Here is a 144179-nt window from a genome sequence, read left to right on the forward strand (position 1 = left end):
AGTGAGAGAGTAGCTGGGTGGGGGTCGGCAGCCTGCCAAGGTCAACTCACCACAGTTCCTCTACACATTCCTGGCAATTGTGCATTAGGAAAACGAGACATAAGTGTCTACTCCTAATGAGCAATACTGTCACTGGGCTAAAGCCAGCATTATGAAGTTAACTCAAAAAAGCAATAGTATTTCAGTGCTGTTCTGCAGCAGAGGTTACAACAGGGCAATGCTACTTTGGTAAGAGCAAATATTTGGTCACTCAGCATATGTGTTGTTATACTGATTAGGTGAGCTCAAGAGGGTAAAAGGTAAGCAAGTTGTTCCACCATTGCAATATCTTCATTATTATTGGACTTTTTTATTTGTTCCAATGACAAGATATTTTCCTACAAGAGAAAACTGATATTTTCAGAACAGTAATCTTTCCATAGTGCTTTTCCACAGAAGCAGCAATTCTTTCAGCCCATATGGGAAGAGTTTCTTGCAGTATAAATATATATTCTATTGTAACATGAAAGGTTTCTACACTTTACTGAATTTCTAAATCTACTATGTAGTATTAAGTTAAATAAAGAGCATGCTTTGCTTTCACTACTGTGTAGGTTAAAGTACTAAGTTCAAAGCAAACTTATCTGATGATTTTAATGAAGAAGCTTTATTTGAACTCATGGCAATATTATTTTTTTTCAGGTTTTTCACTTCCTCAGGTGAATTGTAAGTATTTTTTGGTCTTGCCTTTTGTTACCTTTAATTCTTCTCAGACTTAATAAAGAATGAAATTAGAATGCAAAAAATCTATACAAATACGCAAAAAAAAAATTGTTTCATTTCTTTTATGATTAAAGTGAAGTATTGTAGGTATTGTAGCCATTTTCCTTCACCTTTGGTTGCACATGTAGCAGACGTAAAATAAAGATGAGTGTAAGCATTTGAAGGCCATGAGAATTTAGTTCTGAATGGTGCTTTATATTCTAACTAACCTTCAAAGGATATTTAAATAATCAAATTTCTGTCCTCCAAACGTAGCAGTAAAATATAGTATCAACATAAAAATCTCCTCCATCGAAGAAGCTCAAGAATAAAACTCCCAAATGTTGATAACATTTCCATCTCATTACTTCATTATTTCTGAGGGCAAAACCCAAGTGGTAGTAGAGGACTAGAGAGGTGTTGTTATGACAGATCCCTATGGCAATTCAACAATGTCCATGACAAAAGGCTATTAGAGAAGTTTCTCTGGGACAAGGAAGAGGTCCTTATAGAGACAAGTTACTGCCTAAAAGGTGAGAAACGAGGAACTAATCAGTTTCTCTGGTAGCAGGATATCACTAGTGTGTTATCTTAGAGCAAGCTGTCCTTGGCGCCAGACTGCGCTTTAGGTGGTACCAAGCTGATGCCAAAGAACCACACAAGCTTACTAACCAGTGTGGAAATGGTAGAGGAAATTCAGTGTTGCTGCATGTACAGTGATGCACATGGAAAAAAAAGCACTCACATTAGATAGAAAGTATCATCATCACATCCCAAAAGAAAGATTTGGAAGTCTTAGCAGGTCTGCGAGGACACCAGCTCAGTAGTCAAGAAAGCAAACCCGATTGATAAGAATTACAGTGAATGGAAAAGAGAAAAAAAAATGGAAAATATGGGGAGACAAATGAGAGGAGAAGGGCTACCACAACTTTCTACAAAATCTTTAGTGGCACAAATAGTACCCCCTACAAGAACCAATGGAAAGTATACAATATCCAGCAGAATAAAAGTCCAAAATAAACAAAAAGATGCATTCCATTAACGGATTGGTGAGGGAAAACACAGAATTTTTTGCCCCAGATGCTGATACTTGTCACATTTTTAAAGGAAATATTATCTGTGGGAACTCCCCATCAATAACTCTGGAATACTTTATCTAAATTTATCTATAGCAACAGTGTAAGTGCAATCTAAAGGAAGATGTTGCTTTAAGGAAGAAGACAACTGTCACAAAAATAATGTTGAAAGTATCACAATATCAAAACAAGAAGTCATCAAAACTAGAAGTCACCAAAACAGACTACACAGAGACAGCCTGAAGATATTTCAGAGATTTCAGTAGGATTTTTGGAGCCACATGCCAGACATGTAAAATGAATTAAGATAGTTTTGCCCTAAAAGTACACAATAAACACAAGCATCATGAAAATAAATTATGTGACCTACATATTCTAAAATATTGAAATCACTAAAGGCAACACAACTAAAATGTTGAGATGCAACACAACCAAAAAGCTGCCTGCTTTAACTGTCAAACAAAAAATATTTCAAATTTTAAAAAGGTTTCAAAATTCTACTACTAATAATGAAGATCCTCCAGATGTATATTGTGATACAATAATAAATTAGTTTAATATACAATTTACAGTATGGTTTCAGGTATAAAATAATGAAATTCATTAGATACTAGCATTTTGTATGGTTGTGGTCATAGAATCACAGAATCATAGAATCATAGAATCATAGAATCATATAATCATAGAATCATAGAATCACAGAATGGTTAGGGTTGGAAGGGACCTCAAAGATCATCTAGTTCAAACCTCGCTGCCATGGGTAGGGATCCCTTCCACTACACCACATTGCTCAAAGCCTCATTCAACCTGGCCTTGAACACTTCCAGGGATGGGGCATCCACAACTTCTCTGGGCAACCTCTTCCAGTGCCTCACCACTCTCAATGTAAAAAATTTCTTCCTTGGTCTACCCTTTTTCAGTTTCAAGCCATTGCACCTTGTCTTATCACTACATACTCTTGTAAAAAGTCCCTCTCCAGCTTTCTTGTAGGCCCCCTTCAGGTACTGGAAGACTGTTATAAGAGCACCTCAAAGCCTTCTCTTCTCCAGGCTGAACAACTCCAAAAATGGTTTGGGATGGAAGAGACCTTAAAGATCACCTAGTTCCAGCTCTCCTTCCATGGGCAGAGACACCTTCCCCTATGTCACGTTGCTCAAAGCCGCATCCAACCTGGCCTTGAATACCTCCAGGGATGGGGCAGCCAAAACTTCTCTGGGCAACCTCTTCCAGTGCCTCACCACCCTCAGAGTGAATGAAGAATTTCTTCCTTAGATATAATCTACATCTGCCCTATTTCAGTTTAAAGCCATTGCCCCTAGTACTACCACTACACACGCTTGTAAAAAGTTCCTCTCCAGCTTTCCTGTAACCTTCCTTCAAGTACTAGAAGGCTGCAAGAAGGTCTCCCTGGAGCCTTCTCTTCTCCAAGCTGAACAGCCCCAACTGTCTCTGCCTGTCTTCATAGCAGAGGTGTTCCAGCCCTCGGATCATCTTCGTGGCGCTCCTCTGGACCCACTCAAATGATTCCATGTCCTTTTTATGTTGGGGGCCCCAGAGTTGAATGCAATATTCCAGGTGGGGCCTCACAAGAGCAGAGTAGAGGGGCAGAATCACCTCCCTCGATCTGCTGGCCACACTTCTTTGGATGCAGCCCAGGATACAGTTGGCCATCTGGGCTGCAAGTGCACATTGCCGGCTCTTGTTGAGCTTCTCATCCACCAGCACTCCCATGTCCTTTTCCTCAGGGCTGCTCTCAATCCATTCTCCACCCAGCCTGTACTTGTGCTGGGGGTGACCCGACCCACGTGCAGGACCTTGCATTTGGCCTTGTTAAACTTCATGTGGTTCTCATAGGCCCACCTCTCAAGCCTGACAAGGTCCCTCTGGATGGCATCCCCTCCATCCAGCATGTCGACCACACCATACAGCTTGATGACATCAGCAAACTTGCTGAGGGTGCACTCAACCCCACTGTCTATGTCGCCATCAAAATTGTGAAACAGCACTGACCGCAATACTGACCCTCAAGGAATGTCACTCATCACTGGCCTCCACTTGGACATTGCGCAGTTGACCACAACTCTTTGAGTGTGACCATCCAGCCAATTCCTTATGCACTGAGTGGTCCATCTGTCAAACCCATGTCGCTCCAGTTTAGAGACAAGGATGTTGTGTGGGACAGTGTCAAATTCTTTCCACAAGTCCACATAGATGATGTCACTGGCTATTCCCTTGTCCATCAATGTCGTAACCCCATCATAGAAGGCCACCAAATTTGTCAAACATGATTTGCCCTTAGTGAAGCCATTTCTGCTGTCACTAATCATTCCCTTATTTTCCATGTGCCTTAGTATAGTTTCCAGGAGGATTTGCTCCATGATCTTGCTGGGCACGGGGGTGAGAATGACTGGCCTGTAGCTCCCTGGGTCATCTTTTTTTTCCCTTTTTAAAGATGGGGGCTATATTTCCCCCCTTTTTTTGTGGTATTTTTCCTGAAATTAAATCACCAATTGTTTTTTGAAGGTTTTCCAAAGAGATATTGCGCAGGATGTACTGAGGACAGCAGTAGTTTGTTTTGTAAATCTGTCATATTTCAAAACATTGTCTTAAAATGTATGTTTCTTGTCAAGCATTAATGAATTGAACAAATAACAATTTCCATTTAAGCCTAAGGCAGACAATGGTTTTTTTTTTCAACAGATGTGTTAGATTGCTTGCAATATATATTATGCTTAGAGACAGTTTTTTAAAAACCTAAATGAGCTAGCTAATAAAAAGGTAAACTTGGTTGCATGAAGGCACCACACTTTCTCTGAAAGTATATCTCATAGACTTGATATTGACGGAATTAATTTAAAAAATCTGCTGCACACTGAGATCTGCAAATACAGCCTTTGAGACTCAGCTTTGTGAATGTGTAGCAAAACTTTCCAAAATGTTATTGCTCTCAGCTGTGTTGCCAAGTTGTGCCAGACCACTGTAACCCACAGACACCTATTTCTTCTCCTGACTTCATTCCACTCTCCCCAGCTAAGAGGAGTTTCAGAGTGATACAGTGGAAGCGTAGCTTTGTGAGAGTAACAATAGAATAGATATAAAAAAGCCTAGATATAGGCTTTAGTTCATATTTTATCATCTGATCTAAAATTTATATTTCTTATCACTTTATTTCAGTTATTACAAGCGATCAAAAGAGAACTAAGGCAGTATTTCCAGTTTTAAAACCATGAGAAAATAGAAAAAATTTCCCTTCTTAAATGTCCTCAAGAGTTACATGGTCTTCAGTTACTGCAATTTCTATTTTAATCATTATGTATGATATTTTTGAAAACCAATGAATTGCAGATTTCTGAAGCCAAAGCATATATTAACTCACTTGCTTTGCACATAGCCGGTACACATTCATTGATACTTTTGTTGACAGTCAAAGGAATGGAAATTGAGGCATTCTGCAATAAAGGGAATTAAATTCTGTCATTCTCTTCATTTTTGATCATCATATAACCTTCAATTAGAATGAATGCTGACTAAGTTTAATGTTTAAGAACTACTATAGACAAAAGTGATGTGAAGAAGCTTATGGTCTTTGTAAAATCAGTCCTTCAAAACATTTATTTTTTATGGCTTTCAAAAATTTTCTGATTTTTCAATAAAAGTTAGAGTAATTGGGTACTCATCAAAATGCCACAAAATGCAAAATTAAAATTACCAAGAAATGAAAGCAAAAATACTGTAATCCAGGATAAATGTCAAAGTATCACCTGATGAAATCATAATCATCTGTTTCTCTCCTTTCATTGTTTATTCTCTTTGCCACCAACAGGATTCCTCAATAAAGACTACAAAATTATTAGTTTCATTCCTCTAGATATTGCTTAAGCACTATTCGGGTTCACAGCCCTCTACCAAAATCAAATTACATATATCTGGAAAAGCAGAAGGCAGAGTTGTTTATACCTTGACTATATATAGGTATCCTCTGTAGGTTTTTACGTCACCTGTGCCATTTCAAACATACATGTAACTAATATTGACATATGTCCCCTACTCAAATCTCTCAGCCATCTCATCCCATCTGCTTGCATGGTGGGTGAATTATTTTTTGGTGTCACACATCAGCAGAATTACAGCTACTAAGAATTGCCTAATGACAGACAAATGTTCTGAATATTTCTTGCAATGACAGTGTCATCAACTCACTTCTGATAATCAGTGACACCATCACATGACTCAGATAGGTTCTCTTACAGTTGTGACACATCTCATGGTGGACCAGTGTTCTAGGAACCACTCTTGATTTAGTTTTGTTTAAAATTTTAGACGTATTTAAGAGAAAGCTGTTATAATAGCTGAAATTACTACATCAACCTCTTTTTATGAGAAATAGTTTCATTTTTCTCATGGCTATCAGGAAGACACACAGTTTTTGTGAACCAAAGGCTTTACTAAACTATATTAGATAACAATTCAAAATTGTCACTCCATATAAAACAGAGTTAGGGACACAGCTTAAACATGTCACACTGAACTGGACAAACACAACATGAACATCTGGAATGCCCAGTACTCACTTGCACCATTTGACATTCAATCATCACTATTAATTGCAGGTTTCATTTGTATAAAGTCTGAGAGACAGCTTTATTTTGCTGCTTGATGGTTCAAAGAAATCACTCTGACAGAAAAAAAAGAGTTAATGAAATTATATGATGCAATATTAAACTGTTGCAACAGCCCATTTTATAATCTTTTCTTGTCAGCTCAGCAAATAGGATTTGTCATGAGAAAAAGTGAAGGAATAAGACCTTCATTCAGGAGTGTTTCCCATTTCAGTCAGATATGTGCTGAGACTAGAAGAGATGAGAAGAACAGAGATTAAGAAAACATGCATTTAGTTGAGCGTGAGTCCAATAGTACTCTTGTATTTTCTGCAGGTGCCCATAATCTTTATTTTTCAGGTGCCTTCCAACTCTGTAGTTTGCTTGCCTCTAAAATTTACAATAGTAACATTGCTTTCCATAATGTAGTGCCAATTTCTTGTGTAAGAATGAATATTTAGTTTATGCCATGCAAAATCAAGGATAACTTACTCTGAAAATGTAGGGACAAATTCATTACCCAAAAAAAAAAAAAAAAGGTACATGTACAACACCTAAAAGCAGACCTGGTACATAGTGACAACAATCAATATGAGACAGTAAATCCTATAGTTAAGGTACTGTTTGTTAGCTTTTGTGGGTAAGCATGTTTAATCTTTTATTTGTTACTCAGACTAGCCCTGCATCTCTTCTAGGTCAGAGAAAGGCAAGAGATATGCGTCATGCTTCCATGGATGCTATTTGCTTTAGCCAGGGATACACAGAGCAATTTCAGCGCCAGTGGAATGGCTTAACAACATCACAAAGTGCTGCTAAAAACCATGGGGACTAACAAAGAAGGAAGAATCAATCAAGGAATTACTTTGTGTATTGCTTCTCTGGCATACGCTGAAATAAATTTGTGCTGCCTCTGAGATTTCCTCTTTTTCTTGCACACCCAGAATTTCTCCTTATTCATAATCATATACAGAAACAAGTGTCTGAATTAAAAAAGTTACACCTATAAAATAAGGCAGCTCTCCAGCATGCATACATAAGAGGTACTTCATTTTATAGCTGTAATCTACCCGTAATGTAATTGATATCTTTTAGCAATATAAAAGAGAATATAGACCTGTCACTGTAACTAAATCAACTTTATATGAATGTTCTTATACTAAAGCAAAACGTTATTTGACCTTGCACTTGTAACTTGACTGATGATCCAAGTGCGGACCTAATTCATTTTAGAGGACTGTGTTTATAAAACAGATGTCATTCATCTTCACATTGGGAAACTGAGCTCTTACCCTTAAGGTTTGTAGTAATCTTAGCAGAATTGTAGTCTGGAAAACAGTACCAATACGCTTATGCTTTCATTACTCTTTAGCAAGAGTACTTTCAGGGTAAGAGCTCTAGAAGCAAATATTTTGTTATATAGTCAGAGCTTGGTGCAGCTAGTGAAGCAAATCAAAACACTCTAAACTCCAGATGCTACATTTCATGAATCCACCCCAAAGCAAACAGATTACCATCTGGGCATATGAAACAGAAAGATAAAACATACACTAAAAGTAGTCTGTGTTTGAGAATACAGTATGTGTAGCTTGAGTTTAGTACGTGAGTATAGGAATTGCATTATTTTAAAAGCTAACATATTATGAACTAGAAATCTTTTCTACCTGAATAGTATTTGAGATATTACTGAGATGCTGAGCTGATATTTTGGGTGAAATGTAATATGCTTTAATTCAGCTGATAAATACTCCAAGTACATCAAAAATTTTGACCCAACACCATTGATAACATCTGGACTAGTGATTTATTTCTCCAATTATTCTTCTTCATTTCAGACATTCAGAAAATATATTGAGGCTATTTAAAGCATATTAGCTCAGAGAACGAACTGTAACTGCCCAAACAAATTGAACTCATTTCCCTGAGGGGCTTTAGCAAACCCTTTTCTTATCTTAATACAGGTTAAAAGCTCACACTATAAATATATAGAAAGCAGATCATAAACTCTTCCCCCATGATTTCTACATATATGCACTGCAGCCATCTTAAAAAACTGAAGTTCTTTCACAGGGTTTTGAACACCTATTAAAAAATTTTGGACCCACGGAAGACTCTCACTAATTTCAGCTGAGCTTATACTTCACCTTTAAACTTATTTTGCCACAAAAACATATTTTTATGCAGCCAATAGCCTGAAATGTGTGGAATCATGAAGACTGAAGCCTTTCACATAATTTTCCACCACGCATATGCTTACTGTCTGCAGCACAGGGCAAAGGCAATAACAAATATTGTCTGAGGAGTGAACTCAGTTTGGGAAACAAGACAGTCACTTTTTTCACGCATTCAAAAACTCCCAGCAAAGCCAATTTAGATGTAAATTTCCCATTTGGGAAATGCAGAGATCCCATTCACATCCCTAATAATATAGTTCCTGCGAATCCCCTGGTGATTATGGTGTGAACACCCCTCACACTCCTGCAAGAGACTGCCACAGGTTCAGGTCAATTTTGTTCATCTCTGTAGTGCATGCTGTCGATTCCGTGAGCTTACGTCCATTACCTTCAGTATAAGCCAGCATGAACACGTGGCTAGTTCTACCAGACTGAAAATACTGAAATGGGATGCTGAAGTTTCTATCCTATGCTAATCTGAGACCCTTCCCTCTAGACTTTTTTATTACTAACATAATTCCTATTAGGGATTATCTACCTGAGAATTTTTTCATCTTTTATTTTCAGCAAGTTCTCAGTAATTACAATCTTTGTTATAATTGCTCAAAGTCTATTTGAACTTACAAATTAAATAGACTTGCAGAATAGATCTGGAAAAGACTATAGTTTTCAAGCCCAGAGGAAACAGAAACACCGCATCAAATCCACAACCACTGTCTCTGACCTTGGAAAGACAAATGTATTCGCGGCTATGAAATTGAGCTCACAATCTGAGACAGATTTGTATGCTTTTAATGACACTGACTGGTATAGGAAAAGGTTTACATGTTGTAGATCTTGTGATACTGTAGAGATGAGACCAACTACCATTTTGCAACTGCTAAACTGGCCACTTTTTTCCAATCTTTGTTGAAGACAAAAATGCAGAAGATGAGCATGCCCTATTGAAAAATAATTAGGAAGTAGATAAGAGTTTTATCCAAAGGTATCAGCAACTATAAGAAACTGAATGAACTGTATGGTAGCTTAAGATTATTATTCTTTATTTTAAATTAAAACTCTATGAATTCTCAAAATTATTAAAAAAAAAAAAGTGCCCAAAAGTACAGGAAATTTGATCACTCTTTTGTTGTTTCAACACTTCTAATCAAAACAAAAAGATGGAACTTTCATCAGAAAAGTATTTTTCCTTTCAGGTCTTCAACATCATTTGTCAGTGCTAAATTAAAATTAAATCTTTTTTTACTTTAAACATTGTGCTGTATTAGTACTGTTGTATTGACCCTGTCTCCTGTTCTTTTCAATGGGCAAAACATTTGCCTGTCCTCCAGTAGGTACTCAGAGCTATTTAACTCCCGTAAAGAAACAAATTTATACAAAGGCAAGTCTAACTCAAAGAGTAGCCTGTTCACTTCTGGGATGCAGTTGACTCAGAACTGGATTTGCATCCCTTATAAAGCATTGCCCTCACAGTGGAAAATACAAAATAACACTTAGGTAAGTGAAAATAAACTTTCATTTTAATCCAGTGAATGAAAGCATTGTAATTCCAATTAAAGTGGGTGATTTAAGTATTTAATTTAAATTTTAGAATCTAAAGCTTAGGATAATAATGAATTGACATATTTTAATTTTTTCAAGAAAGAATGATCCCGATTTGACAAAAATTGTTTCTCTATTTAAAAATACACAACCATGGCATTTGAGCAAGGATTAACATTTCCAAAGGTTCTCCACAGAAATGTGTATTTTACACTATAAAACTGGAAATGTTGGATTAAGTTTGATGATGTTTATTAGAAAAAGTTTTGGTAATCATTATTGCAATTTTCAAATTCAAAAAAAGGGTAACAGTACAAATGGATGCCCCTCTTTTCAAACTCTTCATAAATATAAACTTGTAAACATCTTAGTTTTGCTCATGTACTCATCATGTTGTGATTTCAAAGCAAGGGCTCTGTGTACGAAGAAGGTGAGCATACCGGGCTCCTACTCTAAATCATTTCAGTTAAAATAATCTGAATATATTTTATTAGAAAAATAGAATCTATAAAAACTTTCTCAGATATACTAGCAACCAAGAAGGTTGGAATACTGCATCCATTTATCTTTTTCCTAGTACCTTGTACTCAACAAAGCATTTCTCTCTCCTGCAAAAAGTGAAAATTCAGTGAAAAGGGGAGAAAATCCTCAGTGAAATAAATAAAGATGATTTGTCTCAGAGAAATATGCAGAGAAAACGTTTGATCCTTTCTCCCTTTCTATACACAAACGACACAATATTTTCCAGAAGATTTTTGTGTAGTTTGACACTGATTTGTTGGTTTGTCTTGGTTGGTGTTTGTTTTTTGTTTTTTTTTTGGTTTTTTTAATTGTTCTTATCATTTAAGAGACATAACAAAAACAACAATTTTTCCTTAGAAAGAAAAAAAAAAGGCATAAAATCCACATTTATTGAGAGCTAAAAGTTAATAAGGTCCTGGGGGAATTAAAGTCAGTAACTGTGAACTTAAGACTTGACAGCCAGGATGAGTAACCCCTGAAATATGTGTCTTCTGCCCATCTGTGCTCTATGGCTTCAAATGGTTTCCTTCCTCTCAATCAGAAAGGATTTAATGTAGAAACTTTGAGCCAAAGTTTTAGATGCACTAAGAGATAAGATCCCCCTTTTCTCTTCCTTCAGCTGTAGCCATGTCATTATTGCAATTGCTGAAGAATAGCAGCAGCTATTGAGGTCAGTATTTTTGAAGGAATATAGCTACATACCATAATTACTTTTTGACTATGTTTACTGGCAAAGGTATATGTTCAGTTGAGAACATCGACCTTTTTCTGATACAATATTCTACAATTAGTCTCAAGTTCCAAAAGCTCAAGGTATGCCTGCAAATGCATCATGGTTCATTGTAAAGGCAATAGCAAACTGTGAGTAGAATTGGAGAAAGAAGCTATTCTGATCCACTGAATAAACTTTAATTAGAAACATAAAATACATATTAATCACTTGGTGTCATTAAGAAATTACATGGAAGTCCATCACTGCCAACAGCCACAGTCTGACTTTACTACTTTTTAATGGCTTAAGGGAGTAGCTACAGACCACTATTTAACCTAAAATTAAGAACTATTCCTCCTTAAGTGGTATGATTTCCTTGATCTGTACATATCACTTTCTTCACATCATTTAGCTTTGTGAAAGTTATTTTCAAATCATGTGAGTATTAGCTTCCATTGACTTGAACCTTCAGTACATTTTCTTTTTTTCTGGCATTAAGTTAGCCTTCTAAAACAAGAGTTTGCACCATTAGGCTCAGAATAAGGCATTATAATGTAAAAAATAGCAGATGGTATTCCAAGTTAATGTTCAGTTTGAATTTAGCCATTTGATTTCTTTCCTCTTAAAATAGCTAAACCAGGTGATATTTAAGAGGGTTCAGGCCTCAGAAAAATCACCATTGGAGGCAGGAATGGGTGTGTAAAAAGCTTTTCATTTTAAGAGAGTCTGGATACTATGACTATATCAAAACTGACTGAAAAAGGGAAAAAGAAGGACTGTCTAAGGAAGAGTTTGGTGGCTGCTGTCAGGATACAGAAAAGTAGCGATTCCCTGAAAAACATAAAGTGTATTAGTTGCGTTGTTGTAATAAAACATGCAGCTGTAATCCTGGAAGAGATTACCTATTACAGCTATTTCAAGTCCACAAAATTTTGCAAAGCTACCATACTTTCTGTCTCTTTTGCTTGCAAAGAATCAATAGGGTTTCTTGGATACTTAGAACTTTTTGGGAGGAATAGGGCCAGTATTCTGCACGTCTTTCATACTTGAATCCTTAGAGACAAAATTTGAACGTAGGTAAAAATTATACAGAAGACAGACCACATTTAATATCCATGATCAACTTGACTTACAAGCAAAGTTTTAGGTAAAGAACTGTTAATTGATATTCTTTTTTGCAAATGAGTAACTAGGTTTAGTACATTTCTATAAAATCATTATTTTTCTTTGTTTAGTCTCCCTGAAAAAAAATGAGTACAAGAGACTTTTAATAATGTAGTTATGTTTCTGAGATTAGACCAATGCATAAATAAGTATTTCACTAAGAATAGTATTTTACTAATATTATTTACGTGCAAGTATCTCTGCTTCATGTAGAGGGTGAAAATACAGGATGATACACCCATGTGCTGTGTATGCTGTACTCTTGATCACTGCCATCTGCTTAACATTCCTATAAGTAAAAATAAGTGGGTTTATGCTGCTGCTGTTCTTTCGGTCACTATGTCTGAAAAGCTAATACTACTGTCAACGTATCTCAGACACCTGTGTTTAAAACAAAACAGTAATTAATTTTATAAAATATCTTTGTGCATTGTTCTCCTTATGACAAATACATGTGGTTTTATCAGCTTGTAATGATTTATGTAAACAACAAACATCCTCTTTATAGTATATTTTACTTAGCAGCAAGGCTACAAACTGAGATTTGCTTCCCCACATTGCCTAGAAGAACCAGAAACGAACTGAGACTCAGTGATTGACACAACTTGGCAGTTAAGGGTATCTTTCCATTGCTAATAACAAGCAGTGCTGTTGCCTATCTATTGCTGATATGTATGAACTGTGATATGGAGCAGAACACTTAGGTAAGGAATGGCTAACTTTTCAGTCAAGATTATATTTTCCAGTCACAATGTAACTAGACATTTCAGCAGCTTATTTAGTGATGTACGAATGACTCAGATTTTTAGACAGAGAAAAATACAAACCCCTTTTTAAAGCACATTAATTTAATATAGAAAAAGTTTAAAATGTAATAGAACAGAGACTTATTGACTTTTGCCAAATCTCAATTATACAGTTCCATTATTTTCCATAATTAATTTACAGTTGAATAGTGTCTCTAACAGGACATGCAAATCAGAACTACGATGCTGTGCAGAATTCCAATCACGCTTGAAAGCTCACAATACGCCAAAATAAAGAAACCCTGCTGAAAATATTTTAATGTGAAGCAAACTAAGTTTTAAAAAAACAGTTCAAAGTCTGTGCACTTGCAAAAAGAACTCAGAGACTCCATTTCTTTCTATAATTTTTAAAACCAGTTGCTTAGGCATCATGTTACACAACAGAAAATTGTCTAATACCATTCTCTACAAAACTTGTGGGGTCTACATAAAATGATTGCTATATACTTAAAAGATTTTGTATCAGAACTGCAGTATTTTTTTCAGTGAACAAATAAATGTATTCAAAACATGCTGGAGTTAACCTATAGAGAGAATTTACTTGACTTTGGGTATTCAAAAATGCATGAAGAATGTAAGATATTTCTTTGCGTATAAAGAACAGTGAGATTCACAGTGACATAGTCTTTATTCACAGCTCTTTTCCAGGAATCCGTGCCATCTGCACCTTCCAGGGGCTGTTTTGCTTTTGAAGATTTAAGAATAAAATCCAGAAGCTGAAACAAGCTTTCAGAAGTTACTGAGGCCAAAAGAGAAAGCAACACCTCCCCCCCGCCCCAGTTTCCTTCCCAGTTTTTCTATCTGCCTCAAGAAGAGAGAAGCTCAAACAAGTACAGAAACTCTGTTAACACCCTGCAGAACAAAGGGAGGAAAACGAAGACGACCAACAGGCAGTCCTGAAGTATGGTTGTTCCGTGTTATTCCGTTGGAGAGGAATCTCTGTTAAAAAGAGATTTATAGCAAGTAGTATGTGGGAAAAGCATGAAACTGCATACACAGAAGTAAATCAACAAACTCTCTAAGTGTGCCTGGGCTGAGCGTTAACAATAAGCCAACATCCCCCAACATTACTGTTGGAGATATCCCTGTTCCTTGCAGGGGGGTTGGACTAGATGACCTTTGAAGGTCCCTTCCAGCCCTAACGATTCTATGATTCTATGATTCTATGACTCTATGATTACAGTACAAACTCTGGAATCCACGAAGGTGAACATGTGTTAAGGTTTTCTGCCAAGCGTAAAATCAGAAAACCTAATTAAAGTGTGATGTGAGTTCAGAGACCATGTTTCATTTTCAGCATCACATATATTATTTCAAAGAAGCATGATGAAAAAAAAATCTGTTAGCAGACCTGTAGCAAAAACTTATGGTGGCTCTGAAAGAGATTGAAGAGCATAGTGAGAAGTGCAGAAGAATAAAGAGGGACAAAAGCCCTAGTGATTGTGGCACTGAAGAAATGAAAAACATGGGTAAGAGGAGCAGTGAGGGAGAAGCTTTTGAGTGAGTGAGAGGAGCAGCCAACATTCTGCCAGGTTGGCTGCCCCTAAATCAAGTCTTAATGTCCAGCCAGATTTAATAATCTCAGACTTTAAATAAAGATAACTGCAAGAGAGGAAATTAATTAGCTGCACTACTAGCTTCCTCTCTACAGGAAAGCATCACAGAATCATAGAATGGGTTGGGTTGGAAAGATCATCTAGTTCAACCCCTCCCAGCCATGGACAGGGACATCTTTCACTAGACCAGGTTGCTGAAAGCTCTGTCCAAACTGACTCTGAATACTTCCCATGATGGGGCATGCACAAACTCTCTGGTCAAGCTGTTCCAGTGTCTCACTACCCACATTGCAAAAAATTTCTTCCTTATATCCACTCTAAAGCTACCTTTTTCAGTTTAAAAGCATTGACTTTCGTCCTAACACTGCAGGCCTTAGTGAAAAATCTCTCTCCATCTTTCTCATAAGCCCATTTCAAGTATTACGAAGCTGCAATTACATGTCCCTGAAGCTTTCTCTTCTCCAAGCTGAATAACCACAACTCGCTCAGCCTTTCGTCACAGTAGATGTCTTCCAGCTCTCTGACTGTTATTTTCATGGTCCTCCTCTGGACTCACTCTAACAGGTCCCTGCCTTTCTTGTGCTGGGGACACCAGAGCTGGGTGCAGTACTCCAACTGGAGTCTCACAAGAGTGGAGTAGAGGGGAAGAATTTACCTTCCTCGACATGCTGGCCATGCTTCTTTTTATGCAGCCCAGAGTATGATTGGCTTTGTGAGATGCAAGCACATATTGCTGGCTCATGTCCAATTTTTCATCCACCAGTATCCCTTCTCTGCAGGGCTGTTCTCCATTCATCTCCCAGTCTGAAATGATACTGGGGATTGCCCTGACCCAGGTGCAGGAACATTCCACTTGGCATTTTTGAGCTTCAAGAGGTTCACATGGGTCCACTCCTCAAGCCTGTCAGGGTCCCTCTGAATGGCACCCCTTCCCTCAAGTGAATGGGCTGCCCCACTCAGCTTGGTTTCATCTGCAAACTTGCTAAGGGTGCACCCCGTTATCATGAAGATATTAACAATACTGGTACCAGTGTGGACTCTTGAGGGACATCACTGTCCAGGTTTCAGCTGGGACAGAGTTCTTTTTAGCAGCTAGAATCATAGAATCATAGAATCATAGAATGGTTAGGGCTGGAAGGGACCTTCAAAGGTCATCTAGTCCAACCCCCCTGCAACAAACAGGGATATCACCAACTAGATCAGGTTGCTCAGGGCCTCGTCCATCCTGACCTTGGACATCTCCAGGGATGGAGCATCCACCACCTCTCTGGGTAACCTGTTCCAGTGTTCTACCACTCTCATGGTAAAAAATTTTTTCCTAATATCCAATCTGAATCTACCTCCCTCTATTTTAAAACCATTACCCCTTGTCCTATCACAACAGGCCCTCCTGAACAGCCTCTCCCCATCTTTCTTGTAGGCCCCCTTGAGGTACTGGAAGACCGCTATAAGGTCACCCCGGAGCCTCCTCTTCTCCAGGCTGAACAGCCCCAACTCTTTCAGCCTGTCCTCATAGGAAAGGTGCTCCAGCCCTCTTATCATCTTTGTGGCCCTCCTCTGGGCCACAGAGCTCCAGAAGAGCTCTGTGCTTTGGTTTTAGTCTGGGACTCATTAAGACAAGAATGTCGACAGTGCACATATGTTTATAGTTGGCACTGAGACCTCAAGGACCTTTCAGCTTCTCATCTTTTGTCAGTGTGCAGGAGCACAACAGGCGGGGGGGGCGGGGCATGGCTGGGACAAAGGGCCCACAACTCCCCTTATGATTTGAAGGTAGACTCAAGATAGAGCGCTAAATCAGACAATGAAGTATTCCACATCATGCAACGTTATGCCCAGTATAAAGATGAGGGTCAATCAGAAAGAAAGGCTCTTGCTTTTCCAGAGTCTCTCACTCTCAGACTCCAGAGTGCGCTCCCTCTCTTCCTCGCTCCCTCTCTCCCTCTCCCCCTTTCCCTGCCTCCTCGCCCCCACTCTTTTCAGGCCTGTCACTCATCTGGGATTATAGTGTCGGGATTCACCTGTTTTGGGATCATTAGCCAGGATGGGACAGGCCTTGGTCACCAGGTGGTGAGCAATTACACTGTGCATCACTTGTTTGTATATATTATTCTCATTATACACATACATATATTTTCATATATAATTATTATTATTATATCATTCTTACTTCAACGCACGGGTCTCCTTCCCTTTTCCTCTTTAATTTTACTCTTCCCCATCCGCTGTGGAGAAGGGAGAGTGAGTGAGCTGCTGTGTGATGTTTAGCTGCTGGTCAGGCTAAACCATGACAATTACTCATTACTGGTTTACACTTGAACATTGAGCCATTGACTCTTTAGGTGTGGCCACCCTGACAATTCCTTATCCATCTAGCAGTCCATCCATCAAACCTGTATCTCTCTAATTTAGCAGCAAGAATGTTGTGGGGGACTATATCAAAGGCTATACAGAAATCTAGGTAGCTGACATCTGTAGTTCTTCTCTTGTCCACTAGTGCAGTCATTCCATTAAGCACATGAGCACAGGGTGGTGGTGAAGCCATGTTGGCTGTTTCTAATCACCTCCCTGTATTCCATATGATTCAATGAAATTTCCAGGAGGAAAATGATGTCACCAGGCACGGAGGTGAGGCTGACCGGTTGGTAGTGAAATTGCTATTTGCATAGTTATGCTTGGAGCTTCAGTTCTTTCTATGCTATGTATTGACCTGTGTTTCAGAGTTTAGTTATTTTATTGTGTTTTGCATTTTTTTCTTTTTTTTTCCTCTCACTGAAATGGCTCATGGGAGGTCTCCAGTTCAACCCCCTATCCAGAGCAGGCTCAACTGTGGGTTCTGACCAGGTTGCTCAGGGTCTTATCCAGTCAGCCACCTCCCTTGCTGTATCTTAGATTAATCCAATTATCTTCAATGCAGATACAGTGGTGCAAAAGTATTTAATTTTTTGATTTCATATACATCTACCTATACATTCCGCATTTGTTATACTACTCAAAATCTTCATAAATCTCTGTTTGAATTCTCAGGAACTCTACCTAGCTACACACATTCTGATTTCACAAGATGTTTTAGCAAGATTAAGATGGCAAAATGGAATGGAATAAAAATCAGCTCTTCGGACTGGTTCACAAAAGTACTGAAAACTTATGCCTAACAGAAACAGGGTATCAAGTTAATGTTGAATGTTTGGCTGCAGACTTTAATTCACCTGAAGTCATATAGAGGACTTTTGATAAAGCTGGGACCTGAAATACAATTTGTGATGTCCAGGCCAGTCTGCCAAAATTCTAAAATCCATAATTTATTTTAGCTCTCAAGCAATCCTGTTAGACAGTTCCTAAGATAACCGCAAGAACCAAAACTTTCTTTACTTCTTCTCCTCTGAGTTTAATCCTAAGAAGTCTTTAGGAGCTAATTTTTGGCTCATTAAATTAATGACAAATTTCACAGTAACCTTAGTGCTGTAGGATTAGGGCCTCAGACTCCTAACACAACCTTCATTACTTTTCTATAACTCACTGGAGATAGAACAGTGCTCTTTGAAGTGCAGAGAATTTGCTTTATATGTTTTGTGAAGAGCTATATGCATTTAGGACGAACTATAAATAATTAGAAGAAAAGGTGGTTATTTCGAGTACGAATAGGTGTTTACAAGAAAAAGAAAATACAGTGCTCCTTTATATTCCCTGTGGAACACAAAGCAGAGCCATGGTGTCTCCTCACTTTTCCAAATAACACAAACAAAAAGGTCGTAGAAAGAAAGGAGGAACAATGCACAGAACCACCAACACAATAGAAGAAATGAGACGCACTCAGGTTTCAGTGCTACCCTCAAAAAGAATTATCTGCAAGGAGAGTAGAGGCAACACACTGTCAGCCCTAAATATTTATCACAGCATCTGAAAAGTGTTCTTTTTGTGACCACTGTCTCCAGCTAATATACCAAGATTGGGCTGACAGAGAGATAAATCACAATATAACTTAATTCTTTTGTTTCAGTACTCACTGCATTATTGTTTTGCAGGAGGATATATAACCTCAGCTCACCCCTGGATTAAATGAGCAAAGGCCAGAGGAGCATTGGAAATGTTGTTTGACATTTGACGTACAGAACACACGCAGCTGTTAAGAGGACATCATGCCATTCAAGTCTGGCTGATATTTTACTAGGTCAAAACACAGGTACTGAGTCCCAGCCTGACATAAATTTAAATAGTGATTTGCCTGTTGCCATGTAAACTCACTTTGTAATGACCTCTCCGCTGGTAGAAGTATGGCCTTGGTGCAGCAAGTGATCCCCAAGCATTTACCAGTGAACCCGTGGAGCTGAGCAGCAGCTGCTTAACAGCTTGCTTGGGAAAGGTTGTTGCCACCTCCTCCCTTTTTTTCCTACCCTGCTCCCCAAAGCTCTCCTCTGTATGTCCCTGACACCAACCCTCCTCCAGCTGCAGAGCTCTGTTAAAAACTTTGGTGAATAAACTCAGCTTTGAAGTCCAGCTAGGTTAGTTCTTTAGTAAACTAGCAAATTGTGTCAGTTTATAGAGGAATCTAATGAGAAGCAGAGCCAGAAAAAAGCTAGCAATAGGAAGATGCAGAAGGTAGACACCCAGAGCAGGTGGCTTTGGAAAGGTAAGGGTAGGGTACAGGAAGCTTGATAAGGGGATTGCCCCCTTCTGCAACTCCAGGTTACTAAACTGCCTTGCCCCATTTCATGGAACTTCACCTTTTGTCATGTAACATACTGTCATGCTATAACTTAGAGTAGGTGTAATTTTTCATGTAGGTAATCTAGAGCATGCAGTTACTGAAGACAAAAAGATAAAAGGGAAGGCATAGAAGATGACTTTGCCACAGTTTATAACAGCTTGTAGACAGGAAGAACTTGGCTAACTCATCTAACACAATGACTATTAACATCAGCTGTTACAGCACTAACAGATATTACATGAATGAATCCTCACCATTCTTCTTAAATTAAATAAATAAATCTCTCACTCCACAGGAAGACACAGGGAGAAAAGACTAAAAATAGTCAATTATTCAAATTATTATTATTCAGTCCTTTTTTTTTTTTTTAAACAAGTCCTATTGTTTTCATACTATTTGTATTCACTTTCTGCAGATTTCTGTTGGCACACAGGAATGAATATCAACAAAAATGACTGCCCTTTTCAGCAAACACAGCAGAAGGGAAGTTCTCAATTCATAATTCACATGGGGAGCATGATTCAAGGAGCTGCTGTATTCATCCAGCCACGTAACAGAAATATATCATATCGCCTTTGTGGCCATAAAAACATATTCGAGTACTGGATACCTGGAGGAATACTTATAGCAAAGAGTGTGGGAACAATTTATTGCCTGAAATAAGCTACTGCATTCATGAAGCAATTGACAACAAACAGTACACTATTAGAACTGGAAATAATTCTAGCTATTTTTTTCAGTTGGTAACTAAGCTATATTTGACCTACTTTGTAGATCTTACTCAGGTTATAGAAGTTAAAGCATCTACAACCTTGCACAAGTTTCAGATATCTTCACCTCACTCTTCCAACACTGAGCCTTCATCCTTTTCTTACAAGCAGGAATGCACTGTCTTCTTATTTCATAATATGATTGTTAAATTTTTTCAGGTCACAAAATAAAAAGGAAGACCGAGGGAACTACAGGTCAGTCTCACATTTGTTCCCAGCAATATCATGGAGCAGATTCCCCTGGCAATTATGCTAAGCCACATGGAAAATAAGGGGGTGATGGTGACAGCCAACATGTCTTCAACATGGCTTCATTAAAGACAAATCGTGCCTGACTAATTTGGTGGCCTTCTATGATGGGGTTACAGCATTAGTGGATAAGGGAAGAGCAACTGACATCATCTACCAGGACTTGTGCAAAGCATTTGACACTGTCCCACATGACATCCTTGTGTCTAAATTGGAGAGACATGGATTTTATGGATGGACTACTCGGTGCATAAGGAATTGGCTGGATGGTCACACTCAAAGACTTGCCGTCAATGGCTCGATGTCCAAGTGGAGAACAGTGATGAGTGACATTCCTCAGGGGTTGGTATTGGAACCGGTACTGTTTAACATATTTGTCAGTGACACGGACAGTGGAATTGAGTGCACCCTCAGCAAGTTTGCTGACGACACCAAGCTGTGTGGTGTGGTCAACATGCTGGAGGGAGGAGACGCCATCCAGAGGGACCTCGACAGGCTGGAGAGGTAGGCCCATGCAAACCTGATGACTATCAACAAGATCAAGTGGATCAATGGAACAGGTTGCCCAGAGAAGTTGTGTCTGCCCCATCCCTAGAAGTGTTCAAGGCCAGGTTAGATGAGGCTTTGGGCAACCTGGTGTAGTCGAGGATTTCTCTGCCCATGGCAGGGCGGTTGGAACTAGGTGATCTTTAAGGTCCCTTCCAACCCTAACCATTCTATGATTCTATGATTCTATGGTTCTATGATTCTAAGTGCAAGGTCCTGCACATGGGTCAAGGCAATCCCAAGCATGAGTACAGGCTCGGTGGAGAATGGATTGAGAGCAGCTTAATGGAGAAAGACTTGGGGATGTTGGTTGATGAGAAGTTCAACAAGAGCTGGCAATGTGCACTTGCAGCCCAGAAAGCCAACCGTATCCTGAGTTGCATCCAAAGAAGTGTGGCCAGCAGGTTGAGGGAGGTGATTCTGCCCCTCTACTCTGCTCTTGTGAGACCCCACCTGGAATACTGCATTCAGCTCTGGGGCCCCCCACATAAAAATGATATGGAGCTGTTCAAGTGGGTCCAGAGGAGAGCCACAAAGATGATCTGAGGGCTGGAGCTGCTGTCCTATGAAGACAGGCTGAGACAGTTGGGGCTGTTCAGCCTGGAGAAGAGAAGGCTTCGGGGACACCTTATAGTAACCTTCCAGTACCTAAAGGAGGACTACAAGGAAGCTGGAGAGGGACTTTTTACAAAGGTGTGTAGTGATAGGACAAAGGGCAATGAATTTAAACTGAAAGAAGGGAGATTTTGATTAGATTTAAGGAAGAAATTCTTCACTGTGAGGGTGGTGAGGCACTGGAAGAGGTTGCCCAGAGAAGTTGTGGCTGTACCATTCATGGAAGCAATGAAGACTAGGTTGGACGATGCTTTGAGCAACGTGATGTAGGGGAAGGTGTCTCTGCCCATGGAAAGAGAGCTGGAACTGGATGATCTTTAAAGTCCCTTCCAACCCAAACTATTCCACAATTCTTTTTCTAAATGGCTTATAAACAGGTCTTTTTTTTTGCAACTGTGAGTGTGTGTGAATACAGGTGAAAGTTCCTGCAAGTCAGTGAGACACAGTGGAAGCTTACCTCAAATGCATAACTCAAAAAAGCACATCTTTGCAGAAAAGCGGTCACTTGGCGTGACTTCTTCAGCAGGAAGTTGATTCCAGCGTTTTGAGCATAATCTGCTCTGTCGGTGATCAAACACTAAGAGACTTTCTTGATTTAACTGAAGATACAACAGGTAAAATCAAAAATGAAAGCTAGAAATCCTTCCTCCCAATCTTTACTGCAACTGCAACATCCCAAAGAAAATAAAAAGTTTTAGACTGTGGGTAAAACAATTCAAATTTTCATTCAAAACAGAAAATATTTCACACTCTGTTAGTGCCCAAAACCACTGAGGCTGCACAGGTTTTGATACAGTCATTTTGTTGCAGATGTCATCTAACTATCTAGTGACAATAGCCACCTGACTGAAGTCTAAATTGTTCAAGATTTTTTGAAACAGTTCATCTAAAATAAAAGCATGCAGAACCTGCCAACTTTGTAGAGACAACTAGGCCACTAGAATGTTTTCTATTGATGTTCTATGAGTAAGGCAAGGGATTTTCCTAGCAAATTGTCTGGTATCTCAAGAAATTGGAAATTTTTAATGGCAATACTTGGCACTGGACTTCTGAAAATGCCATTTTGAAATTGAAACCCTAAAATTCATACTTGTCAAATCTTCAGGATTTTAGATTTAGTAATAACACTTCAGTCATCAGCTTGGCTGTAAACTGGGAATTAACTCTGTTTATGAAGTTTTCTCTATAGGAAAGGAAGCTCTGTGCATGGCTATATATACGGAAAAAATGAGAATATTGTGGCAACGACCACAGTTTAAATTATAAAACCTTTAGGACAATGCATATGAGCTTAAACTCATTCACGTCATTCTTAATAAGAACACACACATACAAATATTCTATTTCAGCAGAGGAAAAAAAAAAAAAAAAAGGTTTAAACTATGACAACAAACTTCCAGACAGAGGATTGTAAATATAAGCATCTACGGAATCTATTAGAAATTCACGCAGCAATGATAGGTTGAGACCTTCAAGATTATAATCACAAAAATATGACAGAATCAGAAGGTTATCAGGAAATAATTGTCAGGCTTTATCAGCTATAAATAACTACTCACAGCCCTTCATCCTCTACTGAGTTTACATCTCCTCTAAAAGCTAACTAATCTTGCTGTACACATAAGCAAGACTGCAGGTGGGGAACAACACCTCTGGCAGTCTCCTGGCAGGATGGAGGAAACAGCATAAAACCAAAATCTCTCCTTGGTGTTAATAATGTGGAACACATAACTTCTGCGGGAAGATCAAATCACACTGAAAGACGCTTTTAAACAGAAACAATGGGGAAGACAGAAGACTGTAAAGCCTAGTAAAGAGGTGATGGATGAGGTGGAAAGGAAAGGGTGCTGGGCAACGTGAGCAAAGGAGACCTCAGGAACAGTATTCCTGGGTGGCAGGGCTCCCACCCTAGGGAAGACATACAACTGCACATGGATGGCGAAACAAAACCACAGTGACCAAGATGTGGTGAGACAGTTCACAGAACTGGGGTAAGTAGTGGACACGTAAAAACCCTTCAGTACAGGTAGACAGGGAAGAGGAGGAGAAGAAGGTGTCATGGTGCAGCTCAGACACACAGGGCTAGAGCCTGGCTACAGGGAATGTCTTTTGTCTCAGTATTCATTAACAAGATCTCTCCCTATGCTTAAACATGGGATTCAAGAACAAGGAAAATGACCAGAAGAGCATGAGTCAGTGATTACTTGAGAGCTTTCGAAAAGCTCATGAGGTGCACTCAGCTGTGCTGAGAAAGCTGGCTGATGTGCTTGCAAGGCCACCCTCCAACAAGAAACACCTTGGGGATTGGGGGAGATCTCTGACAATAGGGAGAAAGCAAATGATGCATCTATCTTCAATAAAAGCCAAAATCATCATCCCAGTAAATACAAGCCTTACTTCTTTTCTTTGGAAAAATTATAGAGTGTGTCCTCTTGGAGCACATTTCTGAACATGAGGTAGAAGGTAATGGGGAACTGTTGGTGTGGTTTAACCAAGTGTGAATCATGCCCAAATCAGCTGGTTACCTCCTGTGATAAAATGACAGGGTTTGTGGACAAGCAGACAACAGGGGATGTCATTTACATCAAATTTAGGAAGGCTTTCAATACTTCTTCCACAATGCCCTAGTATCCAAGCTGGATGTTAGGGTCTGCATGCATGCCCCACCCAGTGGGTAAATATCTGGTTGGACAGTTGGGCACAGAGGTGGTGGCCACCGGGTTGTACCTTCCTGGAGGCTGGTGCCCTGTGGGCTCCCAGAAGGTCTGCCCTGAGGTCTGTCCAGTTGAATATCTCTATCTGTGACCTAAAGTGATGAGCAAGAGCACTCTGTCAGGTTTGCAGGTGACACCAGACTGGGGCAGTGAACAAGTCCAAATGCATGATGGCAGGGCTGCTATCCAGCTGATGGGAAGAAGTGGTCAACGAGGCTCTCATGCAATTGGGGCAGGATGAAAAGGCAGCTCTGTCCTAGGCAAGCAGAGGTTTTCCAGCTGTTATGGAATAAAGCCCTGAGCAATGTAGTCTGACCCACAGCTGAGCCTGCTCAGGGCAGAGGGTTGGACGAGAGATTTCCTGAGGTCTCTGTCATCCTCAATTGTCCTGCCGTGCTACGATCCATAAAGCATAGTAGTAGTTTTGAATACATACTATTCATGCCTGCTGATTTACCCAGCATCAGTCTTAGGCCAAATAACAAACTGCTTCCAGCAATGTGGTATAAAGAATACAGGACAGCAAAGCAACTAGATGAAAGAACCTGGAAGCTAAGTTTTTTAAAAAGACGAATTGAGTGTAATTGGAACTAGAGGAGCAACACTCCAGTGTCATAAGCAGCTGCTCAAGACAGAATGTGAGGTGGAGGGCAGTAAAAGTTGCCAGCTCTAATCTGGCACTAGACTAACTTAGGTTTGCCTCTGAAGGACAGCAACCAGAAGACGAGCTGCTGCTTGACAAGTTGTTGCATTTGACTATTCCAGTCAAAATGCATTTTGAGGACATAAAAGAAACTGAGAAAGAAGAGTTATGTTCATTTTCTCACTTTATGTTTCTCTTCTGGATCTTTACAATACAAAAACTTAAGCTTTTGCTTCACAAGAATGAATTAAAATTCTTTCTACACTACAGCTTGTCAGTTATTAAAACAGAAGATAAAGCTGGCAGTATTGGGACAGTGTTTCTTCAAAGGCAACGAGTCAGGTGGGGAGGAATGAGCGGGCTACCTGTCATTTAGGAGGAATTTGGGAGGTCATGAGTCAAACTGTGCCTTGGCATGACCCCTCAGCAGGACCACCTCTCAGGAGCAGACTGGTAACTGTCCAGCAGGAACAGCAGTAACATAGATTGTTACTCCAGGCAAACCCGCAAACTGTTGCAGCACTGTACACATCAATCCTTGACACAAAGCCAAAACAATGTGTTTAGTACTACACAAATAAAACTACAAAAGCATTCACGACACCCTTTCTCAGTGCGACCTATTGTAATTTGTCAATACAGTTTGTCATTGTGCTTGCCATATCAAAAACACTCGCTGATCGACCCAAGGCCAGGAATTAATGGAACAAATATAAAGTATTTGGTTTTGCACTCTAGTTGTACTTTACCTCCAAAGTGAAATCTCCAGGTCTTAAAACACACAATTTGTCTGTTTTGCTTGAATTTACACAATGTGTTTTCTAGCATGAAGTTGGAAGACAATTTTCTTTTTCAGGGGTGTTTTATAATGGATTCTTTTATGCTCTGTTTTATAACTGATCATGAACTGATTAATGTCTACTGCACATGCTGTGAACTGAATCCCAGTTAAGTGCTCCAACAAATTATAATATTGGCAATCCAATTATTATTCTTCAAAGAGTAAGAGATTAGAAAATACATTTTTAATATAAAATCCTTAGAAAAACACTGTCTGTATGAATGTAAATTTTGCTTTTAATATCAGCACTACAAATTTGTATGTTCATTTGCAGTATTTGCTGTAATACAATATTTAATGGTAGCAAAAGGACTAAGTGCAGTAACAGAGTTTTCCCTATGAAGGGAGCGTTTCACAGGTGTTGAGCTTTTTTAAGTAAGAATTTTAAACTATAGCCCTTATTTCTTACTTGTGAACAAAGTTGTAAGTTACTCCAACAAACGAGAGTCCAAAGGAAAGAAATGAACATACTGATACCTCGGGAACTCTGCTCTGGAGCTGATAAGATGGACTGCAAAGCTCAGAGTGAGCTGGTTTGGGAGTCCAGGCTTCTGCTAGGATATGTGCTATTCTGAGTAATGACTAGCAAAGCCCATGCAGTTCTCACAATGCCAAGGATGCTTCATTCAGCTCTAGCGAAAATCTAACAAGGAGATGGAAGAGAAAGAATGGTAGCCAAACATAACTGCATGATAATACCTAGAGCTGTCCTACAGATTGTCAAGGCACTCTTACAACAGGTAAATGTGGCTTTCGTCCAAACTCTTCAGGTCAGTTTAGAAACACAAGATGACATTGATTCAGATTCAAAGAAAAATACAGTTCTGAGTCTGACTTACATATAATTAACTATTTGAAACTTTCAGAATAAGCTAACTGAAAAATTTCTTCAACAGAAGACGCTTATAACTTACCAGTAGGAATAAGATCTGAAGAAAAAGAGCTATAGTTAAAGAACAGGCAGCATTCAGTAAGTTAACAGAGTGCGTCCACCTGTCTTTTACAACATCCTAGCTCCATTTCCCATAAAAAATATAATCCAGCACATTACTTATCTCATTTACTACTACTATTTTATGGTTTTACCTTTCATGTTTTATAGTGAACCAAGTTACAGTTAATTTGTCTTCTACAAAGAACAATGGCAATTTCAGTTCTGGACCATTAAATGTTGAACACATAGACCACTTTGGAAACTAACCAAAACAATGATCCTGATCTTCTAAATGTAGCAACTTTACTGAATACGTGCTTAGTTATAAGCATGCTGTGTACCTACAAGCAAGCTACAAGCACGTGCTTTATTGGACCACAGCATGAGTTTCACAGGAAACCAACCTGAGATCCTGCTTATTAAAAAAATGACATGTGGGAAAAGGGAAAAGAGTCCAGGAGGAAAAACTAATATAAGCACTTGGAAGCATTAAAACACCTTAATTCCAGTACGGAAAAGGTGTTCATGAACTTGAATGACCTGCCCTGCCACTTAGGGCATCAGCAAGCTGAGGCTTGATGGCAACCAGAAGGTGGCAGTTTGTAATTCTGTGTCATGGAAACATAAGGAATGAGTATACAATGAAAAGAATGGGCATATCTTTCATACACAGAACTAAAGAAAGTTAAGGTTATACCTGAAGACTAAGAAAGATTGCAATGGTAACAAATGAGTTTCAAAACCTGAGTTACTCTACTAAAGCTACTAATAACCAATAACCTTTTTTTTTTTTTCCCAGAAACTGCTCATTGCTAAACAAATGGACTGAAAAAAGTAAGGTTAAACATAGGCTCAGGAATTCTGAGCACTTGAACCTCTTTAAGCAAAAATGATATATAGAAGTAGAGGAAGCCCATGACAAGGAAAACCCTATGGATAACCTTTCAGAAGCATTTTCACACTGAATTAAGGATACTTGTCAGTTACAACACAGCAGTCAGGCATCTTGTTCTCTCCAACCTTCTGTAACTCAATGCTAATATATTTCTTCTTCCAGCTGGCTTTACTGCACTGAACTATCCTGAATGTAATGAACACAATCTATAGATTCTTTGGCGTGCTTTGCAAATGCATTAATGTATTGATTGACTAAGCTTCTGTAAACAAATGTGTTCAAGGTGCTTAACTGTGTAAGAAGTAACAAAGCAGCTTCTCCTGCACTTGTTTGTCCACCAAGTAATAAATCCTCCTGCTCTCTAACAGTCTCTATACAGTTAACAAGCTGCTTTGGGCTAAGAGACTTGGCACAGGATTACAGTTTGAAATATGCCTCAGAGGGTATTCAAACAGAGGTGAAAGAATAACAGAAGTGCATTTGATTTTCATGTCCACAGAGCTCCATTCAGCGGAGGGTGAGGTAAGACCAGACTGCTCAAAGACAAATTACTGCTAGTTTGTAACAAAGTATAAGCCTTTGCCATACATACACATGTAACTTTGCATGACATTTCAGACACTTCCTGCATTTGCAGTCATATTTGCAAAAGTAAACCAAAAAAAAAAAAATCAAACTACCTGCCTCTCGTCCAAGAAAAAACACTGAAATACTACAAAAAGGTATAATATCTCATACAAACTGAATCAAAACTTTTAATTCTATTCCTGGTCCAATATCTGGCTCAGTATATATAAAAAAAAAAAACAACAATAAATCAATAAATCTTTAAACATATATCTTTAAGCTTTCCATTCTAAGCTGCTAAAATGAGATATTAATGCTGTATTTGTCTAACTCACAGAGATATACGAAGACTAATCAATATCTGAAAATTACATGGACTCTCCAAACAAGACCAAGAAAAAGAAGAAATTTAGTCTAATTCTTGATGATACTCAGATGGCATTTTCTCTTTTCACAGTAGGAAGGTAAAGGATATAAATTTAATATTCTTTTTATAAATATTTTCACCTATTACTGCACTTCGTCCTTTATTCTCAATAGACCCAAGTGAAGATGAAAGATCCAAATCACAGAGATTATGAAGTCAAGGTAACCAATGGGTTTAGAAATTACATATATGTATACATCCCCCTCTAACCTCATCTCTCCCCCCCCTCCCCCCCATATATGCTCACAAAGCTTCTGCTGGAATATTTAGCAGTTTCAGTAACATGTAACACAATTCAGCTCTTTTATGTAACCAGGGTGCATAAATTTCTGTGTTTTCGCTTTGACCTCCCTCACCTGCAAAGCTGTTGCAAATAATGAGCTTTCAGAAGTGCTCATGGAGACCTTAGGATTTCTATGCTAAAACAAGTTACCCATATTATGAAAGTAATACTGAAGAAGATCCATGAATACACATAGAAGGCTAACCAACACTTAACTAATCCATGAATTGAAAATATGATATATGCCCAGCAGTTATTGTACTCCTAAAGTGCATGAAGAGTTCATGTTCAAAATCCAGAAAACTCTGCTATTGATCAAATAATAATTCCTGAATGGCATTCATTTAAAAAGGTCATGTTTGTTTCGACAGACCAGATTAAAACAGCAGGCAAATCGCTGGTTTGGGGGCTAGGGGCATTTTAAAGGATTTTGTATGCTTATGTCAGGGAACAGGAAAATGAAGATTTTTTTTTATAGCAACTGATGGTTTTATACAAGCTGTCTCATACTGAAATGAGAAAACTGTTTGCTAAGACACAGTAGAATGGCATTTGAGGGATTGCTCAACCTAGAAACTGGAAACCATTCAAAGGCACAGATGTGGTTTGATGACAGATTCATGGCTCAGGAAAGTGTTAAATCCAGGTGCAAAACCTACACTTCTGAAACACGCGGTTGCTCTTATGAGATTCTGGCAGCGTATGAGCCAGAAAACTGATTCATACAGGCCATTATGATGGCCTGAATTAATCTAATGTAATCTAATCCAATTATTACCTACCAGAAGGTAGGTAGTTTCACCAAGTAATTCCTACCACACACGCAAGAGCTGCTGGCTGAAGTGGGATGTGTTTTCTGGGAAGACTGTCAGCCACTCAGCACTTGTCACATCCAATTATGCAGTACTGAAGCAGTTCAGCTGTAGCTCTAAAATTTTAAATGAAACCTCACTGTAAGAGCTCTGCTTCCCAGTGTTCTTGGTATTTCAGAGTTGCTCTTTGCCATTAACTGGAAACTTTAAAAAAAAAATCCAAACATATAACTCATGGCAAGAAGGAGACTAAATATAGGATATTCATTATTTCTACCCGTTCCAAACTCAGGAGATAAAATGGATAAGAAGACTAAAACCTGTGAACTTTGGAAAAACTGGTAAGGATAAAAAAAATTACTTTGGAACAGCACTTTTGACTGGGTAGATGGGACATGCTGACAATGATTGTTTTTTCAACATAAAGCCTGTACCTACACTAGCAAGCAGAGCAGTACAATGAGAATAGCTTTGTGGGGCCAACTGAAGACCTCCAGCTCTGTTATAGTCTAGCTCTAGACTGCCTGCAGGGTCTGAAGGTCCATTAGTGTCCAGAGCATAGTAGGCATGCACCAAAGTTGATGCTTTAGCTTCATTTCAGCTAAATGAATCCAGATGGTGTGGTCTGACATTTCCAAAAGGGTAGATTTTGATTAGAAATAAGAAAGAATTTTTTTACAATAAAGGTGGTGAGGCACTGGAACAGGTTATCCAGAGAAGTTGTGGATGCCCCGTCCCTGGAAGTGTTCAAGGTCAGGCTGGATGAGGTTTGGAGCAAGCTGGTGTAGTGGAAGGTGTCTCTGCCTGTGGCAGGGGGGCTGGAACTAGGTATCTTTTAGGTCCCTTCCAACCTTAACCATTCTGTGATTCTATGATTCTATGTCAACCAAAGTGCATACCTGATTGATAGGGAGACTCGTTGCAGAGGGGAATCCCTACATGCTAACGGAGATGTTCCCCAGAACAGCTGGTAATTGGCAGCTATTGGGCCCTGCAATACAAAGAATTAACACACTTTAAAAACTTCAAGCATTGAGCTTTAGCAAAAATGAGTGTCCATATCTGGGGCACAAAAGGAAACTGGAAAAGCAAGCAAAAAGACAGCATATTCCTTTTACATGTTTATTTCTTTGCTATCTAACCTTGATCAGTTTCTGCAGACAGAATCCATCAGTCCTTAAAAATGTACACGATTCGAGATCCTGAATCTCTCCCTCTTTCCCCACTAGTTTCCCTCTTACTCGATAGCCTGTCCCAAGCTGCTGCTGGCATCTTAGCAATGCTAAAGCTGTTGTCAATGCCAGGCTGTGTGAGGAATCAGGTCCTTGTGCTAAGAACCATCACGAATCTTTTGTTACCTTGACTATTTTTGCCAGTAGGAAGAAAGTTACTGGTTTAGGCCACCGAGCAAACCTACTGTCTACAAAAAAAAAAATTAAAAAAATTACAATTTATTAACTTTGGTTTATAAGAAATGAATGTAAGTAAAAAATAACTGGGAACCTAAAAGAATCCACATTATTCTTTGAGCAAACAACCCTGCCCCATGCCTGATTTGATGTGAAACACATTCTTTGGAAAAGACCATTTATTTGAAGGTTACTTTGTTTTCTTGGACTTGTGTTGAGTACTGAAATCCAGCACAGAGACTTACTGAATTCCTTAGGCCTTTGTGCAAACACCTGCATCTGGTGCTACAGGCGTATACGCATGGGTAGGGTTAAAATGTAAACAATATTTACTTCCTAATGCTGACTCAGTTGCAGACGTTTTCTTTGTGTGGATCAACACAATTTCTGCCAACATATTTAGGTCCAATGTGAACAAATTTTAAGATAGCCATAGCTTATTAGACAATCTGGGACTCCAGTGTCCTAAAATTACTTCAAGTTTCCTTTGCCAGAGTGGTTATGCATGATACATATACATGAACAAGCACCTTTGAAGGAGAGTAAATCTTCCTTTTGTCAACAGGTTAAAATTAAAATATAGTGACTTTACCAAGAGATACAAAAGTCCACGGCAGATATCTCTTCAATGTTTTTTAAGCAACAGCTTCAATGTTTGTCTATCTGATACTTCTGCAAGGTTTACTGTACAGCAGTAGAAAGCAAGTGTATTACTCAGTAACAAACTCTGCGGGGAAAAAAAACAAATCAACTGCAAACACATAGTGAAAATTTTCCAGCAGAAGGAGAAGTAACACCTTTCTTTAAAAAAAAAAATTACTAGTGAAGTAATTCTTCATTATTTTAACAGCTCATTTAGCACTGATAGCACATAGAGAAGTAAGATGGAAAGAAGATGTGATGCTTTGGAAATCATAGTTGAAGAGATACATGACAGCAAACATTCCTTCTGCAGCCTTAGAAATACAAAATTTAAGAAAAAATAAGTCCATACAGATTAGTAATGGTTGAAAGAGCCTAATCCTTCCAACATTTTGTTCAGGCATTTCAAGGAGGAATATTAGCCCTACTCTATTTGACAAAAATTGGTATATCATCTGGCCACATCCGTTTGTCTGATCTCCCATTTGAACCACCACAGGTGTCATAGTCTACAGGCATCATTCACAGGTTTCAAGCTGCTAGCCTTCACTGAAAGTGACTGCTAGTGTTAACTGTAAAAGAATATTTATTTAAGTCTTAAAAAAGTGCAGAAAATTGAACATGTAATTCACAATATATCACAAAACTCTTACCGTCAAAGACACTAAAAAATCCCAAATCTCAGTACGTTGGACAGTCTATCTGAGCTCAGTATCATGTCTGACATTGGACAGTAGTTCATGTACAGTGAATAAGAACACAGCAAGTAAGTAACAACAATGCCCTTTGAATCCTCTCAGATTCTAGAAATCTGTAGTATAGGGAAAGTTTGCATTTAAGGTTATAATTGTGTCCTTTAATTTAACAGATCTGACTGGGCATCTTTTTTTGCTAAACTGTGGAATCACCCTTTGGAAGCATTTAGTTTTAGCTTTTTCAAGATCCTATGCCAATGACTTCCACAGCTTCAAGAAAATATCACAGGAATAAGTACCCTCTGTTCATTCTAAAGCCCTTATCCAACAATACCATCTGATGCTTTTTTGTTTCTGTGCTATGGGAAACAGAGAAGAATAATCCTCTCCTCACCTTCAGAACATCCAGTTTTACAATATGTCTAGATCACATCCCATTCACTTAATTTTTTCCAGGCTCATGAATAGCTATCTATTTCATATAAAGGAAGTTCCACATGCCTAATCATCTTTCTTGCCCTTCTCTGTACTCTTTTTTTTTTATTTCTACGGTGTACCTCTTGAGGAGAGAAGAATAGGAGATATTCAGTACTTAAGGAGTGAAAGTATATTCTGTTTTCTTCTGCTTTCTTTCCCAGTAGATCATACAATTCCACAGTGTCTGTTTCTGGTATGCTACAGTCAACCCTGTTAACAAGGATAATAAGGAGGTAATTGAAAAACCAGGCTAATCAGGGTCCTAGAGAGCACACTGGGATTTCTGGTGCAAGGACACTTCACTATCTCCACAAAAATCCAGACTAGGCTGAGTTGGCTCATGTTCGATCAGTTAAACCTTGGTTACTGGGACGAGCTCAGATCCAGCTTGAGTTAGTCGTTCCAGTCCATGCAAACAGTGTACAATTTGGACAGGCCTGGAGATCAACGTGGTGCAGTTGTGTGCTTCCTAGTGGCTCCAGAGGGAATATTTATTAAGTGAGGTGCAGAGAGACCCCAGCTATCACAGAATCACAGAATGTTAGGGATTGGAAGGAACCTCAAAGGATCATCTAGTCCAATCCCCCTGCTGGACCAGGACCACCAAGGATCACACAAGAACGCGTTCAGGCGGGTTTTGAACATCGCCAGAGAAGGAGACTCCACAAACTCTCTGAACAGCCTGTTCCAGTGTTCTGTTACCCTTACTGGGAAGAAGTTCTTCCTCATGTTTAAGCGGAACCTCCTATGTTCCAGCTTATATCCATTTCCCCTTGTCATATCATTGGATGTCACTGAGAAGAGCCTGGCTCCATCCTCATGACAGTCACCCTTTACATATTTATAAACATTAATGAGGTCCCCCCTCAGTCTTCTCTTCTCCAAGCTAGAGAGACACAACTCCCTCAACCTTTCCTCATAAGGGAGATGCTCCACTCCCTTAATCACCTTTGTGACCCTGCACTGGACTCTCTCAAGCAGTTCCTTGTCCTTCTTGAACTGAGGGGCCCAGAACCGGACATGATATTCCAGATGCGGCCTCACCAGGGCAGAGTAGAGGGGGAGGAGAACCTCTCTCGACCTACTAACCACACCCCTTCTATGAGTGACATTTTCATGTGTTGTTGGCTTGTATAATAAGATCCTGAAATCTGAGACGCTTGAGAAGAAGCAAATAAATGATGGCTCCAAAGAAACCACCTTGGGTAGGAGGCCAGCTATAACATGTACAGCTGGCTCTGAATGAATTCATACAAAACCACTGTGCACTGACTTCCCAGTTCTGAAAGGAATAGGATGCACACACATACTACTATACAGAGCCAGAAGAAATTTATTATTGTTAGTTCTTTCTTAAGTGAAAACAGCCCAGATGGCTCAGCTGTCACTGGAAACAGTACAGCTACATTCCTGAAGAGATAAGACTGTCCGTGACCCAATGGCAATCTCCGACTGCTGGCACATCTCCACTGAACAGGGAACATACCATCCTCTACTAAACGCTAGAAGACTATGCAACTGGTTTTGCTTTTGCAGGAACAAAAAAAAAAAAAAAAAAACATAAGTAATTGGAACACCAAGGAAATCTCTAATGACAAAAAACACCCAAAATCCTGAAAATCTAATTCCTATGTCTCCAAGTATGCAGCTTCTCTCTTTTCCCACTTACAAAATGCAGAAAATATTTCTAGCTTGCCTCACCAGAACATTATGAAGCTTACATTTATATTTATGAAGTACTTTTTTAGAGGTTAAGTATTACAGTTGCACGTAGTTCTGAAGCCACGAGGAAACTTAGAAAATCAACTGTTTTTACTGCTTACGCTAATGTCATTAAGTCAGTGAAAACACTAGAACGCCTGATAGAAGAGCAGATGCTACATAGTCTTGATTTGGGCTGGTGTATACTGCATATAATGGGCAACTATTATGAAAATTCAATCTGCAATGAATTTTAGAAAATATTACAGTAAAGAATTCTACTGAAACCTCTCAACCTGCATAAAAAATGCTATCATAACATCTTCTCTACAAATAATTTTCTCTAGTGCATTGTACAAGAAAAAGATTAGTGCTAAACAAATTAAGGGAGTGACTTGCTTTCTTGCTATTATTATCAGAGAATCATAGAATCATAGAATGGCATAGGCTGGAAGGGACCTTAGAGATCATCTAATTCAACCTCCTTGTCATGAGAGGGATGCCTCTCAACTAGATCAGGCTACTCAAGGCTTCGTCCAACCTGGCCTTGAACACCTCCAGGGAGGAGGCATCCACAACTTCTCTGGGCGATCTATTCCAAAGTCTCACCACCCTCGTACTGAAGAATTTCTTCCTAAGATCTAATCTAAATCTTTTCTCCTTCAACTTAAACCCATTTCCCCTTGTCCTATCAGTGGATACTCTCATAAAAAGTCCCGCCCCAGAAAGAAACCAGACTGCCAGGACCTCTTAAATATGATGGCTAGTGGCCTAGCAACTTCATCTGCCAGTTCCTTCAGGACCTGTGGATTGTTTCAGTATTGTTTCAGAGAATTATTATTTTGTACTTATTTCTATTAAGTCTTCAATACCCATGTCCACAGGTTTTCTGAACTTACCAATAATACTATGGGGGTTTTCTAAAGCGGATGCTTTATTTGCATGTGAACTTCAAGCCATAGAAAAAATGGAGACAAACCAAACTCTCCTGGCTAGGTTTGAAAGGTTTACATTACTATACTTCTGATATCTATGTACGCACAAGGAGAATCACAATTTTATAACATTTAACACCTAAGGACTACTGTAATTCTCATCCTCATCTTTAAGAGATAAGTATGGCAGATCAACTTCTCCAATTAAAATACCTTCTTCCACTTCCTGGATTGTTCCAGCATTTCTCCAGTTGATAATTTCTTCTTGAAGGGGAGGAAGATTTTTAAATTAGGATGATTCAGAGGAAAGTACGGTCCAAAGGGACCTCAAGAGTCATCCAGTCAATCCCACCACCTTAATGCAAATTAGATCTGCTTACACTTTACTTGGCGGACCAAGCTACTTCACCCAGGCAATCCATGCAAGTACTTCCTTATCCTTATAGTTACATTTTATTTTTCAATATATTTTTTAAATTGCATTGCAGTTTAATTTCATTATGTTTGTTCTGATTGACTATGGATACATGGCATACCTAAGTGCAAAAGGTTTTTCTTGTTCTCAAAGACTGTTATACAAATTTGTCATAGACTGAATATTTCATATGACAATAACAAATACTGTCATATGATCAATAAACAAATCCTACTGTCTTCCTATTTTAACTCAGCTACTGCAAAGCTAAAATTTGGACTATAGTATGTCTATAACAAAGCACAGAGGACAGGTTCTTCTTGTTAATGAGTTATCCTGCAGGAATAAGATTGGCACCATCCAAAGTAAAAGGTAAAAACTCCACATGAATCGGAAGCTTGATACAGATGAGTGAGATGGAGATAAATCTTTATCAACAAAATGTGCTAATTTTTTACAGCCTCAATTCATCTTAGTAGACAGAATCGACAGTGAGGATTCTTGTTTTGCTGTCTTTCCTCTGATCTTTCAGTATACAGTATACTGTCTTAGGAATATTCTAAACAAAAATACCCTGCTGAACTCTCAAGGCATGAAGAAACAGTCTTTCTTACTTGTTTTGTCTTAAAATGTAGCTGTTGTATTAGAATTTTTGGTGCTCATCAAGACTAAGCAGTTCTCTATCTGTTTTTTTCTCTGTCTACTTTATGATCTCTGATAGCTTATCAGAAAGGCAGAGCTTCACTTCCAGTATAATATTTCAGTACACTAAAACTGTCAGTCTTCAAAATAATTTCTAGTAGTCTGTTCCAACAGAACTCCTCTCATCAGTTGGCTGCTTCACTTTCAGTTTTATCCAGAACTTTAAAGAGTATTGAACTTGAAATAAGAAATCTTTTCTTTCTGAACAAAGTAAGCTTATCACTGTGCTATAGTTGCAGAGGAAGTTTTTGTCACGTTTTTAGACATTCAGTTCCTTTTACTGTACATAATGCACTGTTTTGGTGGCAGAAATCTAGTAAGCAGCTGCACTTGTTAAGCTGTGCCTCAAATGCTGAAAGTTTATTGGTGGCTGGGTTAAAAAAATTCAGCAAGGCCATCAGGGTGACATATTGACCAGATGATCACCTTCTGCTGTCTTTCCCATACAAATATACTTAACCAAAAAATTGTAATGACAAGGGATGTAACTAACCTACCACAGCGTTTTCTTCAGAGGATTCAGAACTTTAATTCCCTTTGTTTCACACCTACCTTTGGATCCAACTCAACTTTGCTTAATCTAGGTTTTAGCCATATGACTCGTTCCCTGAAATAAACTACAGCTAATTTCAAAAGCTTCAAGCTCTGTGGCTTGGCATTTTAGAAAATAAACTGCAGTTATCAACCACAAAATTTAAACTCTGTAACCAACGTTCAGTTTAGGTTTTCTCACATAGTCTATGAGCAAAAGATCAATCTAAGAATGACAATTGACAAAACATGATACAATCAATTAACAAAACAATAAAGAGATAATACTACTGGTTACTGTTCAAAAACCATTGAAAGCACATGCTTTGGTGTACACCTGCAGCAAAAAGAACAATATACCGGGTTGTATAAATGCAGAAATCAAATACACAAGACAGAAGTGATAATGTTGCTGAGACATTTCCCTGTCTCACAAAAAAGATGTTGTTAATGATGAGGATTCTGAACAAAGTCACAGGAGTTCATGGAAGGCTCAAACAATGTACATTAGAGAAAAGGTGAAGAAGGTGCAGAGCTTTTTCAATCGAAAATATATGCTAAGTGGCCTGAGGAAAGCATAAGGAGACATATTATTCTTCATGTAACAGCAGTAAAACAACTAAGCAGTGAATATCTTAACATGAAAATCTTTCATCCAAGTTTGCAGCACAACTCTTCAAATTAACTTACTTAGTCTTCCAGAGTATTACATAAATAATTACGTCTACATTCACAAATGACAAAAAACCTGCTAGACCCCGGGATCCCACATTTTAATGGGAAATATTATTTATATAATAATCTGTATTAACAAGTCACTTTTTATTTTTCAGTTTGTTTCATTGACTTTCTTTTAAATTAAAAACTCAAATGTAAATGTCTCTGCGTCAAATTGAGAGTATTTACGTCTGTTTACATGTGAAAAACTCATCAGGTGTAAACTTCAAAAGTAAACTTCAAAAAACAATGATGATATGTCTATGTCAGCATTTTTTTTTTTTCTATTGAATCTACCCATCTAGTGCTATCTATGCATCCACCAAATTAATTGAACAAAAGAAGTCTAAATCAGACTTTTCCTCTCTTCAACTTATTAAAAAATTTTGCGTTCAACACTGTTCAATCAGTGTTCATAATGGCCACATGGTTGATCACAGAATCATGCAAGAAAATAATGAAAGTAAATAAATTAAGTGGAATTAGGTGGAAATTTGGGAGGACAACCCAAGCATCCTCAGCAAACAAAAACTGCCAAAATTAACAGACGGCAGCTCGTACCTTATTGAGCAATGACAGCAAACATTTATCAAACAAAGGAGAAGAATAAGCCAACAGTAAGACAATTTCTCCTTCTTAAATTCTGGGTGAATAGTCTAGTAAGTCTATCCTAATTAACTGCAAATAACAACAGAGGGCAAGACTACTGAATGTAATATCAAACTAGCATTCAGATATTGAATGCATTGAAATACACCGGCCTTAAAATGCCTGGCTAAACAAATATTACATGTACAAACAGATGGACAATTAATAAATCTTACTGAAAGGTGCTATATCAGGCCGGATCTTGCTTAATACTGATCCTTCAGTATCCTCACATCTGAATCCGTTCTGAAGACAGCAGATTTCATTCCTGATCTTCTTGTCAGGTAAAGGATTACCTCATTTGGAATGACAAGTCCTAACATTGCAGTATGTATTGTCTGAGTATAATACTACACACCTAGCTTAGGCTGTAACAACGTCAGCTATTGTTACAGGCAAAGATTTGCTACAAAGGGGTATTATGGAATCAGTAAAGCTGCTATAGTGCGTTCGTAACTAGATACACAGATGTTGTTACGGATAAGCAGTTGCCTTTAATGTGGGATGAAAATGACCCCAAATGGCAATTAAAAGTAAATGGACCTTGACTGCAGAATCTGATTCATCACTGTGGTATCCATATTACACTGTAGTTACTCTAGTCGTTACTCTAATTTTATGACACTGTATTTCCACAGATTCCATTTGCAATACTGACCATAATAAAACTGGAATAAACCTATTGCCTAAACATGGGAGATATATGAAATAAAGAAATAAAACAGTTCAAACATTAATGACAAAATACAATGCAAATATTGTTGCCATTTTACTTGCATCTTTGCATCTTACCCTCTATCCATATAACATTTAATTGATGAAAAATGACATTACCAGATCACGTGATAATCAGGTAAAAAGATAAACTTAGCATATGTTGGAACACGAGAATATGATTTAGTGTTCACTGTATTCAAATCTCTTATTTGACTGTTACAAGAAAAGTTAAAAAAAAGGAGTCAAATGGAAAGCCAAGACTGGAGTGCATTGCTCAAGATAACTCCATTCTTTTAGGCAGCAGATACATTGCTCTACAGCTTTTATGGCACTCAGGCCATCTAATTCAATAGAGAAAAATGAAATCAGACAAGAAATCTTAGTTACCCTGTTCCATAGGATTGAAGCAAAGCTTTTCCCTTACAAACAAATACCTCTATTATGGTTATCCAGAAAAAAAAAGATAGTGCTTTTGGTGCAGTCTGATCTACACTCAAGCCATTGCAACCTTCGGCTATTGCCTGAAGGAACTATATCTCACCTCTCATTTTGTAACAACCTCTTGTACATTGTTTTAACAAGTTTCCATAGCTAGATATATTTTCAACAACGCTTAAAAATATAATAAAGTCTTACACTGACATGTACCTACACAGCAACTCTCAGTGGAGATTTTACTGGCTATCACAGAGCTCATAGATAGAGCCACTAGGGAGAACAAAATGGAGTGCAAATGAGAAAGATAAAAAGGTAAAGGCCACTTCTTGTGGTTTTCAATGTGTAAAAATCAAACATTTTATCTCGTTTCTGTTTTCCTGATAATAAATAATCTATATTATTCTTGATTTTGTATGGTGTTATTCTACTGGCTATTCAATAGTTCACTAGAACTACTAAAAATCAACAATGAGAAAGAAGGACAAAGGAAGCTTTTAGTAAGTTTTGTCAAGTTCTGATTGGTATGGATCTCACAGCCACCAAGGCAAGAGCAGCTTCTTTACCCTATGAACACATGACACACAGCATGACAAAAAAATAATTAAGTGCAAATGGTTAAAAAGCACATTTCCTTGTATCAATGTTGATCTAACAGCAAGCTTCCTAAAAGAACATATAGCTATATATACACACAAACAAAGAAGTTAGCAAAGAGTTTGTGTAAAAGACCTTAAAAAGATAACGTCCTTTAATAGCACTTCTTGTATTTGAGAAACCTAGAGCATTTCAGTTCTTCCTGCACAAGCTGGGGCTGAACTTATTTCTGCCGAGAAGGAGGAGACTGGGAGATAACTCATCCACTCATATATAAAAAGACATAGGATCAAGAAGTTCTCTGTCACACTTTTATTACCACAGCAAAGTCACTAACCCTTCTGTTTCATGTCAGGCCTCATATAGGCAGAAAGATAAGGGAGAGAAGAGGGAAAGGGAAGGGAGGGCAGGACTTAAAGTCATTGATGTACCAATGTATAACACAATTTTTAAGGCTGCATCCTGCTATGTTTGCAATGTGATGGCTCTTCTGGAAGCATCAATCAAAAAAAGACTTAATACCCTTCTTGTTTATTTTTTAACAATTATCAGTTAAAGTCTATTCTAACTGTATAGATCAGTTCAGACCAGTAAAACTATCTGTCCATAAAAATTTCTAGAAATTTTGCCAAACTGTCACTAAATACACAATTCCTAAGTCAGAAATACTTTAATGCAAACGAACAACACTGGAAATATTTTCTTAATCTTTTGTTTTCTTCATAGTCATGTAAGATCATGACAGATACTTTAATGTGATGATTCATTATCAAATTAAAGTATTCTTAGTGATTTCCATGGGATACAGCTGCAGCAAATGGCAAAAATCCAAGGAGTACAAAAGGGGAAGCTAGAAGGAACAAACAATTGAAAAGACAATATAAATTCCCCTGGGGCTGCAAGTCAGAGAAGAGTTTGGGAACCGATTGGCAGAAGACGACAGCTGCCAGTGCTTTGTGACATTTCTTTCAAGGACAAGAACACCAGCTCTGTCAGCTGCAAAATGGGCAACTTGTGCATCCCGGCCCTCTTGTTAACTTCATCCCTGAGCTTGTGGGCCAGGATGTGAACAGGAGGTGACATTTCTACCTGTTCTCATGTGCTTCCCTCGTCTCTTCTCTTTTTCACCTATATAGACTTACTATTGTCTCCTTCATAGGTGGCCTGAACGCAGAGAAGCAGTGAGGTGTATCAACTCACCCACGCTGTCGGCCACCCACAGCAAAAACTCGCTTTGTTTGCATGTGACTCAACGCAACTCTATCACAACAATTGGGCTAGAACAAATGTTAAAGCAATGTCTGCCTGCAGAATTCACTCATGTAGCTATGAAAGTGGAAAATAAAAATTGCCTACAACCAGTAACCCTACACTGACAGGAGATCCCCATTAGTGGCAGCTACTTCCATGTACAAATTTTTTTTTTTTTTTAATTTTTATTCTGTACTTCCCTGTTATCAGTATTTTCTTAAGGCTGACCCTAGATACTTTAATACTGGAATACTGATTCATAGTTTTCAGCTGATGTAACACTAATTTCCTCACACAATCCGTAATTTACACTATTAAAACAATACTATGTCAATATACAAGCAATTCTTATATGTCAATGGTCTGAGGTACAAGGTATACATAGTATCTATTTAAATAATACAAAAATTTAAAAAAGCAATTGCCTTACGTTCTTGTTCTAGTAACTCTAATAAAGTTCTTTTGCCATGTACAGCCTTCTTACTAACAGGTACCACCTCTGTCCCTTATTATGCCTTGTCACATTGTCATACTCTATTCCACTGTCCCTTTGTCACATAGGCAACGATAGACAAAAGTTCTTTATTTTATTTTCAAAATCTTCCGCATTTGAATTTGAAATCTGAGTAACTCAATGTTAGCAGGTAAGACTATCCTTCCTCCTACAGTTGATAGTGAAGAAAGATATCATGGTTTTCTTGGTTTTGTACTAACATTCATATATTGTTTAGGTGGCTGACAGAGTAGGGTAACTTCTTTACAGTCCAGTCACAAAGCTGGAATGAACTATTTACAGTTAGTATACTGCTTCTAGAGAAAAGGAGAATCAAAGTATCTCCAAAACGCACAGTGCCAAATTAAACCAGCCTAGTATGAGTAAAAAGACCTTTAATCAGCAGCTCTATGATGGTCAGAATCCATTGAGTCAGCACTTGATCTAATTCACAAGTTTGGGGCAAATATCTCAGGACTCATTAAAAGCAGCAGATAGATTTAAATATTCTTTCTCTGCAGAACTAACAACGTGTCGATTTTGGCAGGCAAAGGCTGGATTGTTTATGCATTTTTGATATTTAAATTTCTTCTAATTCTTTCTCAGTGCATGGTATTATAAAACATTCAGCTCTTAAGTAGCTCCAAACCTGCAGTCTCATTTCCAAATGAAAAATTAACCACCAGCAGATTACGGTTAATAACATGTCCAATTTCCATATTGCCAAGCCAGGTAGCAGAACTCTGAGCACACTATTTTGGGGATCCCTGATGTTTTTTAGGTACCATCTGGGGACATTTCCCTGCCTCCCTCCCTCCCTTCCTCCCTGCCTCCCTCTCTCCCTCTGCCCTCCCCTCTCCCTTTCCTCTTTCTCGATCTCTCATGCACACAGGCACACACAGAGTCAACTGCTATTTATGCAGCCAGAACAATCAGCATACACAGCACTGAGTAATAGGAGAAAGGTGTCAAAATAAAAAGTCCTTGCCCTAGAAATCTGACAATACAATAGCACAGTATAGTACAGACTCATAGTAAACAAGTACTGAATAGCAATTGGTCATTGTAGGCAAATTGCTTTATGCTGGCAATAAAGCTATCCCATACAAAATACTGATAAGCAATTAATACAGCAGTATGATAAGTAGACCTACCATTGCTGTATTATAGTAACAGTTGGGGAAAAAAAAAATCTGTACTTTTTTATTCTATTTATCTGCAAGCTGATATTTATTCTTTTTCATTTGATGTTAAGTCTTACTAAACAGACTATGTGCTTGGTTTACTGATTAAATTGGTGTCTTGTCAAGCATTAAACGCATGTTACTATTTCCACAGTACATTCTTACCTGTTTTGCTCAGTGGAAATCAACCGCAACAGGTAGTTAGAAACATTGCATGTGATTTACTTAACAGAAAGAAAAAAAAAACCAACAACAACAACAAAAAAACACGCAAAAGAAGTTTTCCTGAGATAACTGCATTGGCCTAATTGCTCACTGACACTCACAGGGACATTCTAGAGCCCCGTGATGCCTCATGGACCAGTGCTGGCACTTCTCTCACTTCTCAGGTGAGCCAAATGGACTCACAAACCAGAGGTAAATTGCTTTATGTGAGGTTTTTGAATTAACATCCTGATGGTTTAGCACGATGAATCAACCCACTGAGTAGTCAAGTGAGCACCAAAATCACTGCAAGGGAAAAAACCAGCATGGAGCCTGGTGTCAGAAGGCAGTTGATGTCGTACATTAAAGAGAAATGGGAGGCCTTTGACAGCTGTGATTTGTTAGATCAATTCTGCCATCTTGTGAAGCCTCACAATTAATTAGGACAAGAAAAATTGCATGAAATAGAGAGGCGTATCTTTTCATCGTTCAACAGGTCATCTTATAATTTTAGGTTATGTGCCATTCTGACAGAGAAAGTATTACATTCTAGAAGACAAATGTGTCCCATTGTGGTTAGTTCTTCAAAGAGAATTAAAAGTTGTTTCCAGACATAAAAATAAAAGCTATTTCCCAAGTCAATGTGATGATAAAATCTGGAACACATAAATAGAGAAACTAAACCCCTGAAATTCTGGTTGGAAAAAATGTTAGCACTCCTCTCTGCCTTTTGTTTGTTTCGCTGTCCGCTGCCTCCCAGGTTTGTCTGTGTGCTCCTGCCTGGTTGACTGAAGTGATGCAAAATGCTGTGGGTAGGAGGACAGGCAGCAATCTCCCTTAGCAAATGAATCCCAAGCAAACGAAGATTCTGCAAGAATCCTGCTCCCAATGAAACTCGAGCAGTTTCTTCAAGAGCTTTTTAGTGGGGTTCATGAAACAAAAGCATTTGTTTGGGTTTGTTTGTTTATTTATTACCTCTACATCTGAACAATGTATGACTGCTATATTTAATTATGGCAGTCCCAACATACATAGGCATTAAATACTAACCAAGACTAAAATGATGAGATCTTTGTAGGTCAGATAAGCTCCTAGCCAGCACAGCATTAAGCAGAACAGGAAAGATCACGAAATCATAATACCAGAAATCTAACTATGAACATGTTTTACTTGGCAAATGGAACATCATATTCCTGACAGCACATGTATTTTATACAGGAATTGCAGAAACGACAAAATCCAAATTTCCATTTACATAGGACCAATTTCCGTACATATTTCCATTTATTCTGATGTCATTATTTCTAGTTGTTTCCAAGGTCTGAGTCAGACTTCAATAGGTTTAAAGAAACACTGTTATTAAAATGATTGAAAAATATCTATGTAAAAGATTAAGATTTTGGAATAAACAGACAAAATGCCTGATCTAAAATCAATCTGAATTCTGCTGAAAACTCCCAGGTTCTCTTGCATGTTAGCAATAATCTATGTCCTTGCATAAGTGCAGCTACCCTTATTAATTTCTTTTCATTTTTTTCTATTATTTTCTTATTATGTTCTTTTTTTTTAGAAACTTCTCTTCCTTTCTACTTTTTATTCAAAGCCCAAATCTGTTAGACCAAAAAAAAAAAAAAAAAAAAAAGGAAAAAAAATCTAACAGCTAAAGAAATAAAAAGTGAGTTCCCCCTTCTGCCAAGGCTGCAGGAGATTTTAAGTTAGAAAGGAGTTTAAGCCACCCATAATGACAGAATTTTACATAATGTAGAAAGCTTGGCTTCTAGCATGAGGATCCTTTGGCGTTCTGCCAGAGACACTGTACATGTAATTTCTTGACCTTCCGCAAAGTTAAACAGTGCTTTTTTTGTCCCATGATACCCACTTAGAATACATACGAGGCCAACACATGAGATGCCATTCCAAATTCTGAATCCTCCCTGAAGGATGAGTTTTCTTGTACAAACTCATCATTTCCTGAGCATCACAGAAACTCCTCACAATCCAGTTTCTTAACATGGTATTAAACAATATCTCTTTCAGCTGGCCTAGAGCTGTAGTCATCTAGCACTGCTCTTCAGAGCAGTTCAAGTGTCCTGAGCCACATGCTCCAGAAAAACCCAAGCCTGGTTGCGAAGTTCATCAGTAAACACTTACAGGACTTTCGAGACTCCTATTGTGGAGCTTTCTGTCACTACCACCTGTGGAGAGCTTAGTCTGACATCTTGTACCTCTGGGCCTTTAACACTGCAGGTATAGCTCTCCTGATGACAGTATTTCCCACAGCTGCATCATTCCCAGAAGCAAAACTATCACTGAGAACTGTGCATTGTAGCAGCAGTCATGATTTCTCTACATCACTTTTGACCTATTATCTGTCTCTAGCCATAAACACACAGTTTCAATTTTTTTTTTCTTTCAGGCAATTTTAAACACAGAAAAAGAAATGATATGAATAGGAAAGCACTCCCTTTAGCTATGAAGAGACACATTAAAAAAATCGCAAAAAGGAGGGAAAAAAAGGCATGAGAAAGGCTTGTATTGCTATATCAGTATAGTTATATGTCAGATGTTTTGCACAATTAGAAGGGCTACCATTGCAATTAAAAAAAATGCATTTAGGAAAGCATTAATCTTAGAGAGTTACAGAAGTACCTATAATAAAGGTAGAAATGAGATGTGGGAAGGAAGTATTTTTTCAGAGATCACTTGTGGAAAAAATCCTAATGCATTCAGAAAAGGACAACTTTCAAAGTTGATTTCAAGACTATGCAACCTTGACAGTGTCTCTCTTTACTGAAAATTAAATTAAGTACATCTTCATGATATTTGTCACAAAAAATGGTAAGCAGTGAAACGGTTGATACAATCACATCTATTCAAAAATAAAAGCTCAGCCATCATAAAGCTGTGAGTGAATGCCTACAGCAATAGCAAATTGCCCATTTTACATGGGCTAAGCTATATTTTCAACCATCTAGAGCAATTGTATTATCCCAGAATCAGATACATATTAAGGTATACATGAAAAACACCTGCAGAATTCAAATGCATGATGAATTTAGAAAATAAAAGTATTTATTCTATTGAAATAGAAAGAAGTAGATGATGCTGCTGGAAAAACTAAAGGTATTCATCATACCTTTGAGATTCGTGTGTAGAATCATAGAATCAAAGAATGGTTAAGGTTGGAAGGGACCTCAGAGATCAGCAAGTTCCAATCCCCCTGCCATGGGCAGGGAAACACTCCACTACACCAGGTTGCCCAAAGTCTCATCCAACCTGGCCTTGAACACTTCCAGGGATGGGATATCTACAACTTCTCTGGGCAACCTGTTCCACTGCCTCACATCCCTCTAAGTGAAAAACTTCTTTCTTATACCCAATCTAAATCTCCCCTCTTTCAGTTTAAATCCATTACCCCTTGTCCTATCACTACATGCCCTTGTAAATAGTCCCTCTCCAGCTTTCCTGTAGGCCCCCTTTGAGTACTGGAAGGCTGCTAGAAGGTCTCCCTGGAGTCTTCTCTTCTCCAGGCTGAACAACCCCAACTCTCTCAGCCTGTCTTCATAGCAGAGGTGCTCCAGTCCTCGGATCATATTTGTGGCCCTCCTCAGGACCCGCTCCAGCAGCTCCATGTCCTTCTTGTGTTGGGGACTCCAGAGCTGAACACAGTATTCCAGGTGGGGTCTCACGAGAGCAGAGTAGAGGGGCAGAATCAACTCCCTTGATCTGTTGGCCACACTGCTTTTGATGCAGCCCAGGATACGGTTGGCTTTCTGGGCTGCGAGCACACATTGCCGGCTCATGTTGAGCTTCTCATCCACCAGCACTCCCAAGTCCTTTTCCTCAGGGCTGCTCTCCATCTATTTGCCGCCCAGCCTGTAATTGTGCTTGGGATTGCCCCGACCCATGTGCAGGACCCTGCAACTGGCCTTGTTGTACTTCATGAGGTTCTCACAGGCCCACCTCTCCAGCCTGTCAAAGTCCCTCTGGATGGCATCTCTATGCATTATATAGGAATTAGAAGCAATGAAGCAGATAAATTTGTTTTAGAACTATACTTCGAAATTGATAAAAAATACTATTGCCAACGTTAAAGGTAAATGATCCATGCAGCTAATAGCTAACACAGGCCCTCCTCTACAGTGAGCAGCAAGCAGAAAGAGGTGTTTACAGCAATCAGAGATCTCTCTCTGATACACATACACGCTTATTCATTTACCTGTGGACACAGTTTCACAAGACGGCTTCAGGAGGATTAATAGCTCATTGCAATTGAAATGGGAAAAGTCCAGGTACTCTCTTTTACTTCTCTTCTCCCCATGCTTTTGAAAGGTTGTTTTGGAGCATTTTTGTCAAACAGCAAGCTAATCCTTCTCACTGCAACAAAAGAAAACTAACTTGTTTTCTTCTGTTACAGAGAGAGGGAAGGGAAGAAGAAAGAAACCTTACGCAGAGTTAATGATTAAAATTCAATTACTGTGCTATCAGATGAGCGTAAGAGTTAAGAGAGCATGTAGTGATAGAACAAGGTTCAATGGCTTTAAACTAAAAGAGGAGAGATTTAGATTAGATATAAGGAAGAAATTTTTCACTCTGAGGCTGGTGAGGCACTGGAACAGGTTGCCCAGAGAACTTGTGGCTACCTCATCCTCGGAAGTGTTCAAGGTCAGGTTGGATGAGGCTTTGAGCAACCTGGTGTTGCGCAGGGTGTCCCTGCCCATGGCAGGGGGATTGGAACTAGACGATCTTTGAGGTTCCTTCCAACCCTAACCATTCTATGATTCTATGATTCTTTTCATTATGCAAGGAGTTAGATACTTGTATTCCTCCTTTTCTAGTTCTTTCCTTGCCTTCCTATTAGTGACAGATAACCCTAAAATTAATTACCCCTTCCCAGTCTTTGTCACCTACCCTTATCACTCAAATTCAAGACCTCCTTCCCGTATATTCTATACATTGGGGCACCATCTGTTCTCCAAATCCCTTATATGTAGGACCTTCACTTTCCACTAGCCTCATAGTCCTTTTCACACTTTGGTCCCTTCATTTGTCCCCAAAACCTAGTGGCATGGCAGATCTTAAACCATCACTCTTCATATGGTTAAATTTTTTATCTATCTTCATTACTTTCTGGTTCATCTCCAAGACCCAGCATCCTTCTTAAAGAACTGTATAGGCTGATTTTCCCCGTTGTTACCAGATGGTACCACAGAGTTGCAAGAGGCCATCATGACCTCCTGCATTTCCAGGGAAATTGTAACAACACTCTTTAGGCAGAGAATTAGGATGGGATATTTCTTAGACTGGCTGGGTATGCAGTTGTTCTAATGGATTATTAACTGAAGGGCCAGATTTTAAAATACGTATGGTAACCTCTGTCATGAGCATGAACTGGAACTGTTCATCTACAGTATCTGAATGCTGATCTCCTTTGTAAGTTTAAACTGACAGCAATCATGCATTGCTGTCTTCAAGGTGCAAAGTAAACTGGTACAGTCAGTTTTCAAGCTTGTGTAAATACATTCACACAACTAATAAATTCTATTTTAAAAATGATTTAATTTTAGTGTGTTAGATTTGATTTATTTTTAATTTTGAGCTGAGTCAGGCACATTTTTTTAGTATTGGAATATAAAAAATACCTAATAGTTATTTTTTGAAAAATATTTTTCTTCTCTTTAGATATAAAAATTCTCCTAATATTTTACTTTTTTTTTCTAAATATATTCAAAATCAGAAGGAGGTGGGTTTTTTTGGTAAAAGTACAGCTTTTTATCTTTTTATGACATGTTAGAGATTAACCTATTTAAAAAAAAATTCTGTCCCATTAACAAGGACATGCAATGCTTCTAACCCTTTACATACACAATAATTTAGCTTTATTTGCTATAATTGTATTACAAGTGGTTTTTTCCCAATGGTAGGTATTACAAGCAATGAGTTAATCACATTTCTATAAACAATCATCGTATTTCTTGAAAATTTAATTTTCATTTAATTGAATGCTGTTTTCTAGATTTAGTAATACAATCCATTTAGTCTACCTACTGTCCACATCCTCTTGCCTCATACAACAGTTTTACATAAATTATGTTTAATTCACAAATTCACCATGCTGTAAACAAAACAATTAAAATTTATTATTTCACAATGTAGCACATAATATTAGCCAGCCCTAAGACCATAGAAAGAAGACAGAGCTAACATATGCTTCTAACAGAACAGCTTCCTCCCACCTCTCATGCCCCTGATCACTGTTTTGGTACTTATTTAGTAAAGCACATGATTCATTCAAAGCCTAGGAGTCTTTTGCATTTAAATTATATGCCTAAAAATTATAAAGCATTCACTCATGTGTTCTATGAATACAGAATCTAATTTAGTACTTGCATATGAGAAAGTTAACTTTTGCTGTCAAACAACTCAGAAAAAAAAAACAACAATCCAAATTAGAGAGTCAAAGGTAAGAAAGGTATTGAAGTCTATTTGAAATCATGGATGAAAACAGATTATGATGGAGATTGAGTGTATTTGTAGCCGTTAATTTTCCAGTCATTCAAAATGGTTGTGCTCTGGGACTGGATCTAACACATCCATTTTGTAAGAACGAACTTTTCACATCAGAATGAACGCGACGCTGGAATTAACAGTATTTGCTGTTTCCTAGAGGACACTGTCCCTCAAAAGTTAAATGTATCCTCAGAACAGTGGCTATCCCTCTGCCTATTACAGCTCATTGGCTTTTCCTTGCATTTAGTAACATGATAACCATGAAATATTCACACTCTCAAAGGTAAATAACTATATCTTCTCAGATTATTTACTGAAAGAAAAACTCTGTCTATTTAATGAAATTGTATACATAAAGAATGGTCACTTCATAGCTCCTACCTGTACCTTCCAGAGTCAGAGATATTCCTATGAAGTCCCCTGAAGATGATAACGCTGAAATATGCTAAGCTTTTTTTTTTTTTTTTTCCTTACAGAGAAAATTGCCATTTGTTTGGCTGGTTGTTTTATTTGTTAAAACATTCAATTTTCTGACAAACTCTTGCTTAATATTATCAAGAACTAGCCTATTCACTTTCTAATTTTTTTGAACTGAGTTTATCATATAGATAAAACCACAAAATATTTGAGAGTGAATCACATAGAGTGAATCACATAGACAAACCCACAAAATATTTCTCCAAATCTTCATCCCTACCCCTTTAAGATACTGAATCAACATACAAAGTTCTTTTTTTAAAAAATAGCTACAATTAGTGTTAATATTTTGCTTTGTAAAAAACAGAATACATTTTTGAAATGAGCAAAGACTAGAAATCACAGTGTCTGACTGACCAATGAGCTGTTTCAAATAGGTCTTCATCCCAGTCATATGCACAAATGTTTCAGAAGAATACATGTAAAGTCTTCTTTTCCTCTGTATAGCACCACTTTCTGCGAGCCTCTTACCAGCAATTTTTCATGAACTGCCAATAGCAAAGCAGACCTCATGCTGCGCCTGGAGAAGAAGAAACTGGAGCTGAGGACCAATGCTGCAGTAGTCACTGTCCTCCACCATGGGTAAAACAGCACTGATTGCCACGTGAAAGCAGCATAGGTAAAATATATGACAATACACCCCTGGGTATCACAAAGAAAACTATAGATCAGGGCCAGTGATATGAATTCTGCTCATATGTACTCTTTGTTAAAAAAACGTTTTATAACTCAAGTTTTGGATATACAACCAAAACATGGCAGCTCCTCTACTAACCCATTTTATCTTGTAGTGGGAGTGAATTACTGCCCACCAGCAGCCAGATGATGGGCAGTAATATGGCTAAGATCAACAAATCATATGCACAGATGCTTGTCAGAAAGTCCATTTGCTTGTTTTCATTCATTAGATCTGTTAAATCACTGTGTCATCCATCATAATATTCCCTTTTCAGAAAGAAAGTGTAGGTGCATTTTTCTGTACCTCATTTCACTGTAAATGCATTTCTAAGTTTCTGTAAGATTCCCAGCACTTTCACAAACAAGAAAGGATGATACAATACAAAAGCACACAGGATCCAAAAAGTATGTATGCACCAAGCATCTATTTTCATTTTGATAAAAAGCCCATGCAAAATCATACTTTAATATACGAAGAAGGCAAGTACTTCTGTTACTAGTTTAGCTGACAGAAGAAAAAAAAGAGTATGGGAACTGCTGGCTTAGCAAGGATAACCAATGAGGTGTTGAAACAAATTCTGGGTTTTCTCAGTGTGATTTGTAAAGCTATTAACCACTCACAGTGTTCATGAATTCATTATACTCATAGGCAACATTATCCAGTAATTCATCTTTTGATGTATTTGGGCAAAATAAGGAAATCACAAATTATCTAATGTGATATAATTAGGTAACAGAGAGCATACAAGCAATTAAAAGATTCAAAATAACTGCAGTCAGAGCAATTTTCAAACACTTTAAACTGGATTTATGAAAACTTTTTTGCTTTAAAATGCGTCTCCGTGAATTCAAACTAGGTTAGAGTTGATAATCTTTACAAAAAGGATGAAAAGCAACTTCTCTAGCACTTACCATAGAGATCAAAGCTAAAGAAAATATGCTGCCCAAAGTTCAAAATTAAAGATCACTCCTGTAATTTTACTATTAACTTAGAAGAAGATTACGGTGACTCATTCTCAATATAAAGACTTCTATCAATTCCAGGTGCAGGACCATCAGTAATCAACCCATGGCTAAGGGGAGCTGCCCATTAAAGGAGCTATATATATATATATTGGTAGCAGTAGTAGTAAATTGTTCTTATCTCAACCCTCGGGTCTCTTTTCTTTTTCCTCTTTGACTCTCTCCCTCATCCCTGGGGTGGGGGCGAGTGAGAGGGGACTGTGTAGGGTATAATTGCCGGAGCGGCCTAACCCACCACACAGAGAGTGCAGTAACAGAGCTCATGGTGAGATAAAAATCAGGACCAGAAGATTGGTACAGGGAATGATGAATCCAGGTACAAAAGCAAAGCTGACCTACTCCTATTGCTGCACTCTGATACTTGTTGCTTCTCCAGAAGTTGAAACTTCTTGCAACTTGTTGCATTACCAACAACTGGAGCTTAATTTGGCAGAATTTGGGAAATCCAGGAATCTAGATGCAGCCGGAATTACTCAGTTTCTTCCTGAGAAAGGAAAGGATTTCTACTCATAAAGTTGTTCACTTCTGTTTGGTCAGAACTTCTGCAAACAGAAGATTGCATTATCCAAGTGAATACACATGGTTTTCATTTGAGTCTGTAGTTTACAGTGACTCTTCACAAAAATTAAATTCAAGCGACAATAGAACTGCTTGATCCTTATTTTAACAATAGTTTCGCAGACTCTCTCTTCATCTAACTGAAATGTACGTCTGCATAAAAAGTTGAACGTTACTACATGAATGACAAATAATCATAAGTAAGTAATTTGAAATAGTTGTTTCTTTCAGTAGCTGAAAAAACTTCTAAGTAATTGGGAACCACATTATTGCAGTAGCTTATGACCATTAACTAATTTAGCATTGCATTAATTTTATGATTGTTCAAAAGAAAAGAAGCAATTTTACCTGAACCATTAACAAACTGCATTGCTGTCTAGTAATATGCATTAAAACCAGTAACAGTTTTACTGAATACCTAAGACATGTAAAAGTCTTTGTCTAATTACTTTTTTAATGATTTGTCAATTGTTTTTTTACAAGCTGAAATTACCTTCCTATTTGTTAAGGGTTCCCTGATACAAGTCAGCAAAAAATGTAAACACAAGTACCAAAATACATAAAACTGATGCACTATAACTAGACTTCTAACTAGACTTTTTAATACAATAAGATGACAATAAGATAAAAACCCACATCTGTGGGCACCATAAAAATTCTCATACATTCCAAAATTTTGCAACAGAACTTTATTAATTTTTATGAACTACCAAAATATGGATACATGAATGATACTGCTTAAAGAAGAGAAAGTAAAGACGTGCAATTATAAAACGCAAAGCTAACAGTTATCCGGAAGTCTGTAACAGGACTACTTCCTGCCATCCAGAAATTAAGATTAATTAAGTTACCAGCAAGAATCTTGTACTTCTCTGTGACCTCCCAGAGATCTGAATAGCCATAAGCTATGTCCCTGCACAGCCTTTATTATAATCTTTGCCCGAAATGCAACCAACTCTGTTTTGTTTTGTTTTGTTTTGTTTTCTGTGCAGTGGTATCATCCCACTACTCTGTCATAAAATGAAAAAATACAAACGGTATGTTATCATTAACCTCTCCCCTGTAATTTTAAATTTTACATTTGCTAAAACCTCAAGATGTCTTTTTTTGCTGTTACTGTTCCAAAGCTGAATCTATCCATTTTGCCTTCAAATCTAATCAATTTCCCTTATACTACCACAGCAAAAATAATCAGCTGCATCATATGATTTCCCAGCAGAAAATCTCCCCTTGCAGTCGAACACACATGAAAACTACCGACGATCAAGAAGTATTTGACATGTGATTTCATTTTAACATCATTCCACAGGCATTTCATCAGGAAGAGAAAATCCAGTACGTGAACTAACTTGTGCTAGTAATGCTTCTACAGCTGTATCTACTCTGTACATTGATTTTAAACCTAGTGATATTTCAAGTGGTCTCTGGAATCCAAAGTATAGACAAAATCAAAAAACAATTTCATGATCATGACTAGTCATTGCTATCACCAGTATTGAAATCACTTTCATAGATCTCAGGGTCCAATAGTTTTTTAATAACCATTAGTTACTAAATCTTTAATTTCACCATGCTTATTGGGACAAATTCACCATCATTATTGCTAATTATAAAACTTCTCATATTATTGGGCAGTAGAGTTAGGCTTCTATTGCTCTTTACACTGATCTTTTTATTCTGGAAAACAGATTTGCCTTCTCAGAAAACAAGTTACTGGTCTGCACCATTTCTACCCCTACTCTTAGAACACCAAACAGCCATCCATACAGGTTAAGTGCACTCATCCTACCTGACCCTCAAGGTAGAATGGTGAGCACTTGTATGAGAGCAAAGGCTGCAGCTCCAGCTAGGGGGTTTGCATCACCTATGCCAACAGTGGCCGATGTCTCCATGCAGAAAGAGCTGCCAAAAAGAGGCTGCAGCACAGACCTCAGACTGCTGGAAGCGCCTAGACCTTTCTCCAGATGGCACACCTGCCTGCAAAAGGTGTTCCCAGATGGGAGGACCTCTTGCAAGAGGTGGCTGAGCTACAAGAGGTGGTGAGAAGGCTGTGTAACATCAGGGAGGCTGAGAAGGAGTTAGATAGCTGGTTCCAAGTGCAGCCTGCAGTGGGCCAACAGCCAAACAGCCAAAAACTCCCTCTCCTGCACACACAGAACGGAAGGGCAGCAACAATGTAGAAGAATGGAAGCTTGCAATGGCAAGAACCAGCAGAAGGAAGCCTGAGGTGTCCTTGCAGAACCGTTTCACCACTCTACAGACTGAAGAGGAAAGATTCATCACATCAAGAGAGACACCCGAGATGAGTGAGGCAACCCGATCTGCTTCCCATATAACAGCGCAATATCCCTCCTACCAGTTTGATTCCACTACCTGCAACAAATGCCCAGATCCTGGACAAGGATCACAGATCAGCAGGAGAGCAGCTGAAGCACAAAGGAATTCCAGTAAGTCAGCTTCACTGGGGGCCAACCTTAAATGCCTCTATGCAAACGCACACAGCATGGGGAATAAACAAGAGGAGTTAGAACTGTATGCATGCTTGCAGGAATATGATCTTACTGGCTTCACGGAGACGTGGTGGGATGAATCCTACGACTGGAGTGCCAGAATGGAAGGATACAGGCTCTTTAGGAAGGACAGGCAGGGGACATCAGGAGGAGGTGTTGTCCTCTACGTCAAAGACCAGACCGAGAGTACGGAGCTCCATCTGGAGATGGATGAGCTGCTGACTGAGAGCTTATGGATCAGGATTAAAGGGAGGGCAGGGACAGGTGACATTGTAGTGGGGTCTGCTACAGACCACCTGACCAGAAAGACTGAGTGGATGAGGCCCTCTGTAGAAAGATAGGAGCAGCCTCACGTTCACGAGCCCTGGTCCTCATGGGGGACTTCAACCACCCCGATATCTGTTAAGGGACAACACAGCAGGGCATAAGCAATCAAGGAGGTATCTGGAATGCATTGATGATAACTTCCTTCTCCAAGTGGTAGAGGAACCAACAAGGAGAGGTGCTTTGCTGGACCTTGTTCTCACAAACAAAGAAGGGCTGGTGGGGAACATGATGCTCAAGGACAGCCTTGGCTGCAGCGATCATGAAATGATGGAATTCAAGATTCTTAGGGAAGCAAGGAGGGTGCACAGCAAGCTCACTACCCTGGATTTCAGGAGAGCAGACTTTGGCTGCTTCAGGTATCTCCTCGCTAGAGTACAATGGGATGAAGCCCTGGAGGGAAGAGAAGCACAAGAAAGCTGGTTAATATTCAAGGACCACCTCCTCCAAGCTCAGGAGCGGTGCATCCCAACAAAGAGAAAGACAGGCAGGAAAACCAGGAGGCCTGCATGGATGAACAAGGAGCTCCTGGACCAACTCAGACACAAAAAGAAGGCCTATAGGGGGTTGAAGCAAGGACAGGTAGCCTGGGAAGAATACAGAGCGATTGTCCGAGCAACCAGAGAACAGGTTAGGAAAGCTAAAGCCCTGATAGAGTTAAATCTGGCCAGGGACATCAAGGGCAACAAGAAAAACTTCTATAGATACGTCAGTGATAAAAAGAGATCTAGGGAAAACTTAGGCCATCTCCAGAAGCAAAAGGGTGACCTGGCTACCCAGGATATGGAGAAGGCTGCGGTTCTCAATGACTTCTTTGTCTCAGTCTTCACTGGCAAGAGCTCCAGCTGCACGGTCCAAGTCATAGAAGGCAAAGGTAGGGACTGGGAGAATGAAGAACCGCCCACTGTAGAAGAAGATCAGGTTCGAGACCATCTGAAGAACCTGAAGGTGGACAAGTCCATAGGACCTGATGAGGTGCATCCACGGGTCCTGAGGGAACTGGAAGATGAAGTTGCTAAGTCACTATCCATCATATTTCAGAAGTCGTGGCAATCTGGTGAAGTTCTCAATGACTGGAAAAGGGGAAACATAGCCTCCATCTTTAAAAACGGAAAAATGAAGACTCAGGGAACTACAGGCCAGTCAGTCTCACCTCTGTGCCTGGCAAGATCATGGAGCAGATCCTCCTGGCGACTATGCTAAGACACGTAGAAAATAAGGAGGTGATTGGTGCAGCCAACATGGCTTCACTAAGGGCAAATCCTGCCTCACTAAGTTGGTGACCTTCTATGATGAGGTTACAGCATTGGTGGATAGGGGAAGAGCAACTGACATCGTCTGCCTGGACTTGGCCAAAGCATTTGATACTGTCCCACATGACATCCTTGTTTCAAAACTGGAAAGACATGATTCTGATGGATGGATCACTCGGTGGATAAGGAATTGGATGGTCGCACTCAAAGAGTTGTGGTCAACGGTTCAATGTCCAGGTGGAGGCCTGTGACGAGTGGTGTTCCTCAGGGGTCAGTACTGGAGCTAGTGCTATTTAACATCTTTGTTGGTGACATGGACAGTGGGATCAAGTGCACCCTCAGCAAGTTTGTAGATGACACCAAGTTGTGTGGTGTTGTGGACATGCTGGAGGGAAGAGATGCCATCCAGAGGTACCTTGACAGGCTTGAGAGGTGGGCCTGTGAGGATCTCATGAAGTACAACAAGGCCAAGTGCAAAGTTCTACACGTGGGTAGGGGCAATCCCAGGCACAATTACAGGCTGGGCGGAGAATAGATTGAGAGCAGCCCTGAGGAAAAGGACTTGGGAGTGCTGGTGGGTGAGAAGCTCAACATGAGCCAGCAATGTGCACTGGCAGCCCAGAAAGCCAACTGTGGCCTGGGCTGTGTCAAAAGAAGCGTGGCCAGCAGGTCGAGGGAAGTGATTCTGCCCCTCTACTCAGCTCTCGTGAGACCCCACCTGGAATACTGTGTTCAGCTCTGGAGTCTTCAGCACAAGAAGGACATGGAGCTACTGGAGCGGGTCCAGAGGAGGGCCATGAAGATGATCCGAGGTCTGGAACACATCTGCTATAAAGACAGGCTGAGAGAGTTGGGGTTGTTCAGCCTGGAGAAGAGAAGACTCTGGGGTGATATTATAGCAGCCTTCCAGTACTTAAAGGGAGCCTACAGGAAAGCTGGAGAGGGACTATTTCCAAGGGCATGTAGTGATAGGACAAGGGGTAATGGCTTTAAACTGAAAGAGGGGAGATTTAGATTGGATATAAGGAAGAAACTTGTCACTCTGAGGATAGTGAGGCACTGGAACAGGTTGCCCAGAGAAGTTGTAGATACCCCATCCCTGGAAGTGTTCAAGGCCAGTTTGGATGAGACTTTGGGCAACCTGGTGTAGTGGAGTGTTTCCCTGCCCATGGCAGGGGAGTTGGAACTCGCTGATCTTTGAGGTCCCTTCCCACCTTAACCATTCTATGATTCTATGACATGGAGCTGCTGGAGTGAGTCCAGAGGAGGGCCACGAAGATGATCCGAGGGCTGGAGCACCTCCTGTGAAGATGGGATGAGAGAGTTGGGGCTGTTCAGCCTGGAGAAGAGAAGGCTCTGGGGACACCTTCTAGAAGCCTTCCAATACCTAAAGGGGGCCTACAAGAAATCTGGAGAGAGACTTCTTGTATACAAGGACATATATAGGACAAGGGGTTTAAACTGAAAGAGGGTAGATTTCAATTAAGTCTAAGGAAAAAAATTCTTCACTCTGAGGGTGGTAAGGCCCTGGAACAGGTTGTCCAGAGAAGTTGTGGCTGCGCCACACCTGGAAGTGTACAAGGCCAGGTTGGATGAGGCTTGGAGAAATCTGTTTTAGAGGAAGGTGTCCCTGCCCATGGCAGGAGGGTTGGAACTAGACGATGGTCCCTTGCAACCCAAACCTCTCTATGATTCTATGATCCACGAGTCAAATGCTGGATATTTCGGTACTACTTCGCTGTCCTGGCTTCAGCTTGGACAGAGTTAGCTCTTCTTTGTAACAGCCAGAAGAGCTCTGTGTTTTGGTTTTAGTCTGAGACTTGCTCTGAGAAGAATGCTGACAGCGCACTGATGTTTATAGTTGGCACTGAAGCCTCAAGGACTTTTCAGCTTCCCGTGTTTTTGCCAGTGAGCAGGAGCACAACAGGATAGGGGGTAGTATGGCCCGGACAAAGGGTCCACGTTTGAACTGACACTGAGGATTGAAGGCCAAAATTGGCCAATTAGTATTCCAAATCATGCAGCGTCATGCCCAATATAAAAGTGAGGGTCAGCCGTAAAGAAGGGCTTTTGCTCTTCCAGTACTCTCACTTTCGGACACTCTGAGTGCTCTCTCTCTCTCTGGGCCTCTTGCTCATCCAGCATTGTGGTGTTGGGACTTATCTGTTTTGGGATCTTTAGTTCAGGATGGGCTTTGGCCAAGGGGTGGTGAGCAATTATACTGTGCATCACTTGTTTGTGTATATTATTATCATTGTACATATACATACATATCTTCATATAGTAGTAGCAGTAGCATTAAATTGTTCTTATCTCAACCCATGGGTCTCTTTTGCTTTTCTCCTTTAATTCCCTTCCCTACCCGTGGAGGGTGGGGGAGAGTGAGCAAGTGGCTGGGTGGAGTTTAGTTGCCAGAGCCGCCTAAACCACGACATGTGCTTAGGTAAAGTAATTTACGTGATTTAGTACTGTAGAGGCATGTCAGGTGAATGTTTGGGGATAAAAAAAAGGCCATCATATGCTGAGTCAGAGCAGGTACACAGAACTGATGTAATCTAGATTTTACGATAAAAATCCATAACTAAAGCACTTGCATGCTTTAGTTTAGACTTTGTAATACTAAAAGCAACTATCATGGAGTATAAAACGCTTGAAGAAAAACAATTTTTACACAACTTAACGAAATACAAAATCCTGGCAATGAAAGGCTTTTAGCTTTGTTTAAAGTATGACGTAGAACAAAGGAGATTTTTTTTTCTGAAATACATAATAGTGGCTCTCCACTGAGGCAGCTGATAGTGTAGAAGAGTTTTATAATTTATTCTTACTTGATATATTCATTACTCTTCTACCTGGGGCTACCACGTGACTTCTCACAAAAGAATGACTACAGTAATTAATGTGAAAAATGTGACTAATGAGTGCATTATACTTTCACAAATCCAGTTGTAGCTGTGTGTGCTGGGTTTATGTGGTGGCGTTTTGGTAGCAGGGGAGGGGCTCCAGAGATTGGTCCTGTAAGAAGCCGTGAAAAGTTTCCCTGGCTCCCAAACGAGTCGTACCGGCCTTTGGCCAAGTCCGGCCTTGCTCCCCTCTGGCCATGGCTGAGCCCATCAGCACCTCTGCAAATCACCTGTTCGAGATGGGGACAAAGGAGCCTGAACAGGGCTGCACCTGCAGTGAAGATGAGTGGGGCCTAGGGGGCATCCTGCCCCACCACTGGCCTCCCTTGATGGGTGCAGGCTGCAGTGGACCAGTGCAGCTTGGAGTGCTCCGAAGCGCCACACTCCTAGGGTGCCCACTGTGCCAAGTTCATCCTGCTGAGACTGCTGAGTTCGTTACCCTAAGAAGCCATGACTTTGTGGGAAAAGCCTGCGCTGGAGCAATCTAATGGGTAAGGTTTGCATCCTTTGAGAAGGATTCACGTTGGAGAAATCTGTGGACTATGTCCCATGGAGAGGGGATCCATTGAAGCAGGGGAAGGAGTGTAAGGAGTCCTCCTCCTTTAATGGAAGGAGTGGTAGAAACAAGGTGTGATGAACTGACCTGCAGCCCCCCATTTCCCGTCCCCCTGAGCCACTGTGGGGAGGAGGTAGAGCCAGGAAGAAGGGAGGGGTGGGGTCAAGATGTTTTTAAGATCCACGTTTGTTTGTCCTTATAATCTCCGAAGTAATTGCTAATGAATTAAATTGATTTTTCCCAAAGCTGAGTCTGTTTTGCCCAGGGCCATGGTTGGTGGGTGATCTCCTCCTTGTTCTTGTCTCGATCCTCAACCCTTTTGTTACATTTTTCTCCTCTTGACCCCACCAAGTGGGAGGAGTGAGCGAGTGACCTCATGATGGCTGAGCTGCCGGCTGGGATAAACCACAACACTATGGAAGTATTTCTGACTGCGATTAATTATGCTCCAGGGCACATCAACCCATGATCTTCAAAGTTTACAGAATACTAGGTTACAATATTTGTGTAACTGGGATGCTAGACAGTTGAGCTGGTGAAAATATTTCAGCTACATTTCTGTAGTTAAAAGGAAAATATTTCATGGACAAAAAAAATGTACAACTTAATGCTCAATTTTAACAAAATATATTAACATTTTTCAAAGTAAAATTTTTTTTTTTCAGGTTATCATTTTGCTATTTTGGATTTTGAAAAGACCATTTAGGATCAATACGAAATTCTACAATTAAAAATGTGTCGTGGTTTTTTTTTTTTTTGGACTGAGGGTCGAGACAAGAACCGAGCGGGAGCACCCACCAAACATGGTCTCGGGCAAAACATGACTCAGGCTTTCTTCATAAAAAACAAAACAATTTATTAACAGTTACTAAACAAAAGACAAAAGGGAACGAAACCGGTTACTTGAGAGGAGAAAGAGAAAACAAGGCCCGATCTTAAAACAACACCTCCCCACCCCCTATTTTCCTTTCGTTCCTGGCTCTGTCTTCCCCCCAGCGGCGCAGGGAGACAGGGAATGGGGGAGTACAGGTCAGTTCATCCATGTTGTTCACTGCCGCTCCTTTCTTAAAGGAGGAGGAGTCTTTACACCATTTTTCCCTTGCTTCGGTGGATCCCCTACTCACAAAGAAAAAGTCCCCAAACTTTTCCAAAGTAAGTCCTGCCCGCAGGATTGCAATCCTCCCCATGGATCGCACCAGTTCGGGCTTTACCAGTCTCGGCCTCTTAGGGAGCTGCTGCCACTCACGTCGGCGTGGGTCGTCCCACGGTCTCCAGATGCCTCCACGACCTCGTCGTGCATTCCATGCCCCATTATCAACAGTACCTGGTCGCGCATCCCCTGCTCCACGACCTCTCCTGGGCTCAGGCATCTCCTTCCCGACGTGGGTTTCTCCACAGGCCACGAGTGGGTCGCTGCTCCGCCGAGTACACCCTGGCTGCAGGGGGGCCGCCTGCCATCTCACACCGATTTGCAAGGGAAGCCTCAGCTCCAGCACACCTCCTCCTGCTCCATCTTTGCTGACCCGGTCGTTGTGGTTGTTTTCTCTTAGATATTAATCCTCTCTGGGGAAGCTCGGCCCGGCGGGCACCCCGGGAGTGGGGCGCTTACCGAGTCCCCCATGCGGCTCCCCCGGCGCCATCTTGAGCACATGGCGCCGGCCCGGGCCCGAGCGGCCGCTCGGCCGGGAGCCGGGAGCGAGGGCAGCGCCCTCCTGCTCTCTCCTCGCTCCTGAGCAAAAAGGCCCTTTCCCGCCCCTTTGTCCCAACTTAAATAGGGCAATTCGCAGAGGCGCCGCCTTGGCTCAACCTCCCCCGGGGGGGGATGGGACTCAGATCTGGTGGCACAGGGAGCAAATCCCCTCCCCTGCCACCAGAACACCCCCCCACACATCAAACTATCACAAAATGAAATAGGTATACATTCTCCTCCTTCAAAAGACTGAAACTTTTCACAGTCTTAAAGCAATTTTTAATGGAAATAATAATTGATTTTTCTTTAAATCTGCTAATTCTCTATTGAGTTACTTTCCTTCACAGAAATGCTACATTCCTGTATACATTTGTTGTTAGAGATGATAATATCAACCCGTCCATTTAAGGTTAACTAAACTAATATTAAAAATTACTTTTTTTGGGAAAAGAAGGAAGAGAAGAGTTGCAAGTGCAACTTGCATTAATTTAGGTTCACGAGTCTTTCCATAACCACAACTTTGCTATATTCAATGAGGTGGAAAGTCTGGTAAATAAGGAGTGCCTTAGCAGCCAAAAAAAATAATTACTAAGCAAAAAGAGCTGATTGTTCTGCATCCCTCTCTTTAGTAAATTATCAAAAGTATTGAATTTGCTCAACTAGTACAATTTATAGAGTATTCTTTAAGTATCTTTTTCCTTATCCATTGTGCCTGAAATGCTAAACTCTTAAGCTTAGAGGCTCTTAAGTTTAGAGGTTAAACTCTAAGTGCAGAATAAACATTGTGAAAATAATTCAAACAGTAAACTAAGAATTATACTAATACATGTTCAGACAAGCCCCATCTACTGAGTTACACATTATTACTTACATTTTTTAAAGTAATTATTTATAGAATATTTGGGATTTTGTAGATGGGAGGGTAATGAGGAGAAGGAAGATTTAAGGCCTTAATTGCTTCTTAAAATGAACATGCCACGACATTCTTCTCTCTAAATTAGAGAGTCATGGGTTTGATGGATGGACCACTCGGTGGATAAGGAATTGGCTCAATGGTCGCACTCAGAGAGTAGTGGTCAACGGCTCAATGTCCAAGTGGAGACCGGTCACAAGTGGCGTCCCTCAGGGGTCCGTGTTGGGCCCGGCCCTCTTCAACATCTTTGTCGGTGACGTGGACAGTGGCATGGAGTGCACCCTCAGCAAGTTCGCCGATGACACCAAGCTGTGTGGTGCCGTCGACACGCTGGAAGGGAGGGATGCCATCCAGAGGGACCTTGACAGGCTGGAGAGGTGGGCCCGTACCAACCTCATGAAGTTTAACCAGGCCAAATGCAAGGTCCTACATCTGGGTCGTGGCAATCCCAGGCATAAATACAGACTGGGTGGTGATTGGATCGAGAGCAGCCCTGAGGAGAAGGACTTGGGAGTACTGGTGGACGAGAAGCTCAATATGAGCCAGCAATATGCTCTTGCGGCCCAGAAGGCCAACCGCGTCCTGGGCTGCATCAAGAGGAGCGTGGCCAGCAGGTCGAGGGAGGTGATTCTCCCCCTCTACTCTGCCCTCGTGAGACCTCACTTGGAGTACTGCGTCCAGTTCTGGAGCCCCCAACATAAGAAGGACATGGACCAGTTGGAGAGGGTCCAGAGGAGGGCCACGAAGATGATAAGAGGGCTGGAGCACCTTTCCTATGAGGACAGGCTGAAAGAGTTGGGGCTGTTCAGCCTGGAGAAGAGGAGGCTCCGGGGTGACCTTATAGCGGTCTTCCAGTACCTCAAGGGGGCCTACAGGAAAGATGGGGAGAGGCTGTTCAGGATGGCCAGTTATGATAGGACAAGGGGTAATGGTTTTAAAATAGAGGGAGGTAGGTTCAGGTTGGATATTAGGAAAAAATTTTTTACCATGAGAGTGGTAGAACACTGGAACAGGTTGCCCAGAGAGGTGGTGGATGCTCCATCCCTGGAGACGTTCAAGGTCAGGTTGGACAAGGCCCTGAGCAACCTGATCTAGTTGGAGATATCCCTGTTCCTTGCAGGGGGGTTGGACTAGATGATCTTTGAAGGTCCCTTCCAGCCCTAACCATTCTATGATTCTATGATTCTATGATTCAATAGTCTTCACTACCTCTAGGGTTAAAACAGGTCTATTATAAGCAAAATCTTTTCTTACATTCAGTCATATGTCTTGAGAAATTAGTTATGAGATGAACTGTTTTCATGTGTAATAGTCATGCATTTCTCCAACTTTATACAGTGGCACCTCTGCAAGAAAAAAAATTAATTACAGCAAATAGTTTTAATTCAAGGGGAATAATTAAAGGCAGTGTGGGGGAGTGAAAGAAAGATGTTGCTATTTTCTAGTTAACTGGAGCATTTAAAGATTCTCTATCCTATTCTTTGAGCTTAATTAAATCTATTAAAATGGGCTGTGAAGCTAGTATATTCAAGCTATGAAAAGTGATTAAGATTTTGTAGCTTTTAAACGCAAACATTTAAAAATTTCTTCACTTTCACAAAATAACCTAAATTTGTGACCAGGGCAAAAAGGAAGTAGAATTTGGGGTTCATTCCAAATGTCAGCATTGTCAATATCTCTTCATTGTGCTCAGAATCTATTCACAGTAGAAAGCAAAGGTACAGAAGACAACCTACATCCTTTACTTAGGAGATTATCAGCAGTAAAATCTTTGATAGCAACTACAGCACCTGTTAAGACTACTCTTTTGACTTGCAACTATTTTCCCATTTTTCTGTTGTCTGATTTCACCTGAACAGAACCCAAGATTGTATTCATCTGTGACCACATATCCTGATTTTTCAGCAAGACTCTTGTGGCCTCAGAAGCTCTGATTCCTAAACAAAGAAACATTTTTTTTAACTAAGTATAGCTCTGAATCCAACCTGTATGATACAAAAAAGGAACATCTGAGAGGTTTTTCCCAGAGGCAGATTTCTGATACATTAGATTATTTAATGCAGAAGCATCCACTGTGGATACTCTTTGAAGTGAAATAGATAAATGGTTCATCCAGTCAAGAGTCCCTTCATTGTAAGTCATAAAACCATAGCCTTCAAAACAAGGTATAAAGAGACTAAAAAAAGACTACACTCATATTTCAGAACTACAGATCGACAGAAAACATCTGCTAAAACATTGTTAAAAATAATTCTGATTAAAAACATCTGATATGAAGCTGACACTTCTGTATCAATTTCTCAGTCAATATCTGCCAGATATTATTTTCTCTTCACTAAATAGTGTAATGTAACTTGTCAAAATGTTAGTGATTTTAGTCATAGTCTAATGTTAATTAAACATGTTGAATGACTTTTTAGATATGAGTATAGCAGTAGATTTTTTTATAACCACTAAATATTCTATACCAATTGCTTATTCACATAGGATTAGACTTATATCACTCTTGCAAACACTGTATTGCTTTATTCCAGTAGAAAATGGGATTTATCTATGGAGAAAAGTTCATGAGCTATCTTTAGGTTTTTGTAACCTGAGCAGTGGATGTCTGGTAGAACATGTGGAGGTATTTGCTATTATGATTTGCCATGTACTCCTGTACATTGCTGAAAAATACACCTAGATGTAGCTGCTCACGGCTTGGATGGACATACTCTGCACTGGGTGAAAAACTGGCTGGATGGCCGGGCCCAAAGAGTTATGGTGAATGGAGTTAAATCCAACTGGCAGCCAGTCACAAGTGGTGTTCCCCAGTGCTCAGTATTAGGGCCGGTTCTGTTCAATATCTTTATCAATGATCTGGATGAGGGGATCGAGTGCACCCTCAATAAGTTTGGAGATGACACCAAGTTGGGCAGGAGTATCCTCCTGCTTGAGGGCAGGAGGGCTCTACAGAGGGATCTGGACAGGCTAGATCGACAGGCTAAAGGCCAATTGTATGAGGTCCAACAAGGCTAAGTGACAGGTTCTGCACTTTGGGTACAAAAATGCCATGCAACGCTGCAGGCTTGGGGAAGAGTGGCTGGAAAGCTGCCTGGCAGTAAAGGACCTGGGGGTGTTGGTCAACAGCTGGCTGAATATGAGCTGGCAGTGTGCCCAGGTGGCCAAGAAAGCCAACAGCATCCTGCCTTGTATCAGAACTAATGTGGCCAGCAGGACTGAGGAAGTGATTGTTCCCCTATACTTGGCACTGGTGAGACCACACCTCAAATCCTGTGTTCAGTTTTGGACCCCTCGCTACACGAAAGACACTGAGGTGCTGGAGCGTGTCCAAACAAGGGCAACGAAGCTGGTGAAGGATCTAGAGCACAAGTCCTACGAGGAGCAGCTGAGCGAACTGGGGTTGTTTAGCCTGGAGAAAAGGAGGCTGAGGGAAGAACTTATCACTTTCTACAACTACCTGAAAGGAGGTTGTAGCAAGGTGGGTGTTGGTCTGTTCTACCTAGCAACAAGTGATAGGACAAGAGAAAATGCCCTCAAGTTGTGTCAGGGGAGGTTCAGATTGGCTATGAGGAAAAATTTCTTCGCTGAAAGGGTTGTCAAGCATTGGACCAGGCTGCCTAAGGAAGTGGTTGTGTCACCATCGCTAGAAGTATTTAAAAGATGTGTGGATGTGGCGCTTAGACACGTGGTTTAGTGGTGGACTTGGCAGTGTTAGGTTTACCATTGGACTCGATGATCTTAAGGATCTTTTGCAACCTAAATGATTATATGATTCTATAAGCACATATATGAGTGTGTATACATACAGAAACATGCATATTAACCTGGTATGTCTGATAAGTCTCAAGTACCATAAAGTATACATTTTTTGGGACGACATTACATTTCTACATGGGGAGAATTTTCATTATTAGGCAAAAACAAAATCTAAATTCAGGTTTACTTTGAATTACTGATTTTATACCACTGATGACATTTTAAACTACATTTATTAGTTTTACTGTTTAAAATTACTTTAAGGATTTAAAATTAGACTTTGAGATTAATATCAACACAAGTCAATTTAATGTTCTTGAAAATGACAGAATATTAACATTTACAACTAAATAATTCGTGTTTGGTTACTGTATAATTATAGCTCAGCAGTACAACAAGCACTTCCACCTAAGTCAACATCTACATAGACCGTTCATTCACCTGGCCAATAGATTTATTTTCTGCAGGAGATGAAAGAATGGGGCTTCTTCTTCTTCTTCTTCTTTCAGGATAATAAAGAAGGGTGAAATTAATGTCTGTGCATTACAGATCTTCTGCACTCAGCAAATGGTGCTTTAAAGCATTTTGTATGGGAAATTCTACATAATCTTCAGAGAGATATGATTTAAACGTCAAGCCCTTACTAAAAATCATAGTGGCTTTGCACAGATTTTGCTAATTCTGGGATTTTCTAGGCCATGCGCCTTGGGAGAAAGGATTGAAATACAAAGTTTTCTTTCCCTAGGGAGATACAGTAGTGTTTCGTGACAGAGCTCAATAAAATAATCTCCCTAAGATCTGGATTTGGATACAAAGTCCAGGCTTGAATCTGCATTTCTTTTCAAGTTCAGCAAAATGTCCCAATTTTATTTTTATTTGTATTTTAGTATAACTATCTGTGGTATTTCATGAAACATACATTGTCTATCTAGTGTGAGAATTAAAGAAAAGTAATACATTCACGACAAACACTGTCTCTACTCCAAGAAAAAAGAAAAATCATTTTCGTAACTCAAGATTATTCCTAATGCCTTATTAACAAAAAAAGAAAAGTCAACCAATGGATTTTATAAGGCATTAACTTGATGCAAAATATTGCCCATCTGATTGCAACATTTGCACAACCAGCCTGTGCGGTTAGAATTTAGGGGTAAACTTCAGGAATTATCTGTCACATGTTCTCCTCAGCTTCTAGTCATAGTTCTTCTGTCTGTGGCACTTCCAAGAAATATCTCTGTATGTACAGTGTCTTCCAAGAGTTCAATACCAAAAAACATTGGTAGATTTTTACTAATAAACAGAAGACACTGTGGTGTTTTCCCAGGTCCAGAAGTTTAATCAAATTTCTATCGGTTTACTAAATTAAGAGATTACTAAAAAGCTTATATTTATGGAAGAACTTTAATACACAATGTTCTTTGCTTCTGAATACCATCTTTTTAAACTCAACCCTCAAACATTCCATATTTTACATAAATCAAATACGATATGGCATAATGCTATTTGTCATGGATGATGGATAAGACTGTTCACATTCCCAAATGGTATATGTGAAATCATGCTACCTTTCCACTGTAGAGTCTGACATTTGTACCACTGTGGAACTGTTATCTAGAAAGGGTCAGCTAGCACTCCTAGAATGCGATAATGCCTCTGTAATTGCATGTACAAAAAAGGTGACTCTTAAAATATGAAGCTGCTTTCAAGCTCAACAGCAAGTATCTTGAAAAAAAAAACACAACACAACAGTTTGTTCTAAGTATGCATGTTAAAAAGTGTATGTTTTAAATCCACTGAAGGCAGATTGTGACTTCTCTGAAAGATCATAAGTCACATTTGGTACTTTCTCCATAGTCCTCTGTCTCCCTCTGCGACTCTACTCCAGGGCTCTTCCAAGACATCTTTACCTGCTAATCAGGTCTGTTAGCAACATCTTAGAAACACATGGAAATAAAAATTAAACCATTCATGTTGCACTTCATTAAATTAATAAACTCACATTTTCCTGATCCTTCACTTGTCTGAGATTGTGAGTAATCAATGCAATGATCAGACATACTCATGTAATTTGTAAAGTATAGTCAGAGCTGACAACTGATTTATAAATTTAAGTCAGGATGTCCTTTGAGCAGAATCATTTGGGCTGTGGAATTACAAATTACAACATCTGGAGATGATACTAATTCTTTGTGTCTTCACAGTGTATCCTTTTCTAAGCCTACATTAGCACTTGCACACAGTCCTATAAAGCACTTAAGAAGGCAATTAGGATATATGCTTTATGTTTAATTTGCTGTTCTTGATGAAAATACAAGTGTGATTAACAGTGATATCATAAAAACTTCTCAATTAAAGACGAACTAGAAGATTTAGTGCTAGACACCAAAAAAAAAGGTGCTTGGAACTACTGGACCTTTAGTCTTGGCACGAATATGTACTAAAGCAAGCTCAGCCAACAGGAAAGTCATAAATATTTATATTGGGGGAAGGGCTACATAGGAGAGAGAGAATGCAATAAATGTAAGTGCTGTTGTCTGTTTCAGGCTTGGATTTCTATCCTTGTCACCTTGATTCCACAATGAACTTCTGAGACAATTCCCCTCTTTTTCTTCAAATAATACAAACTGGCAGCAACGAAACAGTTCAATCAGGATCAAACACACATCTTTTGAAACAGTAACGATCACCATCATATTCACTCCTACTAGCTCAATATTTTATCTGATTTTCCTTCCTTTCTGAATAAAATTAGATATACTCTAGTAGTGGGAAAAAAAAAAAGTTCATTTCCCTTTTCAATGATCATGGACCTGTTTACAAGAGACTTCCATTAATTTAAAGAACAGGTGAAATCAGCAGAAATTTGGTTAAACTTCTAGACCTGGGAAAATGCCACAGTGTCTTCTGTTTATTAGAAAGCTAAGTAAAACATCTTTGCCCTGCTTCTAACTACAATGTAACAAGTATATAGGTGAAAAAAGGCTGATCCTGCCTTTTAGAGTTTCAGGCATATAGGCAAAATGCATTCTGGGTGTTAAAAGCCTGGCTCTGCAGGGGCAGGAGAAGTCAGAAGCCTCAGTCCTCTAGGGATCGTGACCACCCTCCTGCTCACATTTTCTTGATACTCCATGTGCAATGGGAGAATTCATAATATGTGGAGCTAAGCAGGTACTGTGGCATTAATTAAATGGAAGAGAGTTCCTGACTGCCCCGATGAATACTCTGTTTTTTAAAGCAGACTTGATTTGACTGAAATTATATCAGGTTTTTTTGTGTATAATGTTTTTCTGTAAGGTTTTTGTGAAAATCTCAACTTCGATGTTTCAATGAGGGTTTTTTTTTTCTGTATTTCTTTTATAACAGGCAAATAAAGTCTAAATTTATTCATAGGCCTGGAACAGTCAAGTTCCCTTTTCACAATAAGGACTCAGAATAATTTCTTAGCTAAAAGATTGTCCTTTTGTCCATACAATCATTGCTGCCAAGCATCAAGTCAGATCTGTTGACACGAGACAATGGAAGAGTGCACACAAAACACACCACAAAGCTGAGAGAAAAAGACCTCAAACAATAGAAAATTGTACCTGCGTCTTCCAAAATTCAAGGCTGATGCATTCTGTCTTAGAATTGAACAATACATTTTTCCCAACCCAACAAAATGCACATATTTTAGAAATGAAAATGAAGCAGATTTAGTATGATTTCATACAGAATTTTTGAGGACTAGCATTTGCAGTCTGCACCTCACTTTCTGTAACCAAGCAAATTAACCAGAGCAATACCAGAGTTGAGCTAGTAGCAAAACAAAACAAAACAAAAGTTTAATAACCTCAAGGCAATCTTATAATCATTAAATTATGTGAAGGAGTCAGCTAATGTTCAGCAAAATGCTGTTAATACTAGGTTTAGAACAAATAGCAAATAATGCTGTCTGCCAGTATTACCTATGTAAACCTAGTCAATCAGTTAATTACTGAGCATGCAGAAGATTCCACAACTTATCTCTCTCTTCAGATACTGATAGACTTATGTCTTCCAGTGAACGGTCTGCCTTATCGCTACATATACTGCAGGCGTTTTGAATAGCTGGCTAATTGCCTAGTGAACAGCCCATTTGAAAAACCACAGATGACATGAACAGAACAGAAAATTGCAAGTTTCATGGAAGAAAAAAGAGTGTAACTAACTTTCTACGTTAGCTAAAATAATTTAGAATACACTTCATAACCATTTGTAAAATACAACTAGGTTTTATAATATAAAATTTAGAAAAAATAGTTATAAAAATGTTTGAGACCGCCTGATCATTGCCCAGTGCTACCAAGACAGCCCAAGGGAATGTTGTGGCTGAAGAGACTGCATGTAACCACTCAGATTCTATAAATTCACACCTCTAAACATCATACTGAAGCAATCATGCTTAATAGATGCTTTATGCAAAAGGAGCTTGATGTTTCAGTGTTAAGGGGCAACAGGAAGCACGCAACTTTTAAGAACTACTTTTTTTTTACTTAAAAATAAATTATTATGTATTTTATCAGTTAGCTACCACCTTTCGCATATTATAAGAAGAAACTTGAGAACGAAAATGCTCCAGAGTTTTGGTTTAGGTTCTATCTAAACTAAATCTCTAATCTCTAGCTGTTTCACATATGTGTGTATGATTTACCTTCATCAGCAATACATTCGGGTAGTTTCCATAAAATGCACATATACCTAAATATTCAGTATCTTGTAGGGATAGAGCATTCCAGCATCTCTTGGAGACATTAATCTTTGTTTTCCCATATTTTACCCACAAAATGAAAAACTAATCCCCTTTCCCTGTTAAACTCCTCTCACTATTCAATGTACATCCCACACACTCTCCTTGCAGTAAATAAAAACCTTCTGCCTTTGCTAGCCCAAAGTACTGACTCCAAAACCCTCTCCTAAGCAAAACAACACAACCTATACAGTCTACCAGGCTTTCTCATTTGCATTGTTTCATTCAAGACAGAACTTCTCTGTGTTGCAAACTACTTTCCTCTCTAAATAAATCCTAATGCAGATCTCTACTCAAATTCAGAGTTCTAGGAGTTTCATATCAATGAATTTGCTAGCTGATAGACAAAGGAGTGAGCATAAGAGCATCACAGGGAAGAAACAAACGTAGTTTTGAAAAACTGTCATCGCATAAACCTAATTTCCATAGGAGACTAAGCTAAAAATAAGCCATCAACCTTTGTCATTTCATCAAATGTAATATGTTCCTCAAGTATCATCATTATATTTCAGTCTACCCATGAAACGTGAGAAGGTGTTTAGAAATTCCTAAGTAAATGGTGTAAATAATATTCAATGAAAGAGTAGAAAGGAAGCATACAGTAAGACATACTAATACCAGAAAAGACACAGAGAAGAACCTTAAGTTTAAACAGAGGAACTAAACAACTGTTATTTTAGAAGACAATAAATAAGATGGGAACTGGAGAGAAGGAATAAAGGTCCCAGGATATTGTGGAATCAAAAATATTAAAAGTGAATCTCACACAACTTGTTCTTAGCTAAATACAGCAGGTTAGAGACAACCTGCAGCCCAGGATGTTCCTAGAACATTGACTGCCAGAAGCTATACATTCTCATTTTCTTACCCTTTCCCTTACCTTACTATTTATGGGCAAAGGACAGGAACCTGAGATGGGACAAAATGCAGAACAACAGTTCTCAGCTGATTGTCATCATTAGTTCTGAAATCTGAGTGGGTGCTGAGTGGCGTGGTTGATACTCTAGAGGGAAGGGATGCCATCCAGAGGGATCTTGACAGGCTGGAGAGGTGTACAGGTGCAAACCTCATGCAGTTCAACAAGGCCAAGTGCAAGGTTCTGCACATGGGTCAGGGCAATCCCAAGCATGAATACAGGCTGTGTGGAGAACGGATTGGGAACACCCTAATGGAGAAGGACTTGGTGGTGTTGGTTGATGAGAAGCTCAACATGAGCCGGCAATGTGCGCTTGCAGCCCAGAAAGCCAATTGTATCTTGGGCTGCATTCAAAGACACATGGCTAGCAAGTCAAAGAAGGTGATTCTGCCTCTCTGCCCACTCTCATGAGACCTCACTTGGAGTTCTATGTTCAGCTCTGGGGCACCCAGCATATGAAAGACATGGACCTGCTCAAGCAGATCCAGGTGAGGACGATGAAGATGATCAGGGAGCTGCAGCACCTCCCATATGAGGACAGGCTGAGAGAGTCGGTGTTACTCAGCCTGGAAAAGAGAAGTCTCTGGGGACACCTTCCAGCAGCCTTCCAATACTTAAAGGGGTCCTACGGGAAAGATAGGGAGGGACTTTTCACAGAATCACAGAATGTTAGGGATTGGAAGGGACCTCAAAGGATCATCTAGTCCAATCCCCCTGTCTGAGCAGGACCACTTAGATTAGATCACACAAGAACACGTCCAGGTGGGTTTTGAACATTGCCACAGAAGGAGACTCCACAACCTCGCTGGGCAGCCTGTTCCAGTGTTCTGTTACCCTTACTGTGAAGAAGTTCTTCCTCATGTTTAAGCGGAACCTCCTATGTTCCAGCTTATATTCATTTTCCCTTGTCCTATCATTGGATGCCAGTGAGAAGAGCCTCCCTTTTTATCAGGGAGTGTAGATATAGGATGAGGGGTAAAGGTTTTAAACTGAAAGAGAGTAGATTTTGATTAGATCTAAGGAAGAAATTCTTCACTCTGAGGGTGGTGAGGCACTGGAACAGGTTGCTCAGAGAAGCTGTAGATGTCCCATCCCTGGAAGTATTGAAGGCAGTAAGGAAGGTTGGATGAGGTTTTGAGCAACCTGACTTAAGGGAAGCTATCCCTGGCCACAGCATTGGGGTTGGAACTAGATGATCTTTAAGGTTCCTTCCAACCCAAACCATTCTATGATTTTATGATTCTATAATCTACTACAAACAAAAAGACAATTAGGGATACAAGAACTTCGTGAAAGATCATGTCTCCTCTCAAATTATCTATCATTTCTGCTTTGATTTATCCATTATATAACAGAGATCATTTATTTGACACGCCTCTACATTACATTTCCAACAAGGTACACTGCAGAAAAACCTAACCTTTATACAAAACATTAGCACATTGAAAAAAAACATATTCCTTCAATTGCTAAATATAAAAATACTATGGCATTTTAATTTAAAGAAATTGAAATGTCGGATTTTAGCAAGAAGCAGCATAACAGTCTTACAACAGTTGGTAAGTGCGGATACACAGGACACTCCTATCCACTCATCTCCTATACACCAAAAATAACCTGACTTCTATCTATTTTCTTTCCAGAAAATATAGATGTAATAAACTTTTCCTTATTTCCATGTGTCTCACTCCCATAGCCAGTAAAATGGAGACATGATAAATAGAAATACAGATTATAATTGAAATTCAGTCACACAATTAGAATTATGATTACATGGTAGATTTGCTATATCTTTTTAAGACCCAGATTGCATTGCTTTGACTTTTAGGGCTTTTCGGGTACAAAGAGTAATTTCAAATGATTGTACCTGTTGTAGTAGGACTGCACTTTAGACTTCTTCAGTGTTATGTGTTATTATGTACTCTGACACACTAATTAATTTTTTGTCTATTTACAGCTTTTTGAAATATAGCATGTATTTTTAAGACTTTCTAAGGCCAAACACTTTAGGAAGCAAACAAAAAAAAAGTAATTGAAAACTGTTTATGTTCTTCAGTTTTACAGGAGGGGGCAGTCTAGAGAAATCAGAGGTCAATTTTATAAACCATGATGTATCTCAAAAAAAGCGTTAAGCATGCTATTGATTTACTCATGTCTTTGAACTGGAGCCAATAAATGCAGCAACAAAACTCATACTACCTTGTACTATGAAGCAAGTATCAAGTGCTGTGTTTCAATCTTCCTCCATTTAGTACCTAAGTAGAGTAAGCATTTTACTAAGTTAATTCCAGACAACCAATATCTAATATGAATTTGTCTAGCACTCTTATAAGATGCCTACATAGAAATAAATCAATTTATGCAGTCACATTGCTCTTCATTTTGCTTACAAAAGCAAGTATAAAAACATAGCCTGATATATGCAGTCATTTATTTTCTTACTCAACCAGTACAGCAATTCCTATGCAAATCTCTATCATTTTCCAAAATTGTATTACACACAATTTTTGAAGTCACTACTGCAGATCAAAAAGTGAGTAGGAATACGGATCCACTTGCATTAGGTGTTGTTGATGCTGTATAAAGAAGGTCTCCACTTTGAGAGGAGTACTCCCCAAATTAAAAGAAGTTTAATTTATACAAAGAAGAAATTAAATATGCTGAAATCAAACAATTTTTCCAGGACTGTATGTTGATATATGGCAGAGAATCATAGTCTAAAAGTCCACCATAGTTCACTATTCCACTGCTAAGTCCCCTGCTATCCTCTTTATTTTGTTACTTGAAGACATCAACTTCCTTATGCTTAAAGCTTTATTTTAAAAGTCACACATCACAGCCTTCCAGAGATCTAGATCTAGATAAAGGCATTCTGCTTTCCAGCTGAAGAATTCTACATTCTTGGCAAGAGTTTTTATAGGGCTGCAGATTGTTCAACTTGTATCTCAGTGAGAAAAATGGCAGAGAAGATGCACACAATGGGGCCACCAGTCTATCCTTCTTTTTCTATATTTATTGCTACCTTATTTTAAAATCATACAGCTTACTCTTTCACCTCACCTTAAAAATAAACCTATCAAGACATATTCAGTTAACACAAGGAAAAGGGAAAAGGTGGCTATATGCACTAACAGAAATCAGAAAAGTATGTTATTAATTTTAGAGTTTGCAGCACAATATTACAAGTTTGATACCATTAACAGTCACAGTGTCTGTCCCCAGAAGAAAGTATCTGTAACTCTTCTTGACTCCTGTGGAATTTGTAAATCTCTCCTTTCCTGCAAGCCTCAGCTTGGCTTATACATAAGCTTGGGACAACTAAAATAATGATACCTAGCAGCACAGCCTGCTGCTGTTACTTGTTTCATAGACTGCAGATTCTGAGGAATAATAGAAATTATTTAAGCGTCACCATTCTATATTGGCTCAAAGGTGATAGATACAGCATGGAAGACAGAAAAGGGTCAGTCATATGGAAGCTGTTTGGGGTGAGTCAGAAACAGAAAAAGAATATGCAGCACAATGCACTCTTCCCCCATTTATGTTCTATTGAGAGGTGGTATTGCTGGAAGTGTATCTAAATAAGAAGACTCATGAACAAAAAAAGGAAATTATTGGTGTGAGGACAAACACTGTGGAAAGTGTGATGGTAAACCCAACAATTTCAATAGAAAAGCACAGCACATGTAAGAACATAAGGAGTAGGAGTAAAGAACAAATGTCTGAGAAACTGCTGATCTCTATGGTATACAGTGACAGGATGCGTGGGAATGGTTCTGTCCTGGGTTTGGCTGGGAAAGAGTTAACTTTTGGGGGGGAAGCTGAGAGGGGACACAGCGCAGGCAGCTGACCCAGCCTGACCAGTGGCTATTCAATACCACCTGACGTCCTGCTCAGAATATATACTGGGGGAGCAGTCGGGGGACAGGGTTTGCTTCGCAGATTGGGAGCGGGCTGAGCTCTGGGTTCTGCCTGGCAAGTAGTTATAGCAGTTGTTTTGTACTGTTCTTCTAATAGAATTATTATATTTAATTATCCTTTCTCATTTTTCTGGTATCATTCTATTAAATTGTCCTTATTCCAACCCCCTGGTTTTGCCCTTTTCTCTCGATTTTGTTCTCCCCACGCCACTGAGGGGGAGGAGTGTGCGGGTTTAAAAAAATCATTCGCTTTCCAATTCTCAGCACTAAAAAAACTTGAGATAGGCTGAGGAACCTGAAAATTGTCTTTCTATGTGTTGAATCTGTTATCTCCCCATTCCTTACAGAATTAAAAACCTGCTAGTGCCTCTATAAAGGCCAAATCTTCAAATTTGCCAAGAAATTCTGTACTTTTTCTTAATCTAGCTGCTTTTGCATAGAAAAATTAGAAGGCTTCCATGCAATGTGTCTGTTTTCTAAACTGGCTCTGGAATATCAAATGCCAGAAAATATTTTTCTTAATGTTTAACCATATACTGTCTTCCAAACAGAAATCTGAAACTTCCTCTTACAAATTTGAAAGCAAGCTTTTTTGGTACATACAGAAATATTTTAAAGAATAGTTGGAAACATTTCCACTAGTGTATCATAATAAAGAAACTATAGATACAGTTGGTATAATCTAATAGTATTTCACAAACTATAAATGGCAGATACATATTTTATTGTTCCCAGGAATACAGCATGACGCATCTATTAAGCATAGACCACATCTTTCTGGATTCTTAAAGTTAAATTCAAATGCATTTACCTTCCCTTATATTTCCTACAATTTTTTCCTATAGGTATTACAAATGAGCAGAATTGCCTTTACACTACATTCAGAAATGCATGATTCTTGGCATTTATGGTTGCTACTTTCTTTAACTCAATTATTCAGTACAGATTTCCATCATGTTAGGAACTGTCCTACACACTGGTGAAGACTAAAACACACACCTCATCAATTATTTAACCTGCAGTGTTTTGAGTCCCTGGTGTTCTCTATTATAATGACGGTCTCCTAATCTATTTAAATCACTGATGCGATTTGTACTCTACAGTAAATGGAGAATGTGAAATTCTGCTTCATCTAAATCGCTGAAAAGCTAGAACACAGTACAGCATGATCTCAAGTGTCTCCGTATAACTGACACAAATGCTTACTGAAATGATTGCTATTTCTTTGCATAGGAGAGAAAATATAAAAAAGTAGCATTATAAAAATATTTCAACATTTTATGCAAATATGAACACTTGAATACAGAAGTGATTATAAGGTAGAATAAATTGGATAGGGAACTTCTACTTTGGATAATTTAGGATTTCTTATCAAACTAAGTGCAACTGGCATGAGAGGAATACTTAATTTCCATATTTGAAAGCTGGTGTCCTGAGAAAACTCAAGTTTGATCTGGAAGGGAAAATCTTCATATTCCTAATCCCTTATGGGTACTATAGGGGAAAAGATTAACTCTAAAACCCTTTTCATTTAGAGGAATAACGGTTTCCCGGTCGTTTAGAAACTGTACTTATATTAAAAACCAACACTGTTTCTTAGGATTTTATAGGCAACATGAGATAGGTGAAAAAAAGCATGTTTCTTAGACCTTAATAATCAAACATTTATTCTGCCCATGGCATGCAGATTCATTATTCCTTTTTAACATCTTTTATTTCACCAAATTAGCTTATCTAAGGAAACGTAGATGTAACAGAAATAGAAAATCCAAGAAATACTACCTGCAGCTTCTTGTATATACTCATCACACCATTACCTTCCTGCAAAAATACTCTACAAGGTACCGCAAAGTCAGGGTTTGACTCTGGTGAGAAAATTTTTATCATGGCACAAAGGGAAAAAAAATCACACTTTTGGAAAACTAACTTTAAAATTAGTGTCTGGAAAACAAAGAACTGATGACTGCAATTTCATGATGGGAGAGAAAAGTAAAAAAAAATAAACCCAAGATAACAATATCCAAGCTTCCTTTAAATGTAGTAGAACTTAGAAGAAACCTTGATCTGCAATATTTAACATAATTCTAGAGGCTTCAGGAAACTGAGATAAAAATGTTTCAAACACTATATACTGTATCTTAGTAACTCAGAAACCCATTCTGTTTCAATGGTTGACCATCTCACAGATAAAGGCAAATGTCAGTATTCTGTTTATGATTTCAACACTCTATGTAATCATAGTTTCCAAGCAGAACAATTCAATATTATCAGCTGTATCTCCTAACACAGTATTCGCATTAAGAAAAAAAAGCCCTACATCTACAACAAGCTTAAGCCACAACACTGCCTAACATATATGTTTAATTATTAAACAAGTTTTTCCTCATCAGTCAGATTATTCTTGTTAGTGAGCTTGTATTCTTTGATATCAGGTCTAGAAGGAATTTAAAGTTGCAAAACTAAACAGTGAAGAGAGATGGGGACTGTGGCTCTCATTCCTTAACTACCACAAAAAGCTGTAGCATCTTTTTAGAAGACTAGGTGAAAATGGAGGGCATATTAGGAAAAAAAAAAAAAAAAAGAATAGAAAAGAAAAAAAAAAAAAAAAGAATTAATATAGCTGTAAATATAAGCCAGATAAAAAAGTCATTGGCTTGTGAATAGACAAGGACTTGGCCTTGCCAGAAAGTGACTGACTGATTATGAGTGTTACTGTTGTAACATTACGGAAAGACTAGATTTTCATAATTCAGATGTCCTTTTCTCCTGCTGAGTTCAGCTTAACACATTGTTAACAGGCATTTTCTTGTAAGACAGAATAACTTCTTTTAAGACGTAGTGATTCCACTGCTGCGGAATGTTAAGTACGTGATATGTCTGAAGTCTGCATTTTCAATGAGAGCAAATGGAGTGCATAAACCAAGACATTACTGCAGCTCTTGATAAGACTGCCAACCTAAGAGTTACAGTCAACATCTTGCCCTTTACCATCTTTTCGCAAAAGGTTACTGACATCTCTTAGGACTTGTTTCGATGCAAGTGAATAGTTCAACATTTTCTAAGCTTAGTCATTTCTCTTCTAGTTACTTGACAATCTGAAGAAATGACAGGAGAAAGAAACACAGCAAAATGGCTAAGCTGTATTTTTACTTATGCGAACCAAAGAGCTACTCCTGACCCAGAAAATGATGCAGAGAGCACAACTATAAAAGGAACGAGTCTCATTGGTAAGCCAGATGTCTTAGGAAAGTTTCAAAACCAGCATTTTTTTAATATCTGTATACTGCACAAGAAATATACATAAGTATCTGTCGTAGTTTAGGCAGTATGTGGCCTCACCAAGACAGTATCAAGGGGCACATGTTAATAACTAAGACTAAGAAAATATTAGGGATTTTTTTTTTAGGTCACATTACTAAAAAGAAGAGGAAAAGAATGAAGCAGAGTGAAAGGACCAAACAAGAAAAAAACTTGGCTCTATGTATAGCATGTGAGAAAAATACAGGTATTTCTCAGAAATTGAGAACAGGTGTGCAATCCCACAGACTTCGTGTTACACATTTTTTCTGCTAAATTCACAGAAATTATATTATAAAAATGGTGTAAATTACACAAAACTTAGGTTCTCGGACAGCTATTTGAATAAAAAGAGGTACCTAATTTACTTCAGCTTCTAACTTTTAGAAAGAGAGACCGCTTACCTCCAGTTTTCATGTCTGTCTACTTCCTTCTGAGAGTCAGAGATACAGATGATGGTAAAAAATTTGCCCAACTGCTGACATTTCTGTTTATGGTGGATAAACTGGATTTGTCCAATGGCTTGTATTCAACTACCTGTCTTGTCATGCTACCTATGAATAAATCGTTACAAAAAACCTTCTTCCTCCCCTCTCTTCCTCTGTTAATTATAATGCAAACTTGCACTGAAAATTATATTGTATGTTAATTACATTTCATTATAAAGAATTTACCCAAATAATTTCCTCTTCACATATGACCTCCTTTGAAATAGCAAAACATATTTTAAAATGAACATAACCAGTTTTCTTTTTCATCTATGTATTTTTAATAATGTTAGTGACTCCATTTGGCCCCCAAAAAAGTTCAAGCCACTGACAGAACACCATTGTTTGGGAAAGCTTATATAAACAGGCAAGCCAGACAAAGGCATTTTCCCAGTCTTAAAACAAAGAAATGAAAGAATGGAAAGATTATATAGCTTGACAAAAGCTATGGAGGAAATTAAAATTGGGAATTTAATTTAGACCTAATAAATCTACGGCATATCCTGTAAGTGTAAGACAATCCAATCAGCTCTCTTTCCTAAGCACAAAATAGAGAAGAAAACGAAGCACGCTAATGTTCTCTAAATCCAAAAACTATTGTGTGACACCATATCCTCTTAGGTTTACCTCTCACTGCTTCCACTAACCACTGAAAGCTAAGCTTCCTAGCAAATGGTCTCCAAAAATGAGTTTTTTTTAAGAAAGTATATTTGGTTCTGTATTAAAGTCTAAAAATGTCTTAAAAAGCTCTTTTCTTCTAACAGGTACAGTTACTATTCTATCTCTGTCAGGTCTGCTGGCAATTGCAAGGCTTTAATCAGAGAACCAAGGAGAACAGCTACAGAGCTACATAATGCAGAGACAACAGTACTACAAGCAACGTTCTAACATTTTGGGTTTTTGAATAGTTTCCACTAAGGATGTTACCATCGTTGGATGGATTGCCTGCATAGAGATTCTGCATACAGTCTGAGGAGCAAAATTACTTAGCTGAGAATAGCTATGGCACAGAACACATTGTAACGTCAGTGACCATCTTAAAAGGACCAAGGATTACACCATTTTCCTCATCATTTTCTGTGTCAGCACCACTGGTCTAGCTGCAAGAACAACTCCCTCCCTGCACTAGTGAAAAAATAAAAGTAACCAAAAGTTACTCATTGTAAAGCTGAAATAAAAGCCACATCCTTTCTTCAAAACCAGGTATCAGCTCAAATACCGTTTTCCAAGTCAGGGCATTTCTGACCACAACACAGGCTGTTTTGTTTGCCAGGGAGAGAAGGAACAGGAGTATCACATAGAAACGTACGTACATCTGTTTCTAGTGACAACAGTGTACAAAAAGGTTTCCTTCATTAACTGTTTGTTACCACTTCTAGTAATAGTATAAATGTGCTTACACCTGGAGAAAGAATAATTTTATCCAGGCAAAGATCTGTCATGAGCAACATGTCTGGTCCTTTCTGACCTTTTCAGTGCATTTTGAATCCATTTGTACTTGTTTGATTCAACACAGACCCCGGCATCAAACTTTTCTTGTGTTCCCTTCAGCAGCTTTCAGACAATTATGCCATCTCTAACAAAAGCTGCATTTTATCAGGCTAAAGGATACCACTTTCTCTAAGAAGATATGCTTCCTATAACCTTCAGCCATCTTGTTCATGGCCTCTGAATCTTCTCCAACTGGGCTAGTCTGCCCTGTAACTCAGCACTATGGCTTCACTCCCACTTTCCCAGGTTTAAAAAGAATAACCAACATATTTACAGTTTTTTATGTATTTTTAATTTCTTAATTTAAGCAAACAGTGAAAAACAAAACATACTCCACTGTTTTTCTTGAAAGTCGGTTTTAATGTTATCTAACTAACTCTCATTCAGGACATTTTTCTATACCACATCCAGCAATTTGGTCATCAAAAAATTCATCAGCAGGTACTTCTGCATCTGTTTGAATGTCATTTTCAGAGATGTTTTTAGTGATGTCAGTCTCTTGTAATGACTTCAAATGACAGATTAGATTTACCTGAAAAGTTCCAAGCAAGCATCTGAGCAAGATTCCTGAAAGAACTGTCCATTTACGTTTTCTAGCATATTAAATTTAAACACTTATCCAGTCTATCAAGTCTGGGTTGAAACTCAGTGAAACTCATTAATATTTTGTAAAATAATTTACTTAAGTTATCCAGTGTTCCTGCAAATAACATTGTAGGCTGCTCCCACTTGACTGTTGTTTTCATTCATGTAGACCTACTTGTATTACGGTCACTACAGCATTTTTGAATTGTACCGGTAATATAAAAAAAAAATAATTTGAAGGTACCTACTGGCAGAAATAATAATAAAAAAAACCCAATGTGGTCATTAAGCATAGATTTTCTTACAGAAGAATATACACAATTTTCAGCTTCAAATGACAATGAAAAGCAATTTACCTCCTACTGACAATGCGCTGGATTCTGCTTAGCATTTCATATTTTATGATCTGCTTCTTATGCAAACAGGATTGCAATGCTTGTGTTCTGTATTAACTGAAGATGTCAGTAAGAAGAAACTCCCGTAGTGTACATAAGGCATTGCTACCTAGAGATCACGAATATGCAGCCATAACGAAGACATGTTTTACAAGAGGTGGCCTCTAGGGAGATTTACAGCATTGCTTTCACAGATACTTCGTTCAATTGACAGATCGCAATCCTTTAACCTGGCTAACAACTGAGAAGGCTCAAACCTCTCTGAGGTTAAATAGCAGAAGTATCATTGCTGCAACAATTTACATTTATGAGCCTTGGAAAAGAAATTCTGTCTCCTCAGTGTCACGTATAACAGGATCCAAGACTAAATATACTTCAAAGGTTTCTGACTGAAATCAAGTATCTGCACAAGAGCTGCTGAATCCATTTGATGTTTCCTTCTAGCGTGATGCAGCATTTATTTTAAAGAGATGTGTTGATAATACCTGCAGGATTAGTAACTATACCAGGGAGTGTACCTTGTACAATAGACTACATGTGTTTCTGTAACCCCTATGAAGTCTCAGCACTAGCTGTATTGGATTTGGGTCCCACAGATCTGCTGTAAAACATTCTGCAATAAAATCCCAATATCCTGTACTGTAAAGAGCTACAAATGTTCTGTTCACTGGACGGCAACCTCTGCCACTAAAGCACAAAATGAGTGTGTGACAAGCATATGCTTTTATCAAGAGTCTCTGACTTAAGCCAGAAATTTGATCACATGATTTCTGGCCTGGCCAGAAGACCCACTCTCTCCTTCCTATTACCTTTCCAGTATGTGCTGATATACTTTTTGGACATGCAAGAAACAAGCAGTAAATACATAAAATATGCATGTATGCCTTTAAACCCTACAAAGAAATTAGAATTTCTCTTTCTCTTTCTTTTAAAATATGTCAAGGTTTCCAGTGGTTCAGATAGCAATTTGTTATTATGACTATAGGAAAATGGCTACTAGTTAATCTTCAAACAAAACCAACATTTATGTAAATTAAAAGAATCTCCACCTGTCAATTTATAGGGTTCTCAAAAGAGTCCTGATGGACAAAGCATTATTTTGTGTCTCCTTACCTCCTTGCTTATTCCTTTTTGTGTGCCAGCTTACTTTTCTCATTTGCTAGCCACAAGAGCTTTATCTCTCCAGGAATACCGAGTATGACATGCACAACGTTCATTAATTTGTCTAGGTATTCCACTTAAATAATAATAAGATATGTAAATGATGTAGTTTTTTTAACAAGATCCTTTAATTTTCTTCCCTAAATGTTAAGTAAAAAGGCCTGCAAAAAGAACAACAATTCTGAATATTCCATTTTGATATTTCCATCTTGACTAAAAAGTGATGGCTACATACACGCTGATCTCACAATAACATACACTGTGAAATATAAAAAGATTGAAAGCAACCAATAACAGTGAAAGATGTCCAATTTACTTAAGACTGAAATTTTACCATATTCTTTTTTCGTATCTCTAATCTAAAATCATTCCATTTCCAGGAGTGGTTAGATGAAAGAGGATTCAATTTAAATTCAGGCATTATTAATAAAACATCTATGGTAAGGTAAAGAGTTTCATTTTATAGCATGTTTTCATTTAAAAAAAATGAATGTGCACAATATCATAAGCACTTTAGAGATCATATTGGATTTGCTCTTGCTGCTGCATCATGTTGCTATTCTAATTTGCACCTTCATAAGCAGGCAAAAAATGTTTATACAGAGTCTCTGTAAAGACTTCAGAATATCCTGGAAAAAAATATATTTTTCAGACCATAAACTCAAGTAACAGTGGTTTTAGGAAAAAAAAAAAAGTTATGGAAAACAGTGAACAGCGCAGGATAGACAACAAGGCTAGGACCCAACAGATCAAGCTCCTATTCCTGCCTTTAAGCTATGGAAAAGCTGCGAAAAACACAATTAGTTCTCAGTGACAATTTTCTTACTTCTATTTATTGCTGATTTTGTGTGAATTTGGATGTACTACCTCCCAGGTATTTGCATAAAACAAACTCAAAGGTCCCTAATGGTGTCTTGGGCCTCCTTGTCACACGGCAATTCAGTACAGCCATTAAGTCTGTGTGCACACTATAAGCAAATTTCAGAATCAATTATCATATTACTTCCATTTTCTAAAAGAGCAGCAATGGTTATATCCTTAGACACAAATGACACTGACAATTAATAGCAACATTTATGCAGTAAACGATACGGTGTTTCCTCATGACAACTACAATCCAAACAACTGGGCTAAGACATCCATATCACATCGCCATCACACAAAACGAAGGATAATAACTGCTTTGAAGAATGCAAGCAATTTTCATTGCTTATTTGGAAAGACTAGTGCAAAAAAAAATATTTTTTTTTCTTTTAATCATTGTGTCTATATTTTAAGTGAGGCATGCTGTCCAAAAAGAGCACAAGACTGATTTGACCAGTGCCTTGAATGATCCCTTCTTCTCTTGTTTTCACTTTTTCTTAAATAAACTTCCTGTATGTTCCTGTTCTCAAACTAAGCTCCTTCCTAACTGATCTATCCATGGAAGTAGGCTTGCTTTTTCATTTTCTCTTAAATTCACTATCTCTAATGATCTGATTAGAAGAAATCTGGGGGAACTCCCCTCACAAATAGAGCGAAATTTGCACTATGATTGCTGAACTCCATCTGACAAAAAGTGAAGTTTGCTCTATCAGTACTAAAAAGAAAGGGTTGAGTAGGGAAGAAGAGAAATTAGGGCTTTCATAAGATTTTTTTTTCACAGAGTCTAAGACTCCTGTAAGAAACATGCAAATGATGAGCGACACTAGAGGGCTGAACACATTTAAACACTAGTTTTAGGGGATCCAAATTTATTTTTTAGTTAAGTGTTAGGAAACGAGACAAGTAGTGGTAATAAAAATATTAATTCCCAGTCATCTGGAGCCATCCAGAAAAATGAGAAAGTGGTACTTTTACATAACAAATTATGTGGGTTTTGGAGTCCTTAATATACCTCTAAAGTTTACTGTGAACTCTGAAAGTTCTTGCACAACCTAGAAAAGTATCTATAGACTGATTCTCTTTTTCTCAAGGGTACATCAACTTATACAAGTTTTAGTATTTCAAACAAAACATAATCAGAGGAAGTTTATATTGCACAAAACAATGCCATACCAGATTTCCAGATATGAAGGCTACCCACATAAGAGTCCCTCACAAGATTTTAAAACTTCCAGAAGTCAGCAGCTGAACATCACTGGTATCATTCAGCTCCAGCTAGGCAGCCACATCTGTCCAGGCTCCTGGACAAACTTCAAGAGATGAAGCTTCAGGTACCATTCTGGTGGTACCTTTGCAACCCCTCCGCCCCAGTTTTTCTTTAGCTGCCCACTTCTTTCCCACACCAAGAGGACATGACAACCAGAACTTCCAGGGTGAGTATTTTTAGAGCAGTGAACATCTAGACATCAGCACGCCTCAGCTCTCCTCTTGAAAATTTGGGTCAATAAATACATTTGAGACTCTCTCTCATCTTCAGTAATAACTTGTGTCTAAATTATTATTTAGAGAAGACTATTCAGTTATTTCAATAACAATAAGGATTGTAAAACACCTTCGTATATTCTGAATGTATGCAGAATTTTAACTTTCATGCTAGAATATAACTTTCAGGATAAAGCTCCCAAGTGCATGGATCTATCAATGTCAATATGTTTAAGGTCCTAATAGCTTTTGTCATCTTAATGCTCAGTGGACTGTTTCTGTCCTTTCTTTCCACTATCATGATACTTTGCCAAGAGCCACTAAGACATGCCCCAAAATCTTAGGTAAAATATAAAATGAAGTTGCCAGCAGCTTCCATAAGTGCACAGCACTGTTGACAGGCAACCCATTAGCAGCAGACCGTCCCTGCTTTCTGGCAGCAGTGGTAAATCCAAGCATCCTGCTGCTTGCAGAGCTTTATCTGAATACACAACGCGAGCACAGGCTGATCTCTTCAGGACTTTGACAAGTACCTGGAGAGTTTTGCAATTAATTTTATTATGTACTTTCTGCCAGGAATGCCCTTGAAACTACGAAATGTTGCCTACTATATCTGGGAAGGATAAAAACATTGAGGGACAAGAAAGAGGAGCTCATTTGGTAACCGGGGAAATCTTAAAACGTTAAACTGTGAAGTAGCAAAATCCTTTTGAAGGTAACTGAGCTAGTCATTAGAAGTATTTTAACTACAGCAGTTTCAGAGATTTGTGACCAGTGCTGGAAAACCAAATAGCCCTGACACATTCCTCCAAGCCTATGAGATTTGGGGCTGCATTTCCATTCTCAGCAAGGAATTTAATTATTTCTAGTATCTTGTAATCAAAAGTTTGCTGCCACGCTATCAAGTTGTGAACCAACGAACCCAAAACCCCACAAACTGCATTGTTTCTGCTAAACCATCCTATTCTATGCAGAGCCAGTCTTTAAAAGTTCTTAATTTTGTGTTGGACACAAGGCTAAAAGTTAAGTTTAGTCTCCTGTATTGAATTAACTGAACTAAACCAAACAAATTTAACTATTTGAAACTTACACAAAAACTCAGACCTTTTGTGAATATTCATGAGTATTACACTATTTCTCAGCAATGCTAAAAATACTGAGAACAGAGGTAGAACCAGATGGTTTCACAGGAAAGCAGGAATTATTGTTTTGTACCAGAACAATGGTTCATATCCTTACTCTGAGAATGGCCAGTACCAGCTGCTTTAATGAAAAGTACAATAAACTCAACAGTAGGTTGTTACTGCTTTTCTTGAATCAGAAACACCACGGAGCCAAGTAATTATTTTTTTTTTTCCTCAGCAAATTCTCTGTAATAAACACATTCAGAAACTATAATAACTATTATAAATGGCTGTGCATTTGAGCAAGAAAATGTAATTATTCTTCAGTAATATTTCACATTAGGCTTAGAGATACTCTAATCATCATTAAGTTGCAGCAAAAATGCACATGAAGGACCCAGGCAGAGCGCCCATATTTTTCACAGGACACCACAAATCACTTGGCTATTCAGTTTTTGTGAAAGCTTGTTTCTTTACACGTTTTTAATGTATTTGGGGGTCACAAGGGAAAGATGAGAAAGGCAAGACAATGCCACCTTTTCTCTATTATCTTCAAGCCAAACTGCACATCATCACAAGTTTAGTAACCACCGTGTTGGGCAGAAGCACTGGAAATTAAACACTGTGAGGTAAGCTTCTAAATCAGTAGCATGATCTTCCAAGGTGTTGAGCTAGAGAACCCATCAATTGCAAAAGGAAAATGGTGAGTATCAATTAATCCTGGAACTGAGTTTTTTTTAAAAAAAACAACACATACAGACAAAACCCAGTCATCCTCTCTAACAGAAAACAAAATCATTCTTTGTGTCTTCAGCAAATGTGATCCACATATGGTCCCATTTAAGAAGATGTAGTTCACTAGCTTCTTCCAGCTATTTTTATGGTATTACATTCTGGTTTTAGGTAGGCATCTCTATGGAATTAATGTTTTTCACTAAAAGATACACAACAGAACGTCTGTAGACCCTGCAACCCAAACGCTGAGACTACTGGCTCTGTCTGTGTGTGTGTTCATGCGCACAAGCGTGTGTACACAGCTTGGTGGAGAAAGGCTGTTCAGAAACTCAGCTGTGCAGGAGCTCAACTTCCTCACCCTCAAACATTTACTGGGCTTACAACACCTACAGGAAAAACTATTCAAAACCGCTGAGCGCCCAGTCAGTAGTATTGTAAACTGTATGATAGTAAATGCTTCATCTGCACTAAGAGAAGATTCAATCTAAGTTTTAAACAATAGCTATTTTTACCAAAATATTATCCATATGGAGTAAACAATCACTTAGTTGTCACTTTTGTCCAGCTACATTTAAACTATATGTTGAAGGAAACAGAACAAGCTACATACACATTACATGTATGTGACTGCGCACAGACACACATATTTATACCATAAACCTTAGTAAGCAATGCAGCAAGAATACAAATTCTTCCTCCCTGCCCTCTGAACAGAGGGACTTCTTATTCGAGCACTGGAGGCACATACTCTGAATGCAGTACAAAGATGCTGTACTTAACCAGTGCACAGCACAGAAAAACATGTTCATAAATTTCACCCCTTTGCCATACCAATGTATTCCATTTTCATTTCTAAATGATCCAGCAAGATAGTCATCATTTAGAGTGGTATCAAGGGCAACTACACCCCAAGAGTGAAAGATGCTTATAGCCATGCAAGGCTTATAATGCTGCCCTTCGAAGCCACCCTGGTAGAAAGACATATCATTTCTCAGAACCTGTGTGAGGAGTCTTAACCATTTTTAGAGCTGTTTCATTATTCAAATGCGAATTATTGTACTTACAGACAAATGACTGCAGGTAAAACCAGTTAAAGGACATCAAGCTGCTTTAAATTTGATTGTTGCTTGACTAAACAAGCCTTGTGCAAAAGTAATGCAAATATTTCTATGAATTTGACTGACACCATTGAACTAGAAATTCAGGAGAATCTTCTTGATCTTACCATAATGCCAAGTGCATCTTGTTTTCATTATGCTCCTTCAAGTAGATGTGCACATATGGTCCTGTTAAAGGGTTTATCTCTCAAAATCATCTCCAGAAAGTTTCCTAATGAGGAACACCTTTTTGTTGTTGTTGTTGAGAACTGAAACTAGGTACTAGCTCTCTAATTTCTGACACATGATTGCCTTCCAGGATCTCCCTTGTCTCTCCACCAAGACTGGGGTATGCATGTATTGATAGTTCCAGATGATTCATTAGCCTTTGCAATTCCAATTATATTAGCTTTGGCAGATTTATATTTGATGCATAATTCAATATATAGTGTATACAATAGCAGGCATGGCTACTCAACTGAAATCACATAAATATTTCCAGTGAAATATCTTGTTATCAGTTACTTATAATTTGAAAATAACAGGCTGTCACACAAACTCTCGGCCTAGGTCTTATGTTGACAACTGGAGAAAAATTAATTTGCTCACCTTGCGTAAGAATCTGTGCACATACTCAGGCTCCTTGTCTCTGCACATTTGGATGAGGATTCTCACTGAACAGACCTCCTTCCACGGTAGGTATTTCCCTTTACTATTTCAGAGATATGAATGACCGCACATAATACTCAGTATGTCAGAAAAAACAGTCTGAGAAGGGCTGCAGGTTCACGAGGGAAGCATCCTCAATGCACCCGTGCAAAAACCATCATGTAACCTGTGCAATTTGTTGTGCAGCACATCGCACATGGGCCATCATCCAGCTACACAAACTGTAGTCCTACTGTTGAGGCTGCATGTTTGATATGGAGTTTGTTGCTCTGGACATGATTTAGTGTAATTTTGAACAGTGATAGACATGTCAAGGGGGTAGATCTTTGGAGATCACAGATTTTGTCCAAAGTGTTTCCTTGCTACTGTGTGAGTTTATGCTACTGAATACTTTCAGGAACAGTCTTCATTGAAAAGAAAAACCTTGACACTTGTGTGCTCAAACACACAGAAAGATCTCTTATAAATCAGAGATAGCAAGATCAAATGACTGATTTTTTTTACATCATTATTATCATAAACATAGTAAGTTTCCCCACTGCAATGCACTAATGAATCGAATGCACCTACATTAAGGATATATGGATTACATCGCTGGAGATAACATGATATTCCAGTAAATATAAAACCAAAACCATATATACTTGCAATAGACTTTCACCACCATGGCGAAACAAAAAAAGGGGGAAAAAAAAGGAAAGAAGAATGATTTTCCAGTTTTCTAAAACTTGTGTCAGACCTGTAAAGAGGGAAAAAGCAAGTTGCTTTTATAAATAACTAGTAATTCACAGATATAGCTGTGTAGAAAGCCAATTTATACAAATTGCTTTTTAAAGACATCCCTTTCACAATGAGGAAGATTGTTTGTATACAGTAGGACAGCATAGACTACTTGATGCATTTTCACTGACCACAATTGCTCATCTCATTACCAATTTTCAGTTGTCCTTTTCCTTCTCCCCCCTATCCTCTCATAGCTAAGGGTCCTAGTATTTAAAGATTTTTTTCATAGAATTCAGCGTCTCTCTTAATTTTAAAGATTTCTTTATTTTCATCTTTATTTTACATAATAAATACATACACTATAGTTGCTTCTGCTCTAAGCTACAATTAAGTACTTCAGCAGATAAAGCTTTTTTCTTTTCCGCATGACAGTACAGTTTCTTATCAAGTTTAGCTTTAGGAACATCTAAAACTTGCCCCATAGAGTTACTCGATAAATCCACATGGTGAAAACACATGCACACATGCACACTGCCCCAAAACAATCCTAATGAACTGAATGCTAGTATAGGTCCACTGTTTCTTATTCTCCTTTGAAGCATGAATGCACACGCATATGCAGCTAATGCCTGCTCCCCATTTCTTCCCTGTGGCCAGTGCCGTTCTACTCTGCCAAGTGATTTTGCCCTTTACTGGGGCTATGTAACATGCATAGTGAGTAATGCAAACCCATGTCCTTAAAAACACACCGCGAGCCTGACAGGAGATGTTTTTTGTTTGGTAGCTTGAATGGGGAAGTGGGAAGAAGAGGAAGGATGTTCTAAGTGGCAGAATGCTGTTTTGCTACTTTCTAGAGGAAAAGTTATGTTTCATCTGTGTTCTTTATTCTTCAATTAGCTAATCTTAGTTAATGTTTTAAAAACAGTTTAAAAACTCTTTACGGGTCAGAATTGGATTTAAGGATTTTGATTGAACTTATTTAATTGTCATTTGCATCCTAATTATCAATTTGTAAAATAACTTACCCTTTGCTTTTTGTTTTGTGGTTACTATTTCAGTAATTCAGAGGATGTTTAAAGTTTGAGGAAAACATAACAGTTTTTTTGCTATTCTGGTGGTATAAATAAGCTCCATTTTGTAAAACTCTGGCTCATTAAATACAACACACAAGAAAAATTATTTTCTCTTCTTCATACTGCATCTGCTTTCTACTGACATCGTTAAAAACCTTGCTCCCTTCTGATAGGGCAACACAGTTCTTGCACTGTGAAGGGTTTCTCCCCCTACCAGTAACTGAAATTTTTAATGAAAAACACGAGAACCTGAACTAAAAGTGGAGAGACTTTTCAGGGCGTACTTTGCTGAAGGCAAGGTGAGGTGAGGAGAGGTGAGACAAGGAAAGGCAAGGGGGCAAACTGAAAAGTTTCATAACGTGTTTTGAGTGAGCAATTACATGTTTGAAAGGCTTTAAAGAGAACATTGCTTTGTCACTTCTTTTACTTAAACTTTTTCATTCTGAGGATTCCTCTCACAGTACACAAGATATTATGAAACAATGATAACTCAGAAAAGGACAAAACCTTATCAAGTAACCCTGGCCAGCTAACTGGAACCATCTTATCTAGGGGGAAAACCACAAAAACGCAACAAAACTCACTAAAACCTGCTCACTCTGAGGAGTCCAAGCAGGACTTTGCTCATACCGCCTGTACATGCTGTTGTTGGCCTTGCTGTTTTTGCAGATGCCCTACCTCCTCCACAACCACTTATCTGTGCTCTACTCTGCTCACTCAGTGTCTTGGGAGGTGGAAGATGCTGCCAATGCAATGGCTCAGCAGCGCTCACATGCACACTTTGCCTGCCATCCTCTCATTCAAACAGCTTTCGTGCACCAAGACAGTAAAAAGTCCAGTATGCTGATGCTCTAATGCAGGGTGAGAGATTGACAGCAATTTCAGTGGCAGGACAAGAACAAGCATGCTGCTGTTAACTGCCTTCACAGGGAAAGCAAAGCATTCATCTGAAGTTTTGCTGTATGCTCATTTTCTTTTTTCCTCCAAAAATATAAAAATTATTGAAAAAGTAGTCAAAGAAATAAACAAAGTGTGTCCTGTACTGTTCAGCAGTTGAAGTACAGCACACAGTCAAACCCACCTTCAGAAACCTCGTATTCCAGTTCCTAAAGATTGAGTTTACTGTTTTGAATTCTGCACCACATAGGAGTGACACACATGGCAGGGCAGTATCTAAAAACTGCCACTGTCTCTAACCACTATCAATTATACGCAGTCATTTTCAGATTTCTAACAAAACATATGCTGATGAATACAGCAGGATTTTACTCCTCCTCAATTTGCCACTGATAAATGCATTGCCTGAATTAATCATGTTCTTGTCAGGCAATGAAAAACCCAGTAGTTGTCACAGAGCGAGGCCCCTGGAGTGCCAGAAACCACGTGCCACCTGAGTGCGCTCAGGCACCCAGAGCTATCTTTGGCATCTGGCATATGAGATGACACATGGAGAGCTGCCTGGAAATATTCATGTTTCTAGTCAATGTCTGTTCCAATAAAATGTTTTTGGGATTCCTGGGCTGGACTGCGCCAGAAGCAGGAGGGGACCAGGCATCATGAAGGAGAGTAGAGGAACAGCACAAGTCCCCTGGGTTTGCTGCACTGGAAGAAACCACTAACTAGGCACACTGGGTCTCCACATCATGCACCGGCCACATTGCAATCCAAGCTGGATTTCATTAATTCTATCCCGCTTTGACAACGACAAGAAATCAATAGCCATCTATATGTAAATACGAAATGCCTGGATGAAAACGTGGTAAAAATAACATAACATAACATAACAAACATGTAGCACAACATAACATCAGTACTTATATACTCCAATTTCTGCCTCTATGTGTACACAATGACGCCACAAAACCTTACAAGGAAGAATAAAGCCAAAATACTTTTATCTGGTTTTCCTAAACAACACTCTCAGAACACCATGTGCAAAATGTTACTCTACACAGGAGAGCTATAAATACCATATAGTAATATTTTCATTTACTAATGTTATTTGAACATATATTTTTATCAAACATGCCATAATCTAATCAAGATTAAAATTCCGAAGCTAGGCATGTCTCAAGTTGGCTTCTGTAATTTAATTTTCTATTATCCTAATTAGCTGGTAATGTAACTAGAAGTAAGGCGCCATCACATTTCTTTAAAATAAATCAAATTACATTTAACATTTGTTTATGGTAATCACAACATACTTTACTTTCCAAAGAAGCCAAAATAATCATTGGCAAGGTTGGAACTACTTTATGCCCTTAGTCTCATAAAGTATGTGAAGCCTGAAATCAAATGTCAAAGCTGAATTTTTCTCCATAGTATGCATCTCCAAATGATAGTTTCTCAAAGGGATTATTAATGTTTAATCCTCTCTAGCAAAAGTGCTCCCCAATTTACTCTTTAATATGCAAACTGGCTTATGATCCTGCTGATATTTCCATAAGAAAGTACACCGAACATTTCTGGCAAGTCTTCAGAAATGGTATCACTCAGCCAGGAAACTACAGCTGCTGAATGCCTCTGCAGGACACAGCAGTTCAGCTTACTCATAAGATGTTCCTGCAAATAATTTAGTCCTACTGCTACTTGAATAAAACAGAACTCCCGTAATTAAGAATATGAAGGGCTCAAGAGTATGCTCCATGAGGTTGTTGCTGTTCACTTACTATCTCAGGAAGTCATCTTGCAAACTCATCCTACCAGGAATACTGTTGACTGCTGTGATGAAAATCAATTTCAATTTTCTTGTACTGCTCTAGGGATTAATCCTTGTACCAAGTTGTGTCCATAAAAAACACAGGAGGCACCAGGGAAGGCGATCTATTTAAACAGATAGATGGAAGTTCATGCTGATTTGCTTTCTAGAAAATAAAGTGACTTTTAAAAAATCACGTTTTGGGTAAGTATTAATGAAACATATCATCTGCATTATTTAAACTTTTATTTTAAATTACTTTGGAACATTCAACTTCCTCGCTATCCTCCCCCTAGACATTTCAGTCTTTTCTTCCTCTCACTGTGTTAACAAATTGTGTTTGGAAAATAAAGAGGAGGAAGACAAGAGCACCAGAGACTTTTTAAGATCAAAAGCTCTAAAAGACAATACAGCAACAGAATGAGGATGTTACCTTGCATCACCAGTTGATGAAGCTACCTTGCTCGTGGTTAGACAATTATTTGTGACAGCTGAAAAATGCTGGGTATCAGGTCTCCTTCTTTTTTCCTTGGTGGCATCCGAGATGACAGAAGTTAATAGAGGACAGCCAAACGCACGGATTCTGAGTCTTGTTTTGGAAGAAGACAAGGCTCACGGAACATGCATCTCTAGCCTATGAAATACAGCATGAGTTTCTGTGCAACTTAGTCTCAACGTGCAACACCAAATCCTCATGACATTAGGCCAAAGATAAAGTCTTTGTGTGTCACTCTATTCTGGACTATTCCAGAGGATGAACCAGCCCTTACAAAGTTCAGGGAAGGCTCGCTCTGAGGCTCTTCAAAGACACAGCAACAAGTGTGATGTGGCCTGCAATTTTTAATACTCTCTTCTATACCTGAACTCGTTTCATAAGGGCTTATATAGAAATTTTTGGAAAGATCTATGGTGTTTTTTTCAGAAAGTATTAGTATTTTCTATTTCCTGGAGACTCTAAAGATGCCAGAATGTTACTCAGACCATTAAGCCAACGACTCTTTTTCCTGATATTCTAGGAGCACCGCTGGGAAACGAGCTTGTGAGATGTGATATGAAGATGTGAATCCGGCTCAGTATATATATATATTCACCTTCATCAAGGTACTCTTGAGATGCAGTTATGCAATATGGTATAACTGCCATTTCCTAAATATAGCCTGTGGAAGCAGAGTTGCCAAATGCATGGTTCTTTAGAAATGTGCGACAATTGGAAAGATGCCACATACAAGTCTCAAAGACCACTCACTGCCCTTCTAAAATGATGTTTTAATAAATCCTTTATTCATACGAATAACTATCAGTGTTCTGATGCTGTTTCAGAGTGTCATCCAAGAAAAAAAAGGAGCGTTTTTTTTCCACTTGTATCTCACTGCAAATAATGATGGCACTGCAGAGCAAATGCAATGCAATCTGTGCAGAGAAGCAACAGCCTCAAAGATGAAGTCCTGTATTCTTGCCTTACTCACAAGCAAAACATCTTTACCTGGTATAAATGGAAAGATTCAGACCTTCAGGGATATCAAAATATTTTTCTGAACAGCTGAGCTGCAGAGATTATCTCGGGACACAGCTGTCAGTCCTGACATACTAGCTGCGTCGCAGCTTTGGCTTAGCTCAAAGGCATCTCCCACTGAGATAAACGATGCTAACTGATGCCAGTAATACTATGGAGTATTGCCAATAAAAACTAGAACCTGCAGGCCAAAGGCAGTACCTGTCACACACCACTGGTCATTCACTACCACTTTCTGTAACAACCTTCCCCACTTCCATCCTGTTTACCTTCGACCCTTTGCCTCTTTACCGCAGGTGATGTAACTGTGCTACAAAAAATGTCTACTTTTGCTTTTCCTTAGAATGCCAATTCATATTCTGGCAACACAAAAACTCTCATCTAAAAGAACAGTTTCTTTCACTTCCCATCCTCCATTTTTAGGGAGTCAGTTATAAAGAAATGGTAGAGTTGTAACGAGATCGCATCAACAGAGAGTTAGAAATGACTGGGCCCCCTCAAGTTTCAGTTAAAAGTTTTTTGCAGAAATTGTGAATTTGGATAGTAGACTTTTTGAAGGTTCTTACTAAATTTAAAGGAAAAATAATTAGCTTCACTGACCTTTGTGTGCTCAGTTTTTGTACTTGCAGTAAGTACAGTACTTTTGGTGACAGTTTGACCACAGCCCAGAGTAGGCATTCTCAGGCTTGTACAGGCTACAGTTATTTAAAATGGCATACAGGAGTCTTATGAACATAATAAAGGTGACGTGAAATAATCTACAATTACTATAAGCTTATGGTCCGTGTAGGTATGAGAAGGATTATTCATTAGTGCTCCAATAAATGCAGACTGAGTGCTATGCTCATCAACTGGCAGTTGATTACACCTAATTAGACAATCCACTAAACGAATGAGCACACTGAGAAGCAGAAGTTTAGCTTCTGTGACGCCATTTGCCACCGCATGCCTACACCTTCCTTCTTGTCCAACTCCTATCTCAAGCAATTGTCTGTGACGGGACACCTAAACTACGAACTTCTCTTTTCCAGAGCCTGAGGCTTCAGTAAATAATTTTGCCAGACTACACAGCTACTGTAAACTAAGGAGTACATAAGACGCAGGTGTGTGAAGTGCACACTTTTCATTCAGTAAGCCACATCTTTTCACATTAGATACCAAGATTCCCTTCTGGTTTTCCCTTGCTGACTTAGTAACATACGTATCAAGACAAAAAGAACATACCCCTTATTTCACACCACCTGTTCAACAATATTTTCCACTGAGAAATAGCACACCAGGATCACATCCTGCATCACAGCCCAATATTGAAAGCATTTTTTCCCCCTTTGTAGGCTGTAAGACTAATTTCCCTCTTGCTTCTCTGTAACAGAAAAAACTTAAATGATCTGTTGCAGGTCATGATGGGGAGAAAGAATAACTTGTGGGGTTTTCTCCATAAAATACTACAGTTCTTAGTGATCAATCAATCTGCAAATCACAGACATATTATAAGCCTGTTTTTCTGGATTAAAAAAACATATTAAGCTTCTACCTAACTACATGATGTACAAAATAATTCTACTGAATCACTGTATATAATTAATTAATGCACATTCAAGCACAATGATTCCCAATGTGCACTGCTGTGAACATTAGTGTGAATGTCTTTCAGTTTTAACAGAAAGATTCAATTCAAAATATTCATTTATCATGAAGGAAAATGAGTTCCATGATATCACAAAACATTCAGTTGTGCTAAATTTGGCTTGTTTTTGATTAAACCAGTGTGAATCTTACTTTATCTCACTTCATGCACAAGTAAAGGGAAAGGAGAAGGGAGAAGAAGGCAAACAGTGAAGTCAGTTGTTTGCAAATAGCTTTATTTCTGAGTATCACAAACAGAAAGAATAGACAGGAAACCTTATGTCACAGGCTATTTAAGGGTGCTTTTTCCCTTGCCAGGAAGATATAAGCCCATAATATAGAAGCAAGACTTTGGTGCTGCTGACTGTAAAGCTGAATAAATAATTAGCAAATTGCTTCTCTCATGAACTGTTCATCACTATTTCTTGGCAAAAATCCTTTTTTTTTTTCTTTTTTTTTTTTCTTGTCTGGCAGTTTTTTGCAATGCTATGCATTTCACCACAATGAATTATTTTATAGGCTTGCAAGCTACTGGTGAAATCAGTTTTTGATATTTCAAGGTCAGCTGTCTCATTGGCAGGTTTTAGAAATTATTCTAATAAAGCTACTCCCTTCAGTAGTGATAATACGTATGGGACATGAATTCAGTTCAGATTTAACGTCTGTCTGCCTGAGCTATCAGAGAGGCTTCAAGGAGTTTTGGTTCAGGTTGATAACACTTCTGTTTCTTCTATGGCTTAGACTATTAGCAACCTCCTTCTATATCCTGAACAGCAGTTAATCCAGCTGTGGGAAAACAGCTTGGGTTTCTAAGATGTGTAATTCTTAAGTAATGAAATGAGGTACCCTTATCTAACAAGAGAAGCAATGGCATATTCAAAAAGGAGGAATATGGTTCAGTTTCAATTCAAACCAAATGAAAACAGAAAATTCTGTGCTGATTATTTTAACATTTTCTATCCCATGAATATTATTGTTATTTGGACTCTGCAATCAGAATTGAAAACAACAATTCTTAATTATACTTTTTTTTTCTTTTCAGATACACATTCTGACATTTTGCCCAATCTTTGTGTAAATTTTAATAATTAAAAAATATTTCACAGTGAAATATTAGTAGAGGCTGAAAATACAATGTAAAAGATAAGTTATTACATCACAATGTAATCATAATGATTGCTCTTCTGCATAATCAATTTAAATATAAGCAAGCTGGGTATTTAATTCTACTTTACCAGTTCTGCCACTATTTATTTTTTTTACCAGTGGTGATTAAAGAGTAGAAGAATTGCTTCTGTAGTCAGAAATTGTACATGTTTAAACTAGGATGTGGAAGTTTTATAAAGCCTAGTAATAAACTGAGTCTCTTAATTAGTTAATACATACATGGCACTGTGTTTCTCAGGCAGACAGGAAAACCAAATATCAACTGATCTAGAATGACTCTGAGATGTCACCTAGAATCACAGTGCATGCTTTGCCCTCTGTGAAAAAGGCCAGTCTAAGAGCTGGTGATAGGAGCACTCCACAGGCACAGCTAAGTTTTCTCCAGTTCGCATTAAATGGTAAACATAGTTTTGGTGAGAAGACAGAGAATTAATTGCATTAATTCTTTATAAGGCACAGATCCACGCTTAGACAATCAAGTAGTGATTCTTCTGTGGAATCTCTGACACACAATTATACTTTGAGGCTATGAATGCTTGATCAAGTGACTACAAATTTAACCTGTTGAAATGAAATATTTTAACCAAAAGCATTTTGCTTGCTAGCCTACACACAAAAAAAAATCTAAAATTGGCCCTCAGAAGTGCATGGTTAAAAACTCATTCATGTGCTAGAGAATATTCAATCCATTCTAACTTGCATTTTATCATGACTACAAGCTAAAGATAGTGGGAATTCAGAGCTAATAAAGAAACCCAAGCAATAGCATGAAAACCATGACAGAAAGAAACAACTTGTGGTTCAAACTGCAAGTTTAACTCTGCTGGGTTAGCTCACAGTTAAAAAGGTAAGCAAAGATAAATGACCCACATTTTCTAAGCAGAACTAGGCAAGTGCAGTCTTCCAGATACATTTTTCTGCATGTTACCTTCTTCTGAGTCACAGAGAACAGAGAATCACAAGGAAATAAATAGCATAAGTTGGAACTGTATGCCTGAGCTCAGGTAACATATTTTCTTTATAACTGCCTGCTAAAACAGAAACTCTGCAGTTGGAGAGAGGCTGGTCTAGGTTCTTTACTGCTGGAGGTCAGCATGCAACTCCAGAAGCATAGATCTATACAGACAGATTCATGAAGGAGAGCAACCTTAGTAATTATTATTCCATCAGCCTGGGACTCAGCACTCTGGAGTCTAAAGGGACTGAGAAAATTGCAGCAAGAAAGAAACCTCATTTCATCGCCTGGAGTAGATGCGAAAACAATGGAACCAAATACATTCTGAAAGAATGTTCTTTTACATTTCTTTTCAGCTCTCCTTTCACAAAAGGAAGTAAATATCACACTGCCGGCCATGCTATTACTACTAGATTTCTCTGCTCTGCTTACCTAGTTCATTGACTTATATTTCCAATTTCTCAAAATTCTCCTATGCAATAAAATTGATGTTTAGACCAAGCGGTCCTTGATATCATAGAGAAACTACTCTGCAGGTTAAAAAATACTTCAGCCATATATGGGTCAAAATTTATTTAAAGTCTATTTTTTTTTCATCTGAAAACTGTGTGAGACTTTCTGAAATGAAAGTTATCCATTTCAAACCTTCAAGTCATGTGGGTAGTACACATGTATAACTTAGCAAACAGTTAATTAAAAACACGCAGTAGAATTTTGTGCTCTTATTAAAGATAACACACTGAGAATGGCTGAGCCTGAGTACCAGTACATCAATGATTCATCTGTCATTGCCCTGGAGTATATCATATGCTCCTGAGAAGAACGGTACATGTTGACTAATTTGACGATAAACACCATATTAAACTAATGCCTTATTAAAAGCAGAATGCATTACAAAAATTACAATGCAGTATAGTTTGTGGATTTTTTCTCTGAAGAAATGACAGTTAAGAAAGGATCATCTGTTCTCAGGATCGTGCATTCCCACAGGTTGATGTAAAATGGATAGGGTGCTGAAACATAGTTCTAGTGCCCTGCTAAATCTGGCACATATATTTCTCATTTTCTAGATATGACAGCCAAATTATTTACTAATATATATGAGATTGAACTGTACATTTTTTTTCTTGTATCCACTCATATGTCAAGTACTTATCTGTGCAAAATTTTCCTTCTCCAACAGTCGCAACTTTTAACCTGGAAATCAACTTCACACCTACAGCTGACAGTTCCAAAATAGTACATTGCTCAGTTATATCTCCTTTTAGGACATACAGAGTGGTTTTATGTCAATTTCTTAAGAGAAATAGTTAGGGAGAATAAATAACTTGCACAATGTCATAAAGAATAGAAGATCTGAATACAGAAGATTAGCTCTAAAATTTCTGACGTCGGGTTTTCAACATCTTTAAGAATTTGGGGATCTGACACTTACTAGTCTCAGTTATGCATGTGTACAGTCAGCAAACGTAAAAGGCTGAAAGATCACATGATGGAGGTCCACATCTTTTATATATTAATGGTCTATTTTCTAGGAATAATTAACGACATAGATAGACAATCATGATGGTAGTCATTATGGACATTCCGTGTGATTTTAATCCATACTCCATAATACACAGTGACAAGGGGCTGGACAAAACTAACAGTGAGAGCACCTGCGATGCAGATAATGAAACAACAACATGAACCAGCCTGAAGAAGTCTCATCAAGGGCCTCTAGAAGCTCAGCTGCTTGGGACATTTACATTCAACTGAGTATTGGGGGGGGGGGGGGAAGGGGGAAGGGGAGGAGCAGCAGCGCCTTGCAAAGAACAGTTAACACTAGCAAACTAAGCTAAGAAGTCTTCACTGTGCTTGAGTCAGTGGTAGAAAAAATCTGTCGCAAAAACTGAGCTCCACGTTTATATCAGTTAGATACAGAATGCAGTCTCCAGCCATGATCTTGTAACTGATTTTGAAAGTAGAGGCTTATACTGCAGGCAGTTGGAGTTTCACGTACAAAAGATATCTGCTGTTAGTAAACCCCTCATGGTTGAGTATGACTCAATCGCACCTCAATATTAGAAAGTAAAGTGACATTATACTAATGAGTCAACCCTATCATTAAATACAAGGGTAGAAAGAAGAATGCCTAAATCTTCCTTGCAAGCAAGCTTCAATATTACTGTTTACTTCAATGTAAATATTATGCATTTAGCATCCTTATCAAGTTGCAAAAATGTTAGGGAAAATCATTTTTAGGAGGACCGAGGTGACTTTTTAAGTGTGACACATCACTATGGGAAATCAATCCATGAATAAACGTAGTCTACGCATTTAGAGAATGTTTGAATGCAGACAGTAAGACAGATAAACAAAATACATCTGACATGAGGTTTGTAGTAGAACATTAACATTTCTGTCATTGTGATACAACAACTGGAATGAGATTCTTCAGCTGAAAGTCAGTCTTGACATTGTTTTCCCTTCTCAGTTCTGCAGACAACTTCTATAACAACAGTAAGTAATTTACTCTATGAGTGCTTTAGACCCTGCTATCTACAATTGCCAAGAGCCTGACATGTGAAAAACATTCCTAGAAGGAGACTGGAAGTCTTTGCTTTTATAACAGGAATCCTTAGTCATTTTAAAAGGTCAAAATTACACAAGTACAGTATCCTAGGGACATATGATTGTGCTTTTCAACCTTTACAAGTATTTATGTTGACCTATAAAACTGAAGAAAAAAATTAACATCTTCTTCATAATATTCTAGCACCCTTTTGTTTAATATATCTGCTTTTTCATAAGGCAGCAGTTCCCTCTCCTTCCAATTCTTGGTATGATCTTACAAACATCAGATTTTAAAGGTTTATTTTGTTAAATAGATTGTGGATGGAGATGAGATGGTTGCTTCTACATTATTAAATGGAAAGAAGTGGGAACTTATAAATAGACAAAAAGAACAAAAGTTGAATTATCAAATCACTTCAATTAATTTTCAATTTATTAAAATCAATTTCTATAATTAAAAAAATATATAAAATCACTTTCTTCCTTTATGCTCATCACTAAACGTCTTTGGATAGAAAGTCTTAGCAGAGACAGAATTCTAATATACCTAGCAGCAAAAGTGTATTTTGATATATCTCTAACATGTTTTACATCTACATAACACTTTCTAATTAGCAGTCACTATAAAGCTTTATACATTTATATGACCCCTTTGCAAGGAACACAAATAATAATAAGAAGGGCTTCTATAGGTATGTCAGCCATGTGATCATCATGACAAGCTGTGGGATGACATGCCAGTGTTAGAGGGACAGAGCGCTAGTGAGGGCCCTCACTCTAGTGCTCTGAGACTTGCTGGGTTCACTGGAGCACACTTGAAGTCTTAAGGAGATGAGCTATAAGAAATAGGAGCCAACAGGGAAACCGCAGTGAAATACCTCAAAGGAATTAAGGTGTGTTCCTCTAAAAAGGTGACACAGCTGACAGCCCAGTTCAAATGCCTCTACATCAATGCATGTGGCCTTGGGCAACCAAGAGGAGGAGGTGGAAGTCACCACACTGCTAGAAAGCTGACTCAGTTACCATTACTGAAACTTGGTAGGATGAATCCCATGACTGGAGTGTGGCTATCAAGGGCTACAGGCTGTTCAGAAGGGACAGGTGAGGAAGAAGGGGTAGAGGGGTTGCCTTCTGTGCCAAGAAATGGAGAGATTGTGAAGAACTGTTTCTGAAAAGCAGCCATGAGGAGGCTGAAAGTTTATGGGTAAGAATTACATACCAAAGCAATAAAAGGAATCTGGTGGTTGGTGTTCACTAGAGGTCAGCTGATCAAGGTCTACTGATGAAGCCTTCTTACTCTAGCTACAGGGAGTATTATGCTTGCAGGCTCTCATCCTGCTAGGGGACTTCGACCGCCCTGACATCTGCTCGAAAAGTAGCATGGAGAGCTGCAGGCAATCCAGGAGACTCTTAGAGTGCACTGAGTATAACTTCTTAGGCCAGGTAGCAGACAGCCCTATGAGAGAGGATGTGTTACTGGACCTGTTTTGTCATCAACACAAGTGAACTAATCAGAGACATCAAGATTGGAGGCAGCTTGGGATGCACTGATCATGCACTGGTGGAGTTCACAGTCCTGAGGATTGTGGGACAGGCATAGAGTAAAGTCAGGGCCCTAAATATTAGGAAAGTAAAATTCCAGCTGTTCAAGGAATTAGTCAGTAAGACCCCTTGAGAAACTGTCCTCAAGCAAAAGGGCGCAGAACAGAGCTGGCAGATATTTAAGGACACTTTTCCTAAGAGAGCAAAAGCTCTTGATCCTCATGTGTAAGAAATCAGGAAAGGACGTCAAGAGACCAGCATGGATGAGTCAAGACCTGCTGGTCAAACTGAAAGGTGAGAAGGAAATGCACAGGCGGTGGAAGCAGTGACACATATCCTCAGAATAGTATAGAGACGTTGCTCGTCTGTACAGGGATGGAGTCAAGAAGGCCAAGGCGCAGCTGGAGCTGAACTTGGCAAGGGATGCAAATAATAATAAGAAGGGCTTCTATAGGTATGTCAGCCAGAAAAGGAAGGTCAAAGAAAGTGTACTCCACCTGGATGAACACAACTGGTAAACTGGTAACAACAGATGAGGAGAAGGCTGAGGTACTCAACATTTTTGCCTCAGTCTCAATTTCTCTAAACACACCTCTCGAGTATGTGCTGGTTTTGTCTGAGAGTTAATTTTCTTCACAGTAGCTAATATGGGACATGTTTTGGATTTGTGCTGAAAACATTGCTGATAATGCAGAGATGTTTTTGTTATTGTTGAGCAGTGCTCACACAGAGTCAAGGCCTTTTCTACTTCTCACACCACCCCACCAGTGAGTAGGCTGGGGTGCACAAGAAGCTGGGTGGGGACACAGTTGGGACAGCTGACCCCAACTGACCACAGGGATATTCCATGCCATATGATGTCATGCTCAGCATATAAAGCTGGGGGAAGAAGAAGGAAGGAGGGCACGTTTGGAGTGATGGCGTTTGTCTTTCCTAGTAGCGGTTACACATGATGGAGCCCTGCTTTCCTGGAGATGGCTGAACACCTGCCTACCAATGGGAAGGAGTGAAGGAATTCCTTGTTTTGCTTTACTTGCATGCGCGACTTTTGTTTTCCCTATTGAACTGTCTCTATCTCAGTCCATGAGTTTTCTCACTTTTACTCTTCAGATTCTCTCTCACATTTCACCAGGGGGGAGTGAATGAGCAGCTGTGGAGTGCTTAGTTGCTGGCTGGAGTTAAACCACAACAAGTGAATGAACCACAAGGTAGGGACTAAGGGAGCAAAATCCCTCCCACTGTAAGAGAAGATCAGGTTCATAATCACCTGAGGAAATTGAACATACATAAGCCTATGGGACCTGATGAGAGGCATTGCAGAGCCCTGAGGGAAATGGCTGATGTAGTCGCCAAGCCATTTCCCATCATATCTGAAAAGTCACGGCCAGGGGAAATTTAGGTTAGATATCAGGAAAAATTTCTTTACAGAGAGGGTTGTGAAGTATTGGAACAGGCTGCCCAGGGAGGTGGTAGAGCTCCCATCCCTGGAGGTGTTTAAAAACCGTGTGGATTTGGTGTTGAGGAACATGGTTTAGGGACCCTGACAATGCAGGGTGAATGGTTGTACTCAATGATCTTGAGGGTCTCTTCCAACCAAATGATTGTATTATTCCAACGTAAATTATTCTATGATTCTATAAAATATTAAAACACTACTGAAACTGAGAAAGTTCAGCTTTTAGACATATTTTCCACTTTTACTTTAATTGCAGTGCAGAAGTGACAAATATTTTAAAAATTCTCTAGCTAAAACATATTTATTTCTGAACATTCTTATTAGGAAAGGGAATGTAAAAGCAGTAAATCTTAATTAACCTAGAATGAAGGCACCTGCTAGATTCTTTGGCAGATGGCTTAGACAGCAGGGTAACCAAGGATTAAATATTTTTGGTAATTTCTTTCAGTCAAATAAAAACACCCATGAGTTATAGCCTTGCACTTGAGACTCTCAAATTGCTTACCAAAAGATAAGCATGCAGAGTTAAAGATACTGGTCCTTAGCTTTTATTTAATTTCCCAAAACTAGAGTGTTAGCGATCAAAGTGTAAGTACAACTTTCCTTACAGAATTTGAATCAGAGTTCTCAGATACGAATGTATAGCTTTTGCTTGGCTCCAGTTTACAGTTCCACAAATGGATCCAGCAATAACACCCCACCACAGATGGAGAGAAACAGAGAAAAAATAATAATCAAATGACCCATAGCAAAAACTACTGACAAAAAGAAGTTTCTTGAAACAAGATTTTGAGAAGGAAGAAAGCAGTCAAGGAGGATAGCTGGAGCAGATGTCCTGCAAACTGTCTGTGAAGGGGTTACTCGATGCTTAAGACAACAGTAGCTTCCACTGATGGGACAGGGTATAATTTGAATTTGAGAGCAGGAGCACAGGGAAATTGTAAGAAGGTTGAGTAAAATTTCAACCAGAGACAGTGCTTGGAGAAGGAGGCAACATCTACACATGGGAAGCGCAGAAGAACAAATAAAGACAAGCTAAAATGGTGGCAGAAAACATGGAGTTAAAGAGCTGGGAAGGAGTAAAGAGGCTGTGGAAGCCTTAAGGACAGAGCAGGCAACATGGCCAAAGAAGATGCAATAAAGGTGTTATGGTTGATATCAAGATGGAAACTGCAGTCACATTACTTCAATTTGGATGAAGTTAATTACTCTCGTTTGTAAGTTCTTGTGTGAGACATGGCATTGCAAATGCACATGGGTGAGACAGCTTAATTAAAATAGCTCTGGCAAATACTAAGGAGCAGTTGCTGGCCTGAATTTCTGGAAAAGGTAGGATGACAGTGCTGTTCAGTCAGTGGGAGCATGAATGGAGAATGTCTGCCTGGTAACAGCGACATTCATCAAGGCTACTCAAAAGGAGTAAGTGCAATGCTGAAACTGGCGAGAGGGGTGAGCACAAAGATAAAAGTGTGCATCAAGAACCACAGGGAGTATTTCTGACTAAATCAGTGAAAAAAAGGGAGGGAAGCAGTAGAAAGGTTGGGATTGATAAATCACAGGAGTGACTGCTGAGAGAAGTGAAAAAGAGAAAATAGCAAGAAAGGTAACAAGGCAAGGTATAACACAACCAAAAGGATTACTTAAGATCACATACTAAGAAAAGTGAAAGTGAGGCTTCACTAAAGTAAGTAAGCCAGGGAGCCAATCCAAAGTCTCTCCTAGGTTTGCCATGAAGAAGAAAGTAATCAAACAGTGGTGTTCAAAAGCAAAGAGAAAATGGAGAGTGGGGGAGAAAGCAAGAGTCGAGTCCATTTGCAGATAATCAGACAACTTGAATGGCTGTAAATCATTACAGTGACACTAATCTTAATGGAACTGCCCCTTTGTATCATTTCATGCACTGATTAGGGACTCGAGAATGCTGCCACAGCTGGCTAGCAGGAAGGCATCCCAATTGACAACTTTTACAAATACTAGGGAAAAAATCTGGAGGAAAGGCGAAAGATGGAGAAAACTATACTCCAGAAAACGGTTTTCTTGGAGGACTGAAAGTGATGCTCCAGCTCTAAATTTAGTTTAGATAGATTTTTTATCCATCACTGTTAGGAATCATATGCAGAGTTATTTAAATAAATGTGGCATGGAAAACATTCTGAGTGTTCACTTATACATCATCTCCAATAAAATGACTTCTTCCTCCATGAGATTAGCTTAGGTAATACAGTGCTTGCACTTTAGAGGGATACCTTACTGAAGGACTGGAGACTGAGAAGGGACACATCATCCTGGTAACAAAGACATTCACCAAAGTTACCAAAAAGATAACTGGCTTGAGGGATGAGAAGGACAAATTTGTCAGGAGCCAAGCAACAACTTCATAAAAACAAAACCCACCTGCTCGAAAAGTTATTTTTAGACGGTTTGCTAAAACTAGGCCTAGTTGTCCACTGTGCACACAGTGATGAACAAATTTTGTAACTGTAATCAGAGTTTTTAATAGATAAATTAGAAATAACTCAAACTCCAGTTGCACTCAGAAGGTTTGCAGTCTCACCTAGTGCTCATTGAAATCGCAGTATCATTAATCAGTAACACTGAAAAAAATCAACATCTATTTCTTTCTTCCAGATGATAGAGGGCAGATCCTAGGTGAAGTAAGAAATCTAGGGCTTTGATAGACATCTCAGAAAACCATAGATCTGGCTTGAACCACATGTTGAGAGACTGATTTCAGGATCGACAACCTGAAAGTCCTTACACTTTTCACTTTTAAAATCAAATAGTGCAAATGCAAGCATTGCAATGCAAATAATGCAAGCAGATGTACAAAAGATCACAGTAAATTTCTAGAAAAAAACTTTTTAATTGTAAGATTGAAAGCTTGCCGAAAAAAAAGATCAAATGGAACATTCTCATTGTAACATAAAGGAATTCATACTAAAAACAATTGTTCAAAATTCTATGACGCACAAAGTACTCTCTTTGAAATTTCACACAGCTTTACAAAAAACCTCCCTACATCCATAAAATATTTTGCTTTGCGATTACAAAGAAAGTAATTACCTGTATGTTAAGTATTTCCTAAATGAAAAGAACTAATATGACATAAAACAATTTAAAAACAGTTTTTCTAGATGTTCTGCTTTCATCCTGAGTTTATTTCAAAAGCATCAAATTTATTTCCACTTTGCCATACAATATTTCTACACAACCTATGGAAATAAACATGCTGATAGTTAACATGTCAATTTTATGCAATCTACTGTAAAGTATAGCAATCGTTTATTGAACTTCTGATATGAAAACAAAATTGTCAAATGAAATACGCACTTTTTCCCTTTCTCCACATTTTGAAGATATGGTATTATTAGTGGAACTGAGCATCCTTTTATGAGAAACATATCAAAGTTACACAGTGGACAAAAGAATAATGAAAAAAAAATCACTTATGAAATAATACATAGTGTGGAACAAAATTTTAATCACTAACTAACAATAAACCAAGAATATGCACACAAAGTTATAGAAATTAAAACTATCACAAGACAGATGAGGCGCTACAGAGCAGATGAGGCGCTTTATAGCCAGATAGAAGCAGCCTCGCGGTCACAAGCCCTGGTCCTCATGGGAGACTTCAACCACCCTGACATCTGTTGGAGAGACAATACGGTAGGGCACAGGCAGTCCAGGAGGTTCCTGGAATGCGTGGAAGACAACTTCCTCCTGCAGGTGATAGAGGAGCCGACAAGGAGGGGTGCCATGCTCGACCTTGTGCTCACCAACAGAGAGGGACTGGTGGGCGATGTGACACTTAAGGACAGCCTTGGCTGCAGTGACCATGACACGGTGGAGTTCAAGATCCATGGGGCAGCAAGGAAACCATACAGCAAGCTCTGTGCCCTAGACTTCAGGCAGGCGGACTTCGGCCTCTTCAAGGACCTGATGGGCAAAGTGCCGTGGGAGGCAGCCCTGGGAGGACGAGGGGCCCAGGAAAGTTGGTCCACATTCAAGGAGCACCTCCTCCAAGCTCAGCAGAGGTGCATCCCGATGAAGAACAAGTCGGGCAAAAAGACCAGGAAGCCCGCGTGGATGAGCAAGGAGCTCCTGGACCAACTGAAAATGAAGAGGTTAGCCTATAGAGGGTGGAAGCGGAGACAGATAGCCTGGGAGGAATACAGAGAAGCTGTACGAGTGACCAGGGATCAAGTGAGGAAGGCTAAAGCCCTGAAGGAATTGAATTTGGCAAGGGATATAAAAAGCAATAAGAAAAGCTTCTATAGGTATGTAGGGGACAAAAGGAAGTCCAAGGAGAACGTAGGCCCCCTCCGGAAGGATACTGGTGCTCTGGTTACCCGGGACATAGAGAAGGCTGAGTTACTCAATGACTTTTTCGCCTCAGTTTTCACTGATAAAGTCTCTTGTCTTACTGCCCAAGCTGTGGAAAGAACTAGCAGGGACTGTGAGGATGAACCACCGCCCACTGTACTTGAAGAGCAGGTTCGGGAACATCTGAGGAACTTGAAGGTGCACAAGTCCATGGGACCTGATGAGATCCATCCGCGGGTCCTGAAGGAACTGGCGGATGAAGTTGCCAAGCCACTGGCCATTGTATTTGAGAAGTCGTGGCGGTCTGGCGAGGTCCCCGATGACTGGAAGAGAGGGAACATAACCCCCATTTTTAAAAAAGGGAACAAGGAGGACCCGGGCAACTACAGGCCGGTCAGCCTCACCTCTGTGCCTGGCAAGGTCATGGAGCAGATTCTCCTGGCAACCATGCTAAGGCACATGGAGAGCACGGAGGTGGTGGGTGACAGCCAACATGGCTTCACCAAAGGCAGATCGTGCCTGACCAACTTGGTGGCCTTTTATGATGGGGTGACAGCATCGGTGGACAAGGGTCGACCAATGGATATCATCTACCTGGACTTGTGCAAAGCTTTTGACACTGTCCCGCACGACATTCTTCTCTCTAAACTAGAGAGGCATGGGTTTGATGGATGGACCACTCGGTGGATAAGGAATTGGCTCAATGGCCGCACTCAGAGAGTAGTGGTCAACGGCTCGATGTCCATGTGGAGACCGGTCACGAGTGGCGTCCCTCAGGGGTCCGTGTTGGGCCCGGCCCTCTTCAACATCTTTGTCGGTGACGTGGACAGTGGCATGGAGTGCACCCTCAGCAAGTTCGCCGATGACACCAAGCTGTGTGGTGCCGTCGACACGCTGGAAGGGAGGGATGCCATCCAGAGGGACCTCGACAGGCTGGAGAGGTGGGCCCGTACCAACCTCATGAAGTTCAACCAGGCCAAATGCAAGGTCCTACATCTGGGTCGTGGCAATCCCAGGCACAAATACAGACTGGGCGGAGAATGGATCGAGAGCAGCCCTGAGGAGAAGGACTTGGGAGTACTGGTGGACGAGAAGCTCAATATGAGCCGGCAATGTGCTCTTGCGGCCCAGAAGGCCAACCGCGTCCTGGGCTGCATCAAGAGGAGCGTGGCCAGCAGGTCGAGAGAGGTGATTCTTCCCCTCTACTCTGCCCTCGTGAGACCTCACCTGGAGTACTGCGTCCAGTTCTGGAGCCCCCAACATAAGAAGGACATGGACCAGTTGGAGAGGGTCCAGAGGAGGGCCACGAAGATGCTAAGAGGGCTGGAGCACCTTTCCTATGAGGACAGGCTGAAAGAGTTGGGGCTGTTCAGCCTGGAGAAGAGGAGGCTCCGGGGTGACCTTATAGCGGTCTTCCAGTACCTCAAGGGGGCCTACAGGAGAGATGGGGAGAGGCTATTCAAGAGGGCCAGTTGTGATAGGACAAGGGGTAATGGTTTTAAAATAGAGGGAGGTAGATTTAGATTGGATATTAGGAAAAAATTTTTTACCATGAGAGTTGTAGAACACTGGAACAGGTTGCCCAGAGAGGTGGTGGATGCTCCATCCCTGGAGACGTTCAAGGCCAGGTTGGACGAGGCCCTGAGCAACCTGATCTAGTTGGAGATATCCCTGTTCCTTGCAGGGGGGTTGGACTAGATGACCTTTGAAGGTCCCTTCCAGCCCTGACCATTCTATGATTCTATGATTCTATGAAGACAAATTCTCAGTGTGTTTTCCGGCAGTCACACCAGAACTGTCTATCACAGAGGCGATTGTAAGGTACATCCCATTATAATTTCACCTTTCTATTTACTCATATAACTTCCCAGGGGGAAACTTCTCAACTTCCTGTTGAACACATTTTTTTGGCAACCTCTCTTCAGAGAAAGAATGTTTCAAATCCTTCTTATAAATAAGAGTATTCTTAACATTCAGTATAGTTTGATAAATCTTGAATTGTCATCAAACGTTGACATTGATGGGTAGTTTTACAAAAGAAAAAACTAAATTTCTCCCTTTTTGCTCATGATTACTGAAAAGAGGGCAGGGGTGGATGCACAGGCGCAGCATCACCAGTGAGGCTGAGGTTCTGTAGGCTAAGGTAGGTGCTGACACCCTCCTCACCTCCTGCAAACACCAGCTCAGCCACCCCTTGTCCCGTAGATTCTTTGAGGATGGTGTTCTCAAACCACCATGTTTTCACCTGTCACTATATAAGGAATATTTTTTAAATCAACATTTTCCAGGTGAAACCGAATGCATCAAGGCTGTCTTTCACTTGTCAAACTTGGTGTGGCTTTCAGTCAGCCCTGCCATACAGATCAGACCCAGAGCTCCCTGCCATCCTCACTCATCTCCCTTCTACCACAGCTTCATCCAAGCCTCAACAATCACTCTGAAGCTTTGTTTCAAAGCAAACAAACAATAAGCCTAAAATTATGTTCTAATTCGATGATATTCTGATGTTTGTATGGGTTTGTGGATTTTTTTTTAATTTTTCTATGCAGAGAAACCTGAACAACAAAACAACCATACCAGTTCAAACCTCTTATCCATAAAATCATTGTATATAAACTTACCTTTTTAAAAAGCAAAATGTGTAACTCTCTTACAACATATTCACCTGAATTTCTCAGTCATTTTTCATGCCACACCACTGAGAAAATGGAGAGAACAGAGTAAAAACCAAGGCATGGGTTTGCCCAGAATGGAAGCTTTTATTAAAAAGAACTTTTTCATTAAAAAAACATTGACTATTAAAGGAACGTTCTGAAAAAAAATGTTGATTGTAGTGGTTCACCACAATGGAGAACAAGATCAAAGTCAAGGGAGTACATTCTACTTTAACTCTAGAGGTGCATACCTGGTAGCTTCAAGCAGGCTTCTACAAATAAGATAGTAAATTCAATGCATGTTTTTCAAACGTGGCTAAGAGGCAACAATCTGAAACCTAAAGATGGCTTAAATCACTTAATCTAAATCCTTATACCACATTGTTTTTAAGCTTCTCATGTGGACAAAAGACTGCAGGACCAGCTTGAACTACATTAAAAAAAACCCAAACAAACAAACAAACAAAAAAAAACCAAAAACCACCCCACCACAAAAAACAATCTCCCAAACATCTTAAAACCAAACCAAAATACTAATGAGCAGATGTGAATATGGACACAGTCTGGAGCACTGAAGAAATAATTGGGGGGGTGTGGGGGGTGGGGAAGGGTGTTTTACATCATTGCCTCACCGTCTTTCTGTCTTGTGGTGCTGTCACTGCCCGCAGCAGCCTCAGTTCATCTTGCTATTGAAGGTAGCAATACTGGGACTGAGATAGGGATCTCTCATTTTTGATCCTTATCTTGCTTTCCTGCTGTGTCCTCTAAACTCACAAACTTGTTACTTGTTAAATCAGAAGCACACTTCTTCTCTTGAAACATCTGTGTCTGGGAGCATATATGCACACCACATTAGTTTTTTAGAAATTAGTGAATTCATTGGTCTGGCTTGTCATTATGTGTTACATAGGTCTAGGAAGAATTTGCCTCCTAAACAAAACACAAGCTATTCACAGTATTAAGTGAAATCACTGCATCGCATCCAGTATTTTACTGTACTTTACTGCTCAAAATAATGAGAAAAATATTTGGTGAATACACCTCTTCTTCCCCTCCATTTATATTACAAGCCTGGTGGCTCCAGTCTATGTTTTACCATGAATAAAACTTCCAAATCAATATTAAGATACTCATGAGATTAATTTTTTGTCCTGAATATTACAAAAACAAACATACTGTAAGACACCATCACATCCTGCTCTGAGGTCATGGAATCGCTCAGAAAAGAAAAAAAAAAACACAAAAACAACAAAATACCACCCTAATTTTTTCATTTCCATATTTGCTGATATTCTGCAATGTTTAAAACTGTTTAAACCTCTGACACCCAAGAGATCATTGTGCTGACACTGAAAAAGGAAAGAATTTTTTCTCTGACAGCACAAATTGTGAAGGTTTGTTTGCAAACACAGCAGGAGCAAGTGATATTAAAAAACTGGCCCTGACTGTGAAGGACAGGTATTTCCTTAGACATCCCAACCCACTGAGAGCTGGGGCTCAGAAACAGTCACTCTGCTTAAAAATAAATCTCAGCTCTGGTGGAGGTAGGAGCTTGGGCTCCCATCTCTTTCTGAAAGAAGGTCCAGAACTGCCTGTAAACTAGGCATAACAGAAAAGTTGTGATTTAAGACCCAAGAGCTCCAAGTTTTTGACAAACAAGATACATCACTAAGGCAACTGTCAAGATTTGTTAAGCACCAGCTTCTGATCAAACCTCTTCCATTTGAAATGCTTACAGGAACTTGGTGGGATGATCAACACAGGATGGACTCTCTCTTTAGGGCTAGAATGCTTTTACACAGAATATTCTAAGAGTCTCATTCTATTTTATGGGTGTAATGACCCACAAAATCCTACACAGTATTCTCACCTTCATGTAGTGAACCAGGAGATCAAGTAGGGTGAATAATTTCAAACCTGGGCTTCTCAAATTATGTTTATATTGCCATGATGCATGAACTTGCATGAAAAAGTACGACTGCACACCTTTGCCATCACCAATTGAGATGAGATTTGTGCAATGAGGCTGCAAATTAATAGACATTTACATAATTAAATACTTAAAAGCTGAAATGCTATGCTATGATTTAAAAGAAGGTAAAATAAATAGTTATGTGATGATTTAATTGACCTGTATTTTAAAACTTGAAAATAACAGGAAACTCAATTAATACAGTGGTAGCTCATCAGGAACATTCGCCAAAATAAAATAATTTTGCAAATGTATTGTCTGTAATGAAACAAAATTTTGCCTATTTTAAAAAAATCAGTGGAGAGGCTCTAGATGACCATATTATCTAACAAAAAATCATAAGCTAGAGAACAAAAAAGACTTTACTACGTCCTCCTAGGAAATGAACTTGCAACCTGATGGTCATAAGGGAGACGTGTCAGTTAATTAAATAGCACAATTGGCAAATACATGGGTTAATGTGTGAGAACGTACAAATCCTCATTCTGAAAGCTAATTTGCTTCATAAGCAATCATGTGAAAGATAAGGCAATGATTTCGTGGCTGTTATATAAACAGACATTATATTCTAACCCAGAGCATCTGCTAATCAATTACACAGTCTACCAATATAAATAGTTTCTCTCCAATAAAATTCTTTTTAGTTTTTTGTTTGTTTGTTTGTTTTAATAAAAGGATCTTGGAAGGAAGGAATACTTACAAGGGCAACATTTACTAGAGAAGAGATTGGCCAAAACGGATCCAGTATACTCTTACTATAGATTTCCAGGAAGAATTTTGTCAGAATTACAAATTACTGAGCTGTAGTACCACGGGCATTTCCCATTATGATAACAGACTTTTGATAAGCAACTAAGTCATTATGTTTGTTTACATCACGTAGAACTAATGGATATAGCAGCAACTAACATCAAACAAGATGAGCCAGTAAGAGCAAGGAACTAATTTTTCTTTCCTTTCTGGAAAATAGTAATATCTTTAACAATTAAAAATGTTGCTAAGAATTTGACTAATCAGGCCGCATGAGGCCTTTTAAGTCTATTTGAACAAAAAATGCAAGACTCATTTTTGATTTGATAACCTCTATTTTCTTGTACAAACATCTTCCATGATATATTTCTTATGATATAATTGATCACTTCTCCCAACACTTTTCATTTCTCACCATATATTTAATCATTTTCTTTCCTTGTTTGTTTTTTTGTTTTTTTTTTTTTTTTTATTATTTTTTTGAAAATGAGTAATATACGAGCAGGCCTAGAAGAATCGTGGCCCAGTAATGTAAATCAGTATTTTCAGATTTTTACGCCATTGGAAATTCCTGGAGATTTCTGCAGGACTCATCTTGCATGTACTATTCACTGTCTTGGTTATAACTAACTACCTCCTCAGCTAGTCAGATGATGGTTAGTTGTTGAGTTAAAAGGCACTGTGGCAGATTTTTGTCTTCTATATGTTGGGAACACAACAGGGAATAAAAGTTACCAGCAGAGAACAACCCTCTGTGTTCATTTATGTTATTTACTCAGATATTTACTAAAATCTTGTGTGTTCATGCAGAACAGGCACAGTCTTTTTTTATAGTGTCTAATCGTGAGACAAAAAACATGAGGATTTCAAAGAGCTGCATATTTTTTAAATATTTAAAAAGACAGAATGAGCCTATATTTTATATATGTTTCTGTAGGAGACTTCTGTGTATGGATTCCTTCTTGCAAAAAATGTAATTTAAAGAAGTAGATATTAATTTGTGTTTGGGAGCTGCGGCATTGTACAAAAAAGTAGGACAATCTATCACTACATTTAGATGCAGACACTTGACAAATCCTTCTACCTGTATAATTACAAAGATCCACTGTGTATTTTCATAGGCCTTCAACACCTTCCCAGTTTTCGGGTGCATGGAAAGGAAACAGGTACCCTAAGTCTGTAGCTTTATGGGCATCCGTTCCTGCTTTCTGCATCTTAGCAGAACAGATGCCGCTGCCTGCTGAAGCTGTTTCGTTCTGCAGAAAAGAGAAACAGTGGATGCACTGCAGTTAGCCAAAGGCAATAAAACAATGCCATCCAAGATCAGAAATGAAGAAAGGAGCTTAATTTCCCACCTGTTCTTTAAAGACAGTGTTAGTACTCTCTGTAAAATGCACAAGTAATCTTCAGGGCTGTGAAACTTCTCACATTCTTTTGGACTTCTTTGAATCTTTCAGCCCTCCCCGCTTTGACAATGAGACAGGACAATGGGTAAGGAACTGGCCTGGGAATTAGGAATATGTAAAGCAAGGATATCGGTCCTGGTGCCAGTTCTGAATAAAAGGAGGAGGTGGATGGCTGCAGCTGTAATGACTTCAGAAAATTGGTACATGTTGGTTTGTATTTTTGTAGACTCAGAGGTGGCATAGAAGCCTGAGGCACCTGTGGGCATCCATAAAGCCTGAAGCCCTAGAGAAACTTCAGCCCAAGAAACTGAGGTGTCCACAGAGGTAAGACATGTCCAGAATTAGGCAGCCATTGGACAAGAGGTTTGGAAATTACTGTTTCAGACTGAGGGGACTGAACTGCACGCACATCTTCACTTTGTATGAGCCTGTCTTTAGACTCGAGGCAAATCTGCTAGGTTTTTAAGAAAACATTAATATGAAAGAGATGGCAAAGACAAAGGTAATACTTCTTTCAGCCTAGCTATATGGAAAGTATGACCAAAAAACCCCACATTTCCTTACTGTCATTTTCTTCCAAAATAATAAAATTGTGTAGGTAACATCCTTTGGGAGCGTATTAATTCTTCTGTGGGATTCTGCTCTGCAGAAAGCACTCTTTAAAATGTATTGACCAAGAACTATAAACTGCATTTAAGGCCATTACTCTACTTAATTACTTTTTTCTCAGGCATTTCAGAGACTCCATAAAGCTAAGGGCAAAAAATAAGTTTCATTAAAATGTTATAAAAAGTAAAATTGCACAAGAGGATGTAGCTGACCTAAAGCATATTAAAGAAAGTAAGTCCTTTACAACCAGTTAAAGTTCAGCCAAGGCAATGCCTCTGGCATAGCCTGTGCAAAGGATTCCACGTCAGCTACAACTGCAGCAGAGAGGAAGGCAACTAAATCCATCTTCATTTTATATTAAGAAACTGGACTCCAGGGGATCATCTGACCCAATGTCTAGTCCTTTGCTGAGGTGTACTTACCTCCAATATATTTCTTTTCATGAGGATCGAGTTTCTCCTTAAAGGTAGTTAGGGGGTTTTGTCTTCATTATCCTAACCAAAAGGCTACTAGAACCATAGGGACAGTGCTGCACAATCCAGTTGCCAAACACAACATGCCGAAGTCATGAAACTCACAGAATGTGTACTCTGGCATCTGCTACAACATGTGTCTTTCACGGACATCAGAACAAACATGTGTTACCTTGTGCTGGTCTTGGGATGCAAGAGGGAGTCTCAGTTGTTACTGCCTACCTGATGCAATGGTATTTAAATCACATCACACGGCTGGCTCTGTTATGTCCCCTCTTTGCATGTTTGCTGTGCAATCTTTTGTCATCCATTAACATCTCAGCAAGCCTGGAGCAGTTTAGGTTCACCAAGAGAGAGAAAAACAAGAAATCAAGCACTAATTCTTACCTATTCCCTTCACCGTGCTTGAAAAGCTATCAATGGACATGTGATGCTACAATTTCAACTCTTGAAGCCTGGTGTTCCCCCCATCAGATCACTTGTTTAAGAGGAAGACAACTACTTGACAAAGTTTTACCTGTTTTATAGGAAAAACAAAAGCTAAGCTAATTCTGGCTAGGCAGAAGCATATTTAATCACAGAACCTAAGAACAGAACAATATTCAGTGGGGACAACTTCAAAGGACTGTCTGGGAGGAGATACAGAGCTGGAAAATACTGCAAGTAATTGCAACTCTCACTATGCGACCATTTTACAGAATAAACTGCAAAATAAAATCAAGGATGGCAACTCAGCTAGCTTAATAAAAATTGAGGGTAATAGTGTAACAGTTTTGAAGACAGTGCAGACTGGATTTAGCATCCTACTTATGCTAGAGTGCCTTGAGATCTTTCCTCTACCAGAAGCAATTAATTAATGGCCATGGCCATGGTGTAAGTTTCACAGCTCACATCAATCCATTCTGCCCTTTTGTAGTTACCTACAAAAACTAAGTAAAAATTTCTAATCACAGAATCACAGAATGTTAGAGATTGGAAGGGACCTCAAAGGGTCTGTAAAGCTACTTGATATGCTTATTTGTGGGTTTCTTTATTCAAAGGATGCCTATAGGTGACCCAACATCACGATGAGACCACTATCAAAATAAGCATGCTGCTTTATGAGACGAACACACAGGAGTATGTCAAGACATGAGAAACATGGCATAACATTGGGCCAGAAACTCTTTGAGATGAGGAAGGGTGTCAAAAAGGGAGAGAATAACTCAAAACACAAGAACTATCACAATTAAAAGAGACCCAAGAATCAATGGCACGAAAGACAGAAAATTTAATGCAACTGCTAGGTATTTTCTACAGTGTCCAGAAATTGATTTTCCTTCCACTTCTCTGTTTCAATCTACTCTTCTGCCTCCCCCCACCAAACTCTTACTGACTGTGAAAATAACATATGAAATTGCTGATTACTCTAGACATTTCTTAATTTAGACTTGAAGAAAAGTTTCCTTTTCTTTCTTAATCTCCATCACAACACTGAAAGCATTACCTTGCTGTTTCTTATGCAGCCATTTCTATCTATTTTTTAATCTAAAATGAATATGGAACTTTATTTATACATAGGCTTAGCAGGATTGGTTGAAATGGAAACCAGAAGAGAAGCAAACAAAAAAAAAAAGGCTTGCTTTTTCTCTACCTTCCTGCTGTTGCTGCTATTTACACAGTATCTTAAGGTCCTAATAATCAAAAAGCATGGTTCAGCTGCCTCTCCCCTTGAGCTTAATTTACAAGCAAGTAAAGCTTCTTTGCTTTCTAGCTATTAGGTTTTAAGAAGACACACAGAAAACTTCTAAAATTTATTTCTGTATATATGCTTTTCATATGCCTTTTTTTAAAGAAGACTAAGAGTCTGAGAAGGTTCCTGCTGACTGGAAGCTAGCCAATGTATTCCAATTTACAAGAAGGGTATGAAGGAAGACTCAGGAAACTACAATCTACTACTGCTACTGCAGTCATCAGGTACAGTCAACACAGGTTCACAAAAGGGAAAGTTTAACTAATTTCTCTCTTTCTATGCACCACTTCATGGATGAAGGGAAGGTAGTGGATATAGGTTTTCTGGATTTTAGTAAGGCTTCTGATGCTATCCTTCACAGCATCCTTTTAGAGCAGTTGTCCAAATGTAGAATGAGCAGGTACATGGTGCACTGCGTGAAGAACTAGTTGAAGGGCAGGACTCAAAGAGTCCAGCTACATCTGGCTGTATGGCTGATGTTATACATCTGGCTGATGACCCATCACCAGGGGTGTTCCTCAGGGCTCAATTTCAGAGCCAGTTCTGTTCAAGATTTTTATCAATGATCAGGATGAAGGACCTGAATGCACCATTAGCAAGTTTGCTGATACCAAACTGAGAGGTGCTGTTGACTCACTCTTGAGGGACAATGGTCCGTGCAGAGGGACCTAGATAGATTGGAGCATTGGACAATCATCAACAACACGAAATTTAACAGGTCCAAGTGCTGGATTCTGCACCTGGCATGGAGTAACATCAGACACAAGTATAAATTGGGAGAGGAGTGGCTGGTGAGCCGCCCTGCAGAAAGGGATCTGGGAGTGCTGGTCAGCAGCAGGTTCTACAGGAGCCAGTAGTGTGCCCTGGCAGCCAATGGGGGCAAACCCCATCCTGGGGTGCATCAAACAGTATAACCAGTCGACCAAAAGAAGTGATTATCCCACTGTATTTAGTATTGGTGCATCCTCACCTTTAGTGCTGTGTGCAGTTCTGGGCCCCACATTTTAAGGACATGAAGGTGCTTGAATGTGTCCAGAGTTGGGCAACAAAGCTGGTGGAAGGGCTGGAAGGCATGTCCTATGAGGAACTGCTGAAGACTCTGGGCTTTTCTAATTTGGAGAAAAGGAGACTGAGAGGCAACCTCATTGCTCTCTATAGCTCCCAAGGAGAAGAAGCAGAGAGGGAAGTGCTGCGCTCTTCTCCCTGGGATCCTGTGACAGGATGTGTGGGAATGACTCAAAGCTGTGTCAGGGGAGGTTCAGCCTTTACATTAGGAAGCACTTCTTTACTGACAGGATGGTCAAACACTGGAACAGGCTTCCTAGAGAGGTGGTCAATGTCCCATGCCTGTCAGTATTCAAGAGGCATTTGGACAATGACTTTAACAACATGCTTTTAACTTTGGTCAGCACTTAAGTGGTCAGACAGTTGTACTGGATGATCATTGTAGGACCCTTCCAACTGAATTCTCCTCCCTTCTCCTCTCTTAAAATGTCATGCCTAATCACGTGATCCAGATGCTGTGATCAAGAAAAAACATCAAATCTCTCTATAAATCATGACATTCAGGAACAAGATAGTCATGAAAAAGAAAGGAAAAAAAATATCTGACAGTATTTCTTTCTTATTTTAGGCAATTAGAAAATAACAGTCAATGTTTAGGACTACTCAGTAGTACATCTACTGCCTTGAAAGCTAATAACTCTTTACTGTAGCTGCAGCCCCCACATGAAAGCAGCTGCTGCCTATTCTTCATCCACCTTCTGGTTAGAAGAGATCCTGCTTTCATGCCTGAGACCCTCTTTATCATAGGGCACATCTAAAGCAAAAGAGTATCATGATGACATTTTATTGTAGTATTTTATATATACAAATGCATTGACACAGAATCCAATTCTAACTAGACTGCTAAGTGAAAAACAACAGGTATTTACAGCTTATTAAGACTGGATTTGTATAATGGAAGAGCATCTAAAATGCATGATTCTTTTATTTTCTGATGCTCGCAACAGAAAATTTTTAGATATTTTTAGATAATTTTATACTTGAGCTCATTTCTAACACATCTCAAATTCAGCAAACATGTCTCTTTCCAGCCGTTCGCCTTCTTCCCACACGCAAACTATAGCATCTAGAGTGCCTCCATTTTTCTGGAAGCCTGCATTTCGTTGTTAGATCAATACCATAAATTTCTCCAGCTGTATTAAAAAAAAAGTGGTACACCCCACCTACATGGGAACAGCAGAACTACTCTTCTACAAAAGATTAACACAAAAGCTCTCATCCAGCACAAAACAGACACATTTTGCAGTGTTGTTCTAACCATGGTGCAACAACATGGGCAAGGGACAAAAATGCTGCAGAGGAAAGGAGAAAATGTCCTGCTAATGGTCTGCCTTGAGAGGCTGTAATGGCTGAGAGGAAGCAGGGAGCAGCGTGGACAGAAGGTTAAATCCATAGCTCTACTACTACAATAAATATTGATAGAAGCAATAATCAGGCTCATTGACCATCAGATTGAAGGCAAAAAAAAAGCATCTCTAGCTACCCTTGTCTTTTTCAACAGCAAAAACCCAGAAGAAAGTTCGTGTATCGGTGGTTATACCTGAATCCTATCTCTACAGCATATGCCTCCAGAAACACAGAATTAGAATTGATTTCAAACATGGTTATTACCCTAGAAAAAATATTCTTCATTAAGTATTACCTTACTATCTTATGCTTTACAAGATTTTGATGAACTATAAATTTTGCTCAATTTCAGCAGAACATTTTATAAAACATGGCATTTGTGTTTGCTAAGCAATAATGAATAATCAGTGATTCTGGTGAATTGTGTCTAAACGCATTCCCATGAAATTTTACTGTGTATACATCATGCAGTTACTAATTAACTGGAATTGCAATTTTAATCTTCACAAACAAACATTCAACGCAAAACAATCCCTTGTGTGATCTACCTTTACCATGATATTAACTGAGTTTGGCTCTGATCATGAAAAATGTTACTCGTACGAGTAAGTCAGCTAGTATGAGTACATCCAATGACATGCAGTTGAGGAAAATGCAGGAATAAGAGTCAAAAAAACCCTCCCACTATTTCTCCTTTCCCTTCTATTTTAAGAAGTCTTGTGAGCAAAGATTCATATTTGCAATGAACACCATTTATTTAATCAACACATCAACGTAATACTCCTTATTAATTTCTGAGGATTAGATTTTCATTCTATTTGGATGCTCCTGTAAAAGGAAGGTATTACTTCACCTGTTACATGTAACAGAGGATGCAAATATGGAATTCCACCAAATATTTTTAAACACCACTGTTTTGTTTACATACTCCAACATTTTTATAGAAAATAATTGTGAGATAATTGTCCTCTAACACCGTTAAATTCCTAATTCCTCAATACATGGGAATCACTTTCCTAAACACTGATAGCTATTCAGCAGCTGCTTCCACAAAGATGATCTTACATGTTTAAATTCACCAGGGATCTTGCCGTTGAACTGATGAGGATGAGTATGAAGAACTTAAATTCAGGTTACAGTCTCCTTGTCTTCAAGTGACACATATACATGACACTCAAGTGCATTTCTGAATACCAAGGTGGCATGAAAAGAACATTAGCATGTGTCTGAGAACAGAAAATTCCGGGGCTAGATAGTGAAAAAGTCTTCGTAGTTAAGGAAATTCTATTGATACACTATCAACATGTGATGCAGCTGATGACTGTTTCACAAAACAGGCACATGCCAGACAGCATTTAAAGAGTACAGATGCAATCTCAGCTTTGACATTGGCCAGCTACCCATCTGTAAAAATGCACTTCAGCAGCTGTAAAATATCTAAGGATTTAATTAATTATTCAGACAGTATGTTAGAAAATACATTCAGAGCTTGACATAAGTAAGTAAAAAGTTTTTAGTTTCTCTTGGTGCAATGTACTATTGATTCTAAATTTACAATTGTTTCATATTTACGTAATGCTGTGAAACTGAACAGAATTATCTCAAAAGCATCTTTATTACACAGTATTTTTACCTTGCGTTTTGTTTTACCTTGAAAAATTGCACAGTAAAGGGGTAAAGAGCATAAGAAGCAATGTTAGTGAACTACCAGAAAAAGGCATTTTCAGGTGAGTAAGCATTGGTACTCTCACGTTCTGCACAGATTTCCTACCAGTTTATCCAGTATAAGAAAGAACTGACACGAGGAAATCATGTTTTAGTGCTATTTTAAATTCACAAAATCCATCAGATTATTTTACTTCATCCTTAAATAAGAAGGTATTTAAGCATTTTAAGAGAGTATTTTTGATGTATTAAAGTGCTTAAGTGCCCTGAAAGATGGGGCACTTCATGCTTACTGCAGCTGGAATGACTCCATAGAGTCTAATACTTCTGCACTTTAACTTAACAGAATTTTTGACCTGTACATTAGCGGAAGTAAAAAGAGACCATCATCCCATACAGGACCACGAAGAAAGAGAAAGTATGCTTACATTTCTAAATTTAAATGCCTTTGAAGAGTCTACAGAGCATCTCGCATCCATTACGTAAGATTGTAGGCACTATGTTAAATAGCTAAAACTATTATGAACATTTCATATTTTAAGTATTTCTCTGCTTTGAAAAGATCAATCTATATTCCAACATTAACAAAAAATAAAAAGGGTTTGACTCAAAATGTAATTACTGCATATTTATTTTACAATTCCATCAGATAACTTAATAAGTCAATTAAACTTTCAGAACAAAGAAAACAAAGGAAAATATTCCAGATCCTGTACACTACAACGTAGTGGCATCAAGAAAATTATATTGACTACCAAGAGATCTAATATACAGGAGGAAATGTGGGTTTCTGGTTATGGCAATAGACTGAGACTTAGAAAATTCGAATTGAATTCACTGTTCTCTTTTAATCCTCTCTTACAACATTATGCAATGCATTCATTTATCTTCACTATTTGTTACAGCCTCTTTTCTTTCCTTCAAGGTGTTTAGACTTTTCATTGCTAGAAAAATTGGCAATGGAGACGAATGATTTGACTGTATGATTTCCATATGGCAGAACAGGAAGTTAAAAAATGCATTCTCAGATCGCATATATGCATATGTGCTAAATGGTGGCATTCAGCATCTTGTAGAAGTGGCTGGCATGGGAACTACTTGTTCGCTAAAAACATATTGTATTTTCCATGGAAAACTTTCAGGCCTGCATCTTAATTCTGAACAATAATCATGGCCTTTATCTGTTTCCAAACTAGTACATTGAAACAGATATATGCAGTACTTCATAAGGCTATGAAATCTTAAGTCTGCTATGATAATGCAGTTACTTTAAACTTACCATATGACAACTAAGATTGCATGGAAAAATATCAGCTGTTGACTGAGAGTTAAACCACCCCATGCTTTCAAAGAAACAGACTAAAAACATAAACAAACACCCTCCCGCCACAAACACAACAGCTGAGATAATTAATAGCTCTCTGCGATGTAATTTATACTTTTTTAGAACCGAAACTGTAGGTTTTGCTGGTTTCTAATTGTTACCTTTAAAAACTTGCTGATTGCTTTACATTATTGCCAGGCACTATTACTTCTGCTGCTTTAATACCAGCACAACTGTGACTGTGTGACTTGCTTTCCAACAGACACTGTTCAAGTGGTAATACAGAGGTGGTGAGAGTGGACATCCTCTGTTACGGAGGGGCTGGGGCTGTGGTTTGTGTGGGTGCATCCTGTGGGTGTCCTCTGGATAGAAATCACAGAAATTTTATAGCAGAAGTTTCTACCTATCTACCACTCTTTTCCTGCTTAGTTAATAATGTTTTAAGTCACTGAATGGTATAGTTCTGTTCTTGTAGGTGGATGAATTAAGTTCCCACATGACATCTGTCTCTATTGTAGGTAGTAATAAAAGAGAGTCAAAGATTTGCGGAGTCTGTAAGATGTTAGCATTTGTGACGAGTTCAAAACTACAGATACATCATAACTTACGAAAATAAGACATTTCTTTTCCTGCTTATAAAGCAGACAGAAGACAGTTTTCATCAGGCTCAACAATAAGGTAACACAGAACTGACAGATGTACGAAAATACGTTTGCTCATTAAATTGAACAAACATGTTACAGAACTTTGAAAAAGTCTTTATGGCATGTAAGGTCAAAAAAGGAGAATTTGGCATTTGTTTTAGTCAAATGACTCCATTTCTATGAGAAATCTGTCTTCTGAGTAAATTTTTTGTTAGGATGGAACACTATTACTGCTGCTTTTTTGTATTTCGCCACAGTACGCCTTAGCCTAGGACCTCTTGGCTGCCATTATGGCAAAACTGAGAGAAATTACTTTTATGGAAACTTAGTAAGCTAAAATCTCTACTAAGAAATGGGGAGTTCTCTTTCAATTTTTATTTACTTTCAGTATCAAAATTTATAAGTAAATCAAAATCTTTACAACTTGGTTGCACAATTACGAATTAAACATGGCTGCACATATAAAATAATAATTCCAGAAAGTAAGGATATATATGCATATTTGCCCGTTACAACATTGAACAGAACTAGAATAGCTCAATATGGTTTGAGTCAACACTTTTAAAGGATACTCATAATTTTTAAGACAGTAGGAAAAAAGTAGTGGGATACACAGAAATATTTTTAAAAGAAAGAGTAGCATTTTAGTATATATATTACAGAGCTAGTCTGGCAGTATTTAAGACATATCTATTGTTGAGCTGCACCAATGGACACATGCATAGGCTCTGATTTAGGTATCAACCATAAAACTGATATATATCACTAGATTTTAATAAGCTACAGAACATTAAATCACAACATACTACTTTTCAGGGAACTGGAATTTCACTGTGCAAGTTAAATTTTTATCAGATATGTATCACTACCAGAAAAAAAATAATCAGGATACTAACATCAAGCAAAAGTTGAAAGTTATTAAAGAATAATACTAAAAGCAGTTGTTCTTAATATACATATTTTATATCTTTCAGTCCACTTGCTGTGAATAGGGATTCACATGGATATATATACCTACATATGAGATATATGTATGTATGTATATATATACATTCCCTTGTATAATTAGTACTCTGGGGGGAAAAAAAAAAGCATATATAAAAAAGTGTATCTATGCATAATAAACACTATAGTCAGAGATTTTATCCCAGAGTATTAATAATACAAAGAGAATTTTTTATTTCAACTATTGATATTGGATAAATTTGCTCCCATGTTCTTTTCAGAACTCATGTTCTTTCACAGTAATAAAGCCTTGAGTTCCCTCAGGACACTTCAAACAACACTTACATTTTTTTTCATCATGCAGCCTTACTTACTTACACTCAACCCAGGATTTAACTCACAAAATTGCATCTTACTATAGACTTCAGCTGGGCTAGACTGTCATCCTTCTTTTTCAATATCCTTGGTTACACAATAGAAATAAAGATGTCTTGTTAAACAAAACATCCTGACACTTTCTGAAATCAATGACCCTATTAACTAAATAAATTATAAATCATAAATAGTATGATTTGTCTTAGTAAGTATTATCCAGGAAGATGAAGGTCGATTCTAAAGTTACCACTAAACCCAGTGAGAAAAGAACCTGCCTAGAAATATCATGAAAATCAGTACCTTTTTAGTACAACAAGGAATGATTGCTACATTTTCAATCACAAACATTTATATTAAATTACCACTTGCAGAGCTATTCCTATCAGTCCAAGTTGTTTACAGATATTACTAAAGTAATGAAGTTTACATGAATATATCAAACTACTGCATTAATCAGCACAGCTGCATTACCTGACATTGTTTAAAAACGCAGGGCATAACTAAAAAAATGCCACACCATCTCTACTGGTGCTGTAATTCTCATCGTTAAATACTCTTAGGCTCTAAAATTTGGATGACACACATTTTGACAGCTCAAGGATTCTAGTCTTCCTGAAAAGACAAAGCAATAGAACTACTTCTTCCATCATTACCATATTTTACTGTTGTCAAGATATTATAGCAAGTCACATTTCTTATCAACTCTCAGCTCCAATAAACTATAGGCACTATTTGAAAATCTCTAGAAATACCAGGCTTCGAACCCTGCTAGTTAAGCTAGACAGCTTAAAAGTCTTTGCCTTATGAATCACAGTCTCAAATACTACAGAACAAATAAAAAGCTCGAAATGAACTGACCATTGATACCTGTGATTCTTGTATTATTTTCTTCCAGTGGAGTTCTGTGGCTCACACCTCAAAAAATGCTAGAGGCAGTGGTACTCAAGTGGACACAAGTACTTTGTCTTCATGACCAGCATGAGTAGCAGGTCACTATGTCTTGGCATGCAGATGCAATGCCTGGCAAAATTTAGCTCTCCATGGGAATTGTCACCTCAAAAAAAGCTGTAATATACATATATTTAAGCGCCATCTACCAACCGCACCAAAAAAGTCATGTTCTTGCCTATCCCCAGAAGATATTCTTAATATACCTTCTTTTGTTTGTAAAAATTTAACAGGAACTCGCCGCTTAACTGATTCCAGGCTGGTCTGGAATGACCTCTGAAATACATCCTTCCGAAGAGCACTACATTAACCCTGGTGCCTGAGGTGCTACAACTCAGTCTTACCATTTGTTCACTCTGCCCTGCTGCCCTCTGTGCTTTTTTCTTACTTTTTTTTGGTTGGGTTTTTGTTTGAGGTTTGTGTTTGATTATATATTTTTTTTTTTTTTATGTGTGTGTGTGTCACTACTTTTGTTCAAAAGAGTAAGTTTGGGCTCTTTTGTTTGTTTCTGGGTTTTACTTGTTATCCTCTGGGCACCTACTCTGTTTTTAGAAGGAGTAAACACAAATCTGCAGGTTTGAGGAAAATGGTGCTGTCACTTCTTTGGAAATCTTATGATGCAAAGATCAGCATGTGGAAGACAGAGCATCTTGCAGGGATCCTGCCAAGCACTACTAAAGCTTCATGCTACAAAGCAAACTGAATTTAACGGGACACCACTCAGTTTTTATACACTTCTCTGCATGCACAGTCATAAACTGCTTTGCTCTATCCCACTTACATGAAAGAAGAAACACCAAGTAATTATGAAACTGAAATAATGAAATCTGAAGACAGCAAAGCAAACTACATAATAAACTTGCTGTGGTCAGACTTTAGTACCATGATCACAACAAAATTAGTTACAGCAACAGTCCCTGTAAATATTTTCAAACATTAAAAGATAAGAACTGCTAAATATTTTTTTTCTGTATGTATCAAACACCCTCCTCCTCAAAAAAAAAATTAAACCAGATTTAAAACAAAAGTATAATATAAAACCGTAATTCTACTTACAAAAAAAAAGAAGTCACAGGTATTTACATTAGTGGACTGATCTGAAGAGACTGATCTCTCTCATATTCCTCTCCTGCACATAGAAATTTATTGATGAACACAGAAAGTAGCTTGCATAATCATATCGAGAATCTTATCCTGTGCAATGGATGACATTCTTGTTAGAGACATCGCACACAGGGAACTCAATGTGTCTGACAAGGATTAGATCTCAGAGTCCACAAGGCTAAAGAGACCAGGACGACTTTTCAATTTCAACTTTTTACCCAGATGTTGCCTAGCCAGTGAAAATACATAAATAAATAAATTTATTTCAGACCGTCAGCTTGCCTTGAAGCTCTAACAACTGCCAGCCTTTTGACTTTTAGTGCACTGGCAATCTTAGCCTTACACTTGGAAGATGGCAACTGGCTTGAACATAACGTGTGTTGTAGATGCAAGAAACATTTTTAAAATATCACAATCCTGATGCTGGGACACCATCTTCCTCCAAACTGCCATTTCTCCCTGGAGATTCACAGGCACAACGGATGCCTTGGTGTCTTAATTATGCCAGAACTGATACCTCATCCTTCAATTTCATTAGTATCCATCCACTAGCTCCTACAGTTGTTGCACTAGACCCTAGCAGGTGGGACAAAGGCCTCCTAAATTCATGTAGCAACAATACAGCAGGTGGCTCATACTGTTCCCTACCACATAAGACCATATAAGCAGCAGCAGTCATGTTTTTACTTTATCATGTATAAAAGCAACACTGGAGGGACTTTGTTATTTAGAACAATGAGATAGAGTCTATAGAGCCTGACTTCTTACGAACTGAAAGAATATTAAGTGATTTCTATGATCACTCAGAATTAATCAACGCATCTCAGTTCTGTACATAAAATATCTAGTACTTGTAGTGATATATTTACAATTAACATAGTTAGAAATCTTTATTTACAAAACAAATTGAGGGCAAAGCAACAAAGAAAAGACGAGAAAAATCATAATCTGATCACAGAAGGGAAAAAAAATCCCAACTTATTAAATTCTAATATAGAATAAAAATGGTAACTCCATCTCCTCAGTAAAGACATGGAACAACACACAGTCATTAGAAGACTGCTGATTTACAGTGGAAGCATGTTACAACATGTGTGGATATCACACACACTGATGGAAATCACACTGAATTAAAAAGAGCATCTCATAGCTATCAATTTTTTTTAGGACCTCTTCGGTGGACTCACCTTGGGTAGCCACCAGGTGCCCACCCAGCCACGCTATCACTCCTCCTCCTCAGTAGGAAATGGGGAGAAATAAAACAGAAAAGCTCATGCTACCATCAAGGGCAAAACAGACTTGACAAGGGGAAATTAATTTAATTATTGCCAATTACTAACAAAGTAGGATAGTGAGAAATAAGAACCAAACTAAACCCAACTTTTCCCCACCTCTCTCTTCTTCCCAGGTTCAATTTCACTCCCAGCTCTTCTACCTCCTCCCTCTGAGAGGTGCAGGTGGATGGGGAATGAGGAGTGCAGTTAGGTCATAACACTTTATCTCTCCCACTCATTCCTTCTCACTCTTTTCCCCTGCTCCAGTGTGGGGCCCCTCCCATGAAAGGGAGACAGTCCTTCACAACACAGTTCCTTCCCACAGGCTGCACGGGTCCCCCATGGGGTGACAAGTCCTGTCAGAACACCTGCTCCATCATGAGCTCCTCTCCATGGACTGCAGCTTCTTTCAGGGTATGTACCCCTGCTGCATCATGGGGTTCTCCACAGGCTGCAGGGTGGATCTCTGCTCCACCATGGTCCTCCATGTCCTGCAGGGGTACAACCTGATTCACCATGGTCTTCTCCAGGGGCTGGAGGGGAATCTCTGCTCTGATGCTTGGAGCAGCTCGACCTCCTTTTTCAATGACCTTGGTGTCTACTCGGCTGTTTCACATATTCTTACTCCTCTCTCCCAGCTGCTGTTGTGCAGTGTTTTTTACCCTTTCTCAAATATGTTATCACAGAGGCACTACCAATTTTGCTGATGGGCATAGCTTTTGCCAGAGGCGATTCCATCTTGGTCATTTGTCCAACATGCAGGCAGCTCCTGGTAGCTTCTCACTACCAAAACCTTGCCAGACAAACCCAATATATCCTCAAAACAAAATTCTTCTGGCAGTGGAGAAACCTGAATCTCTTAGTGACATACACTTTGATGCTGTAAATACTGAAAAACACATGAGCAGGAACGTGCCTTTAAAAAATTGCTGCTCGTATATGCAAAGGAAAGACTTGCTTAAAAGGTCTGCAGAAGTGGTGTTTCTGCTGCAACAAAACCACAAAGTGACACTGTGCTTTTGAAATGCAGAACACCAGCAGCTCTGTAAGCAAAGATAATTTTTAATACTAGCTATGGTATAAAACAGACCATGTACAGAAAATATAATTTAAACATAATTATTTAACTACCCCAACATGACAGTGCTACTCTGTGCTCTCAAGAACATAGAGAATAGATAGTTACAGCTCCTTACCACCTAGAAGGCCTAATAACCACCTACCCATGTCTGCCCAGTTTCACCTATGTAAATCTACCCACCAGATGTTGTGATGGATCTAGCAACAAGGCATTCTCAGCCACTCTCTCCCAACAGTTCTACAGTTTCTGCATTGACACAGGTTTCAACAGATGAAAAACCTAGGAAGAAGACATGCTATGAAGTTTTCCCCCAGTCAAAAAAAGATAACATTCCAAAATGAAGCTTAGAACCAGAAACATTATCCGTTCATTAAATGCCACATTTTCTAGCATGGCCAACTGAGTAATGCATACACACGCAGACACATACACACATACACACATACTCAAAACCTATGCTCTTCAAGTAGGTATCCTGGCCATGTCCAAGTATCACGTTGTGAGGAGACACTCTCTCCCGTCTCTCTTCCTTGTTGGAACCTAAAACCACTTCCTACCTACCTCTGGCTTCCAGCAGGAGGAAACAATGCGTGCATACGGAAACAGAAACATGGCACAAAAAATCTGATGTACTTATTTGAAGGACTGGAGAACAGTAGTGGAATGTACTGTTCCTGAAATCTAGACAAAAGCACAAATAGCACAAATACTAAGAAAATGGGCAGGAGAAGGTGTTATGAAGCATCTCTATTACATTCAAATTTTACACTAAAAAAAAGAGGGACTGGGAGTCTGAAATAAATATTGAGATTTCATGGCTATAGGAAAAAATAAAAGAAAATCAAGCCTCAGAAAAGAAGACTTTCATTTCAAACATGGTAATTACACAGCTATGCATCATGGTTGATGCACTCCAGATTCAGAGACCAAAGGATCAGAGAAGAATGAAGTATCTTCACTATGGCTCCCAAGAAGCAGTATGACATCAGATCAAAACTGAAGAAGTTCAGTGTTCATGGGTCTAAGTTTCCCCGTAGAGAAATACATTTCTTTCTTTTATATATATGTGTGTGTGTATTTTATACATATATAAAAATTTGGTAATATATTTATTTTATGCATATCTAGAGAGATGAAAAAGCTTTTTTTAAAAAAAAAAAATCTAACTAAGTACTCCATGTTTATGACATGCAAATAATTTACGGAAAATGGTGCATTAGCCCTGACAATCACCCCACAACAGCTGTAAGCACCTGGTGGTGTTGGGATATGTTCCAATACCTGGCAGTGAACAGATCCTACATAGACACAAGGATTACATCTCTTAAAGCTCGAGGCAATTTTTCATGATTATATACATATTATAATTGACCAGAAAACTGAAATTAAAAAAGCTAGGAAAGAGTGACTGTATTAAATACTGGAAGTATTATTGGCCTGTATGAAACTACAGACGGGGGGAGGAAGTTTATTCAGGAAGGGAAATTCTCTTCTTGTGAAAGCACAATGGATTTCTCAAGAAAGTACATCCCAGTGTTCCTGATTATTGATGACTTTATCACATGCCATACCCCACTGTTACCTCTCCTCTTCCTGCTCTTTCTTCCACAGATAGTTTTGAAATTATCTGACAGGGTTTTCAAAATCAAACATAAAAAGGGCAAATATTACATCTACTAGAATGAGTAAATAGGATGAATGACTGAATACCTTGTACCAGTACAGGTCTCATAATCTCATCGCACTCCAGGAAGCTTAAATACTGCTTAAAAGCCACCATCTAAAGACTTTTGCTGTCTTGCAGGATTTTTTTCCACACAAAGTAATTAATTTCAGGTGGAGAAATGGAGGTAACTGTAAAAGACATGGATGTATGCAAAGTAAGCCACAAGCTGAAGTTACTGTAAACCTTAAGTTGATTTGCACTGTCATCTGAGAGACAATGTGCTGCAAGCCAGTGCAACAGCTTGAAGAGCAGTTACTGTCTAATCACTAGGGCAAACTCTGCACTCCCAAGGAATGGTGCACCAGGCAGTCCAATAAGAAGAGGGAATAAAAAATGCCAGTTCTTACCAGCAGAGACTGTGTGTGTGTGTGCATGCACACACAAGCACACAGACAAAATGCTGGGAGAGGAAGGATCCAGCAACATTCCAGGAGGGTACTTCCCTGGAGGAGGGGATTGTTCATACCAATGTATTGACAAAGATTTTACCAATGACACCAGAGAATATAAAGGCTATCATCACTCAAACAAAAAAACATCTCCATTTGCTCAGAAGTGCAGAGCGGCCAGAAGATTTCTGAGAAAGTGTATCAGTAACAGAGCAAACAGACAATTCCCCTTCTTCAAGCACATCTTTTCAAGAGAATGGCTGCCTCAGCGAGGCACTGCTTTGTAAACTCACTCACTTAACTAATCTCTCTTGGAACACAGTTACAGTTTTAGTCTCTAAAACACCTCTCAGCATTGGTTTGACAATTTCATTTTATGCTTTAATTTAAACAAGCAGTTATTTATGTCTGCTTTAAACTTAATACTGATCATTTAATCTAAAGCCTCTATATGCAAGTCATGCACTCTATTACATAAAACCAGTTCATTATTCACCTTTTCAAAATTAATTATTATATCTATATCTCATGCTTGCCTTCAGACATTAAATTTGTGGACTGAGAAATCCTTATACATTAATTTTCCTTTGCAAACTGTTTGTCCAGTGATACTTGATTGAACTAATGGATCCTCTTTCTCATAGTTCTATAAAGTCTTTTTCTGAGGTGGACAACCAAGCAGAATAGATTTTCATCATAGGGTTACATAATCACATAGGCTGAAAGGAACCTGTAATGTTCATTTGGTCCAACCCTCATCAAAGCAGGTCCCCGAGACCATCACTCAGGGTGTTGATCACATTCAGGGACGTAGGTCCTTCAACCTCTCTGGGTCCGTTCCACTTTTTGGCCCCACCCATTGTGAAATAGTTAATATTTATCAAAATAGAATTTCCTGTGTTCCAAATTAAGTCCACTGCATTTTGTCCTGACACTGTGCAGTTCAGCCTGAGGTCTGGGCAGCTCACCCTGGCCCTGGAGCTTCCCCCCAAGTCAAGGTTTCTGCTGCACTACGTGGCACTTCACCACCACTGTGGTGTAGTCTCCAGCAGATTCTGGAGCCTCTTACGTCCCTCTTGCTGCTACGGTGCTGCCACAACTGCTCCACTCTTAAAACTGACCAAATAAAAATTGACTAAACAAAAAATTTCAAAAGAAATACAACCTATGGTAAGTAAAAGCAAAACAAAACACTCCCATCCCCAAAATCACTGCAAACCCCATCTCCTCCCCCAAAAGGACGGTACAAGAGGTTTCTCACGCTTTGAGCAGTTACCAGTTTCTGCCACAACAGATAATAAGTATTGTTTTAAAGCTCAGTGGAGTAACAGTGAAATGAAGATCATATATTCCAAAACATTCGCACTGACAATTTAATATCAATAATTATGAATGAACTTTGATGGAACACACATAACGTTTGCTGTGTTTTGTATGTTGGCACGGCAGCAATGTTCCTTATGACATAGGAAATAATAAGTCCCCAGAGAATAAATAATACTGAAAGGTCATTTTCCTGAACTTTTAGAGAAACGTCATCATCTATTATAGACCGCTATGGAATGTTTCCTAGAGAAACAGCGTAGATACAGAAAACTGCTGAATTTGATGCTACAAGATCATACAACATTCAAAAATTTGTGAGGAAAGAAGGGGTAAATAATGAGGGCTGATGACAGAAAGGAGGAAAACAATTATGGAAAGGAGGGCACTGCCAGCTTTATAAAGGCACAGCTATTCCTATACATTTTTATGAAGTATAAAGTGCTCAGCAAAGTTCCATTCAACTTCAAAAGGTCAGAGCTGACCCTTGTATTAATTTTCACACAGGTTAGACAAAATTCCAGTTCATTTGACATAGGAAGGTTCTAGGGTCCTCAGCACCACCACTGCAATGCCACTGCTTTTCTGACCAAGACATCAAGACATTTGTTTGTTTAATATGAACTTCTGAAGCTTGTTTAATCCAAGTCCCAACTACCAACTGTATTAAAAACTGTCATCTCTCTGAACAGAATGCTAGTGTGCAAACTGCACGACTGCACCAGCTGTCCACCGAGAAAACTGAGGAAGACGTGCTCCAAAGATAAAAAGAGCTAAATAACGCAACAGCTCATGCGAGGTGTGATAGCAGCAATCTGGTGGCAATTTCTTGCTGTATAATGAATGCCCAGAATATACTGCAGGCAATGAATCAGAGCCTGAATTCATCAGTTGTTGTCCTAGAAAAGGAAATAAATATCTGGTATTTTAAGTTCCAAAAATGTAAAAGAAACATTAAAAAATTACATTCATAAGCATATACTTTCCTCTGAAATATCTGGATTTGTTGATTATCCTAAGTCTCAAAATTTAATTTGTTTTGCCATATCAAAAAGATAAACTAAAAGTAATGCTGTCACATTACATCATTGTACTTAATAGCCACGCATTGGCATGCTAAACTTTTGGAAAGTATTTAAACACAGTGGGGTGCTTACATCTCCATAACTTCTTCCAAAAAGTTCGATAGTTTAGTGGTATTTTTTGTTATTTTCCGTTTAAATTTCACACTACAAAGTTCTACATTTTTATTGCCCTGATGCCAGAAGTTCTATTGCTATAACATTAAGCAAGCATTTGTGCCAATAGAACAATGGGAAAAAAAAAAAAAAAAACAAACATAAAAAAATCACCAGCCCCTCATCAGTCTCTGGTGCTTTGAAATTATGTCCAACAAAGCAGTTCTAACACCACAGGAATCTGAACAATGTTCTCAAGAGATTATTTTTCTTTTCTTTTTCACTCTGCCAACGTAACTGTTTTAATGAAAGAACATGCAAACACCAGGTGGTATTATTTTTCTGGATGATTATCTCTATCTCTTCAAGGAAACCATAAAAATCTTTCACATTGATCTTGACAATATGAAAAAAGAGATCTCTCCAAAATGAATACGGATCTTCAATCTTGACTCTTCTTGCTCCTCAATGGCATTACTTCCCTGACTGGGTTTCACAGTAGTGTGACTTACAGTAAACATTATGTAGTCTCCTGGTGTCACAACACACAGAAAAATCTATTTAAGTAGAGAAGAATGATATCCAGTCTCTGTCACTGTTAAGGCACAAACCTAGCAGCATTATTTTGACAGGAATGATTTTGCTATTTTAATACACTGAAGACCAGAATTTAGCCCAATTTGTCAGGGATGAACACTTGTCATTAAATCATTCTGCATGACTGTACTGCTATTCACTTTAATTTGCCCTTCCAAACATTAAGTTTATTTGGCAAGGTTAAACACCTTACCCACAAACATAGCCCTGAGTGTAAGGCAAGACAGATTCCCCAGACAGTGTCAAATGTAGCACTCATCGCTTATCTTTCAAAGGAATCCATTTAAACAGACACAGAATTCAGTTATGCGCTGTACGACATGGCAGTGATAAATCCAGCGCAGTTCCTTCTTTAAAAATAAAGCACTCAATTTCCAAGTGCTGATTTAACACATCAGTTACCTCTCTGCAAAGCTAGCCCCAGAAAATTAATAAGCCTGTACAAAACTATGAGTATACAATGGTAAAAACTATAACAAAATACAGCTAAGAGTTACCGAATTATTTACACCATTGAAACATGCATTATAATTTTCATTACTATTAGTATAAATACTGATGTAAGATGAAACCTGATGGAGAAATGGTGTATGAATTTTAGTCCACAAAATACAGTTGTTAATTTAATCACATTTAGAAGACTAGTACACCTTGGATACTCCGAATATTATTTGTATCTTTAAAAGCAATCTGACACACCAAAACTTTAACACCACTAAGAAAACCAACTGTGCATCACCTGATTTTGGGTTGTCTGGCTCTCGGAAAAGCATGGAAAAATTCAGGCACCTGAGTTTGAATAAGGGGAACAGTCTCCCCTATTTTCTTTCACCTACGTCCTTTAGGCATCAGAATTCATATAACACATGCTTCAGGCATATGCACAATCTGTTCTCCACTCAGCCTGTACTTGTGCTTGGCACTGCCTTGACCCATGGGCAGGACCTTGCACCTGGTCTTGTTGAACTTCATGATGGTTGCACGGGCTCACCTGTCCAGCCTGTCAAGGTCCCTCTGGATGGCATCCCTTCCCTCCAGCATGTTGACCACACCACACAGCTTGGTGTCGTCAGCAAACTTGCTGAGCATGCACTCAGTCCCACTGTCCATGTCGCCGACAAAAATGTTAAACAGCACTGACTGCAATACTGATCCTTGAAGAATATCACTCATCACTTGTCTCCACTTAGACACCAAGCCCTTGACAGCAACACTTTGAGTGCAACCATCCAGTAAATTCCTTATCCACCGAGCGGTCCGTCCATCAAATCCATGTCTCTCAAATTTAGAGACAAGGATGTTGTGCAGGACAGTGTCAGATGCTTTGCACAAGTCCAGGTAGACGAGGTCAGTTGCTCTTCCCCTATCCATCGACGCTATAACCCCGTTTCAGAAAGCCACCAGATTGGTAAGGCATGATTTGCCCTTAGTGAGGCCATGTTAGCTGTCATCAATCCCTCCTGTTTTCCCATGTGCCTTAGCATAGTTGCCAGAAGGATCTGCTCCATGATTTTGCCAGGCACAGAGATAGGACTAACTGGCCTGTAGTTCCCTGGGTCTTCCTTCTTTTAAAATTGAGGGCTATGTTTCCCCTTTTCCAGTCAGTGGGACCTTCGCCGGACTGCCATGACTTCTCAAATATGATGGATAGTGGCTTAGCAACTTCATCTGCCAGTTCCCTCAGGACCCGCTGATGCATCTCCTCAGGTCCCATGGACTTGTGCACCTTCAGGTTCCTTAGATGATCTCGAACTTGATCTCCTACAGTGGGTGGTTCTTCATTCACCCAATCCCTGCCTTTGCCTTCTGTGACTTGGACTGTGCAGCTGGAGCACTTGCCAGTGAAGACTTAGGCAAGGAAGTCATTGAGTACCTCAGCCTTCTCCATATTCCAAGTAACATTAGTTCTTGCAGATATCTGGTCCTAAGGAACAGAAAAGGCTGTTTCCACTACCTGAATAATACCTCAAGTTCTTAGCTGGTATCAGCAACAAAAACGCTTCTCTGTGAAAGGTGACAGTGGTCAGGCAAGAAATGTGTGAACTCACTTCCATTCATAGTCATCCCTTTCAAGATTCAGATTCAATGGTGTAAGAACAGAATTAGTTAGCTTTATTATTTGAGAAAAAAAAATGAACAGGAATTTTAACATGCTAAATACGTCAAGACTTGGTCATACTGTTAGAAAACAATAAACATTCTTAATATTGTTCAAGATCAAAGCAAGAAGCACATTTTCTTCCCTATCCTCAATGTCCACTGACACCTGGTGTGTTGGCAAATGTGACATCATACTAGATTTTGCTCTTTGTGTCAGCAAGTATTAAGGTAGCACAAGAGGACGAGTTCAGAACTGATCTGCTTTACAAGATTTAGAGTGATTCTGAACAGGAACTTTTCAAGAAAAGAGGAAGAGAATTCTTCCAGCATTCCTCCCAGAGTACTGCTCCTCCCATACTTAATATTCATTCTAAAGACCCACTTTCACTACTCACAGAGAGGACAAAGTATTACCTGAAACCAAAAATTACCAGAACTAAATTTGATTTTCCTGCATTATCATCATCAGCTAGCAGGATCTTGTTAGCACGTAATTTATTACATTAAGTTATGAGTTACTTTCGGATTTTGCTGGCACTTACATTGCAAATGGGTGAACTATTTATTTCAACGCTTTGTTTCTAGTAGCTGAAAAAATTGAGTATAATAAGGTGTATTTGTAAATTCTGTGAAATTCTCATATGGTGAGAGGAGGAGATATTTCACAGGATGAGTGGGAAGCTACCAGCAAAAGAAAATGAAAAACACTTTTGCAAAGATTTATCTATAACCAAATTGCTTTTTACCTGAGAAAAGTACAAAAGTATAATACTTATAGGTTCCCATAAAAATGAATTGTTTCTTGACAGAATGTGTGCTACTGACAGCTCATTTTATTACTAGAAGGCTGTAATAGAGCAGGTATATATGGTAATATAAGATAAATGGAAGGCTGACAGCTGATAAGAGCAACCTGATTAGCTAATATCTTAATATAATAGATAACTTTTTATAAAAGCCTTGGGGGGGGGGGGTGGCGGAATCACAAAAAACCACAAACACACTTACACAAAAAAAAACCCTCACAAAAATCTCCTAAAAAACACCAGGTCAAAACCAAAATGTATGTCGTTTGATGTCTATCAGGACCATTTTCTCTTCCTTCATGCTTAAATAAACAATAGTTTACTTCAAAGACATTTCAAGGGAATTTTGACGAGTGTGGGCTAATAGCTCCAGATTCAACCCATTCCAAGTGTCAGTTATGCCCTAAGATCACTGTCAGTGTTTGCCTAGTAATTTTAAGTTGCTGTGACTTTGCTTGTTCTACTGTGGAATTTGTCCTCTCTTACTATACTGGAAGCTTCTCTGCTCTGCAGCCTTGGTGCTGCCACGCTGCTAGCAGCATCTGAGATTGTTTCCCATAGCAGAGCCAACAAAATAAACTGTATTGAGGAGCCTGTATTCTTCCTTCCTGCTTGCAATGCTGTAGCTGAAATGCTCTCCTCGCATTACATTATGCATTGCAGTTTGGCAGACATTCTCTCCACTGCAGGGGAGCCAAAAAAAAAAAGCATCCAAGGATTCAAGGATGGCTAGGAACAGCATGAATACACTCTAGCCTCCAGGGCAGCTTTACAGTAAGCGTTTCGGCCAATAGTGCAGTTAGGCCAGCAGAAGCAAGAGGAGATCTGCCAGAAAGCCAGATGAGAACCCAGATGTCACTGCTGGGGAAAAAACACCACCAGCAACAAAACCCTCCATATTTCCAAGCTTTGTCTCTGGACAACAGAGTTGCCAATTTTTTACTTAGCTGCCACAGGAACTGGCTTGAAATGCTAGATCATTCATAACAGATTGATAAAGTTTAGGTCTCTGATAAACATTAATAAAACATGGCAGAGGACTATAAGTTAAACTGAAGAAAAGAGACAACATTGATTTACATTATGCAAATTATATTTTTGTGATTCTCTGCCTGGATACATCAGTATCAGACTAGAACATCTACAAACCATAAATACCTCTGCATTCATTTTTAAAAGTCAGTGCTTTGTATATTTCCCAAACAGTATCTGAACTGGGTTGTTTTGGTTTTACTGTATACTGCGATGTATACAGCAAACAGAGTAGGGCTGATGGAACATTCTTTGAAATCCCACTGGCTTCCAAACACTCTGATTATGTCTACAAATTTACATTTCATAATACATAAATAAATGCCAAACTTAAATTTTCAACATTAGTGTTGCAGTGTCAAAAAAAAACCTTAAAATATATGAACTGCCCAAATGAACACTGCTCTCAGAAATATTTCACTTCTTTCCACATCAAAATTATCACTCTGTCAATATGGCACCTGCTTGTACTAATTCACATTGTATTAATTTTGTATGAATTCAAAATTTCATTTGCTCTAAATCCACTGCAAGTACCAGCAAAACTCAGTGGAGACTGCTTTCTTTTATGCCATATTATCAAGTATTCTATTCAGCCAATGGTGGAGACGCTTTGATGACCATTGGACAATAAGTATATTTTCCCCTTAATTCCATTCTCTTATGCTGTATATACCTCCAAATAAGATTCCCATACATGCTGCTACCAGATACAATTTTTTTCTGCCTTTCCTTCAATACATTTAAAAGTTATTTTACCCTTGTAAACTGCCTTCTGCAATGTCAAACTGAGATAGCTATGTAAGCTTAGAACTAAAGAAACAGCAAAGTATGTGCATGTTGCATGCATGTATACGTCAGAACTACTACAATGGTCCTGTCATTTAAGATAAGTTGACATTTTTTATCAAAGATAAGGGTGATACAATATTTGAGCCATTATTATAACTACCATAACACAGAATCACAGAATCACAGAATGTTAGGGATGGGAAGGGACCTCAAAGGATCATCTAGTCCAATCCCCCTGCCTGAGCAGGACCACCTAGATCAGATCACACAATAACTCTTTCTGGTTTAGAGTTGCAGAGTGCCAACCACTACCAGAGATATTCAGGGTTTTCAATGTGACTTTAGTAGCAAAGTCATATTCTTTAAGCAATTAAATAATATGTCTAGAAATAGCACACCTTCTTCCACCAGGACATTCCAGCAGGCTCTGTACTGGAGTTGAACTTTGTCGAAGCGAATCCTCTTCGATCGAAGGGTAGAGGATTAGCCGCTGATGTAAAACGAAGCGGTTAGGTAATGCTTTGAGACAGTTTTGAGCTGCGTGGGTTGACCTGCATTTTGATGTATAGCTCCAGTAAGGTCAGTTAAATTCCTCAGAAGAACAGGCCTTTACACCTACAGATTAAGTTCTAAAACTCTGTGGTGATTTGAGAAAACTACCTTCATTACAGCCGACAAAATATATCCTGAGCACAGATATTCACAAGTACACACATAAAACCTAAAGATAAGGGATAAATCCCCCACAGAAGCAGTACGGGAAACTGGTCATCCTCTAAACACTAAGCATGTTAAAAAGCTTTTATCTGCGATAAATTCATCAATAATTCCTCTACTAAAAAGCATGTATTTTATGAAACATTTTTTCTTAACTCCATAGCATATTTATTCTTTTTAGTGTGAATGTTCTCATTCCTAATTGAATTCAAATCTGCAAAAACACACCATTTTAACACTATAACTTTATGGCACTTCTTCTTGGTGGTATGCTCACAACACATTTTTTTGTAATATTTTTTCCTCATGATGCAAACTTTTTCACTTTGAGAGTTTTTTTTCATTTAGGTGTTCATTTAGGTTCATTTAGGTGTGTTAATTTTGGTGTCTAACACTACATTAATCTGCTTCCTCACAATAAAAACTTTTCTAGTTTTTCAAAAGGGCAAGAAAAAAAATTAAAATAATAAATGTCTGACCTTAACGACATCTTTAAATGTACTTGCATTTAAACTGCCCCAATTAAGCTTCAAAGTTTGCACCTGGAAAGCTGAGTTGAGGGACAAACAGTTTCCCAGCTCGATTATTGCAAGATTAGGTTAAGAGATCACCTGCATGCTGATTAGCATATAGTAATAGCACACTTTAACTTCAGAAAAATAAAGCAGAAACCTGAAATCACCAGCTTGTGGCAGCAATTACAGCAAGTTGCTTTTACCTGGGAGTCCTATCTTTTGCTCATACAGTTACATATGTCTAATGGTTATGCAGTCAAATCTCGGGCTGAACATTCAACTTCTAACTACTGCAGTGAAGAAAATTAGTCTTCTCTCTCATTTCAAATTCTCATTTGAATTTTAGATGTTTTTGCTGTATATAGTTCAATAAAGGATTTGAAGTTTCTTTCAGAAGATCATAGCTGCTTTTTGAGGGATGCAGCTTTCAATAACATCTGCCATTTTTTTCTTCCACCACAAAGTCCATGCCATTCCTCCTGCTTAAAATCAGAGGAAGAAATAAATGTGAGGAGAAAGTTAGTTAGCTCTTGCAGCTTCAGAGAAGTGTATTGAATGTATTCATCAGGACAGTTTTGAAAGTGCATTACAATGCAAACTGTCTTTTTCTTCCTCTGCCTACCTCGTTCTCTGAAAAGACTTTAAGGGTAGGTAAGCTTCAAACGTTATTTAGGCCAAGACTGTACTATGTCCCCATATTACATACGGTGCACATAACATATGAACTACTGAAGTATAGACACATGTATATGTAGCAAGAAACTACAATAAATGTTTCTTGTATATCTCAAACGCTTATGACTCCACTTAAAACATTTTTAATCAAAATCTCCTACTGATTACAGAACACTCTGTAAAAAGCACTTTAAAAAATGAACAATTCCTAGTGGGATTACTTTTCGAACCTAAAATGATCATGTCTTTTCTGTTGACTAACTAGTGATGATTAAGAGTCCTTAGCCAACCTTCTTCCTAGTTAACTACTTCAGAAAAAAACTTCAACAAAAAGAAGACAAAAAAGCATAAAGGTTCTCCTTTGCACACAATTTTTACTACCCCACATGCTAGAAAAACACCTGTTAAATTACTTTTTTAAGATAAAGTTACCCAAAGTGAAAACAGATGTTAGAATATTTATTATATCAGCACGAAATGCTAAAGTTTTCATAAACTGTCCCCAATATGTTTTAAGCACAGAACTAATCCAGTTTATGATGCCCATTTACTCTACAGAATAGAGAGATTCATGCTTTTAGATCTAAACCAACAGCCCTTGAATTCTGGTCCACAGGCCATAAGCATACCCCTAAATAATTTACTGTAAGAAAGATAAGACTCACTGAAACAAAACAAGTGTATCTGCACATACAGGGAAGCAAATTAATGGAATAACATAAAAACTAAAAAGGATCATCCAAAGCTCAGTGTATTTTGCTATGTTAGTCACACATAAAAAAAGACTGGGCAATGAAGGCCTTGGGTCAGATTTAATTGGATGTCTTCAATTTGTTTGCTTAAAGACGTTGATGAGAAGGCTGTTTAACTATCTTTGGTTAGACCCGCAAATCTAAGAGGGTGAATTTTTGTGTACACACAGAGGGTGTGATTTTCACTAAGCCTTCCTTACTAATACAGAATAAAAAAGACTTTTTCTAAAAGAACATATTTGTTCATGCACCTGCACATGCAAACAGATCTACCAACACACTGAACTGGAATCGAAATCTGAGTTCTGTGGCCCATATCAACCACTCCCATAAGGTCTTAAATTTATTTGTTCCTTCTGCTACTGATCATTCTTAGAAGAACAGAAACAAGCTGCTGCAACAGATATGATGACTGCCATTCAAGGAAAATCATCATATTTGTAATTGTACAGACAAAAGCTGCTGATGACACTTAATTAACAAGTGCCATTAAACAATTAAGTGACTAGGGATGTAAAAAGCTAATGCATTATGTACTTCATGGTGTGCCTGACAATATATACATCATATTTAATAGATGGCAAAGAAAGCGTAAACCTTAACTTTCAAAAAATATTAATTTTTTAACTGCCTGTCAAAGCAAGGATTCCTTAGGACCAAGCCAAGACAGAAGAAGAGATTTCACTGGGCCTGTGAGAACCTCATAAAGTTCAACAAGGCCAAGTGCAAGGTCCTGCATGTGGGTCGGGGCAATCCCAAGCACAAGTACAGGCTGGGCGGAGAATG

The sequence above is a fragment of the Tauraco erythrolophus genome, chromosome Z (genome assembly GCF_009769465.1).
Source record: "Tauraco erythrolophus isolate bTauEry1 chromosome Z, bTauEry1.pri, whole genome shotgun sequence".
Classification (NCBI taxonomy): Eukaryota; Metazoa; Chordata; class Aves; order Musophagiformes; family Musophagidae; genus Tauraco; species Tauraco erythrolophus.